General features: G+C 38.1%; 5 protein-coding genes and 1 long non-coding RNA gene across 12 annotated transcripts; 1 reads left to right on the forward strand and 5 right to left on the reverse strand.

Annotated features, from left to right (window-relative positions):
* The first annotated feature begins 8260 nt into the window (after positions 1 to 8260).
* Positions 8261 to 9378, forward strand: LOC146671628 (uncharacterized). The gene is made up of 3 exons (XR_014911479.1): positions 8261 to 8284; positions 8651 to 8741; positions 9328 to 9378. It is a non-coding gene; the product is annotated as an uncharacterized LOC146671628 (long non-coding RNA).
* Positions 9379 to 11464: 2086 nt separating this feature from the next.
* On the reverse strand, positions 11465 to 24715 carry LOC146671629 (nuclear GTPase SLIP-GC-like). Its single transcript, XM_085405017.1, has 22 exons — positions 24585 to 24715; positions 21775 to 21839; positions 20877 to 21676; positions 20241 to 20285; positions 20129 to 20158; positions 20026 to 20050; positions 19750 to 19839; positions 17495 to 17582; positions 16727 to 16943; positions 16414 to 16635; positions 15283 to 15489; positions 15012 to 15187; positions 13758 to 13851; positions 13590 to 13677; positions 13340 to 13461; positions 12916 to 13089; positions 12673 to 12827; positions 12444 to 12561; positions 12261 to 12369; positions 12025 to 12155; positions 11735 to 11816; positions 11465 to 11550 (listed from the first exon to the last, which is right to left on the reverse strand). Exons 3-22 carry the CDS (start codon positions 21057 to 21059, stop codon positions 11465 to 11467), a joined length of 2442 nt encoding a protein of 813 aa, XP_085261143.1. The 5' UTR covers positions 21060 to 21676; positions 21775 to 21839; positions 24585 to 24715.
* Positions 24716 to 27725: 3010 nt separating this feature from the next.
* LOC146671630 (nuclear GTPase SLIP-GC-like) lies at positions 27726 to 38687 on the reverse strand. The gene is made up of 22 exons (XM_085403908.1): positions 38471 to 38687; positions 38254 to 38335; positions 37906 to 38018; positions 37601 to 37636; positions 37265 to 37289; positions 37036 to 37122; positions 36377 to 36464; positions 35220 to 35436; positions 34877 to 35098; positions 33866 to 34072; positions 33592 to 33767; positions 32923 to 33016; positions 32748 to 32835; positions 30379 to 30500; positions 29966 to 30109; positions 29723 to 29877; positions 29494 to 29611; positions 29303 to 29411; positions 29069 to 29199; positions 28796 to 28877; positions 28524 to 28601; positions 27726 to 28314 (listed from the first exon to the last, which is right to left on the reverse strand). Exons 2-21 carry the CDS (start codon positions 38318 to 38320, stop codon positions 28528 to 28530), a joined length of 2355 nt encoding a protein of 784 aa, XP_085260034.1. The 5' UTR covers positions 38321 to 38335; positions 38471 to 38687; the 3' UTR covers positions 27726 to 28314; positions 28524 to 28527.
* A 1972-nt stretch (positions 38688 to 40659) lies between these two features.
* LOC146671631 (nuclear GTPase SLIP-GC-like) lies at positions 40660 to 57364 on the reverse strand. 2 transcript variants are annotated; one of them, XM_085403898.1, is made up of 23 exons: positions 57122 to 57364; positions 56920 to 56986; positions 56637 to 56749; positions 54921 to 54962; positions 54778 to 54816; positions 54343 to 54367; positions 54108 to 54194; positions 53703 to 53790; positions 52710 to 52926; positions 52371 to 52589; positions 51048 to 51254; positions 50780 to 50955; positions 47051 to 47144; positions 46880 to 46967; positions 46640 to 46761; positions 46215 to 46388; positions 44626 to 44780; positions 44400 to 44517; positions 44180 to 44288; positions 43950 to 44080; positions 43677 to 43758; positions 43410 to 43487; positions 40660 to 43252 (listed from the first exon to the last, which is right to left on the reverse strand). In XM_085403898.1, exons 2-23 carry the CDS (start codon positions 56969 to 56971, stop codon positions 43203 to 43205), a joined length of 2466 nt encoding a protein of 821 aa, XP_085260024.1. In that variant the 5' UTR covers positions 56972 to 56986; positions 57122 to 57364; the 3' UTR covers positions 40660 to 43202. The 2 variants fall into 2 exon arrangements, with proteins under 2 accessions (XP_085260024.1, XP_085260023.1); XM_085403897.1 differs by having other exon boundaries at positions 40660 to 43256.
* Positions 57365 to 59521: 2157 nt separating this feature from the next.
* LOC146671632 (nuclear GTPase SLIP-GC-like) lies at positions 59522 to 75186 on the reverse strand. 3 transcript variants are annotated; one of them, XM_085403892.1, is made up of 25 exons: positions 75087 to 75186; positions 73509 to 73539; positions 73302 to 73383; positions 73022 to 73134; positions 72813 to 72854; positions 72639 to 72677; positions 71653 to 71691; positions 71337 to 71361; positions 71093 to 71179; positions 70697 to 70784; positions 69298 to 69514; positions 68962 to 69177; positions 67381 to 67587; positions 67113 to 67288; positions 64026 to 64119; positions 63856 to 63943; positions 63617 to 63738; positions 63231 to 63407; positions 62991 to 63139; positions 62776 to 62893; positions 62558 to 62666; positions 62343 to 62473; positions 61972 to 62059; positions 61795 to 61881; positions 59522 to 60976 (listed from the first exon to the last, which is right to left on the reverse strand). In XM_085403892.1, the coding sequence occupies exons 1-24, from the start codon at positions 75098 to 75100 to the stop codon at positions 61799 to 61801; spliced, it is 2535 nt and encodes an 844-aa protein (XP_085260018.1). In that variant the 5' UTR covers positions 75101 to 75186; the 3' UTR covers positions 59522 to 60976; positions 61795 to 61798. The 3 variants fall into 3 exon arrangements, with proteins under 3 accessions (XP_085260018.1, XP_085260019.1, XP_085260022.1); XM_085403893.1 differs by having other exon boundaries at positions 73509 to 73536; positions 75087 to 75176; XM_085403896.1 differs by lacking the exons at positions 71653 to 71691; positions 72639 to 72677; positions 72813 to 72854.
* Positions 75187 to 89455: 14269 nt separating this feature from the next.
* On the reverse strand, positions 89456 to 121241 carry LOC146671633 (nuclear GTPase SLIP-GC-like). 4 transcript variants are annotated; one of them, XM_085403901.1, is made up of 24 exons: positions 120909 to 121241; positions 119834 to 119915; positions 119561 to 119673; positions 119201 to 119239; positions 103086 to 103127; positions 102943 to 102981; positions 102499 to 102523; positions 102285 to 102356; positions 101918 to 102005; positions 101498 to 101714; positions 101143 to 101340; positions 99307 to 99513; positions 99041 to 99207; positions 94880 to 94937; positions 94714 to 94801; positions 94463 to 94584; positions 94072 to 94248; positions 93823 to 93971; positions 93614 to 93731; positions 93396 to 93504; positions 93177 to 93307; positions 92560 to 92644; positions 92391 to 92477; positions 89456 to 91145 (listed from the first exon to the last, which is right to left on the reverse strand). In XM_085403901.1, exons 2-23 carry the CDS (start codon positions 119898 to 119900, stop codon positions 92398 to 92400), a joined length of 2391 nt encoding a protein of 796 aa, XP_085260027.1. In that variant the 5' UTR covers positions 119901 to 119915; positions 120909 to 121241; the 3' UTR covers positions 89456 to 91145; positions 92391 to 92397. The 4 variants fall into 4 exon arrangements, with proteins under 4 accessions (XP_085260027.1, XP_085260029.1, XP_085260028.1 ...); XM_085403902.1 differs by having other exon boundaries at positions 89458 to 91145; positions 92560 to 92647; positions 94714 to 94795; positions 120909 to 121239; XM_085403900.1 differs by having other exon boundaries at positions 89458 to 91145; positions 92560 to 92647; positions 120909 to 121239.
* Positions 121242 to 129588: the final 8347 nt, after the last annotated feature.

The following is a 129588-nucleotide window of genomic DNA, read 5'->3' on the forward strand; positions in this document are numbered from 1 at the left end:
TCCACTACAGTATCCAATCCAATTATACAGTTATTGCTATTATTGTTACTACAAAAAAGAAGATTCAAAATAATTTTAAAATATCAGTTGTCATTTCACAAGTGGCACTTTTCTGTGAAATTCTATATGAAACATTTGCACTGAATCGTCTCTTACAGTGACACCTATTAGCTGTTAATGAGTAGTTAAAGCAACATTAATCTGGTGAAAGGGGTAGTCTTTGGAGATGTTTTACACAGCAAGTAAGTTATAAATGCATCAGAATTTTGAGTTTATTTTTGTTCATGATTCACTTCAATTAAATTCCAATTTAATTGAATTTATTTAGAGCTAAATCATGACAATAATTGACTTATGCATTATATTGTAAGGTAAAGAAACTACAATAATGCAACAATGCAAACAGAGAAAAATCCCAAAACCATGTGACCCATATGAGCTCCAGCAGAACCAGACTCAGGGAGGGATGGCCATCTTCCACAACTGGATGTGGTAAGAGGATGAAGATAACACAAAGACATGCTGTGGAAGAAAACCATAGATTGATAGATGTTGAAAGAGTAATGTATAAACAGATTATATGTTTCAAGGCTTGATAGTAGAGATATTGTCTGTCTCCTGAATCCAAATTGGGAGCAGGTTTCACAGAAGAGAAGCCTGAAAACTAAAGGCCTTCCTCTCATTCTACTTTTAAATACTTTAGGAACTACAAGAAGGCCTGCAGTCTGAGAAGGAAGTGCTCTAATGGGGTGCTACTGTACTATAAGGTTATTAAGATAAGGCCTGGTCATTTAAGACCTTGTATGTATAGCCTGGAAGAAAGCAGTACGACATATTTGTTTAATATGCACATAGAAGGACATATACAGCTCCAAGATTCCTCACTGGAGGCCAAAGTAATGTCATCCAAAATAAGCATCTGGTTAGATACCATATTTCTAAGATTTTTAGGGTCGGGTACAATAATCTCAAGCACAGTGTAAAGTGTAAAGATAAATGTCGTCATGATAAATAGAAACTGAAACTATGGCAAATAAAAACTATGATCAATCCATTTGCATCATATTCATTTGCAGATCATTTAAGGCTAATTGAAATATTGTATTCAGGAGGAACACCTTCCTCCCTTCTGCTATTACTTTACTATATACACAGTCCCAACAAAAACAAACATTACATCATGTGACAACATGGGACAGATGTGGGAGGCATGGCAGGATAATAAGGACAAGAGCAAGTAACCAATAATGATGACATATATGGAAGACCAGAACAGTCACATGCATCGAAATAGACAATTCTCTGTTGAAATAATTAATTGTATAATGAAATATGCATTTGTAAATTCATTTTTAAAAACAAAATTGTAATTATTTTATTTATTTAAAAATTAAATAGGTAATTTCTTATTTGATAATTTAATTTAAAACAAAAACACTATTTAGAAATCAATCTTTCAAGATGAATTGTTAAACCATTAATAAATACTTCAAAAAAATTTTAACTCTCAATAAAAACCTCATTTCAAAAACTATTGAAATCCAGATGACAAAACATCTTTCAAAATCTTTAAGTAACAATTTAAAAAGGAGAAATAAGTAAATGAATTAAAATTTTGTGGAATTGATGTTTAATTTAAAGTTTTTATTAATGGATTAATTTATTTTGAAATATTGATTTTTATTACACACACACACACCTACACACACACACACACACACACACACACACACACACACACACACACACACACACACATATACACATATACATACTGATATGGGCAGAAGAAAACTCAAACAAAGCTCTAAAGCTATTAAGTGTCCACCCAGGCCCAGGCTGATCAAACAACTTCATCTGAGTATAAAACAAAGTGGCCCACCTCTAACAGCTGCTCAGATGGCAGCTACTATTTATAGTAGCACCATATAATGGGATTGGCCACTAATTGGTGATTAACAATACAATATGAAATATAATAATCATTCACCTACAATTCCATTCACATTGCATGTCAGTGTAAAGCTTGTTTTTGGTGTTATTTATAATTGATAAACTAGAGATTGTAATGTCCAGCATGTTAGGCTCATAACAAAGAAGGGATATGTCTGTGAAGCTTCTCAGTCATCCAGGTCATCATAGTCTAAGGAGCTTGGAAAGGAAGCTCTGTTCGAACAGAGGCAGGGGTTTATAACACCAACTGCCTGCCATCTCTAATAATGTGATTTCCTGTTGTCAGAAGGCCCAGGATGTGAGTGGCCCTTAATGCCCACTCATATCCTGCCCCATAGGGTTTGGCTTGGTTTTACATTAAGTTCGCCTGAAACCTTGGTTGATTGTGATCCACACCTGTTTTCACACCTGTCTCTTGTGATTACATAGAGGATCATTAGGGTGTCCATTGTCCCTCTTGGGGGGGGACTCTGGGACTCTCCACCATTTGAGCTTATCAATCGATACTTTATTTATATAGCACATTTAAAGACCAAAGGTACACCAAAGTGGTTCTCAATAGTTAAATATGAAATAAAATTAATTACATGTGAGTACGATAGTAGAGTACAAATACATTGCCAGACAAAAAAAAAAAACCCAAAAAAACCGCACCAATTAACCCGGGAGTACTATGTTAAAAGAAATATTTCACTCTTGGTGTAAAAGTTAGGTAAAATCAACACAGAACTATCAACTGGGGAAAAAAAACAGTAACACAATAGGTTAAAAGTACACACAAATGTAACAAAAGCACAAAGTCCGATAAATCACTAACTAATCGAAAATGCAAGATCAAATAAATAACCTTTCAATCGTGTTTTAAAAGATTAAATAGATTCCGACGTGTGAATATCAGCTGGAAAACTGTTCCAGAGGTTAGGTGCAGCAATGGCAAAGGCACGATCCCCTCTGGTTTTCAGCTGGGACCAAGGTTGCACCAAGAGCATTTGACTCAATGATCGAAGTGCTCTCCTAGGAGTATACAGGCTGAGAAGTTCAGTTAAATAGCATGGTGCAATATTATTTACGATTTTGAATGTAAGCAATAAAATCTTAAAATTAATCCGATATTTGATGGGCAGCCAATGTAGATCAGTAAGGTTCAAGGTAAAAGAATCAAATCTTCTAGTACCAGTTAAAAGACGTACCGCTGCATTTTGGACAAGTTGTAGTTTATGTAGAAGGACAGATTGGAAGCCCAGGTAAAGGGAGTTGCAGTAGTCTAATCTTGAAGTAACGAAGGCATGGATAAGTTATGACTGAAGAAGCTTCTCGGATGAGAGGTGAAACATCTTCAAGCAACTTAGAAAAGTCCAGACGGTTTTCTTTCCAAGCTCCTTAGACAACAAAGAAGGGAATTCCACACAAACAATTTTACCATATTCATTTATTAAGCACAGTGGTAAAGCAAAAAAAGCAACAACAACTGTGTGCTTACCTATAACCTAGCTACAAGTGACTGAAACTAGAAAAAAAACGGAAAAGCCACAAAAGGGGAAAAAAACAACAGCAAGAAAAAATAAATAAATAAATTGGGTGCCAGAAAAGCCTCAGCCTTCTTAGAGGAGGGGGAGGGTGGCAGCCATCTTAAAATTATATCACCTTACATAGGTTCCCAAACAGGTGAACTCCTTTTCTCATAATGGATGGGAAGAGCCACTAATGATGGTCTGAACAAAAAGGAAATAAAAACAGGCCCACCAAACGATAACACGACATTAAGGCCTCACAGGATGTAAAACGCATTTTTCATCATAGACCACATACAGCTCACTTCTATCACAGATGGGTCAAACCATACACTGAAAAAAAGGGACTGGCCATCTCTTGGATTTATGTAAGCATCTTGCATGCATTTAACACAATTGCCTCATGTTTTAAAGTTAAATGTAACTATATAGTGTAAAAACTACATGATATGCAGAAAGGGTGTATTAAATTGTTCATATCATGTTCAGGTGAAGTAAGTCAATAGGGCTTTGGAGCGTGATGTCACGGGGGTGGGCGTGGAAAGGATTTTGGCCCGATCCGCCATTTTGGGGGTCTAAGTGAAAAAGGAGCGAAAGCATAGCCATGGTTCGTTCTTGCTGTGTGGTCGGCTGCAATGTTCGATCACACGACCGGCACGGGAATAAGCTTGAAAATGGTTTATCTTTTCATTCTTTCCCAACCCGGAAGCAACATGAGGCAGCTCGTGTATCGATGTTACCAAACGAAGGCGTCCAGCCTGGATAGCAGCTGTGAGACGAGCTGACGTGCAGATCTCTTCCATCTCCAAATATCTGTTGGTGCTCCAGACATTTTCATTCCGGTAAGTTCTAAATATGTTCATATCACTCTTTATAGCCTATTAGTTTTATTTTCTATGCGCTCTGAGCTCATAGCAAATTAGAACAAACATCCTACTGAGTGCAGAACTACCTTCTATTTATAGAGTTGCTAATTATTTGGCATTATTGCAGCAAACCAGCCGATGAAATGGATGAAACATCGGGACTGGTTTCCAGCGCTACACGAGGGACCTGCTTCAAACATACCACCATGCCAATCAGATTACTTCTTCCATGTGAGGGTGAAGAGGTGACCCTTCTGGATAAGATGGTGAAGGTTTGCTGCGTTTTGGTGAACAGTGTCATAATAAAACCAGGGAAAATGAAACCTGCTCCTGTTAAATATTCTTAAGTCTTTTGCTGTATAAATAGCAGTATTTTTTTTCAAAAGATACAGTAAATAATGTTAGTAGTGGGTGATATCATGTAAACACTCATGATTTTGTGTGAACATTTTGTCATTTGTAAACTATCAATGACATGGATTCTACATTGTACCTGATGTGATGTTCTATAAAGTGGTTTTAATAAAAAAGAGGCAAAAATTAGTTTGTTTCTTTATTCAACTTTTGAACAGCGGGACTCAGTACATATTCAGTAAATGCAAATTATTTACACGGCAGTGCACTTCAGGCATAAATCTAGACCCCTAGATAAAACATCATGGCATTATAGCAGTGACAACTCCTCCACAGTAGCAGGTGGGATTTTTCTGTTTTGAGGCTCCTTTTACCTTTCAATACAGATGGTCTGTCTATGTTTTGATCAAGAGCCTTTTTTGGGCAGCTGAAGAGGAGAAGTCTATCTTATGGCCAACCTCTGGCTGTATCTTGGTAATATTACCCAGCAAAACCCAGTATGCAGGTTCATCTGTAACAGTCCTTGTGCCACAGATCAACACTGTTCTGTCTACTTTAAACAGAAGAGCAGCGACGTGGGTGCAGGTCTCTGCGACTCCGGCCATACAGGTGCAGAGGGCGGCTTCAACCTTCCCTGTGATGCTCACAGTGACCCATGGCTGCAATGCTGGTTCATTCAGTCTTTGAGAGTGCAGCACCTGAAACACACACAGACAAAGTTCATTTAAAGACAAGAACTATGAGCCAAGGCCGACACAAATGTGTTTTATCTACTTTATCATAAATGTAACAAAGTGTCAAGAAAGTCAGCACATACATGTAATTTTTCATTTTTTTATGTATCCATCTATAGAATGCTGCAGGTTATAGTCTAAATCTGCCTGTTCTGTCAAAAACCTGCCAGCAGAAAATGAACCTAAAGTATGTAATGCAAGGATGTCATCACTTTAGAGATGGAGAAAGCATAAAGTGACAATTATGAATCACTTAATATGATAAGGAGATTCTGCAGGTCATTAATCAATGTATAAAACTAAAATAAAATGTATTTTTAGTGACACAGGATACAAACATGGAAGCAAGATGTATAATTAGAATTATTTATAATAAACATTAATAAATCATTGCAATTTCTTTAACCATAGAGAATAACTAAATCCTTCAGGACAGTGTCTCATCAATGCACTGAACTCACTATGTTATCCCTCTAACAGCCTCCACACGTTCTCACTGTAATTTCCCCTCATGAATGAATTTATGCTGCACTAATGTGAATGTTTGCAGGGAAATCAAACGCATTTCACTCGCAGTACTCGAGCTGACTTACCTTTGTTTGAATGACGACTTGTACGCGCTGATTCCACAGATAAGGTATGAAATATATCAGGCTACGTCAATAGCGGTTGGTCTTCAGGGTTTCTACTCCACGGCCGTATTTCATACGGGTCCACATTTCCAATGCACGCTATTTTCTGCAAGTACCGCCGCTTCGCCTCTGGACGCAATCGGTCTCTATACAGTCCATTCTCTATTGAGCAGCTTTTAAGCATCTTGTAATCGTTGTTCCAACACGGTGTTTGATTTGATTCGTAGACCCCGAAAATGGTGCCGCGCTCCCACAATGCATTGCGGCGTGACGTCAACTCCAAAGCCCTTATCCGGTTGTTCAGTGATGACGCGACGAATCCTACTTCCGGGTCTAAAGTAGTCTGCGTTTAATATGGCTTTTGTGCTGTTAACATGTTTAATGTTATGTATTTTCTTCTCAAAAAGCTCCTAAAACAGTCGGTGATCCCTGTTGACCTCCCTCGGCTTTTATTACCACTAATCATTTATTTAAGCTCAGTTTTTAAAACCTTAGGATGTAACTACAGCCCAGCCCATGCAGCAGTATATGAATGACTAACCTTGTATTGTGGATGGATTATCTCAGTTGTTCTCCTGGCTGAAGTTTGGTCCTTTTACAGCATCCTGCCATGCGATTACATTTGTTCCTGACCACCGACAACACTCACGGTAACTTTTATCGAGTGGAAAAAAAGTTAGCTTGTTTATATTATGCTAACATAGCTGTGTCGCTAGCGGTCACGTAGCACATCATTATATACCAGCTAGCCAAACTTCAGTAACCCTGCAAACGTCACTGCTGTTTAGTTTTCTGTCTTGGAAGTGATAACAGAGCTGTACGTTTTAATTTGTTTCCAAAACCCCGCAGTCAGGACATGCTATATTGTATTTAGATAGAAGCTAGCGAGCTAACTTCCTGCTAACTTCTAACTCCGTTAAATGTCATAAATTCCATTTTCATGGATGCCTGGATGTTAAACTCAATTTTTACACCTGGTAGAGCAGAACGCTGATCATTTTATTAAAGATGAAAGACTTTAGACAGTTTTTCAACTCTCAGTAATGCCATAGTGATCGTTTGATATATGGACCTGCAGCGGAGTTTAGACCCAGACACGGCTAGTGACGTCAGACTGAACAACCGGATAGCAACGTTAAATCTCATGAAACCACGCGTGGTTTCATCTCGCGGGCTTTGGATCGTGGTTTAAAAAAGGCATCCATCTCAGTCAAGTCGAGCAGCCAACTCTACGTTTTTGGTATGTCTTGATTTTTTGAATTCATTTTTACCATATTTCAGCCAAATGTAGTTAAACGTCTAGAGTGTCGCCATGTAACATGCTAAAAAAGAGCCGTTAGCTTATTTGCTGTTTTATCTGTTGTCAAAGAATTGGCGCTTTTTCATTTGAATTTGTCTTTGGCACAAGAGCCGTAATATCACATTAAACCTAATTACGAGGCACTCATAACATAATTTGGTTTTCTGTGTGAATAGATTTGTCAACTGACTCTTCAGTTACATTGTGTATTTACTGCACCGTGGTGTTAGTGAGATTTTGGACATTGAACAGCTTTAGCTAATATCATCAGCGGCATTATGCTAGCTTACATCCCTACCCCTCCTGCCCTCACCTGCTGTCCTTTTGTTTTTGTTTTTGTTTTTTTTGCTGCACATTGAGAGATGACCTCTATTCTGCATTTCACCAGGAGTCAGCTGATGGATTGTGGGTTCAAGGTGTTATGGTAAGAAAGTATATTCTATTTTCGTTTCTGTAACTTAATTATAATAGGTTTTTTATAATTATTAGGTGCATGCATACTCACCCTATTAATACAACTGAGAGATCCAAAATCTGCCATAGGTTTAACTTATACCTGTATGTATTGCCAGAAAGGTGATTACTGGACTCGCATTAATGCACACTTGAACTGAAATGAGGTTGTAACTTGTGGGTTGTTGGGTTGCAAATCAGAAACAAACATCTTTGGATTTTTTTTAATCCCATAAGATCTGGAAACACAGTTTTTATTCAACAAAACATTACTGATTAACCAAGCACAGTGCCTGCTGTTATTTCAAAATAATTTTATGTCATTTCAGATAAAATGCAGCATTCCAGTGCATCCCAACCATGCCTTTACAGTCAAGGTTTCTGACGGAGCTGAGTTTTTCTCTGACAGTCTGCTGAAAGTGTTTGCAAAGTGATCGGGGGAACAGGGCACAAAGCTAAGGATGTAGCTGCCATAATGACAGTAAGAACTTTAAAATTCTTTAACTACAAAGTGTATATGTATTGCATTAGGTCAGTAAAAGATTTTTATGCTACATCCATTGAAACCGTCAACTATTACCTGTGAGTAATGATTCCACTAAAAGGATGCCATAATTTTCGTCATGCATTTACTGGCCCACTGAGAAAAAATTATCTTTTTTTAAAAATAAATGTTCTGGAAACTATATATCCATAAAGTTGATGTCAAACAGGAACTTTTGATATTGCTTTGTAGATGCTGGTGTTGCATGTTGACTGGTTTAAAAAGTCAAGAGTTTTTGTCTGGGATCATTTTCTTCTGTGCTACTGAAAAGTTCACAAATCTCTGTTTTCTTTGTTATAATAGTCAAGGATGACATTAATGCTCGGAGTCCCTCATCAAAGTGCTCCGCATCTGTGTGAAAGACAATTGCAACATCTTGGTGCAGGAGTTCATGGTGAGTGTTTTATGAGTAGATTGTGGCTTTGCAACATTTAAAAATGCATTTAGTTATCCACTTGATCCTCATTGGACTGGTTAGGACCAGTAGTCCTCTTTAATAATTTGAAGTTCACATGAGGCCTGGTAGTGAACTCGGCCGCCGGCCCTTGAGGCCCCATCCCCACCCCTGTATTAGGGGTCACATCAGTGTGAAAAAACTTTAAATTTGTCATTCTAATGAACAAAGGAAAATCCGACCAATATTTATATTAGCTTTTGTTTGAAAAAATGACCAACAGCTAACCAAATTGTGGGGCTGAAAGTCTAAATTCTAACATCTTCTGAGTGACATAACCTGGATTTCTGATGGGCCGGTGTCTTTCTAACAAAAACTAATGTAAAGCATTTGAAATTATTATGTTTTTCACCCTCTCTTAGAAACTCTGTTAGACCATGAATGGCAGCATGGCAGGCCACTCTTTGGCTATAGCTATTTACTATGTTGCTTGCATTGGTTTAAATTACTCTAACATTAGAACTGGTAGATTCAAAAGAGATGAGTTTAAAAAGGAATCTTAAAGAAATGTTTTGTGTTTAACCAGGACTTGACTGAGGCCACTGCACAGATTGAGAAAACCACAATGAACATCTGTCACCAGAGGATGCGGCAGGCAATGACTTTTCTGATGTTGTTCTTCAAGATCTGGATAACGTGACCTTTGCAGTAGCCATGCTGTTTGGACCTTTTTTATTCCTTCAACATGAGTTACCCATCACAACTCTGCTACACTTTTGAGGTGATTCAATGGGTGGTAATGGAGTTGGATGCAACTCAGCTCTCAAGAAAAGCTCACAACTAAGACAAAACTGCTCCTGCAACGAAGCTCACTGTTATGCATGTGAGGTGACCAGCTCTAGGTGAGAGGACATTTAAATCTCACACTTGTTCTGCTGCATTTTTGAAGCTCAATTCCAGGAACGGATCGCAGGGTTCATTTTTATATACTCTGCAACTGCCATGAGGACGAGCCGTTTTTTGTTGTTGTTTGTTTTTCCTTTTGCTCTGTACAAGTTCTGTTTGTCTGTTTGGCAGCATTTTTAAATTTCTCTTTGTATTTTTTCTTTCTTTTACTAGTGAAGAGATGTAGCGTGAACAGTTATACAGTCTAAATATCCCATATGGGTCGTGTGAAATGGTATTTTCAGTTTCATTCAGTTGAAGTAAAGAACGTTGAATATTTCTAAGTGTGCTGTTTTGAACCAAGATGTCACAGTATGATCAGTGCTGTAATTTTTGACAGTCACTGTATCAATGTTATTTTTGCGTCTCTTGAATAAAGGTTTTGACCTGCAAGTGCTAATTTCTTTAGTTATTGGGGTAAAATGGGTAGTGTTAATAGGAAGGTGTTTGCCAATTCAGTAACCTAATTTAATGTTAATGGAAACTAACATTACCTCAAATTGTTTAGTCATAATTGTTGTTTAACTGAATCTTGACGTTAGAGGCCTTAAATAGAATGTTTTGTATTGTTCTTTCCCAACATTTTTCAAAAGAAACAGTCCAATTTCTTTGCTGTGATTGATTCCAGAGAACACGGAAGAACTGACATTATTTAACTGTTGATTTATATAGATTCAGTAGAGGAGTAATGTCAGTTTAATTCTTTACCTACTGCAGTGAAATTAGACATTTTGTTTTGAAAGGTTACTGGTGGATGCCAGCAACCATCTTGGAAGAGAACAATACAATCTGTTATAAGGCCTCCATTTGAAAATTGTGTATTTGATACTAGAATATAATAGCAAAATGTAATTTGAAGATAACATGTAGTATTTAAGTGACCAAGTAGTATTGGGTAAAAGTTATTGAATCGTGTTGGGATAACGTGAGAAAATTGTGAAGGATTAAAATATTCCAAGAGCTCAAATTACTTCATCAAAACATGTTTAAGTCACATTTTATCAACACAAATTGCACAAGTTTATTGAACATGAATAAATTGTGTTAATTTAACTCAATTGTTTAAGTTGCTGCCAAAGCAAAACATCTGTGTGCAACAAATGTCCACCATTGAATTAAGTAAATCCAACAACATATTTTTTTCAGTGTAGAAACTCCAATTTCTGTCAATGTAAAGATGTTTAAATACACATGTATACAATGTTATAGTGATTTCATATTTCCAAAAACTGTAATGCAATGGGTTTTTGTATGTTTGTTTTGTTATGGAGCAGGATTGTTTACTAAGTTTGGATCCTAAAACTTAAAAAAAAAAAAAAGTCAAGAACCAAAGAGGAAATACATTTTTCATAACACAGGACTAAGGAACACCAAGGGAGAAATTAAGCTGTAAACCAACAAGACAACATGACTAAATGAGAGGAAGAATACAAGAAATAATCTAAACATTACACAACTCTATAATGTCATGTAATGATTTAATATGAAAAACTGTAACTCAGGGTAAGCAGATCAAGCACATAAAAAATATATTCTCAAGCTTTTTAAACAGTATCAGTCAAAATGCATAAATAGTTTTACTTAACTACTGAACAATGACAAATGGAAGATATGAATTATTTACATCTTAATATTGCTTTTAACAATCCTCACACTACACTAGTCCCTAAAATGGACTAATTGCAGCCTCTAAGATGATCAGCATATGTACTTAAAACAAATTTTAACATTTTTAAAGACAAAAAACATTGACATTTGACAGTTGATAACATTAGGATTTACAGAGTTAGTGATATTTCATCATCTGGAGTGCCTACAAGTTGATCATAATATTTCTTCACCATCTCAAGCTCTGTTGAAACATCTGAAAAACAAAATATTTTTTGAATTGTTTCCCCCCAGAGTGACACACATATGTGTGAATGAGTAATCAGTTATTTATTCATTTATTTTTTTAAAGATAAATATATAGACACCCCTGCAAGACTGCAAAGATAAAGAGGGAAGGGAAACAATTTGAACCAATGTAATTACATCAAACTGTTTACCTGGGAGTAAGCACTCTCCAGCTTTGAATGAAAGTCCAATAGATTCCTTCATAGTTTTCTCCAGAGTCTCCAAGACGTATACCTAATTTAAAATTTTAAAGTTTTTCATCACTTACCACAGACTAAGATACTGTGTTAAAGTTGTATTTAGAAGGTTCTCAGACTGGATGAAAAATATGAATGGAAACAACCATTTTTGTATAAGGCTAATCCAGTTAAATACAGAAAAAGGCTTCAGGTGAGTTATGAGAAAATATGTTCATCATAATTCTTTATAAAACATGACAAACCATCAAATCGTGCAACTTCTCCAACATGGTGTTTTTTGCCTGCTCAAACATGTCCTTCTTTGAGTGCACGTGGTTCTCAATAGTCTCCCTCATGTTGTACAGCGTGCCTTCTCCTGTAAATGCTAAAGCCTCTACAAAAAGACAGAAAACTCTTCAGACTTTTCATGCCAAATAATTCTAAAAAATAAAATATCTGTTTCACTGCCAAGTTGTGAATCTCTGATTTTATTTCTTACTCTTGTAGCCTTCTTCCATAATGTTCTCAATCGTCTCTGTCAGACTGCTGTAGACATTTTTCTTCTGTTTCTGGATGATTCTGCTCAGTCTTGCCTTAATATTTTCTTCCTTACAGACAAACATGAAATAAGGATGAACTTTACCATCAGTCCATTGATAGACAGTAAAGTTTCACTTCTTACCTCTGTCTTGAGAAATCTGAGTTGCAGTTCAGCATTTTGGTACTTTTCAATCAGAGAATCAATGTCAAGTGAAAATGTCTTGATGACTCCATTGAATGCTCCACAAGTTACTTCATTTCTAAAACATGTAAACATTGTAGATCATAATGGCTTAACTGGCAAGTTTATATGTTATAAATTACATATCTTGAATGATATTATGTGACTGTTTAGAACATGTTTTTATTACGGGAAGGTTTTTCTGAATTCTGCACCAATGCTGTCAATCAGACAGGAAGCCAACTTCATATTAAGGTTTATTGGTTTCCCTTTTTTTGGTTTGTAGATGCCACCATTCTCAACGACACACTTCGGTAAATTGTAAAAAGCACCACCATTCTTTCCCTGAAACACAAAAGAAAACTCAGAATTATTGCATTTTACATTGTCATGCAAAATCTGTATGTATTTTAACTATGATTAAACTACATACATCATACAAGAAGTTCTTGAGTTTTTCTCCATATGAACGTTTGGATTTCTCAACACCATCATCAAGACATTTTTTTAAAGCCGTATAGGCGTCTTCCATTTCTTTTCTGACATTATCAAGTTGGAGGCTCATGTTTATCTCAAGTTCTTCACACACCTCGCCTTTTTTACTATTCTGAAAAATATTTTTATTAGTAAAACCATAAAAACTACTTGTTGTTGTTTCTTAATGAAATTCAGTTGGTTTAAAAAGTCACTCTCCTGTAATACGGACCTAAGAAGCAAAATAGAACAGCAAACCTACACGAATCAATCAAATAATAACTCATAAATTAGTAACAAAAACCAATAAAAGAAACACAAATACATATGAGAAATCCAAACATTTAAGAGAATATTATTTTGTATCTTTTACTTGACCTTACCACTCCTCTGGAGTTGGCGCCTTGAATCAAAGACAGAATCCCGTGAGCTCCCTTCACATAGTTTACCGTCTCTGAGTGACAGTCATTGAGATCTTGCAAAAATCTCTGAAGTTTGGTTATTTCTGTTTCAAGGACATACATACATAGTTTAATTAAAATTAAACAATTCTTCTTTCAATCAAAGCAAACTGAAAAAACATTAGCATTCTAGCTATGCATGTTATGTTTACATAAAGGAGACTTCACCTACCAGTATCTTCTGGACTTAAGTAGTTTTCTTTTAGGAACTCTTTGGAGCTCACTGTGAACACTTTGAAAGTGTCGTCAGTGAAGTGTTTCTAGGGAAAAATGTGATTTCAATTTAATGCAAATGTGGAGAGACTTTGCATTAGACTCTCTGTCGGACTATAAAATTCACCTTAATCTTGCTTTGCTTGTTGAATTCTATCTTTATTGCATCCTTGGCTTGCACATTTCTTTCAGTTAGTAGATCATGGAAATCAGCTGACGAACTAAAAAAAGGGGGGTAACACACACACACACACACACACACACACACACACACACACACACAAAGAAATATACTTGTCTCAATGGCAATAACCCACCAACAGACTAATGAGGTACCTTCCTTAAGACTGTAATGGATATTTGAGAAAAAAGTGATACAAATCAAGAATGTTTGTGATAATGGAAAATAAGTGACAGGAAGACAGTGGGAGAAACAGGAAGTCTACTTCAGAGTCGGAAGCTCCTGCAGAGTTAAGTTGACGGTGAATATCTGAGATTTTACGGGTGAAAAAAAGAGATAAGAGAATTACAAAAGTCAGCAGAATACATATGGGAGGAGAATATGTCTCGAGTTTTTGTAATTTTACTGAACAATGAAAAGAGAGACCTGGAGTTACCTTCATTAGAACTGATTAAACCAAAGTAGTATGCGAATTTGGCTGAAACAATGCAGTCCTTATAGAACAAAACATGATCATTATACATTTTTTTATGTATAGCAAGTCCAGTTTTCTTGAATAGACGTTCGAGTTGGCGTCCTTTAGCTTTAAGATGACGCAGGTTGGGGGTAAACCATAGTGCTGAATGGGAAAATGAGACAGTTCGATGTTTAAGTGGAGCAAATATGTTACGAAGGTTATGAAGGTTGACATTATAATGAGAAACAAGTTCATGAGGGGTTGAGGAGCTGTGAATAGACGGAAGGCCATGGATGGCAGATCTCTCTGGAAAGAGGGATTTTGTCATTGTCCATATGAATATTGAAGTAGTCAAGAAGTCACTTGGATAAGTGATGAAATATTTCTCCCACAAAACGCTACATCCAGATGAACAGATTCAACTTTTGGAGACATGATCTAGATGGATTATGATTTGTTCGGAAGTTTCCTATAATCTCATAGATTTTGTACCCATACATAAAGCTGCCTTGCCTGCGTCACTCTCAAATAACTCAATTTCCTTCTGACCAGGCAATTCTCTTTTCATTACTCAGTGCACCTTATTTAGTAAACTTTATAAAATTGTCTCAGCGTCTGAGACTCCTTTTGACCTAAATGTTCTGCATTAATAAAGCCAAACCCTTTGCTTCACTCTTTGTCTAGCCTGGGTTGATCTTCTATGGAAACACCCTGCAGCTGATCAGCATGGGAAATTTACTTACAGATCATCTGAGTCATCAAGAAGATCAGACTTGGTGCAGATAAAGTGAATTTGCTGACATTCGCCACCATTTCCAATCAGACTACTGACACTGTCCAGGATCTCCCAGGCCTCTTTCTCTGACGTTGCACGATTAATTTCAGTCACAATCCACACAGTAGAACAATTTCCAAGTATCTGAAAGGAGAATAACATCATCGTCTCAATGTTTCATCAAAAGATGACATTACTGTTTGCACAGAATAAAGCAAAGAGCAGTAAATGTGAATTACCCCTTTCCACATCTGATCTCTGCACTTGTTACGGTCGCCATTTCCAGGAAGGTCCACAAGTGTGACATGCTGGAGAAAAGGATTGTTTGGCAACCTGACAGTCACACACTTCACCAGTGGCCAAAACCACTTTTTTCCTTCATTACCTTCTCCTTGTTTTGAATCACTTCTTGTGTATTTGACACATTCTTCAGAGAGTTCTTCAGCCTGCAATAAATAACAAAAATAAAGCAATGCAAGACAGTTTTACTTCAATCCTACACTGCAAGTGTGTTACAGATTGCTTTAAAGAATTACAGTGCCATAAAAGATGACAAAAAAGCAATTAACTAGTCTCAGTAAAAGTTTGCATGAGTCATTAATTTTAGATTTAAATGTGATCAGCAGACCTGTTTTATATCCGTGTGGAATAGTTTTCTATAGGAGATTGCTGCAAAAAGTGCAGCCTTACCTAATGCCCACCCTACTGTTACTCATTTTATATTAAGACTTAAAATCTAGTTGGTATGGTGAGTAACCTTCAGTAACAGTAATAAATCACTGTGTTGCACATAGTGAAATCACCCAAGAATCAAACTGTTAAATGGTGTAATTTAACCCTTAGATACTGTTCAGATCAAAAGTCACATTTAACAGCAGTAAAATCTTGAAATTTGATGACTTTTCCTAAAATGACACACACACACACACACACACACACACACACACACACACACACACACACACACACACACACACACACACAACTTGAATTTTGAACCAACTTTTCAAATATAAACAGTGTTTAAAATGACTGATCCATCCATTCATTCTCTTCAACTTTCTAATTTAGGGTCTCAAAGGGGGCTGCAACCTCTCCAGTTGCCATATGGAGACAGTTGGGGTATACCTGGAACAGGTTGCCTGTCTGTCAGAGGCCTAAAAAGAAAATATGTCTGAAAATGACAGATAATATAACAAAATAGAACAGATTAATTTTTTTTGTTAGTGGACAATTGTCTCATACACCTCTTACTGTAGGTTGCACAGTTCCTAAATTACTGAAACCAAATACTATACTTAATAACAGCAAATTTATACAATTTTAACACATCACACTTCCTGTTTAGTAATAGAGCGGTGATGTCTTACTGATTCACATGACAAAATCTTCCTCCTGCTTTGGGGAAATTCTGGAATTTCTCTGAAATATTTTCCATCCATAAGATCTTCAAAAGACTTTCCTTTCCATTCTTCTCCATAGAGCGCTGAAAACTTTTCACTGATGTCATGATAGTCATTATCAACATCCATTTCACAGTCTTCATTATCCCCAAGAAATTGATGAGATGACCACAACTCATCTTTCCACTCCTTAAAAACAAAAATGCTTCTCAGTTTTATTAAAAGGGCCTAAACCCAGAAAAATAAGATATTATATTTCTGCAGCTAAAACTAATTTTACCTCTGGTGTGATGAACTCAATGTCTGCCTCATACTTAGAGCCTTGCATGTTAGCCTCCACTTTGATCATGACTGAGGTGCATGCACTGACACTTCCAGAAGGCAAAAGGTTCTTCTCTTCAATGATGGCATTTATCAGAGAACTCTTTCCAGCCCCAGTTTTACCAAAGACACCAACCAGCTCCCTCTTGTCTGTCTCCAAATCACTAATTTTTTTCCTGTTAAATGAGAGGAAGAGTTAAATTTTTACCTCAAATTTGTGGATACCAGAAACAGCAAATAAAAGTAGCTGTACTATACAGACTTACCAAAAATTCACAAGAATAAAAGTCTGGCAGAAGTAAATCGAATCCAAGTGAGACTAACTGTGATCCACACTTAAAGCATTGGAAGAATTCATTTTCTGTTTAAACCTGTCTGTCAGCAATACAACTTTAAAGTAACTAATAAAGTAAGTAATAGTAAAAATACTTCACCAGTCAAGAAATACATTGGTGAATACTAGCACAAAATGTAGGTTCATGTAGGCTCAGCAAAAAGAAAACTGTTATTTCTTGTAATGAACATCCCCCAACAATGAAAGACAGCTCATGTGCTCCCAAACAATGGAGGTTTTGAGTCTTACAAATCAAATAAGGAATGAATGTCCATGTTACTATGATTATTTATGATTCTAGAATCACTTGCTGGCAAACAAACAAACAAACAAACAAGGCTTTCTAACATGGCTATACAGACACAACAAAGAATACGGAAACTTAATACTCACTTCAGGAAAGCACTGAGCTTGTCTTTTTCGTGTAGTCTGGCATGGACGAATTTCATTATGTTTTTTACATCAGACAGCATGATTGCTTCTGTAAGCAAAGAAGTAAATAATTATTTAGCAGGAGCTATAAACCAGTGAAACCATCCCAATGATCCTTTCTCTGAGTCCTTTCTGAATGACCATCTCACCATATCACTAATTTCTCACTCCACTCTCACTTGTGAACAGGACCCAAAGACATATTTTACTCGAAGCAAAAGTGCTTTCCTGAGTGGCCACTCCATTCTTTTCTCACAGGATAAAATACCTTCTCGAATTCCAAAACCCCCAAATAGATTGGTTTGGAAAACTCCCGTGCAACCTCAAATATCTCTGACAGCATAAAATGATGGTACAGTGTTTTGTGATGACTACGAATGCTGCATTTTCATTCCTGACTCAAAAGGTTCATCTAATAGCTGGACTCTCCTCTGCACTGGCAGTTCGGAGTTTTTCGTTCAGCTACTGCCAGATCTACATTCCACTTGGCCTATCAGTAACTGCCAGCTGATTCTCGAGCCCCACAAGCTCAAAACCATGAGTGACAGGATTCCTCCCCAAACCTGATCCCTCCACCTTCAGTGCCCACCAGGGCTTGACTGGTAATCTGGCATACCAGACATTTGCCTGTTTTGCCAATGTGCTTTTAGACCAATGACTGCTGTGGACCATCCACACAAACACTGACAGCTGCCTATTCATTAATTAACTGCTATCATTAACTGACACTGTTTTACCCAATCAAATCGCTTAACACAACCAGGCCCTCTCCACCTTTGCTGTGCACTCACACACCTCGTAGAACAGAGTTTATTGTGGAAGAAGTGGTGAAAAGATGAACCTGAAAAGCTAAGAGAGAAAAAGAAAAAAAATCCACTTACAATAAATGCAACAAAATATGTCAAGGTAACTGACACGTTAGCAGCTGCGCCATCAACGGTGGTACCAACAACAACACCGACACCAACAAGTAACAAGCCCTCACACTCACAGGAGGCTGATGTTACTAGCATCAGCAAAGGAGAAGTACAGGAGGGACAGAAGTCCACAAAAGAGCGAGGAAGGGATGGAGAAAGGTGAAATTACCACGGTAAGAAAATAGATGAAAGGACATAATTCGGGAGAAATTCAAGGATTCCGGTAAAATGAATGGCTACTTTGATGATATGCCACCTAATCTCTAAACTGCGGCTTTTAATTGTCACATGCTACATTGCAGTGCAACTAAGATATGCTAACCAAACAACAGCTGTACATCTAGCATCTAGACTAATTATAAAACAACAAGTATCTCATTGTTCCAGCAACCAAGAGAAGTAACTGCTACCACAACTCAAGACTGATGCTGTATAACACAAATGCTATGGTATTGGTGGGACAGGTCACGTCAGGTCAGAGGGGATTTTATGATCACCAGATCTCACAGAGCTCCAAGAATAACAGGTGTATTCAAGGGATTGAGTACGAGAGCAGCTGAGCTTAAAGAAAAGATTGTGGCTACGCTGAAAACCTGGATCCTCCATGGTTGATTACCAAGAGTATAAGACGTATCCTCTGACAGTCTACTAGAAGAAGTGCATGCCAAGGTCAAGGCAGCACAGAGGGAAGTTAGCCAATTATTAGAGCTGCAGAAAGGTGTGATGAAGAAAGGGATGCTTAAAAAGTATAGCAAGCTACCCATGCCCAAGGCCTTATAAACTGCTAGGCAAAGACTCATAGCCTTCACTAATCACCTGAAGAGGTACACCAGAGAAAGAGAGGCCAGGAGACAGTCAGGACCCATTAACCAACCCATGGGCTGGAACTGGGGAAATATGAGTAACTCGGCCCTGCCAACCACATCTCACTAAGCTACTGGAGTAGTTCAGCTCCTGCCAGTCTCAGCAAGAGTAACTCCGGTTTTGAACACTCCAGCCCCCTTCAAGATGACTGGTTCTGAGCTCATGGTGTCTTGTAGTAAGCCCAGCTAAGTCAGGCTCCTCGGCTCCAATGTTAGTCAATACAAAATGTAATACAAAGAGGAAAAATGTTTGAACATTATGTATCATGCTCATAATATGGGAACTTGGCAAAAACATTAAATATTTAATTATGGTATATGTGGCATGCGAGCCGTTGCCTCTTAAAAATTCTATTTTATTAACATACTTTTACACCAATAAACCAATGAAAAAAAATGCCATTTTTGTTAAATGGCATTGTTTATAGAGAAATACCCAAGTATGGTCTTGGTTGGGAGCTACGTTGTCGTTTAGCTGGTGGTTGCAACTTGCTGGACTCGTCTGGATGTTCAAACCTTCTCTTTCCTAATTGAATAAAAATAAAATAAAATAAAAATAAAAATGTACAAATAAATAATTTTAAATGGGATTTGCTCAGGAGTGAAATTTAATACTCAAACTGACTGGTATTATTCTGTCCAAGTGAAAACACTGTTGTCTTGAAAATACTGCTAATACTTGTAATATAGGTAATAAAGGCATACATCTTACCTTTATCACTTGTGGATGCCAAAACCTGGGGATCAATGTACATATTTAATGCATGAAAAATTATGTAATCAAATATAGGAATTTAATTATATATAAATCTTACCTGATCTATATCAGGTGCTTCTTTTTGCTCCTGTTAATAGTGCAAAGTAACTGAAACACTGTAATTGCTATTATTGATCTTGGCCATTTAAATGAAATTGTATTTAACTTACTTGAACAGACAAATTGACTGTTTCCTGATTTATGTTTTGTTCTTCCTAGTAAGAACAAAAAATTCCAGGTAAATAGTTTTGTGTTAATGTGTGTTTGCATATACTAATCCAATTCTAATATAAATTCACAGAAATTGAGATTTATCAGACCAAATATAACAATATGCAAAATAACTTTAGAAATAAACTGACTGAGAACCTTCACAGACAACTTTAGAAATACTAATTACATGCAGTACAATTACTTTTTAAAATTTATTTATTTATTTATTTCTGTGTCTGTCCCGTTTGGTTCTTTAGCTGTCAGAATTGTTGTCTGAAGGCCAACAAAGATACCCAACGGATTTACTTTACCAAGTGGATCATCACAGCTTTGCCGTATTGGTCCATTTGATCAACATTTGTTATTATTATTTATTTTATTTTCAGTTGTTACAGATGGGACAGACATGGTTAGGGGATAGGAAAGGCAGAAAGAAAGATGAAAGAAAAGAAAAACAGAATGGAAGAGGGACAGTGCGAAAGGGTACTTAAAAAGAAAAACAAAAATCTCGCTGATCACCTATTAAGAGAAAAAAAAGAGAAAACAAGCAAAAAAAGAGAGCAGCATAATAAACACAACACAAGTACAATTACCTTTAACTGCTTTAATTTCTGCTTGAACGTTAATCTTGGTCCAACTTTTGGAATCAACTTATCAATGAGTTCATCATTAAGTTCATATAAACTTTCCTGTGTAATTTCTTCATCTGTAATTAAAAATTTAAATCTTAGTAATGCAGAAGTGCAAATCATTTTAAAATTACTACACATATGCATATGATGAAGGAGAGTTTAGTTATTGACACAGCTGTTAAAGTGTAATTTGCCCTCACAGGGGCAATTTAATACATTGGCTCTTTGAATTGAAGGCATGTCATTTGTGTTTTCTTTTATTAATTTATATTTTACTTTTCTCTGTTAAATTAACAACCTACAAGATGCTACAGAAAAGTAACTATCATAACTATTATCGAGATTTGTATAAAATGTACCAATGTGTTGCCGTTGGTGCATATGTACTACTCCAGTACAGTAGGAAAATTACCTGCTTTGCTGCTCAACAAAGTTGCAGCATTTATGTCTACACTAACAGATTCTTTTTCAGTATTCATTGGCTACTCTCTTGCTACAAGTTGTTGCCGCAGTGGGTGGCTCCAAATGCTTCATTAGGCAATATGCTCTTCCTGATACAGACCCAAATCTCCAGCTGGAAACAATCCAGTGACCTTTCGCTTGCCAAATTGTCATGTTAAACATCACATTATTATTGTACAAAATCTGTGCTCATCAGTGATGCATAGGTATACCTTACCTTCAAATTTATCCATCCACTTTTGTAGATCCCATTCAGTCAGTTTGTTTCTCACAAAATCATCCATGACCACAAAGAAAAACTGAAAGATAAATTGTAATTTCTAATCAAACAACAAAATGGCTAGGAATAGGCAGATATATAAACAATACGTTTAGAGCAAAAGTTCAAATAGTTTACCTGCTATTGAAGATGCGGTAGAAAAGGTTCTTTCAGAGACGGTGAAGTCAGCCAGAAGGCATAGACTGGGAACAGTCAGGAACAAAAACAAAAAAGGAGAAGTCCAACAATAAGTAGAAGTTTTAAAAACAAAAGTCGATTAAGGTAAAAAAAAAAAAAAAAAAAAAAAGCAAAAAAGGAAGAGAAGGTAAGTAGAACAAAAGGAGGTGAGTGGAACCAGATCTGAACATAAACAGATGCTAGTCAGAGGATGAGTAAGGGTAAGTGCGAAAAGGTGGAAGAGCTAGTGTTATTGCAGAGGTGCCGGAAGTGGCTGGATGTTTGACTATAGGATCTTAGTGGACATGTAAAAATAAGGAGTGAGTGAAAGACTAAATATTGAAACACTGACATTTAGTTTTGTTTGAATGTGGGAAAAAACCCAGCTAGGAAAAATGTAAAAGGAATAACGTTGGTAAACAAATACATAAAGACAAAACAAAACTAACAGCAACTGTTAGGTATGACAAGCAAATGTGTTCTTTGAAAACACTCAGATTCTTTACCATTTTGTCAGAATGTCAACACAATTTTGATAAAACAGCACAAAAAGAGTCTGGGTTTACTTCCAAAGCTATGTTTAAAATAAAAATTTATATAAATAAACACCAAACTTAAAAAAAAACAACTTTCCAAAAGGAAGTTCTCTGAAGAATAAACATAAATGACATGACGCAGATTTGTTCCATGTCTTCAGTATTTATGTATTTATGTTATTCATCTATGTTTATGTTATTTACAAGGTCAGAAAGGCTGCAGGAAGCAAGATTGATTGAATGAGTGATGAAACAGCATGGCAAGATTGTTTTCATAATGCATATACAATTTCGCCTAATACAAAACTTTCCAAAAGATGCAAGAATATATGCATTTACCAACAGTTTTGCTGTATCATAACTGGGTAAAACTTTAACCTTATTAAAACGGCCTTGATTAACTATGATGTGTTTTTGTCCTAAGTAACATTATCAGTGTTTTTAATGACACTGAAGGTAATCTATTCAGCAGCTGCACTGAATCCATGAAATAGTCACAGGTCAATATTAGTAAAGCTGCTACTTAAACCTGAGACTCAAAAAGACAAGATTTTGAGTTCCCCATCCCTGTCTTGCACACACACTATGGTGCAGTTTAAACCAGAGGTCCATAAATAATCAAGGCACATGGAAGGTCCCACCACTAAGGCATCCAGTCACTTCCACTTTATTGCATCAGCCCCTGATAAAAGGAAACAAGTTATTAATTTATATAAAATATTCATCTAAAAAAAAAAAAGCCTCTGTGGTTAACCCTACTGCAGAAACACTGGTGCAGCTGCAGCTAGAAAACGGAGAGAGGGCCTATGTAACTACAGGGGTCCAACAAAGAATGGCCACGCATCATACTGATGTCTTCGGTAATTTATTTTTCTCTCTCTCTCACTCTTATTGTCTTCAGACACCATGAAAACTGAAGAAACACAAAGTTTACAACATAAATGCTTTGAGCTTATCAGTCTCTCATATCAGTGTCCATAAACAGTCTTGTGCAAGCAGAACAGAAAAAATGCATAATAATGGATATCACAAAAATGTCCTCTCATTACCAGTGTAGAACACGTATGCAACATTATACAAACAATATACATGAAACCATACCATGTGCACCTCTTGGACCACATGCAGAATAACATTAACGTTGAGGCTGTAGATGCATCTGTAGCCATGTATCCATGCTAGCTCCACAATGCCATGGTTGTGCTCTCAACCAAACTCTGGTCATGTGACAAACTCTACCTCATACAAACTTTACAGCACTTTACATATTTAACAAACCCATATTTTGTAATCACATATTTTAGAAATGTTTTTTTTTTTAATTAATGTTAGACTTTTATCATCTTATCTTGTAAATAAATGAACTAAATTAAGCATGAATCTATCACAGAAACATGAAATAACCAACTTTATTTGAACTGTCTCAGGGACAGTTACAGCCTACTTCCAATGGTGTAACACAGTCCTGATCAAAAGTTTAAGACCACTTGAAAAATGGCACAAAAAAAAAATCATATTTTGTATGGTTGGATCTTAACAAGGTTCCAACTGGAGCTCGAACATGCAAAAAGAAGAAATGGGAGTGAAACAAAACATTTTTAGAAGGTTATTGAAAAAAACGCTTAAACTGAAACAGGCTGTTTTACAGTTGATCAAAAGTTTAGGACCACACCTCCAAAAAACCCAGTAAACACCCAAATAGAAGTGTTATTGTTGATCACTTCAAAAATTAATATTAATTGTTATATATTCAAACTGCTCGAAATGAATAATTCAATACATCAAAAACACATTAACAGGCTTCCATATGCTCTACATACGGCTTAAAGGCTATTCTAAAATCTTAAACCAGAGCAATGCACAAAGATCAAACGATCAAGATCAAATCACTGCCCAGACAGTTACTGAAATGAGAAGAATAAAATCCGAACGAAAGAAGGGAGAAAACAAAGCATAAAGGCAAAGCAGCAGCACTTCTGTAAGTGTAAGCCAGAGAAACAGTAGCGGCGCCACTATAATGCTATCAGCCGCCCACCCACATGCTGTGAATGCACGGTAAAATTAGCATTTACAGTAAAAAGACGATTGTGACAGAAATAAAGCTAAGACCGTGAAAAATCAAAGTTACAAACGGCGTCTTCCAGTTCTCAGAATGGAGGTTTCTGCAGCTACGACCTATAAACACACCTGTTTACTGCGAAGTAAAATCATTAAATGCACAGAATTAAAACATACCAGCAATCGGTGGAGGGAAAACTTCAGAGGAAACAATCCGCAGGTGATCTATACAAAAACATGAGTAGCACCAATCAACAAAAATGTAACCAATTCAGTCGGAGGGAGCAGAAAAATTTACACGACTTCTACCTGTAACAGCTCCAGAAGGCAGGTGACGAAGACCCGGATGTATACAGCAACAGGTGAGCTAGTGAGGGATGCTTAGATGGAAGGGCGTCTAATTCGTGATATCGTACCAGTAGCTTTATTCTGAAATAATCCCCCTTCCTTTAATTTTGTGCCGGAGACTGACGAGGTACAACAGGTCCGGGGGTGGGGGGATATAAACCACATATTTGTTTAATATTCACATTGACGGACATAACTTCAAGATTTGACGCAAAAGTAATGTCATCCAGAGTAATAGATAGTCTCGAGGACAAGTGTAAAAATAAATGTCTTCGAAGACATTTATTTTTACATTTATTTACATTTATTTTACACAAATAGAAACTGAAACTCTGGCAAGTAAAAACTATGATCAAGCCATTTGCATCACATTCATTTGCAAATCGTGTAAGGCTAATTCAAAGACTTCATTCAGGAGGAACGCCCTCCTCCCTGCCATCATTGCTTTACGCACAGTCACAACAAAAACAAACATTACATTTGACAACACGGGGCAGACGTGTGTGCGTGTGTGTGTTGCGAGAGCAAGAAACCAATGATGTCAATACGAAGGACCGGAAGAGTCAAGTGCATCGAAGTGCATCTGTGTTAAAATAATGAATAGTGTAACAAAATACAAAATTATTTTATTCATTTAAAAATTAATAAATTAATGTATTACTTAATAACTTAATAACACAATTTATAAATCAATGTTTCAAAATGAATTATTAATCAATGAATAAATACTTCAAACTAAAACAGATTTCACAATTTTTTTAACTCTCAATAAAAACCTCATTTCAAAAAGCATTTTAAAATGACAAATTAGAAAAAACTGATTTTCAAGTTGCAATTTAAAAAAGAGAAATAAGTAAATTAATTCAAATATCAAGGTTTTTAATTTTCCATTTTTGTTAAAATCCAAGTTGAATTTAAAGTGTTTAATTGGATAGATAATTTAGTTTGAAATATTGATTTGCAATATTATAAATATGTATATACTGATGGGCAGAAGAAAACTTGAACAAAGCTCTAAAGCTATTAAGTGCCCACCCAGGCCCAGGCTGATCAAACGACATCACCTGAGTATGAAACAAAGTGCCCCACCTCTAACAGCTGCTCAGATGGCAGTTATTTATAGTAGCACCATATAATGTGATTGGCCATTAATTGGTGATTACCAATGCAATATTAAAATATATTATTATTATTTCTCCTACAATTCCATTCACATTGCATGTCAGTATAAAGCTTGTATTTGGTGTGAATAATAATTGTTAAACTAGGTATTACTGTAGAGTTTTTGACAGTACTCTCTCATTTCAGTCTCACATTAATTACATAACTCGCTCTGCATACTTTCACTTATGTAACATTAACCGACTTCGTCCCTTCCCACCCGGTATCCAGTAAGGGTCCTGGCTAGACCCCCCATGCTAAAACCAAGCCCTGGAATGGCACGGCTACGTCTGCAGCCAGTCCACAGCTCGGACACAAGCATTTTATACATGTTGTACTCTGTATGATTGTGTATGTGTCAAATAAAGTTGGTTGCTTAGTTTGCTTAGTTCCCTACTCCCCATGCTGCTGCCATCCTTGTCCATAGTCTTATTACTTCTCTGATTGATTATTGCAACTCCCTCTTATTTGGTCTCCCTAATAAGTCCCTCCATAAACTTCAACTTCTTCAGAATCCTGCAGCTCGGGTCATAACTCATACTCCCTTAAGGGACCATATCACCCCAATTTTTCAGCAGCTTCACTGGTTACCCATACAAGCTACGATAAACTTAAAAATTTTAGTTCTCACATTTGAGTGCATCCACGACCTTAACACTCCTTATCTTTGTGATCTGCTTCATATCACCACTGTTTCCCGCTCTCTCAGATCTTCATCTGCCATTCATCTTGATGTCCCTTCTGCTGGTCTTATCACAATGGGGAACAGAGCTTTCAGTCGCTCTGCTCTTTGGCTCTGGAACTCAATAGATTCCCTTCCCTTATTTAAGTCAGATTTTACTTGTTGACAAAATCTTGGTTGCTTTTTTATTTGTGGGGGGGGGTTGTATTTTAATTTATTTTTAATCTATTTTAATCTACTGTTTTATTGATCTTTATCCATGTTTATCTTTTTCTCTTTGTAAGGTGACCTTGGGTTTTAGAAAGGCACCCTCAAATAAAATGAATTATTATTATCATCATCATCATTAGTAGTAGTAGTAGTAGTAGTATTAATATGCACAGCTTGTTAGGGACATGACAAAGGGAATTCCACACAAATAATTTTACCATATTCATTTATTAAGCACAAACAGAGGTAAAGCAGAAAAAACAACAACAACTATGTGCTTACCTATAAACAACAAGTGACTGAAACTAGAAATAACCACAAAAGCCACAAAAGCGGGAAAAAACAAAACAAAAACTAAATTGGGTGCCAGAAAAGCCCCAGCCTTCTTAGAGGAGGGGGAGGGTGGCCGCCATCTTAAAAGAATATCACCTTACATAGGTTCCCAAACAGGTGAATTCCTTGTCTCGTAATAGATGGGAGGAGCCACTAATGATGACCTGAACAAAAGGAAATAAAACAGGCCCACCAAATAATAACAAGGCTTAAGGCCTCACAGGATGTAAAACTTATTTTTCATCGTAGGCCACATACAGCTCACTTCTATCACAGATGGGTCAAACCATAGAAACTCCAATTTCTGTCAATGTAACGATGTTTAAATACACATTTCTACACTATTATAGTGATTTCATAGTTCCAAAAACTGTAATGCAGACGTAGCCATGCCATAAGGAAAATCAGTGAAGGTACACACATCAGGGACAAGAGGAGACAAAAAAAAAAAGACTTAAACTGGGCTCCTAACTGGGAGACCAGTTTGAGGACAGTAAAAAAACACCTTAGCACAAAAAAAGCACATGAATATTCACATGTACACCACGTAAGCACATGACATGCATTGGAGGCGTTTGGGATGGGTGAGGGTAGGTGAGTGCGTATCTGTGTCAGTGTACTTGTGTGTGTGTGTGTGTGTGTGTGTGTGTGTGTGTGTGTGTGTGTGTGTGTGTGTGTGTGTGTGTGTGTGTGTGTGTGTGTGTGTGTATCCTGTGTTCAGCTTGAGAGACTGTCCTTTCACCTAGTTAAGCAAAAGTCAATAGTCCACAGCCTTTGCAGGAAATCAGAATTTTACAGTTGTTCTGACTACTCACAGCTCTACCCATAGCTTCGATCATAGCGGGTAGCCTTGTGGGGTTTATAACAACTGTCACTGCTTTCTTCAATTTCCAATAAACCAGGGCCAAGCCATCTCCGATCAGCAAGAATCCTGTTATAATGATTCCAAATAGGTAGATGTCTTCAATGTCCTCAGTCGAAAGTCCCGCCAGGCACACGACATGCCACTTCTCCTGCCATCGTGCCATCGGCAGGGAACGTCCCTCCAGGACGGTTGAACTCTTCCGAACCCAGGCTTTTCATCGAGAAGTGAGTGTCAATTGCATTTAGGGATCAGTTGATCAAATTCATAGTTCTTCTTTAGGTATTAGAGTTGAGGACTGAGAGGCTCTTCTGGGGTTAGAGATAGACACGACCAGATAAAAGACACGAGAAGCCAAGCAGGAAAGATAAGGGAGGGAGAGGGAGAGAGATGCGTCCACCTCCATCAGAGCCAAAGCAAGCAAACAGAATCTATTGTCTATTAAAGACAAAAACTCTGACATTTTTTAAAAAAATTAACAACAATAATTTCATACTGAAGATAAAATCTTAGCATTTACCCAGTTATATTTCATCATCTGGAGTGCCTACAAGTAGATCATAATGTTTCTTCACCATCTTAAGCTCTGTTGAAACATCTGAAAAACAAAACTTTTTTTGAATTGTTTCCTCCCAGAGTGACACACATACGTAAATGTGTGGCTAAATGAATAATGAATAAATTTAAAAAAAAAGATAAATAGACACCCTTATTGTTATCAGCAGCAAGATTGCAAAGATAAAGAGGAAAGGCAAACAATTTGAACCAATGTAATTACATCAAACTGTTTACCTGGGAGTAAGCACTCTTCATCCTTGAATGAAAGTCCAATAGATTCTTTCATAGTTTTCTCCAGAGTCTCCAAGACGTATACCTAATTTAAAAATGTAAAGTTTTTCATCACTTACCACAGACTAGGATATTGTGTTAAAGTTGTATTTAGAAGTTTCTCAGACTGGATTAAAAATATAAATGGAAACATACATTTCTGTATAAGTCTATTCCAGTTAAATACAGAAAAAGGCTTCAGGTGAGTTATGAGAAAATATGTTCATCATGACAAACCATCAAATCGTGCAACTTCTCCAACATGGTGTTTTTTGCCTGTTCAAACATGTCCTTCTTTGAGTGCATGTGGTTCTCAATAGTCTCCCTCATGTTGTACAGCGTGTCTTCTCCTGTAAATGCTAAAGCTTCTACAAAAAGACAGAAAACTCTTCAGACTTTTTATGCTGAATAATAACAAACATAAATATCTGTTTAGGTGATAAGTTGTGAAGCTCTGATCTTATTTCTTACTCTTGTAGCCTTCTTCCATAATGTTCTCAACTGTCTCTGTCAGACTGCTGTAGACAATTTTCTTCTGCTTCTGGATGATTCTGTTTAATTTTGCCTTAATCTTTTCTTCCTGAGAGAAAAACATAAAGTATAGATGAACTTTACTTATTGTTTATCAATGGGCTAATGTATAAGAAAGTCTCATCTCTTACCTCTGTCTTGAGGAATCTGAGCTGTAGTTCAGCATTTTTGTACTTTTCAATCAGAGAATCAGTGTTAAGTGTAAATGTATTGATGACTCCGTTGAATGCTCCACAGTTTACTTCATTTCTAAAACAAGTAAACATTGCGGTTTATAATGACAGAATTGGCAAGTTTATATGTTATGAATTACATATCTTGAATGATATTATGTGACTGTTTAGAACATGTTTTTATTACGGGAAGGTCTTTCTGAATTCTGCACCAATGCTGTCAATCAGACAGGAAGCCAACTTCATATTAAGGCTAATTGGTTTCCCTTTTTTTGGTTTGTAGACGCCACCATTCTCAATGACACACTTCCGTAAATTGTAAAAAGCACCACCATTCTTTCCCTGAAACACAAAAGAAAACTCAGAATTATTGCATTTTACCTTGTCATGTAAAATCTGCATGTATTTTAACTATGATTAAAAAACATACATGATATAAGAAGGATTTCTTAACACCATCATCAAGACATCTTTCAAAAGCCCTACAGGTGTCTTCCATTTCTTTTCTGACATTATCAAGTTGGAGGCTCATGTTTCTCTCAAGTTCTTCACACACCTCGCCTGTTTTACTATCCTGAAAAACATTTGAAGGAATAAAACCATGAAAACCACTTATTGGTTTTTTTTAAAAAGATTAATGAAATTCAGTTGGTTTTAAAAGCCACTCTCCTGTAATAAGGACCTGAGAAGAAAAAATGGAGCATCAAAACCTTATGAATCAGTCAACCAATTAATAACTCATAATTTAATAAATATAGCAAAACCAAAATCAGACACACAAACACAGTTGATAAATCCCAACATGTAACAGAATGTTGTTGTGTATCTTTTACTTGACCTTACCACTCCTCTGGAGTTGGCGTCTTGAATCAAAGACAGAATCCCGTGAGCTCGATTCACATAGTTTACTGTCTCTGAGTGACAGTCATTGAGATCTTGCAAAAATCTCTGAAGTTTGGGTATTTCTGTAAAATAAATTTCAATGTTACAATTTTACATTACGTACTTATTTGAAATTAAATAATTCTTTCAGTCAAGGCAAACTAAAAAAAACAAGTGCAATCCTATGGAGGACCAGGATTATCAAAATGAATGAATTAAAAATGCAATTAAATAATTAAATATATGTTTCATTATTTAATTAAAATTGGAATTAATTAATTAAATAAATATTTCAATAATCAATTAAATGTCCATTCATTACATTTAAAGCATTTATTTATTTCAAATTTTATTTTATTAATGACATATTTAATTAATTGTTTAATGATGTATTTATTTAATTCATTTTGGCACTCTTGGCCCTGCCTCTGTCTTCATGAATTTATTTTATCTGTCAGCCTCACCCATCAAAGTCAGGGGTCGGGGTTAACACTGCAACCGCTGCTTGTCTAACATCTGAATGGTTACAGTGCAAAGTAAGTCAAGACAGGTTGATCCTAAATAATTGACTGCTATGAAATGGTGATAGTGTGGACTTGGGGCAGCCAGGTATCCCAGAATGCATTTCAAAACAGAAGCGGCAATGGTGGTGGCGCTCTAAACTGTAAGTAAAGTTTTAAAATACCCCGTTTTTCTGTCATAAACTCTACTTTTAATATTATTTTAGCTGAGAATTCAATGGCGTAATCTTCACGTATCAGGTCAGGTTGTCAACATAGAATATGTTTGCAAAAGTTACCTGGTTATCATCACAGTTTAATGTGGGCACTGTTGCTTTATGTAACGTAATGTCGGAGCAATATTCTGCACAAGATAATCAAATGTATTTTTTTTTTCCTGAGCGCAGAGCTGCTGGAGCTTGTTTCCCTTGTTTCTCTGTAAAACGGGATTTACGGAGAGTGAAGGACACTTATAAAACTACAGAGCACCTCATAGGCGAACCCACTTTATCAGCAGCTGATATCGAATCACCGGCACACGGCTTTAATACCTCCGCTGAGTTTTAGCTCTCAGTGGAGGTTAAACAGCAGACATAATTTATTCAGGTTCTGTCTGTCAGGTCATGTTTACTTCACTGTTTCATTTACAACAGAGCAAATCTGATCGGCTCTGATTAAAGTTTTAGCTCTCACGTCTTTCGAATAGTCTGATAAAGATGATTTTCTGTAAAAGAATATCGATATGACCCCTGGCGTATATGACCGTTAGATTATTTTGATGCTGCCAACACTTTGTGCCTGCCCTGGGAAACCCTGGGTTAATTTAGAGAGCTGACAACCAGCTTCGTGTGAGCATTTATCCTGGTCCCAGTGTTAGGGTCAGTGATTCCAGAACACTGAAAAATATCCTGGATATGCTGATCTCGCTCTTGGTATACAGGGCTAAAAGACAGCAGCTGGACTTCATTGTTTACCTTCATGGTTAATATTCATAATGAAAATATTAGTTGAACATTGTGAAGTCTGTATGTTTCAAAGTGTCTAACAAGCCTGGTACACTTAAACCTGACAGTTAATATATGAGGGAAACACCAACGCCGTTATCTCTTTTAAAAAAGATTATGCGTTTATGCACTGGTGACACTGATTATTGAATGTAAAAGTCAAAGTTCATCAGATTTATTTGCTCTCTCTCCTCCTTAAACATAATTTTAATGTTAGTTTTAATTCAGAATTGGCGACTGAAACAAGTGTGGCACCTAGGAACATCAGGAGATAAAGACCCGATAGATATAACCTTAGTAAAGGAAGTTGGTGTTCAACCTCCAGTCAGCTGGGGTTATGACAGCCATGACACACCAACCAGATATCTGAAGATTAAAACATTACATTCTTGGCTAAAAAAATATTTAAAGTGTATTTGGTGACACACAAACTGGGTTTTTCAAAGTACAGCTCGGTTAGTTTTTACATGTCCTTGTTGGCGCAGAGAAACGCCCACTTAAAGAATAGCCACCAGGCCACAGCTATGGTTTTGACTCGAACAACATTAACCCCGCCCCCTAAAGTTGATGGGTGAGACTGACAGCTAAAATAAAATTCATGAAGACAGTGCCAGGGCCAAGAGTGCCAAAATAAATGTAAGATATATATAATTAAATAATTAATTAAATGTGTCAATAATTAGCTGATCAAATGTCTAATTAATTAAATAAACGTTTGAATAAATAATTTATTACATGTTTTAAATATATGGTATATTTAATTAATCAATTTGGTCACTTCTGGCCCCCTATACATTTGAGTTATTTAGAAGGAGACTTCACCTACCAGTTTCTTCTGGACTTAAGTAGTTTTGTTTTAGGAACTCTTTGGAGCTCACTGTGAACACTTTGAAACTGTCATCATTGAAGTGTTTCTAGGGAAAATGTGATTTGATTTTAAAGCATTCTTGCAACTGTGGAGAGTCTTTGCATTAGATTTTCTGTCAGACTACAAAACTCACCCTAATTTTGCTTCGCTTGTTGAATTCTTTCTTTATTGCATCCGTGGCTTGCACGTTTCTTTCAGTGATTAGATCATGGACGTCAGCTGATGAACTAAAAGAAATGTAAATATATATATGTATATGTTCTGTACACCATCATCAGTTTGCAGGAGGTTGTGTGGTTTTGGCTTTCAGGTGGAGTTGTGGGAGACTCCTTTTGTGACCAAGCTGAGCTTTGCCTAGGTGGCTTTTGCACACTACTATTATTGTTATTAATCTTAAAGCATTATGAGACATGTCAGCAGGTTCTCGTTGGACCATGATTTGTTAGGAAGTTTCCTATAATCTCATAGATTTTGTACCCATACATAAAGCTACCATGATCCCATCATTGCATCTCTTTCTCCTCCTACTCCTGTTTTATTCTTCAGCCCCTCTTGCTGTTCCAAACCCTTGCCTGTGCCTCTCTTAAATAACTCAATTTCCTTCTGACCAGGCAATTCTCTGTTCATTACTCAGTCCACCTTATTTAGTAAACTTTATAAAATTGTCTCAGCATCTGAGACTCCCTTTGACCCAAATGTTCTGCATTCATTACAAAAAAGTCTCAACTCTGTGCTTTATCTCTCCTAGCTTGATTTTAAATGGAAACGCCGTGTAGTTGATCATCATGCAACATTAACTTACAGATCATCTGAATCATCAAGAAGATCAGACTTAGTGCAGATAAAATGAATTTGCTGACATTCGCCACCATTTCCAATCAGACTACTGACACTTTCCAGGATCTCCCAGGCCTCTTTCTCTGATGCTGCTCGATTAATTTCAGTCACAATCCACACAGTAGAACAATCTCCAAGTATCTGAAAGGAGAATAACATGTCTCAGTGCTTCATCAAAAGATGACATTACTGTTTGCACAAGAATACAGTATAAGCAAAGAGCAGTAGATATGAATTACCCCTTTCCACATCTGATCTCTGCTCTTGTTGCAGTCACCATTTCCAGGAAGGTCCACAAGTGTGACATGCTGGAGAAGAGACTTGTTTGGCACCCTGACAGTCACACACTTCACTAGTGGCCAAAACCACTTTTTTCCTTCATTGCCTTCTTCTTGTTTTGAATCACTTCGTGTGTACTTGACAACTTTTGCACAGAGTTCATTAGCCTGCAATAAAAAACAAAAGTAAAGTAGTGCAGTTTAATTTCAGTCCTCAATGCAAGTGCTTTACAAAAACCATCAAAAAGTCAGTGACATAAAAGATGACAAAAGAACAATTAATTAAAGAAACTGGATCACTAAAGCTGGAGTAATTAGTTTTAAAGTTTAGCTTTAAATGATCAGATTGTGTACAAGTATGTCTATCACAGAAGTATGGGATAATGTAGCTTCCCCTTGTTTTATATTATACCAAGACAGTCCCCCACTCTGAGGGGTACTGAGGGGGAATTCAGGTAACGGTAATTTCTATGGAAATTGTTGCTTTGTTGAACTGTTTAAAACGATCAACCATTTGATAATTTAGAAAAAGGATCATTGCCAGCCACAATTAAAATGTATTTAAGAAGTTATTTAGGAAAAGTTTTATATTCTTTATAACTAGTATTGCTCTTAGCAGAAACAACTTTATGTGGGCATGTTGTATAGTTGTCCACAAATTTGAGACATTAAAAAGCTACTTTACACTGCTCCCTTATTTAAAAGGGGGCACCTCTGCGGGTAACTCAGCATGTTTTGATTGACAGAGTTGTACGCCCTTTTGCCTTTCCTGATGCAACTGGCTGTCAGACATTGACTTGCTAAAATTTCTGGCCCCTTTGATTCACTTTTTGCAAAAGGTGCTCAGTAGTGGATTTCTATGAATAAATTTAAAAGTCGTTAAAAATTTAACATGTGAAAAAGCCAACTATTTAATTAATTTTGCTGTATATATATGATAGATATAATGTAATATGAGAGTTTTTGTCTTACCGATTCACATGTCAAAATCTTCCTCTTGGATTGGAGAAATTCTGGAATTGCTTTGAAATATTTGCTCTTCATGAGGTTTTCAGAAGACTTTTGTTTCCATTCTTCTCCGTACACTGCTGACAGCTTTTCCACAGCATCATGATAATCATCATTATCTTCCATTTCGTGATCTCCATTTTTGCAAGAAAACTGATGAAATGACCACAACTCATCGTTCCACTCCTAAAATAACATTTTTACATATTATTTATTGAGGCATGTACCCAGCCTTAAGCCCCCAGAACTGCACTGTAACACATGATTTAGTTTTAAGTAAAAATGAAACTTTTATAATTCAATTTACCTCTTTTGTGATGAACTCAATTTCTGCCTCATACTTTGAGCTGTAGGTATTAGCTTCCAATTTAATCATGACTGAGGTGCAGGCATTGATACTTCCTGAGGGTAAAAGATTCTTCTCTTCAATGATGGCATTTATCAAAGAGCTCTTTCCAGCCCCAGTTTTACCAAAGACACCAACCAGCTCCCTCTTGTCTGTCTCCAAATCACTGATTTTTTTCCTGTTGATCAAGATTTTAAATATGGGTTAATTGATTCAGTCATGAAAACATTTTCAAATGTAATTAAAAAGGTTTAGAACAATATTTTGACATCACTAATGCATAAAAGAATAGTGATAGTCATTTTAGTATATATGTCATTATAGAATATCCAAAGAATTATCATTAGACGTTTCAGTTTTATACACTTATTCAGCTCATTGTTTATTGTTGTTTTGGTTCATAGCTTCATTGTTTGTCAGCAAAAGTGCTGATGTTTCTATTATTAGCTATTGGATGACATTTTTTTAAGTCTAAGTGGGATACACATTAAAAGTCAGATGTTCAAACCATACAAATTATAGATGATTTAATGCTTTAGTATCATTAAATCATCAATAATTTGTATGGTTTGAACATCTGTTGTTGTTAGTCAGAAGTAAAACTTAACCTCCGAAGACCTGAACTCTTTCATGGCATGCATTTTTAATTTCTCTTTGCTATTTGGGCTGATTGGGACCTGATGAATGTAAAAACAAAGAATTATCAGATTTTTTCTTTTTACCTGAGTTTTGTTTCTAAAAAATTGGGATCCACATATGAGTACATTCGTTTTAATTTTGATAGAACAGTGTCAGTATAATGTCCTCGTAAGTGGATATCAGGCCCTTGTAGAGCAAAATTTAGTATTTTGGTCTAGACAACCCAAATTGTGATGTCTACATATGTGGACGCCAGGTCCTAGGAGGTTAAAAATAGATAAAGAAACCAACATACCAAACAGACTGACACTAGAAATAAATGGTTGAATATTGAACCAAAAGGATTTGAGACGAAGCTAAAAAATAAACTGCTTTGTTTGTGAAACCTGCACATGGTCATGAGTGGAACCATGCACATATATTACAAAACGTAAAAAATTAAGGCCCATTCATTAAAAAATATGAAAATTAATACTCACTTCAAGAAAGCACAGAATTTGTCTTGGTGATGTAGTCTGGCATGTGCAAATGTCATGATGCTTTTTGCATCAGACAGTATGACTGATTCTGTGGGGATGAAAGTAAAGAACTATTTAGCAGGACTTCTAAACTAGCATGTAGTCAATGTAAAGTCTCATAACAACAACAACAAAAAAACAACAAAAAATTTTGTTCACAAAATTCACAAAAAGTGTGAATTAGAGTATATCAGGAGCATAATGTGACAACTTACCGACAGACATTAATATATCATGCAACATGCTGACTGTTAAAATTTGATAGCAGCCCAAAGAAAAAGTAATTTCTAACACCAAAGCAGAAACTGACTGTGGCGGGTCGTGGGTGGCGGTGTTGCGACAGGGAAGGCAGAAGCACCTGTAATCATAATCACTCTTCGCTAGCTTAAGAATGGTGTAGGGGCCTGTAATATTGTTGTTGTTGTTGTTGTGGGTATGTGTGGAAGTGTATTAGAACAGCAACCATAGATAAAAGTATGTTGAAGAACGTAGAATTGTGGTCACGTCATGCCTCATTCCTGCCACGCCGACATTTTATATTTTGGAAAAATTGTCCTGCACAGAAATTTAACCCTATAGTGGCTTCAACTGTAAAATTGTTCAGAAAGAGTTGTAAATACCTGCAAATCCCGGCACAGACAGACGTTGTCGCTTAGCTGGTGGTTGTAACCTGCTGGCGTCACTTTGAAGATCAGATTTTCTCTTTCCTGATTGGACAAAAACAAAAGAGAAAGAACAAAAAAAGTTTCTCTCAGCATTGAAAGTTGTTCTCAAAGTTTGATTGTACAAAATAGTGCTGCCTTTAAAACAGATTAATGAGATGCAATAAATAAGATGCGTGTGTCTCACCTGTATCACTTGTGGATGGAAAGACCTGAGGATGAAATTTAGTTATACAGATAATTATTCAACCAGCAGATTGATGAAGAATAGATTATAATTATATTCCTGCTTAACATCTCATCCTGTCAGACTATTCTTTTTCCTAATTAAGTCTCAGTCACACTGACCTGTAGAGACGGTCGGTGAACCCCTACAGCAAGTTGTAGTTGCTAGGTTAAAATGTGTATTAACGAACCCCCGATGAATTAAGTTTTTAGATTCAGTCTCTATCAGCCAGAGGATGGAGCTTTACTTTGTCTCAAGCAGTTGGCCCAAATGTCTGAAATTCAGTATAATCCTTACCTGAGCCAAATCAGCTGCTTCTTGCTCCTGTTTACACTGCAGATAAAAAGTGCAAAGCTGTGTACAATATTGAGCACTTAAACATGTATTAAAAATGTCATTTGTCATATAGACACTAAATCTTAAGGCAACAAAACAACACAATTGAAAAGAAATGACTGTTTCCTGATTTGAGTTTTGTTATTCCCACAATCAAAAGATTTTAAATCCAAATTAGTGAAGAATTAACAAAAATTCCACTACATACGGTATCTAGATAATTCAAACCTCTATGCACTAAAATAGAAATGATAGAAATTAATTACCTTTAACAGCCTGAGGTTCTTCTTGAATTTCACTCTTGGTCCAGCTTTTGTGATCACATGATCAATTTCTTCATCATCAAGATCATACAGACTTTCTGCATCTATTTTTTTATCTGCAGTTAAAGATAAAGTTGAAGAGATAAAGATTATTCTCAACTTGCTTGAGAAATTCTTGTTAAATGAATGAAAGAGATGAATGCTCTTCAGTTTTAATTTAACTCACTTTTATGTCTAAAAACATTTTGTGCAGTATGGACAAAAATCTCAAGAATCTATGCTGTTTCAGAGTCAACAGATCACATCAGAATCAATATCTGTACCCATCACGGATTTACGTTAATACTTTACCTTTAAATTTCTCCACCCACTCACTTAGCCCCCATTCAACCAGTTTGGTTCTTACGAAATCATCCATGACGAAGAAATGAAACTGAAATATACAATTTAATATTTAACCAGACAGCACTGCTTTACAGATTAGATCTTTGTGATCAACTTCTCCTTTAATGCATATATAATCAGAGACACTGGTATTAAATTAAAATTAAAAGTTCAAACTGCTCACCTTTTGTCGAAAGTAATGCTGGAAAAGGCTGCTGAGGGAGATGTGAGGGAAGCAGTGAGACACAAACACGAAACAGGCGGGAAAAATAAAAATCAAACAAAAAGCAAAGTCCACAAACAGATACGATTAAAAACAAACTGGAACTGTGTGGCTCAGACTGCACAATTGCAACTGCTTCTATTCATATAATAGAAAGGCTAATCCAACATGAGTAAAGTGCCTGCAGGGAAAAGCAGAACTGATAACAGAGAAAAGCAGGAAGAGGTGGTGTTTGTGCAGAAGGGTGTGGCTGAAAGACAGGTAGCAACCTGCCAGACAGTGTTTTTTTTTTTGTCTTACACAACCCAAAGGGATAAAAGTTTACAAATGTTATGGGTTAAAAACAAGACAAAAACACTGTTTTATGTATACTTACAGTAAACTGGAAAACAAAACATTAAAAAAGAAGAAAAAAAAGTGGTCATCACAACAGACAGCTCAACATGTTAGGAATCTGCTCACTTATACATTTTGCATAGTTTTAACATTACACCATCCAGCTGCTATATCTATATATCTGTATCTATCTATATCTTATATATATACACATGTCAAACATACTACTGTTTAATTATCATATATTACCCTATCATATATCACTGACATCACTTTGTGACATAAGGTATATAATCTCACAAATATACTGGTTTGTTACTTATTTATGATTTTTGGGGATGTTGACAAACCCAAATTTTTAAAATCAAGCTCATGCATAAGGAAGACGTTTTATACTTAAATTAGTCATTATTACTTATGTCAGGGGTTCTTAAACTTTTTTTTTTTTTTACCTCGGGGCCCAACGTTTTCACTACAAAGTGACTCATGGCCCATTCAGATATTAACACTGTATTCAATAAACCGAGTTTACTTTTGGTTTGATTTATATTTAATAACTAAATCAAATGTACTTCATTTTAACAACTAAAACTAAATAAACAGGATGATGACATAATGCAATGTAATAATCACAAAGACATTTATTACTTGTATGTGAACCTGGACATAAAACAAAATGCCAAACAGGTCAACAATTCATGGAACAAATCCAACTGCAAGTAGAAATTGAAAGGCTCGAGTCAAGCTTAATAATAATAATAATAATGGATTGCATTTATATAGCACTTTTCTAGGCACCCAAAGCGCTTTACAATACCACTATTCATTCACTCTCACATTCATACACTGGTGGAGGCAGCTACAGTTGTAGCCACAGCTGCCCTGGGGCAGACTGACAGAAGCGAGGCTGCCATATCGCGCCATCGACCCCTCTGGCCAACACCAGTAGGCAAGTAGGGTAAAGTGTCTTGCCCAGGGACACAACGACCAGGACAGAGAGCCCAGGGATCGAACCGGCGACCATCCGGTTACAGATGTGATCCCCAACCCCCTGAGCCACGGTCATTATTTTATAATGATAAAAATAATAACTCGTCTAGTTGCAAAGAGAAAAATGTTGTACTTTTTAGTCTTTTCAGAAGCTGATGCTGTATGTCTAAGACCATGTCTGTAATATGGTGGCTCAGAGTTTCGTTTGAGAGTGGGATGGTCAGTAGCTTGTTTGCAGCAGCCTCTCCCATCAGCTTATGACACATATACAGTATACAGCAACGGGTAAAATCAGTTCAGTGCTTCGTTGGGTAGCATTAGTCCACACTTTGCACACTGGGCTCTCAGGTCCGCCTCGTTTCCTCCGTTCACAAACACATACTTCAGGAAGTCAGGGTTAAACTTGCACAAAAATGTTGCCTTGTGGACGGGGGGTTGTCACTTTTATGTTCATTTTTGCATTTTAAGAACTTCTCCATATATTTTGCTATTTATAAACAGCGGGCAGACTGTCTTCTTCTGGTTGCTTATTGAGGCTGATTAAACAACCCCCAACAAGTGGTGGGAAGCTGCATTGGAAGTGAAATTATTTTTAATGGACAGGGACACAGGTGTAAAATACCTTTTTTTTTCCAGCCCTCAAAGTGTGGCTCATGGCCCAGTGGTTAAGAATCACAGACTTATGTGATGCAGTATCAGTTTATACTGTAAATAACTACAAGAGGGTGGACAGGGTATGCTTTGACACATTTGTGAATCATTCAGAAAAACTGAGAAAAAGGTTGATGAAAGATTGATATTTATTCTGGTTCTTTTTTCCCCCCTCAAAAAACAAAAAGAAAGCAAACAAACGAAAACAACAAAAAACAATTCAAATTCAGAAGGATTTCCATAAGAGTAATGGGAGTAAAGACTATTCAGAGACTTATTTCAATGACTTTAAGCATTGAAAAATGCCTTAGTGGAATAAAATAAACTTCTGGCTATAATATTATGAATACGGCTGAAAAACTGTAATGAAGAAGGTCAAATGTTTTTGTCAAATTTTTATAACTTATATTAACAACTGAACCTAAACAAAAATGATGGCATTTTAGGATACTCATACTGATAGGTTTGTAGCTTGAACCTATTCGCTGGAACGTTGAAGACAATATAATTACACAGCAAGCAAGACACGAAGTAGGCAAAGTTCTTCATGTTCCTCGTGCACGGGAGAGAACCGGACAAACGCCGTTCCTTCGCTTGACCCCAGTTGCTCTCTCTGCTCCCCCGTAACACTGCTCTTTTATTGAGGTTACATGAATATGCATAGGTTCATTAACATATGACGTCTATATACAAACAAAGAGTACCTTTCCTGTGCGTTGTGTAAGTGTGTGTGTGAGTGTGTGGGGTCAGAGTGTGACCCCATAAATGACTTCCCTTAACCTGCTGGTCTGGAAAATCCAACAATCCATCTATATGTAAAAAGCACTTAGACTAAAACTGACATAGCTACATTAATCCTACCGTAAAACATTAAAACAAGGTACGACCTCTTCCCATGCTCCCAGGATGTAGGTGTGCATTCCTGGAATGCATTCCAAGCCTTTGCAGCCTGCTAAAGATCACACATCCTATCACTACACAATTGATTATACACCTCTAAGCATATATGGTTAAATCTTTCTAAGCATAAATGACAATCAACAATACAAAACCTAACACATGCTAAAAAAAAAGAAAAGAAAATAATATTTCCTGAAATGTAGAATTTATTACAAAGATAAATTGGGTGTAACATTTTAAGACAAGCTTTTAGAAATAATGTGATAATATATTTTTAATACAAAATATACTCAGTTCTTTTGTGGGGAAGGAGTTAGTGCCTCAAATGGCACCGAGTACTTGGAAAGACCTGCATAACAACAAAAATGGCTGTTAGGTGTGACAGAGGTCAAATTCTGTTAACAACACACAATGTTGTTAAAATATCACAACAGATTCTGCTAATACTACTGCCAAAACAATGTTTATGTAATATTTTTTGTGAAGAATAAACATAGATGACAAGTCAGAAATGTTGTTGGGAGCAAGAAACGTACAATTAAAGAGCATGACAAGAAGTATGAATGTGTCCTTGAAAAAAAACTTTTACAAATAAATCTATGACTATTGGTGTTTCTTATACACAAATCCATCTAATCCTAATTCAGATATTGTTTTCAAGAAAAACACCCTCTGCTGTGGCTCTAATGTATGAAAACCTGTCAAAAACACATATATGAGTGTGAAAAGTTGAGATGAAAAACTACTTTTAATCTCATAATCAGACAATTAATTCCACAGTGAAAAGAACTCCTGAAATTGAGGGAAAAGATGGACACAATGTAGAGGGATAAAACTAGTCATGTAGCTACAGGACGGAGATGGAGCTACTTACCCTAACTGACCAATCCTGTCTCAAAGTTTACAAGATCAATTTTAGGATTCATTAGATTATAGTACTAAACATTTTAGAAGTATTTGTAGGTAAATACAATTACAATTTTAATTGTAATTTTAGATAAAATACATTGATATTCCATTTAATTACAGGGGAATTACGCATTAGTCGTGGGCTGTATTATAAAGTGTTGCCATGTTTTTATCTTCTGTGTTAAGTAGACTGATTTTACATGTACTGAAATGTGTTATATAAATGTCATTGGCATCTGAATGAGCCATAACTAAATTCATAAAATAAAAACATTAAAATAGATTTGAAATATATGTAGAGTGATGTAATGTAAATGTCTTTCAGTTTTTCCTCAAACTGCTCTGTCAGCCTCAAGATTTGAATCATTAAAGATACAGACATTCTCAAAATCAAAGTCAAATGTCACCAAACAACTTTTAAATAGACCAAACAAAAACAACTGAAAATGATTGAGACATTGATTGGTATTGACATTGGTGTTTTGGTTTCTGTTCTATATTTCTTAGCTTGTGTATTCCTTTGCCCCTGATGTCACTCTGACCCTTGTACTGTGTTCCTCCTGTTCTTGGTCAGAGTTATCTGTGTTCAGTCTGTGGATTTCCTGTTTTACTTTGAAGGTTCATATCTTATGTCAGTGTTTCTAGTTTCGCTTCCTCTGTCTCGTTTAGTCTAATTTCTCCCGGCTGTGTTCCCACCTGTTCCTCGTTTCCTCATTTGCCTACCAGTGTATTTTAGTCCCTGTCAGTTAGTTCTTGTTGTTGCATTGTTAACGTCAGTTCACCCTCGTGCTGTGTCGATCTCCTTGTGTTTCCCGTGAGTTTATGTTTTTTCCCAGTTCAGTTTAGTTTCCTTTGTAAGCTTGTTTTCCTGTGCCAGCAAATAAAGCTGAGATAAAAGCTTTTGAGTTCATCCCTTGAGTCTGAGTCCTGCATTTTGGGTCCACCACTCCTGCTTGCCTGCCTGCCACACAGCCAAACATGACAAAAACAGAAAAAGAGGTTTAACAAAGAGCGATAACAAATGGAAACTTTGGTTTCCATTGGTTCCATTAAGGACAATTGTTTTAATTTAAAACATTTAATGTAATACTGATGATGACATTTAAGGACTTACCAAGTGATGTTTCATCATCTGGAGTGGCTGCAAGTTGATCATAATATTTCTTCACCATCTCAAGCTCTGTTGAAACATCTGAAAAACAAAACATTTTTTAATTGTTTCCCACCACAGTAACAGTGTCACTCAGTAATTTTTAAGTTAATTAAAAAATAGATAGACAAATAGGTAAACAGACTGTGCTATCAGGTGCAAGGCTGTAAAGATAAAGAGAAAAGGAAGAAAGCATTATCAAATGTAAATACAGCAAACTGTCCTGTTTACCTGGGAGTAAGCCCCCATCAGTTTTAAATGAACGTTCAATGGATTCCGTCATAATTTTCTCCAGAATCTCCAGGATGTTTACCTATTTTAGAAATTGTAATTACTTATCACAGATCAAAATGTGTTAAAGTCAAATACAATTACATTTAGAAGTTTCTCAAACTGGATTAAAAATATAAATTGAACATACATTTTTGTCTAAGTCTATTCCAGCTAAACATAGAAAAAGCCTTTGGGTGAATTATAACAAAATATGGTAATCATATGACAAACCTTCAAACTGTGCAACTTCTCCAACATGGTATTTTTTGCCTGCTCAAACATGTCCTTATTTGAGTGCACGTGGTCCTTAATAGTCTCTCTCATGTTGTACAGCGTGCCTTCTCCTTCAAATTCTGCAGCCTCTACAATAAGACAGAAAGCTCCAATTAGATTTCTCTTTCTGAATAATGATAAATATGTGTTTTAGTGCCAAGTTGTGAATCTCTGATTTTATCTCTTACTGCAGTAGCCTTCTTCCATAATGTCTTCAATTGTCTCTGTCAGACTGCTGTAGACTTTTTTCTTCTGTTTCCGCATCGTTCTGTTCAGTTTTGCCTTAATTTTTTCTTCCTTAGACACAAAACATGAAATAGGATGAAAATCACTTTAAATCATATAAAGTCATAAAACATTTTTTTTTTTACTGTCCATTAGTTTAGACAGGAAAGTTTCATCTCTTACCTCTGTCCTGAGAAACCTGAACTGCAGTTCAGCATTTTTGTACTTTTCAATCAGAGAATCAGTGTTAAGAGAAAATTCATTGATGACTCCATTGAATGCTCCACGTTCTGAGTCATTTCTAAAACATGTAAACATTGTGGTTATTAATGGCAGAATTGGCAAGTTTATATGTTATAAATTATCTTGAATAATATTATGTGACTGTTTAGAACTTGTCTTTTCTTACGGGAAGGTCTTTCTGAATTCTTCATCAATGCTGTCAGTCAGACATGAAGCTAACTTCATGTTAAGGTTAATTAGGGTCCCATTCTTTGGTTTGTGGACGCCACCATTCTCAACGACACACTTCAGTACCCTGTGAAAAGCACCACCCTTCTTTCCCTAAAACAAAAAAGAAAACAGAATTATTTAAATACACTCAACAAAAATATAAACGCAACACCTTTGTTACTGCTCCCATTCCCCATGGGATGGACGTAGAGACCTAAAATTCATTCCAGATACACAATATAACCATCCCTCCCAAACAGTGGTCACAAATCAGTCCAAATGTGTGGTAGTGGGCACATCTGCCATGTTGAGATAATCCATCCCACCTCACAGGTGTGCCACATCAGGATGCTGATCTGACATCATGAGTAGTGCACAGGTGTACCTCAGACTGCCCACAACAAAAGGCCACCCTGGAATGTGCAGTTTTGTCTCACAGCAAAATGCCACAGATGCCACAAGCAATGAGGGAGCGTGCAATTGGCATGCTGACAGCAGGAATGTCAACCAGATCTGTCGCCCGTGCATTGAATGTTCATTTCTCAACCATAAGCCGTCTCCACAGGCGTTTCAGAGAATATGGCAGCACATCCAACCGGCCTCACAACCGCAGACCTCGTGTAACCACACCAGCCCAGGACCTCCACATCCAGCAGGTTCACCTCCAAGATCGTCTGAGACCAGCCACCCAGACAGCTGCTGGAACAATTGGTTTGCACAACCAAACAATTTCTGCACAAACTGTCAGAAACCGTCTCAGGGACGCTCAACTGCATGCCCGTCGTCCTCATCGGGGTCTTGACCTGACTCCAGCTCGTCGCCGTAACAGACTTGTGTGGGCAAATGCTCACATTCGATGGCGTCTGGCACGTTGGAGAGGTGTGCGCTTCACGGATGAATCATGGTTCATATTGTTCAGGGCAGATGGCAGCTGAGAATGTCCCAGTTCTTGCATGGCCAGCATACTCACCGGACATGTCACCCATTGAGCATGTTCGGGATGTGCTTGACCGGCGTATACGACAGCGTGTACCAGTTCCCACGAATATCCAACAACCTCGCACAGCCATTGAAGTGGAGTGGACCAACATTCCACAATTGACAATCTGATAGACTCCATGCGACGATGTGTTGCACTGCATGAGGCAAATGGTGGTCACACCAGATACTGACCGGTTCTGGGTCCCCAGACCCCCAATAGCGCAAAAAGCTGCACATTCCAGGGTGGCCTTTTGTTGTGGGCAGTCTGAGGTACACCTGTGCACTACTCATGATGTCAGATCAGCATCCTGATGTGGCACACCTGTGAGGTGGGATGGATTATCTCAATATAGCAGATGTGCCCACTACCACACATTTGGACTGATTTGTGACCACTGTTTGGGAGGGATGGTTATATTGTGTATCTGGAATGAATTTTAGGTCTCTACGTCCATCCCATGGGGAATGGGAGCAGTAACAAAGGTGTTGCGTTTATATTTTTGTTGAGTGTACATATTACTGTTAAATCTGTAAATTTTTTGTAACTATATTTAAAATACATACACGATACAAGAAGTTCTTGAGTTTTTCTCCATATGAACCTTTGGATTTCTCAACGCCATCATTAAGACATTTTTCAAAAGCCATTATGGTCTCTTCCATTTCTTTTCGGACATTTTCAAGTTGGAAGTTCATGATTCTCTCAAGTTCTGCAAACACCTCGCCTTTTTTACTATCCTGAAAAATATTTGAAGTAATAAAACCATAAAAACTACTTGTCGTTTCTTATAGGTTCTTGAATTCAGTTGGTTTTAAAAATCACTTTTCTGTAATAAGAACCTGAGAAGCTAAATATAACAGCAAAAATGCATGAGATAAGTAATAACCCATAAATAATTTTTTTAAAAAACTAAATAAGAAACACAAAGACAATTGAGAAATCCCAAAATGTAAGAGAATGTTGTTGTATATCTTTTACTTGACCTTACCACTCCTCTGGAGTTGGCTCCTTGAATCAAAGCAAGAATCCCATAAGCTCCACTCACATAGTTTACTGTCTCTGAGTGACAGTCATTGAGCTCTTGCAAAAATCTCTGAAGTTTGGTTATTTCTGTTAAGAAGAAATTTCAGTGCCACAGTTTGACATTACATATTTTAATTCAAACTAAACGTTTTTTTCTTTCAGTCAGAGCAAACTAAAACAACATGTGCATCAAGACTTCACCTACCAGTTTCTTTTGGACTTAGATGCTTCCCTTTTAGGAACTCTCTGGAGCTCACTGTGAACACTTTGAAACTGTCATCAGTGAAGTGTTTCTGGGGGGAAAATGATTTAATTTTAAAGCATCCTTACAACTGTGGAGAGTCTGTATTATTTTCTGTAAGCCTATAAAACTCACCTTAATCTTGGTTCGCTTGTTGAATGCTTTCTTTACTCCATCCTTGGCTTGAATGTTTCTTTTAACTATTCGATCATGGATATCAGCTGATGAACTACATGAAATTTGCATATATGTACTGTTATCATCATCACTATTATTATCACCATCATTAATTTGGGGCAGGCTGGGTGGTTTTGATTTACTCTTGAGTTATGTCCACATGTCCACGGGTATTTTTGAAAACTGAGATTTTTTGTCTTCGTTTAAAAAAACCCCAATCCACATGTGCAGTTTAAAAAATATATCTCTGTTCACATGTAAACGCAAACACAAAGTAAAACGCTGTCAAGAACATGCCAAATCCTAACCTTCTTGGGAGGGAACAGGTAAACACAAAACCTTAAGTACTTCTGAAAAGTTTTGGTTTTTCTGAAAAGGCAACTACTTTTGTGTTACTTTTCAAGTGCCATTTTCAAACGCTTTCATTATTTGAATAATGTTAATAACTAAAGACAGTATTTTGGATTTTGCCTCACTGGTTTATTCAAATAAGAACGAAACTGACAATCAGTGTTGGTCAAGTTACTTGAAAAAAGTAATCAGTAACTAATTACTGATTACTTCCCCAAAAAGTAATCCCATTACTTTACTGATTACTTATTTTCTAAAGTAATTAATTACTTAGTTACTTTTTATAAACACAATTTACAACCTGAAGAGGTGATAAAGCGATAGATCTCTCAGCCCAATTCTACTTTTTCTGCATAATCCATCATACAAAATGTAATCAAATGGAAAAGTCCTTTTTTAAAACTTGTTTTATTCGTTTTAACTATTTAACTTTATGCATCAAGCAAAAATTTAATTAAATTTTATATGCAACATTCTCTGACTGGAAGAAAACACAGCAGAAAATAAATAAAGTCAAAGACTAGCGCTCCTGTTGCTCTATTTTCACCTGTAAAGCAGGAGTAGGGTAGGCGGAGGTTTCCCCTGGTGCAGGTGTGCCGCAGCGGTCAGTGGAAGAATCCGCGAGTTTCTCTGTGAATTTCCCATTATGTCGTAGCGGACTTGGTGCTTGCTCGGAAGTTTAGGGGGTTTTTTCGCTGTAAAAAGAAGTTTTCTTCCCATGCACAACGGACACTAATGTTTTTGTCACTTTTTATGGAATCAAACTCAAAGGTCAGTACTTCCACGCTTTAAACGCTGCACGCTCATACTCTCTCCCACACTCGATATATTATCCATTGTTGATCTGCACACAGAACGTCGTCGATCTGTCACGAACGTCGCACTCGCTTATGTCACTGTCATGAGACATTCTCGCAAAAAAAAAAAATCACGGTTTTAGTAACGCAGTAATGCAGCGTTCCTACGGGAAAGTAACGGTAATCTAATTACTGTTTTTGCAACAGTAATCCCTTACTTTACTCGTTACTTGAAAAAAGTAATCGGATTACAGTAACGCGTTACTACATTAGTCTGAGTGATTCAAAATCATAAGTCACAGCGCTGTGAAATATGGCTGGTGTAGACTCACAATTTAGGAATAGACAAGATGCATACAGCATACAAATATTTAATTTAAAAAAATTAAATTTATTCAAAAACAACGACGTGTTGGCATCGGGATTTGGCTTCTGTTTAATGTAGAAGCCACGTCCGAAGTTCACTCTAGGGGTGTCCAAATTCATAGACTGCATCCTCCTGAGGACCCGGCCTTCGCGGTCTACATGGGCCGGGTCCTCAGGAGGCCGGGTAGGCCAGAAGTGAGCAACTGTGAAATTGGACGATCTAGCCTTCAATTTTGCGTCACCAGCTGTCTCGGAGTTTAATAAACTCAGTCGTCTGCTCCTTGCTATCTAAAATATAACAGGACACTGGCATAAATTCTCGATCATCTCACACTTCTGTTTAATCAGTTTTCTGTTTGACGTTTATTCAGCTGTGTAAAAACCCTGGAAGAACCCACCCAAGGGATTAATAAAGTTTTATTTAATCTACTATAATCTAATAATTTTAATCTCAGCCAAAATGATTTACACAAACAAATAAAACACTGAAAAAAGCCAAACAATAACATTTTCAGTTATCTAAGTGACTTTATTTGATGAGATCATGTTTAACCTGATTAGCGAAAGACCGCGGGAGGTTTGAAAACAATGTGCCAGGAGTTTGCTGTTCTCGAGCTATCGAGCTCCTGGGTAACAGACGTATCCGAAAAAGTCGGAGCACTTTTGCAAATATGTGATGTTTTGATAAACTGCCGCCATTGTTGGAAACTGGAATTGTCTTGGCCGCGCTATGAATTCTGGGATATGGTGGGCCACGAAGGATACACCCAACCCATCCTTCAAATCTGGGGAAATGAGGGACGCATTCGTTGGCCGCATTCGTAGGAGTCTACGAATTTGGACAGCCCTCATTGCGTTGCTGTGATGTAATCGGCCAAGAAATGCGGCCTCAGCAGGATGCAGCCCATGAATTTGGACACCTCTTCTGACTCCTGTCTTTCAAAATGGAGGGACAGTAACTGCGGGTGTATATGTAAGCGTCTAAAAACTGCAGATAGTAAGATTAACAGCAACAGTATACTGTGTAAATCCACCATTGTAGAAATTCATTTCATCTAAACAATATTTTGGTGTACAGCATGATGTCAAAACGTTGCGTGACGAAATCTCTGTATTCGAGTTAAACACAGAAACGGAGTTTTCAAAAATATCCACGCTGGCACGAGTTAAAAAAAAAAATCTCAGTTATTAGTGATACAAAACACAGTTTACGTGCGGACAAAAAGCCCAAACGCATTGGAAAAGCTGCGTTTTCAAAAATACCCATGTAGGTGTGGACGTAGCTTTGGTCTTCAGGTGGAAATGTGGGAGGCTCCCTTTCTGACAAAGCTGAGCTTTCCCTGGCTGTTGCACACCTGTAACTCATGGTCATCGCCTAAATTGTGTTTAAAGACTGGCTGTGGCACTGCTTCTCTGCCACCTTAGGGTGTTGCTCTCCACTAATTCACCAGTTCATTTTATATATTTCTTTCATTGTAAATAAACCTATTAAATGTCATATTAGTTGTGCAAGTCTGCCTTGCGGATCCAGTTTATAATGATATGACTTTATTTATTTAATGTATTTATTTTGACTGTTAAAAAAAGCCAAACAAACTCGCAAATATGGGAGACTGGTAGCATTTATTCTAAAGCACTTGGAGAAAGGCCAGCATGTTTATTTGGATCGTGATGTCACCACACGCTGACATGCTCACATACAAATGGTTTTTTTTGTCACAGCAACTATTTTAACTTTGTTGCTGAAGGACAGTGTAATGGCACTTTTGCTTTACAATGTAAAATTGTTGAATTACTCGACTGTAAGGACCAGGATATGCACGATTTCCTATAATCTCATAGATTATGTGCAACATACATTAAAGCTGCCACGATGTCAGTTTCATCTCTTTCTCCTCCTGCTCTGCTGTTATTGCTCACCCTCTTCTCTCTTGCTGTCCCTCTACCACTGCCTTTCCCACTCTCCTCTATTCCCCTCCCTCTCTGTGTATTACTCAGTCCACCATCTTCAGTAAACTTTATAAAATTGTATCTGCCTCTCAGACTCCTTTTGACCCAAATGTTCTGTATTAATTACAACAAAGGCTCAACCAAGTGCTTCATTTTTTCTCTAGCCTGCATTGATCTTACATGAAAACACCTTGTAGTTGCTCAGCATTCAAAATGTACTTACAGATCATCAGAATCATCAAGAAGATCAGACTTGGTGCAGATAAAGTGAATTTGCTGACATTCGCCACCATTTCCAATCAGACTACTGACACTTTCCAGGATCTCCCAGGCCTCTTTCTCTGATGCTGCTCGATTAATCTCAGTCACAATCCACACAGTAGAACAATCTCCAACTATCTGAAAGGAGAATAACATGTTTCAGTGCTTCATTGAAAGATGACTGTTTACAGACAACACAGTATAAGCAAAGAGCAGTAAATGTGAATTACCCCTTTCCACATCTGATCTCTGCTCTTGTTACAGTCACCATTTCCAGGAAGGTCCACAAGTGTGACATGCTGGAGGAAAGGATTGTTTGGCACCCTGACAGTCACACACTTCACTAGTGGCCAAAACCATGTTTTTCCTTCATTATCTTCTCCTTGTTTTGACTCACTTCTTGTGTACTTGACAAATTGTGCAGAAAGTTCATTAGCCTGCAATAAATAGTAAAAGCAGTGCAGTTTAATTTCAGTCCTCACAGAATGTGCTTTATAGAAATCATTAAAAAGTCAGTGACATAAAAAAGGTTAAGTAATTAGTGTTAAGTTTTAGATTTAAATGATCAGATTGTGTCATGTACAAGCTTCCCCTTGTGTTATATTGGACCAAAAAAAACATCAATCAAATCCAAAATGAAAATAGATTTTTAGGATTTATTTAATTTTTATTCTCTATTTAAATCATGCTATGAACACTCTTGTTCTCAACAGCCAGTATTACTATTAGCAGAAACTACTTCATGTCGGCATTTTGCACAGTTGTCCACTTTAACTGACTGTCAGACACTGATTTACTTTGTGGCCACTTTGATTCAGTCTTTGCTGAATTTGCTCAGCAGTGAATTTCTACGGTGCAATTTAAAGTGTAAGAGTAGGTTAAAATAGGGAACTGATCACTGTTGTGTAAAGACGTAAAGGTTCTGACTGCGATTTAAGAAGAAGAAGAAGAAGAAAATCATGCTCTACAAAACCAGACCTGGACCAGTCTTGGGTCTTGTTAACCACAGTTATTACAAGAAGAGATTTTTTTCTGGAAATGTGATCATCTAAAGATCATTGTGGGAACTCAGTAAGATCTGTTTCGATCAGTGGATCTGTTTTCAGTGTTTTGTTTTTTGGACTTTTGACTCTATGCTGCATTCTGTTTTCAGAAGTGAACTTTGTTTCTAGCTCTTAGTCTTTTGTTAATTTTTTCAGTTCCCTTTTGTGTTTAGGTTGTGCTAGTTTCACCTGTGTGCCCTTCCCAGCATTGCCACTGGGTAATCTATCATGGCTGTCTGTTATAGTAGTAATATGATGTTATTACGTGCTACGTCGTCTCACTCACAGCATGACTATTATGTAATTTCTTCTGCTCCTTCTGTATTACTAGCAGTTGGTAACCCATTTAATTAGAGCAGGTAGTTATGGGATCTCAGCATAATCTGATAATTTGGTCAGTTTCCTTTTGTGTCCAGGTTGTCCTAGTTTCACCTGTGTGCATTTCCCAGCATCCCCAGTGTGTAGTCTATCATGGCTGTCTGTTATAGTAGTAATATGAGTTTGTCTTACTGATTCACATGTCAAAATCTTTCGCCTGGATTGGAGAAATTCTGGAATTTCTCTGAAATATTTGTTCTCCATGAGGTTTTCAAAGGACCTTTTCCAGTCTTCTCCATACAGTGCTGTCAGCTTTTCAACAGCATCATGATAATCATCGTCTTCCTTGTCCTGATTTTTATTATTGCCAAGAAGCTGACGCTGAAATGACCACAACTCATCGTTCCACTCCTACAAAAATAGATGACAAGCAATTTATTGAGGTATGTACCCAACCTTAAACCGCAAGAACTGGACTCTAACACATGTTATAGGTTTAAGTAAAAATCAGACTTTCAGAACTCATTTTACCTCCTTTGTGATGAACTCAATTTCTACTTCATACTTTGTGCTACGTGTGTTGGCTTCCACTTTGATCATGACTGAGGTGCAGGCATTGATGCTTCCTGAGGGTAAAAGATTCTTCTCTTTGATGATGGCATTTATCAAAGAGCTCTTTCCAGCCCCAGTTTTACCAAAGACGCCAACCAGCTCCCTCTTGTCTGTCTCCAAATCACTGATCTTTTTCCTGTTGAACAAGATTTTAAATATGGGTTAAACGATTCAGTCATGAAAACATTTTTAAACATGCTTTAAAAGTGAGAGTTTAAAAGAGAGTTATAATCATGGTAGTGATTTTTCAATGAATCATTACTAGTTTTATACACTGGTTCCACAAATTGTTTATTATATGTTGTTTTATTTTACTACTGAATTATTTCAGCATCTATAATTGTACTGCTGTATGTCAGCAGTTTGTGTCATACAATCTGACACAAGAAAGGAAAGAACCAAAAGGATTCATGTTCAGGCAGCACGGTGGCATGATGTTTAGCACTGTTGTCTCACACCAACATCTGGCTTGGGAACTTTTTATTTTGAGTTTATCTCCATGTTTGCCTCGGTTCTCTCCCGGTACTCTGTCTTTCTCCAACAGTCCAAAGACGTGCAATTAGTACTGATTCTAAATCCTCATCAATGTAGTTACTCATTCCTGTGACTGTTTCTTGGTGTAACCAGTGTGACTTCCATAAAGTGTGTTTGGACTGAATTATTTTAATTGTTGCGTTCATGTGAATATACTGCTCATTTTTGTGTGAGTCAAGACTCTTGAAAAGGGACCATCTTCTCCGTGTGACTCAATTACACATAACTAGCAGCTTCTGAGGATGTTTTACAGCCATTTTCTGCATTTTTGCTTTCTTTAAAAACAAACTCTCTGTGATTTGTTTGTGAAACTGTCACGTGATCAGGAGTGGAACCAGGCCCATACATTACAAAATATAAAAAAAACATAATACTCACTTCAAGAAAGCACTGAGTTTGTCTTGGTCATTTAGTCTGGCATGTACAAATGTCATGATGCTTTTCACATCAGACAGTATGATTGATTCTGTGGACAAAAAAGTAAAAAACTATTTAGAAGGAATTATAGACTAGAATAACCAGAAAATGTAAAATCTCATGTTAAAAAAACAAACAAAACAAACCTGTGTGAATTAGAGTATATCAGGACCATAATGTGACCACTTACCAATCAAACTTACAATACCATGCATCGTGTGACTGTTAAATTTTGACAACAAGCCAAAGGAAAAGTAATTTCTAGCATCAAAGATGAAACTGGCATGTTGGGCAAATTGTGCTGCACAGAAATTTAACCCTATAGTGGCTTAAACTGTGACACTGTTTAGTAAGAGACGTAAATACCTGCAAATCCTGGCATAGACAGACGCTGTCGCTTAGCTGGTGACTGCAACCTGCTGGCATCAGTTTGAAGGTCTGATTTTCTCTTTCCTGATTGGATAAAAACAACAAAAAATAATAAAAGAAAAAAACGTGTTTCTCTCAGTAAATTTATTCTTAGTAAAGTTATGTAGATTGCAAAAAATATTGGTGCCACAGACTAATATGAGATGCAATAAATACGATGCATGTGTCTCACCTGTATCACTTGTGGATGGCAAGACCTGAGGATGAATATGAGTTATACAGGAAATTATTACTATTTGCATTGGCATTGCTCTTTAACAGTATTTAAAGGACACTAACGTACAAGTTTTACAATCAACAAACTTAAATGCAGTTATGTATTCAACCAGCAGGCTGATACATCATAAATTACCTTCTTCTTAGTAAACATCTGTGAGACGATTCTTTTGCATAATTAAGTCGCAGTCCCAAAGACCTACAGAGACTGTTGGCAAACCCCCTAGCTAGGGCAAAATGTATATTCTCCAACTCCCTATGAATTAAGTTTTTAGATTCAGTCATTTATTGGCTTCTGTAGAGAGTGGTCAGTCTCTATAGACCAGAGGATGGAGCTTTACTTTGTATCAGGCAGTTGGCCCAAATGTCTGAAGTTCAGTATAATCCTTACCTGAACCACATCAGCTGCTTCTTCATGCTCCTGTTCAAGCTGCAGATAAAAAGTGCAAAGCAGTGTTTAATATTAAGCTCTTAAACATGTATTTGTCATGTGGACATTAAATCTGAAGGGGAAAAAAACTGTTTTTAACTTACTTGGAAAAGAACAATTGGTTCCTGATTTGAGTTTTGTTCTTCCTATCACAATCAAAACAATTAAAATCTACATTAGTTAAGAATTAATACAATTAAATATAATTACTGCCAGTGAAACATTGTCACCAGTGGGTCACTTGGTGTTTGCTTTCTGCATTAGAGTATGACTTCTTGTTCCAACACACAGTGGTGTTTTTGTGTAGTTTATCTGGATAGCCAATTTAATTCAGTTCAGTTCAGTTCTTTTTTATTTCAAACATATACATTCACCAACGTTTCACTAATTAATTAAAAACTTATAACGTATTTCAAGGTGTAATCTTCAACCATTCACTCAGAAACACAGAATTGGAGACTCGACTTCACACCCTTAAACATCCCGTAGCTAGCCAGGCCCCTTTAGCCAGCACAGCCGAAGGTAGTGTAGGCCCCATTGGCTTCCGCTGGCAGATTGTCCCGAGCAGTCGGGGAAACAAGATGACTGGGTGACAATAGGGCTGCCACGATTAGTCGACTAGTCACGATTACGTCGACTATCAAAATTGTTGACGACTGATTTAATAGTCGACACGACGTTTGAAGCTTTGTAAGATCCCAAAAGACGCAGGAATGAGTAGTAGGATTTAAGAGTGTAATAACAGACTGAAACAGAAGATGGCAGCACTGCATGTACAAGGATGCCAGCTGCCGTTAAACCCCGAAGAAGAAGAAGTAGCTGTGTCCCAGAATTCATAGCGCGGCCCAGCTCAGTTTCCAACAATGGCGGCAATTACAATCTATTAGCCAAAGGTTAGCTCCTTCTGGCAGATTGTCCCGAGCAGCCGGGGAAACAGGATGACTGGGTGACGATGAGGAGGAAGCAGAGTCTTAAACAGAAGCTCCTGGTACACCACCAATCTGTTCATGTGTCTAACTGTTTTTCCCCACTTATTGAATCACCTGCCAGGCAACAAACTCTGGTAAGTAACTAGGAAAGTAACTATTTCGTTACTTAAAAAAAAAATCCAGATCTTTTTTTTTTTTCACACACACACACACACACACACACACACACACACACACACACACACACACACACACACACACACAAATAGATGCACAAACCTAAAAATTTCAGATATTCTGGTTTACAAGGTTAAAAAACTGAGTTTACAACTACACATTTGATTTACAAGTACAAAATATTTATGACCACAATTTAAGCCCATAGAAAGGGTGGAGTTTTTTGTTTTTGCTCCTTAGAAAATGCAGCTTTTACAGTTTCTTCCTGCAGCAAACATAGCAATACTATTCAGGAGAAAATCTATCTAATTTAGAATAGAATAGAATAGAATAGAATTCAACTTTATTGTCATTGCACATGCACAGGTACAGGGCAACGAAATGCAGTTTGCATCCATCCAGAAGTGCTTTAAGTGATATAGATATATTACAAGTCTCCCCTTTAAATTAGCTGAAGACAGCTTCAACCATCTGTGTGTTGAAAAACTGTAATGTGTCCACACCACATGTTTTTGTTAGTAACAGTAACAATATTGTAAAGATAGAAATAGCAATTAGTTAGATTACTAGTTACTGAAAAAAAAGTAACAGCGTTACTTTTATTGCTGTTGTTCCCATCACTGATTATTACTGCCAGTGTATTTTTAAATATACAGATAATTCTAACAAAACTTCACCTCTGTATATAGCAATATTTTTTTGAAACTTAATTACCTTTAACAGCTTGAGTCTCTTCTTGAATTTCACTCTTGGTCCAGCTTTTGTGATCAAATTATCAATTTCTCGATCATCAAGCTCATACAGACTTTCAGCATCGATTTGTTCATCTGTAATTAAAAATAAAGTTGCAGAGATAAAGTTTATTCTCAACTTGCTTCAGAAATTCTTGTTAATGACTGAAAAAGCAATCGGCCCAAATCTATGAGCTGTTTTACAGTTAACAGATCACATCAGTATCAATATCTGTACCCATCACATATTTACATTAATACTTTACCTTTAAATTTCTCCACCAACTCACTTAGTTTGGTTCTTACGAAATCATCCATGACCAAGAAATGAAACTGTAAGATAAAATGCAATATTTAACCAGACAATACTGCTTTACAGATTAGAGATTTGTGATCGACTTCTCCGTTAATGCATATATAATCAGAGACACTGATATTAAATTCAGATTAAAAGTTCAAACTGCTCACCTTTTGTCGAAAGTAATGCAGGAAAAGGCTGCTGAGGGAGATGTGAGGGAAGCAGTGAGACACAAACACGAAACAGGCGGGAAAAATAAAAATCAAGCAAAAAGCAAAGTCCACAAACAGATACGGTTAAAAACAAACTGGAACTGTGTGGCTCAGACTGCACAGGTGCAACTGCATCTATACATATAATAGAAAGGCTAATCCAACACGAGTAAAGCGGGTGCAGGGAAAAGCAGAACGGAAAACTGAGAGAAGCAGGAAGAGGTGGTGTTTGTGCAGAAGGGTGTGGCTGGCAGACAGGTAACAACCTGCCTCGGAGCAAATGTTTTGTTTTTCTTTTTTGTTTTACTTTTTTAACAGAGGAGTGAAACGATGTTGGGTGATGAACACTTTTAAAACAATACTTATTAATACTATCTTTAATCCTCAAAAGTATTAATAAAAATAGAAATTGCCACTCTTTTCTGTCACAGTCATCAGCCACAACCATCCCACAATAGATAAATGCAACTGTTATGTTTGACTTGCTGAATTATGGTGTATAGGTAGTAGATTCACTGACAGTTAGAAGGAAAAAGAATTTATAAACCTTGGCTGAAAGTTGTTGCTTAATCAGTGTTTGTGCTTTTAGAATGGCGTATTTAACATGCTCAAATGTTGTATCGCTACATAAAATAATTGTGGTTCACACAAACATGCCTTCTTATCCTCCCTGCGCTATTCGTTTTATGTTAATGTATTTAGATTGTAAAACACAAAAAGGGACAGCATATGAAAACATACATACATCTGTAGGGCCACATTAAATATCTGCAGTTTGTGATGTGATTATAGAACTAAAACAAATGATTTTCCTTCCATATTCAAAGTGCCAAAGAGAATGAGATCCCTCGGTTCATCTCTGTCTAAAAGTGGAGTAAAAGGACTTAGCATCCAGCCTTTTAATGGGAATCGTGATGCAGAGTGATAAAACTGAGATTACTTAGATGTTATTTTGCTAACGGTTAATCGTGTTTAAATTTAATCAACATGATGAAATAGAAAGTGTAGTTTGGGTAATGAAATTATTTTCATACCTGACTTTTTCATCCAGATTCCACGAGTGTTTTTGACTACGCTGCTCATCCTTGTGTTTCTGCGTGAGATTGTGGAAGTCTGAGAGATGTGAGAATCTCTGAGTTTACCGTGTAGGATTAAGAAAGAAGTTATATTAAGTGTGTTGTGATTAGTAAATGCAGAAGATTCATGTGTAATGAATAGAATATATGTGATTATACATGAAGTGTATGAAGGAAAGTATATTCACATGCGAGAGAAACAACAGGATGGGATGCCCATCTTCCCCCCTTCTTCCTCTTACCACACTTGGTAAGATGCGATGAAAGCAGTGCGTTTATTTACAGTGAAGAGATGTTACATAACAATACATTCCAGTGCGTTCCGTCGACTCCCGTGCAGTGTCTTCTCCCAAAATGTCCGTGTTCGCGCTCTCCGCTCCCGTGTCTCTGCAGTCTCCGTGCTTGCTGCTCTCTACCATTCCACGCTCCTCCTGGGGGGGGGAAATAATAGCGGCAGCCGTCAGGACACTTTATCGGCGGGCATATACACACTGAACTTGTAACTCTAGGAAACTGACATGGAGTCTCACACAACGATCCCACGTCAAGGAGCGCTCAGCCACACTGTTAAGTAGCTGCCCAACGAGGCTTGATCAGCTCCAGGTGTGTGATGATCTTCAGGTGTGGCCAGCAACCTGGCAGGGCCACACCCACCAAGCCTGAAGGTGCCTGTCACAACTGCACACGCACACACAGACACACCTCCCTATACACACACAAGCATGAACATGCTTGGGAAAGGCAGCACAGTGCAGAAAAATATATAAAATGAGACCCCAACTGCTCGTGGACCCTGGGTCGCTCAGACCCAGGTCGATGACACCTGTAATATTTTAATATCACACAAAAGGTTATAAAAGGTTACTTTGGCTATAAAAGTTAGCAGATCCTTGGGCCCTATTTTACAGGCCACTAAACTTTAACCCAGTTAGTTACCAGGTACACAGCTGCTGATAAGACATGTGACTGGAGGATTGTAGATGACCTATAAGGCCACCCAGACAAGAACACCTTCAGAGGAAGCAGGATCCACAATCATTTAACTTGGTTTGTGGTTCAGTCTTTACAATCCATAGATAATTTTGTTGTATGTTACAAACTACTGTGGTGCTACAAAATACTTTTTGGCAGGTAGCTTATTTTTAGGTTCAGAAAAAACAAGATCAGGATTTGAAAAATCATGTTTCCATCTTACAGCTATAGAAACAATACAGAATAGAAACAACAGAAAACAATATGATATAATAGCTAAAGCAGAAGCAGAGACGTATTTTTTTGCTGCTGCTTTATTACTCATGTGACAACCAAATTAAACCATTGTATTACACTAAATAATATTTATGTTAGAAATGTAAGAACATGGTATACATAAGTCATGTGCTATAAAGGTCTCAAGAATAAAACTGACAAATGCATCATGAATATAAATGAATCATGACTAAAGACATTAAATTGTAATATTCAAATTTACTACAAGGGAAAGAAAATCTGCTATTGAAAGAAAAACATAAATTGAATCCTTAAACCTGAAAAGAGTCTGAATATCACAGTATTCCTGTGGTTTAAGGCACTAAAATTAAAATCTGTAATATTGTAGTTCTACCGCTGTATCTAATTTTCTGTATAATTCGGGTCTACAAATAATGAACAAATATGACAAAAGGGAGAAAAAAGAGACCAAAACATTTTTGGACAGAGTGCTGGCCATTTGGTTTAGACCCTCACAATTAAAACTGTAATACCCCTGGGAGGAATTAATACTTAAAATTCTCAATCCATCCATTTTCTTCTGCTTATCCAATCCAGGGTTGCTGGAGCCTTTCCCAGTTGTCAGGCGAGAGGCAGAGTACACCCTGAACAGGTTCCTAAGGCTATTCCACTCAAATAAAACTGAAATAAAAACTAAGACTAGATATGAATATTTTAGTTAAACAAAATAAAAACAATAATCAACAGAAATGATTAAATGACCTCATTTGAAATACAAATCAGTTTATAGAGGAAATAGCCTTAGTTTCAGTATTTGTTAGTTTGGTAAAAATGTTATTACAATGTGCCTGACATGTTATTGATGGACATGTTTGAGACACTGAACATCTACAAGACATCTACAAGGCAAGAAGTGTTATTTCTACTGGTTTTCCTAAATTTTACCTGTGACGTTTGCACTAAATACAACAATAATTACAAATACAACAATAATTAAAAAAACAAAAACATAACAGTAATAAAACCCAACTAAAACTAAACTTTTTCAAACAATAAATTGAAACAAGAACAGTCTTGAAACTTGAATTAAAACAAAAAGTCAAAATGAAATAAAAATTAATGACAAAAATACAAAACTATAATAACTGTGTCACACAGCTAACTGTCATTCTTGCTCACATGCACATCTATATCCAAGATCACCAATTAACCTAACCCCCACGCATGTTTTTGGCCTGTGGGAAGAAGTTGGAGTACACAGAGAGCACCCACACAGACACAGGAAGAAAAAGCAAAGTCCACACAGAAAGGCCACAAACTGGATTCAAACCCAGGAGCTTCTCTCAGTGAAGACTGAAAAATCTCATTTCACCAAATTCATTAAAAGTCAAACACAGCATTCAAAGACAGCAAGCAACACAACAGAAATGTCTGTGGTGATATCCAGAGACCTCATCCTTTTGGTCAGTGTTCCCTCAGAGATGTTGAGTGGGTCATCAGGTTTCTGCTGTTACTGTGTGGAGCAAATCTGAAACATCCAGTAATAATAAGCACAAAGATTTTTAACACTCAGCTGCTCAGGCAAACAGTAAAATTGCCAGTGCTTACAGCTAGCTTTAAGATGTCTTGAAAGCTCCTCAGCCTAGAATAGAAAATCTTAATATCTGTTCTTTCTGTTACTGTTTGTGTAGAAAATAATTTTTGGAAACTTTATTTTAACATGTTTGAGGTGACTCGGATGTAAAAAGGGTAAAATAACACAAATTATAAGTGGTGATATTATTCAAATACTTCGTCTGTGCACAGCAATAACAAATTCGGCATGTTTACCTCAGCTGTCAATCCGATATGAGTCAATAAGTCACTTCTGTCCAAAGACAGTATTCAGGGAAGTATGTCCTGAATTTTTATGTTGGTAGTGCTTCTGTTTTCACCACTGTTAGCAGTTGTTTAGCAGCTCTAGCAGCTGCTAAACTTCTTTTAAAGTAGATGTAACATTGTGGTGTCATACTTTAACACTGCATAACATTACTTGGCACAATGCTAGCTAAGAACCAGCTGTTTTTTTTTAGCTGAGATGATGAAAATACAAATGGACAGGTTAAATGGACATATGTAATTTAACCCTGGAGAACCCATGGGGTCAAATTTGACCCCATGGGTTCTCCAGGGTTAAAATGGTTATTTCTGATCTTAAATTATGGCACACTTATTGACACTAAACAGTAAAAATTTAAAAGTTACTGTATACTTAGGTGCTTAGGATTGTCATCAGATTTCACCCTTTTTCCTTTGAGAATTCACAGGAACTTTTAAAGTAACATGAAATAACATTTAAATATTTACCTGGCTACTGTGATGTCATTTCTCCCTCTTGACTGCCCTTACTTTCATTGTAATGTTGCTGGACAGTTTCAAGATGCTCTGAAACATCTGAAAAGCAAACAAATATATAAAAACATGGGCTTAGCATTGTTCAACATTTTACTAACGATTTACTTTCATAGCCTATATTTTCTTTACCTGGGAGACTCTCACTCAAAGCTGATGCCTTGAGTGAGAGTTTAATGGAGTGGTCCATGGTTTCCTTCAGTTCCTTGCAGATGATCATCTAATTAAACATCAGAGCTTTTATAACTTTTCACAGAGTCAAATATTGAGGTTTAAAACAACTGAAACACCTGAATTAATGGGTGGGTGTTTGTTTAGAGTTCTTGTGGCCAGTTCAAACTGTTCAGTTCAGCTCATCATTGCAGACTAAATCTTTGTTATGCTCAAAAATAAAAATGTTAACAGCCACTCGCTAATGTTTAGACAATGTCCAGACTGAGCAAAAACACTCAAATGTAGAAAACCCCCAACATGGTCTCATTATAATTTGTAATGTGACAAACCATCAGTTCATTCATCTTCTTCATCATGGTCTTTTTTGCGTCCTCATACATGTTCCTATTTAAGGATACATGTGTCTCAATAGTCTTCCTCATTTTTTTCAGTGCATCATCTCCAGAAATTTTTTGTGCGTCTACAAGAAAAGAATAAACTTTGTCAAAACATTTTTTATGTACAATTGTGATTTATTACAGTGACAAGCTGACCATCTTCTTACCTTCATAGCACTTTTTCATGTTTTTCTCAGTTGTCTCTGTTAGACTGTTGTAGATGATTTTCTTCTCTTTTAGGATCATTTTATTGAGTTTTGCCTTAATTTTATCCTCCTTAAAAGCATCAAACATGGATAAGTTAAAATACAAAATGACAGTTTTTTCATTGTATTGGTAAATTCTGCTATAATAAACTGACAAACTGGATTGTTTCATGTTGTACCTCTGTCTGAAGAAATATCAGCTGCAGTTTGACATCTTGGTATTTTTGAATCAGCGAATTTGTGTCAAGTGAAAATCTACTGATGACTCCATTGAAAGATCCGCCTTTAACATCATTTCTGAAAAAATGTTTCATGATGGCAGTTTTGACAAGTTTGCTTTAATCATTTTAATTGTAGTGTAATATGGTACAGTTTAATATTTGTTTATTCTTACGGGAAGGTCTTTCTGAATTTTTCATCAATGCTGTCAGTCAAGCATGAAGCTAATACTGTGTTGAGATTTATGTGTTCCCCTTTTTTTGTTTTGTGGATGCCGTCTTTTCTAACCACAGCCTGTAGTGTCTTAAAAAAACTAGGCTGTTTCTGTAACAGATCAGGAAAACAATTCTAAACACATGCTCATATAAAGTGCAAAATCTGTTGCTTTGATGTTAATTAAAATTCAGATACATACATCACGGTCCAAAAAGGATTTCAGTTTTTCTTCAGAGGTTTTGGAATTTTTAACCCCTTCTGTAAGACATTGTTCAAAATCCTTGATCGCTTCATCAACTGCTTTTTTCACTTGATCAAGTTGTTCTGTCATGTTTTTCTCAAGTACTTTACATACATCATCTGCTTTTCCAACACCCTGAAATTAAAAGAGTATATTTATTTTTTATTAAAGGAGTAATAACATAAATACAACTCTTTTTTTTATTCATCATTTTGAAATGTTGTCACTCAGTGCCTGTCAAGAAATCTTGATAACTAAAATTTTGTTAGGTGTCAGATTTATGGAAACATTTGAAGTTTTAAATTTCAGTAAAATATTGTTCCACATAGATAACATGACCTCACCTCTTTTCTGCACCTGGCACCTTCAATCAAAGACAGAATCCCATAAGCTCCACTCACGTAGTTTACTGTCTCAGAGTGACAGTCATTGAGATCTTGCAAAAATCCTTTAAGTTTTGGTATTTCTGTTGAGAAGAAATTTCAGTGCCACAGTTTAACATTACACACTTTAATTCAAATTAAATAATTCTTCTTTCAGTCAGAGCAAACTAAAACAACATGTGCATCAAGACTTCACCTACCAGTCTCTTCTGGACTTAGATGCTTCCCTTTTAGGAACTCTTTGGAGCTCACTGTGAACACTTCGAAACTGTCATCAGTGAAGTGTTTCTGGGGAAAGATTATTTAATTTTAAAGCATCCTTACAACTATGGAGAGTCTGTATTATTTTCTGTAAGCCTATAAAACTCACCTTAATCTTGGTTCGCTTGTTGAATTCTTTCTTTACTCCATCCTTGGCTTGAATGTTTCTTTTAACTATTCGATCATGGATATCAGCTGATGAACTACAAGAAATGTGCAAATATGTACTGTTACCATCATCACTATTATCATCACCATCACCATCATTAATCTGCGGCAGGCTGGGTGGTTTTGTTTTATTGTTGGCGAAAATATGGGAATCTCCCTTCTGACCAAGCTGAGCTTTCCCTGACTGTTGCACATCTGTAACTCATTGTTAACATGTAGATTGTATTTAAAAACTGGCTGTGAATCCGGCTATAGAGCCACCTGCCATTGCACTCAACCACAGGCTCTTCTGTCCTGATTGGATCTTCACCCCCCCCCCTTCCCACAGACAAGACAATCGATAATCCAGTTGTGTGGCACACGGTGAGAGTGTGGGCTCAGATGAGGAGGCATTTTGGATTAACAGGCTTCTCCCTTCTGAGTTCAACTTTCTCTAACCCTTTTTTTCAGCCATCATTATCTGATCCTATATTTCGAGATTGGCATGATAGGGGCATAACATGTTTCAATGATCTGTTTTTTGACAATACCTTTAGATCTTTTGCTCAGCTTTCTGATAAATTTAATCTCCCACGTACACATCTTTTCAGATATCTGCAGATCAGACATTTCTCAGATTCCAAACTTCCCGGTAGCACCAGCTGCAAGCCCAGGGGATATGCTCGTTACCCTAGTTCCAACACGAAAAGGATTTATCTCTCTTATGTATGACAGGCTGGTGAGCATGAATGGTTCTTCGATAGATCGGATTAAAATGGCCTGGGAACGAGATTCAAATCAATCATTGTCTATGGATAGATGGGACTAGGGATGGGTATCGAAACCCGGTTCTTGTTGAGAACCGGTTCCCACTGTTTCAATTCCTTGCAATTGTTTGCCGTTTTTGCAAACGATTCCCTTATCGATTCCAGTCGCCCCGAATGACGTCACCACGTTATGGAGCGTTATTTACCTTACAGGAAATATGGCACCTAACGCTCAAAAGTTTGGTTACACTTTACGAGAATGGATGACAACAGGCCAACTTGCAATACTTGCAAAGTAGATATTTCATTTAAGGGAGGAAACACTACGAATATGCAAAAGCATTTGCTCACAAAACACGCGATGACCTTAAAATGAATGTCCTGTTTTAAATTCCGCTCCGGACTCGTGAATCTCAACGCAGCAGCAGCGGTAACGTTTGCATGTCCTCTCCCGTTAATGCGGCAGGTAAATAATCAACTAACAGTGCATATTATGTTAGCACGATCTGCCTTATTACAAAACCTGCCATTACTGTGCATTTAGGTGACCATGATGAGAGAGACAGACAGAGTCTTGCTGGCTCAGATGCTGGCAGTTCTCGCTGCAGTCTACCGGTAGCGTCTCCTTTCAGGCCAGGATAGACGAATGTCACTGAGCAGTGACCAAGTTTGTGGTAAAAGGCTTGCACCCATTTGCCACAGCAGATGCCCCCGATTTTCGGTAAGTGAATGTGTTTAATTGTAGGCAGGGACATTACTGGATATTCTTGTGTAATTGCTACTGAATAATTTATGTTACACTTTGTTATTGCTACAGAAGAATATTTATTTTATTATTTTACATTTACAATGTTTTTTTCCTGGGGACCCTGTGACACTCCATTGAAGAGCCATAGGCTGGATCTCTTAAGATCTCACTGCTGGGTTTGTAAGGCCATGTTACTCCTAAATTTCTATCTTGTTCCTATCTTGTTTCTGGAGAGATATATTTCAAACTTTGTCCCTAATTCTTGGACACCATATGGATCCTAATCCATTAGTTGCGCTTTTTGGCACCACTGGGAAGGCTGATGCACGGTTGACCTCGTCACAGCATTGCATGCTCTCCTTCGCCTCCCTTGTAGCTAGACGTGCAATCCCACTTAGATGGAGGAGTGCCCCTTTGCCCACCCAGGCTCAATGGCTGAGGGACCTCATGTACTATCTGAGCCTTGAAAAGATCCGGTATGCGATTAGCAATAACAGCGGTAAGTTTTACAAGGTGTGGGGGCAATTCCTGAAATACTTTTCCAGCCTCCAGGTTGCGAACCCGACTTCCAGCATTATAGGTATGGGCAGGGGGTAAACTGATAAAACCAATTATAAGACATGTGAGTGTGTCATTAATCTGTATTCTAGTATTTCAGTTCAAACAGTCACTGTGAAACTTACTTGTTTGCTGTTTAACAATTCTTTAACAATTAACAAATCTGTTTTTCTTTGTTGCTTCAAATGAATAAAAATATCTTTGAGGGAAAAAAAAAAAAAAAAAAAAAAAACTGGCTGTGGCAATGTTTCTCTACCTGATGGTGGTGGTTCTCCAGTTTGTTGCATTCTAGTTTTAAATGTCTGGTCTGGGTAATATCCTCTCATACTCCTACTTTCTAACCTGGGTTGTCAGAGCCTCTCACCAAAATATTTACTGCCAGTCATTGCATACTCTCCCCCAGACCACCACCTTAGGGTGGTGCTCTCCACTAATTCACCAGTTCATTGTATATATTTGTTTCATTGGAAATAAACCTATTGAGCTTCAATTGTGCGAGTCTGCCTCGCAGGTCCAGTCATTTATGATGATATGACTTTATTTGTTAAACGTATTTATTTTGATTGTTTAAAAAACAAACAAACTCGCAAATATCAGAGATTGGTACCATTTATTCTTAAAGCACTCAGAGAAAGGCCAGCATATTTTATTTGGAGCGTGACGTCACCACACGCTGACATGCTTACATACAAATGTTTTTTTGTCACAGCAACTACTTTAACTTTGTTGCTGAAGGACAGTGTAAATTCCCCTGCCTTTCCCACTCTCCACTATCCCCCCCCACCCCCCCCCCTCTTTGTTACTCTGTCCACCATCTTCAGTAAACTTTATATGATTGTATCTGCCTCTGAGACTCATTTTGACCCAAATGTTCTGCATTCATTACAACAAAGACTCAACTCTGTGTTTCATTCTAGCCTGGATTGATCTTACATGGAAACACCCTGTAGTTGATCAGCATGCAAAATTTACTTACAGATCATCTGAATCATCAAGAAGATCAGACTTGGTGCAGATAAAGTGAATTTGCTGACATTCGCCACCATTTCCAATCAGACTACTGACACTTTCCAGGATCCCCCAGGCTGCTTTCTCTGATGCTGCTCGATTAATTTCAGTCACAATCCACACAGTAGAACAATCTCCAACTATCTGAAAGGAGAATAACATGTCTCAGTGCTTAATAGAAAGATGACTGTTTACAGACAACACAGTATAAGCAAAGAGCAGTAAATGTGAATTACCCCTTTCCACATCTGATCTCTGCTCTTGTTACAGTCACCATTTCCAGGAAGGTCCACAAGTGTGACATGCTGGAGAAAAGGATTGTTTGGCACCCTGACAGTCACACACTTCACCAGTGGCCAAAACCACTTTTTTCCTTCATTGCCTTCTCCTTGTTTTGACTCACTTCTTGTGTACTTGACACATTTTGCAGAAAGTTCATTAGCCTGCAATAAATAAAAAAAGCAGTGCAGTTTAATTTTAATCCTCAGTGCAAGTGCTTTACAAAAACCATTAAAAAGTCAGTGACATAAAAATTCAGGTCATGTGAAATCCTTTTTAGAACAATCAACCATTTGATAGTTTCAAGAAAGTGCCTAATTATTATTCAAAACCAAAATTTAAATAAATTTTTATGATTTATTTAAAAGTTTTTATTCTGTATTTAAAATCACACTAAGTACACTCTTGGTCTCAAACAGTTAGTATTACTATGGGCAGAAACTACTTGATCTGTGTATTTTGCAGTTGTCCACCAGTTTGGGACATTAATAAGCTACTTTAGGGTGCTCCCTTATTTACAAGGGATCACTACAGCGGATAACTTGGCATGTTTTGACTGTCAGGGTTTTACAGCACTTTATGCCATTACTGACACAACCGACTGTCAGACACTGATTTACTAAAGTTTGTGGCCACTTTGTTGACTTTGCTCAGCAGTGAATTTCTACAGAGCGATTTAAAAAGGGTAAGTAGGTTAAAACAAGGAACTGATCACTGTCATGTGAAGAGGTAAAGGTTCTTACTGCGATTTAAAAAGATAAATAAATCATGCTCTACATCAGTGTTTCCCAACCTTTTGGAGCCACGGCACATATTTCACATCAGATAAATCACACGACACACCACCAAAGAAAAAAAGACAAAAAAAACATATTGATAATTTTTCCGCGTACCAGGTATAGCAGTTTGTCTCCAATATACCTTTTTAGCTTTCTTCTGATCACTACTCATGCTAGGGCCTTCATCTGGGTCACAATTTTCTCCAGGACCCAGGTCAGATTTACTACTTTTTCTTTTCAAATATTTATCTATTGTTATTACGTACTACGTCGTCTCACTCAGAGCATGACTATTGTGTAATTTCTTCTTCTTCATTTTTACTAGCAGTTGGTAACCCGTTTAATTAGAGCAGGTAGTTGTCTTCCACGGCACACCTGATCATTTCTCAGAGTGGTTGGGAAACACTGCTCTACATAATGGACCTGGACCAGTCTTGGGATCTGTTAACCACAGTTATTACAAGAACAGATTTTTTTTCTGGATATGTGATCATCTAAATGTGATTATGGGATCTCAGTAAGATCTGTTTCGTTGGGATCACTGGATCTGTTTTCAGTGTTTTATGTTTTTTAGACTTTTGAATCTATGCTGCATTCTGTTTTCAGAAGTGAGATATGTTTCCATAACTCTTTTGTTAATTTGGTCAGTTCCCTTTTGTGTCCAGGTTGTCCTGGTTTCACCTGTGTGCATTTCCCAGCATCCCCAGTGTGTAGACTATCATGGCTGTCTGTTATAGTAGTAATATGAGTTTGTCTTACTGATTCACATCTCAAAATCTTCCGCCTGGATTGGAGAAATTCTGGAATTTCTTTGAAATATTTGCGGTCCATGAGGTTTTCAAAGGACTTTTCCCAGTCTTCTCCATACAGTGCCGACAGCTTTTCAACAGCATCATGATAATCATCGTCTTCCTTTTTCTGATTTTTATTATTGTCAAGAAACTGACGAAATGACCACAACTCTTCTTTCCACTCCTACAAAAATAGATGACATACCATTTATTGAGGTATGTACCCAACCTTAAACCCCAAGAACTGCAGTGTAACACATGATTTAGCTTCAAAAACAAATCAAACTTTGAGAACTCATTTTACCTCCTTTGCGATGAACTCAATTTCTGCCTCATACTTTAAGCTACCTCTGTTAGCTTCCACTTTGATCATGACTGAGGTGCAGGCACTGACACTTCCTGAAGGTAAAAGATTCTTCTCTTTGATGATGGCATTTATCAAAGAGCTCTTTCCAGCCCCAGTTTTACCAAAGACACCAACCAGCTCCCTCTTGTCTGTCTCCAAATCACTGATCTTTTTCCTGTTGATCAAGATTTTAAATATAGTTAATTTGTTTTAAAAAAGAGAGTTTAAAAGAGAGTTATAATCATGGTAGTGATTTTCCAATCAATTATCACTATACATTTCAGTTTTATACACTTGTTCCACTAATTGTTTACTGTATGTTGTTTTGATCTAATAAATAATGATATAAAGTGCCTTGAGGCGACTGCTGTTGTGATTTTGCGCTATATAAATAAAATTTAACTGAATTGAATTGAATTGATCCACACCTTCCTTTTTGTGTCAGTTAAAGTGAAAATGTTTCCCCCAAGAATGGGTAAATACCAGGAACAAGGAAAAAAATGTAGCTAAGTCACCAAAACTTCCTAAAAATATCCGTCTTTGTTGGTCTTAACTTGGATAGTTTTAGTTTACTACTGAATCATGAATGAATGAATCTTTGTCACTTGCAATTGCCTGTATTGAAAATTGGACCTTGCTGACCGTAAATACAATACACAAACATCACATTGAGGAGACAGGTCAGACTAAGTGGCATAAAGGAAAAACAGTGAAATGTATAACATAAAAAGGGCAGTCGAGGAGAAAAAAAACAAACTCTGCTCATACTGGTCCCCAAAAGGGAATCAGTATGAGAAGAAAACAAAAATTCCATAGCACAAAAGAAGCACGGATATTTTCCCACCTTAACACCATGACAAACAAGACAAGCAACAGGCGGGGAATAGGCCAATGTGCACAGCTGCATCTGGGACGCCGCGATCGTGCATCCGAAGCTGAGCCGCTGTCCACATTGGATGGGAGGCATTGGGTTCGGGGAAGGGTGGGGGGTGAGTGCATATCAGTGGCAGTGTACGTGTGTGCATGCGTGTGAGAATATGTGTCCTGTGTTCAGCCTGAGAAAGTGTCCTTTCTCCCAGTTAGGCAAAAATCAACAGTCTGCAGCCTACGCAGGTGGCCTTGCGGAATCGGGCAAGAGAGTCAGTGAGTTATCGTTTCTCAGGGAAAAACTGTTTTGTTCTTGTCGGCATCGGCCTTTAAGCGTCCAGCTGGCACCGTCGTGTGTGTGTGTGTATGTGTGGGGGGGTTAGCCTCATGAAAGATGTTGGTTGTGTTGTTTTAGGACAAACAGACTGCATTTGACTTTTACAGTTGTTACATACATTACAAAATAGGAAAAAAAAAACTTAATACTCACTTTAAGAAATCACTGAGTTTGTCTTGCTTATTTAGTCTGGCATGTACAAATGTCATGATGCTTTTCACATCAGACAGTATGACTGGTTCTGTTGGCATAAAAGTAAAGAAGTATTTAGAAGGAATTATAGACTAGAATAAACAGAAAATGTAAAATATCATGTTAAAAAAACAAACAAAGCAAACCTGTGTGAATTAGAGTATATCAGGACCATAATGTGACCACTTACCAATTAACCCTAATATACCATGCAACATGTGACTGTTACATTTTGACAAAAGCCCAAAGAAAAAGTAATTTCTAGCATCAAAGATGAAACTGGCATGTTGGACAAATTGTGCTGCACAGAGGTTTAACCCTTAAACTGTGACACTGTTTAGTAAGAAACGTAAATACCTTCAAATCCTGGCGTAGACAGACGTTGTCGCTTAGCTGGTGACTGCAACCTGATGGTGTCACTTTGAAGGTCTGATTTTCTCTTTCCTGATTGGATAAAAACAACAACAAAAAATAAGAAAAGAAAAATGTGTTTCTCTCAGTAAATCTATTCTTAGTAAAGTTATGTAGATTGCAAAAAATATTGGTGCCTTTAAAACACAGAATAATATGAGATGCAATAAATACGATGCATGTGTCTCACCTGTATCACTTGTGGATGGCAAGACCTGAGGATGAATATGAGTTATACAGGAAATTATTACTATTTGTATTGGTATTGTTCTTTAACAAAATTTAAAGGACACTAACATATAAGTTTTACAGTCAACAAACTTAAATGCAGTTATTTTTTATTAACCAGCAGACTGATGAAAAATAAATTACAATAACCTTCTTCTTACTAAATATCAGTGATCCGACGAGACAGTTGTTTTACATAATTAAGTCCCAGTCCCAATGGAGCTTTACTTTGTCTCAGGCAGTTGGCTCATATGTCTGAAATTCAGTATAACCCTTACCTGAACCACATCAGCTGCTTCTTCATGCTCCTGTTCACACTGCAGATAAAAAGTGCAAAGCAGTGTTTAATATTAACCTCTTAAACATGTATTAAAATTGTATTTGTCGTATGGACATTCAATCTGAAGGAAAAAAATGTTTTAAACTGACTTGAAAAGAAATGACTGTTTCCTGATTTGAGTTTTGTTCTTTTGCCACAATCAAAACAACTCAAATTATATTAGTTAAGAATTAATAAAATTACTCTACAAATAATTACTGCCAGTGAGATGCTGTCAAACACCAGTGGGTCGCTGGTGTTCGCTCTCTGCGGTAAACTATCACTTCTTGTTCCAACACACAGTGATGCTTTTATGTAGCTTATCTGCGTAGCCAATTTAATTAAAAACTTATTTCAAGGTGTAATCTTCACACACTCTGTGTATTCACTCACAGTATTCACTCACTGTGTCTTCAGGGGTTCACTAGCTTAGCTTGGCCATAGCCAACTCATTAGCAGCATGGCCTTTTCACCTGTCCTTCCTGCACGTTCCTGCTCATTGTGTCAGATGTTTAGTTACTCCTCAGCCTCCTTCAGCAATAATGATACTTGCAATAAATGTAGCCTATCGGCAGCTCTGGAGGCCAGGATCACAGAATTGTAGACTCTGCTTCGCACCCTTAAAAATCCCATAGCTATCCAGGCCTCTTTAGCCCGTGCTAAAGGTAGCGTAGGCCCCGTTAGCTCGCTCTGGGAGATTGTCCCGAGCAGTCGGGGAAACAAGATGACTGGGTGATGATGAGGAGGAAGCATAGTATTAAACAGAAGGCCGGGCACACTGCTAACCCGTTCATGTCTCTAACTGTTTTCCCCAATTGGTGACACACTGGTTACCTTAATGGGAGGTCACTAAAATTAATACTGTATGCTTAAAGGCAAAAGAATGGAGTTTTACTTTGTCTCAGGCAGTTGGCTCATATGTCGGAAGTTCAGTATAATCCTTACCTGAATCACATCAGCTGCTTCTTCATGCTCCTTTTCATGCTGCAGATAAAAAGTGCAAAGCCAAATACAATGAGCACTTAAACATGTACTAAATTGTTTTCTTTCTCGTATAGATACAGATAGATATAGATAAAGATAGAAAATCTCAAGGCAACAAAATAGTTTGTAACTTACTTGAAAAGAATTGACTGTTTCTTGATTTGTGTTTTGTTTTTCCTGTACAATCAAAACATTGTAAATCCATATTAGTAAACATTTAACAAAAATTACACTGCATAATATTACTGCCAGCACATTTTTCAATATCCAGATAATTCTAACAAAAATTCACCGCTGTACACTAAAATAACAATGATTGTTTAAAAAAAAATAAATGTAATTACCTTTAACAGCTTGAGGTTCTTCTTGAATCTCATTCTTGGTCCAGCTTTTGTGATCAAATTCTCAATTTCTCGATCATCAAGCTCACAAATAATTCCTGCATCAATTTCTTGATCTTTAATTAAAAATAAAGTTGCAGAGATCAAGATTATTCTTAACTTGTTTCAGGAATACTAAATAAATGAAAAAGCTATGGGCACAGATCTATGAGCTGTTTTACAGTTTACAGATCCCATCAGGATCAATATCTGTACCCATCACAGATTCACGTTAATACTTTACCTTTAAATTTCTCCACCCACTCACTTAGCCCCCATTCAACCAGTTTGGTTCTTACGAAATCATCCATGACCAAGAAATGAAACTGTAAGATAAAATGCAATATTTAACCAGACAGTACTGCTTTAAAGATTAGATATTGTGACAAACGTCTCCATTAATGCAATCAGAGACACTGATATTAAATTCAGATTAAAAGTTCAAACTCACCTTTTGTTGAAAGTAATGCTGGAAAAGGCTGCTGAGGGAGATGTGAAGTAAGCAGTGAGACACAAACAGGAAACAGGCGGGAAGAAAGAAATCGAGCAAAAAGCAAAGTCCACAAACAGATACGGTTAAAAACAAACTGAAACTGTGTGGCTCAGACTGCACAATTGCAACTGCATCTATACATAAAATAGAAATGTAAATCCAACATGAGTAAAGTGAGTGCAGGGAAAAGCAGAACTGAGAAAAGCAGGAAGAGGAGATGTTTGCTCAGCGTAGATGGGAGTGGCTGGCAGACAGGCAGGGCCGTGCAGAGAGGTTTAAAGGGGCGGGTGCTCAAAGTTAAAAAGGGGCACATTGAACCAGGCTGAATAACAACAACACACATTCATCAAGAATCTAATATGGGAAGGGCAGGGCTGTGTTGATCTGAGACTGTAGACATTAAAAAGTCCATAGGAGAGATGGTAGCTGATTAAACAAGTATCATGAGATAATAACAAAATGCAAAGATTGGTGACAGCGCTTGGAACCATAAGGCAACAAAAAACTGTGAGAAATCATTTAGGCTCTGCCTGTGAATCACTCTTTGCTTCTCTTCTTCCTTCCATCCCATCATTTCATATATCACTCTCCACTTGCTATGTGAGAACAAGGCACAATTTGCTATTGCAATAAACTATAATCTAATTATCCACACCTAACAACTCTTGCACTTAATCTATAATAAAATGATGACAGAAAAAGGTTATAGCACTGCCTTTAGTAGCCTCACACAGCTCCTGCTGTTTCCTCCTCATGTCCTTACCAGGCAATGTTATATCATGAGTAATATTTTTTTTAAAAATCCATCTAAATAAAACACACACATGCACGCACACACAGTGACATTTTAGACCTTCTTCAGAATACTGTATATACTATGGGCATCATGGTGCTGATCCAGAATCCTTACATTATTATTTATTACTAGAGCTACAATAATAAAGCAATGAGGAGGGGGAAGAAATAAATATGAAATAATGTATTTATGATGATTCCATTTGTTTCACTATCCACTCTGTGCAGGGCAAAGCTTATTACATTTTTAAACTGTAGCGATACAATAATTTTACTGCTGTAAAATCCAAATTTTGTCCTATTTAAAATATAAATCTAATATAATCTGCTTCTTAATGTATGTTCTTTAAAATACAGCGTGTGTTTTTAATATATTATAATTATAATAATGCATAATTATGTGGACATGCATATTAGATCGTTTTTTAGTAAAATATAATCCCTCCAGAAAGGCAGGAAAAGCCCGGAAACTTACTTTAAAACTAAATATGTTTCTAAATACTTTAAAACTAAATATGTTCCCTAAAACGGTGACAGAGCTACAGACCCATGACAGCCTTACACAGGTAGCCAGCAGCTATGACCAGCACTACTTGTGCAGTTAATAAAAGGACAGGTAATGTTTGTCGCGCTGTTGCACACACAGCACGCTCGTTCGTTTCAGTTCGTCAGTTGCAACAAGACAGCTTACCAACGTGTACGTAATAAGCTAATACTCCTGGGTGCTGTACACCTACTTACTGGTTTTGTCGCATCAGTCTGTGTCTCTGAGTTAACTTGTGTTTCTCTTACAGCTCCGGACCGCTAAAAATGCGCGTGCTCTTTGTGAACTCGTTCCCGGCTCGTAACCAGCGCGTTCTGCCGTCAAGGGCGATCATTGGTTAAATGTGATCATGTGACTGATGCCAGCCAGATCCTTTTATTTAGCAAAACTGTGATTAATAGTTAAATATTATTGTTGAGGGGCACAGACAGGACTCCGCACGCACACACACATAAAAAAATAATAATAATTTTTTTTTAAAAAGTTGCCTCAACAAAAGGGCACTTTGGGCACCCATCAGGAAAGGGGCGGGTGCTCAAGCCCCTCTAGCCCCCCCCCTCTGCACGTGCCTGCAGACAGGTAACAACCTGCCTCGGAGAAAGTGGGTTTTTGTTGTTGTTTAAAATAAATCAAAGGGATTAAAGTTTTAAAATATTATAGGTTAAAACAAGACAAAAACACAGTTTTATGTATACTTAAAGTACACAGGAAGTCAAAACATTAAAAAAAGAAGAAAAAACACTTTCAGCTGTTCCCTTTTTCACAAGAGCTCATAACAACAGACAGCTTCATATGTTAGTAATTTGTGCAGCTAATCAGGATCAAACCAGGGATCTTTCACTTCTCAGGCAAACAGAAAAATATCTATATTATGGAGCCACTAACGTTAGGCAAAGTTGCCTTACTAAATTAAGGTACTTAGATTAAAAATATCACCATAGGTTTTATTATATGCTGCCACATGTTGGCTATGTACGAATAATAAAGGTGTGAGACAATGTTGGGTGAACACTTTTTAAAAACTTCTTAATTATTACAATTCCAGTCAGTCCAATTCAGTTCAATTCAATTTCATTTGTAGAGCCCCAAATCACGACAACAGTTGCCTCAGGGCTCTTTGTATTGTAAGGTAGTGTCAGGGCTCTGTGTGCGGGCAGGCAGAGATGAGGATCCAAATGCAGGACTCGGAAAACAGAACGCAACTCAAAACCTCAGCTTTATTGCTGGCACGAAAACAAAACATGACGTGAACACTGAGAACAAAAACACACAGGCATAATCTGAGGGTATGACGTGACACTGAGCAAGGGCAAACACAGGGCTAATATACACAGAGAAGTAATCAGGGAATGGAAAACAGGAGGGAGACACAGCTGGGAGAGATAGGGGCTAACGAGACAGGGGGAGTGAAGCTGGACACACTGACATAAGACACAAACCTTCAAAATAAAACAGGAAACATTACACAAGGACGCAGATTGAGAAACACGGACTTTACACGGGCAGAACTAAACCTAAACCAGAATAAGCTGGAACATACTAAATAATCATCATCATCATTATAATCATCATCATACAATAGATCAAGAAAATAACCAAAAATAGAAAATCAAACCAAAACATTAAATCTCAAAATACTGGGTCAAAACTGACCCAGAACCGTGACAGGTAGACCCTACAATAATACATACAGAGAAAAACCCAACAATCTTATGACCCTCTGTGAGTAAGCACTTTGACGAAAAAAAAAATCTTAAAAGTAGAGATAGTGTCTGTCTCCCGAATCCAAACTGGAAGCTGGTTCCACAGAAGAGGGGCCTGAAAACTGAAGGCTCTCCCTGCCATTCTACTTTTAAATACTCTAGGAACAACAAGTAAGCCTGCAGAGGGAGAACGAAGTGCTCTAATAGTGAAAGCAGTCCTACATATTTGTTTAATATGTGTATTGAAGGACATATCCTGGTCAAAAATCACTCCAAGGTTCCTCACAGTGTTACTGGAGGCCAAGGTAATGCCATCCAGAGTAAAAATCTGGTTAGACACCATATTTCTTAGATATTCAGGGCTGAATCTAACAACCTCAGTTTTATGACAAATCTTTACTACCATCTTTAATCCTCACAAATACTAAGAAAAATATCCAATCCAATCTAATCCAACTTTATTTATACAGCACTTTTAAAAACAACAAAGTTGACCAAAGTGCTTTCCAATAATAAAACAGAGATAGCAGTTAAAAACCATACTTTAAGCATACAATGAAATCAATAAACAAAATAAATATATAATTGAAAAAGAAGATAAAAAATAAATCAACATGAGTAGAATAAACAATAAGATATACAATGAATAAGATTAACAAAGTAAGAAGATTAAGAATGACCAACAGCTGACTAAAAACTGACTACAGACTGACTCTGATAATACTCCTAGAAAGCCTTTGAAAAAAAGTGTGTTTTTAAAAGTGATTTAAACATTTCAAGTGTTGGGGCCAGCCTAATATGGAGGGGCAGTTTGTTCCATAGTTTGGGGGCCACAACAGCGAAAGCTCGGTCCCCTCGGTGTTTCAGTCTCGACATGGGGACAGCAAGGAGTGACTGGTCAGATGATCTGAGAGACCTTTGTGGAGTGTATTGGTGTAAAAGGTCTGACAGGTAAGAAGGAGCCAGGCCATTTAAGACTTTAAAAGCAAGCAATAAAATTTTAAAATGAATTCTAAAATGGACAGGCAACCAGTGTAAGGAGGCAAGAACAGGGGTAATGTGCTCATGTTTGCGTGTCCCTGTCAACAGGCGAGCAGCAGCATTCTGGACCATTTGCAAGCATGATAGTGAAGCCTGATCAATACCAATATAAAGTCCATTACAATATAAATTGTCAATGTTATCTGTCAAAGTCGACAGCCCAGCGACACACAACAAATAACATGCAACTGTTAAGTTTGACTTGCTGAATTATGCAGAGTGATAAAACTGAGCTTATGACCACTGTAATGAATGACTGAAGCTTTTCCCAAACTTCTCAATGTGAAATTTTACAGAGAGGGAGAGAAACAACAGAATGGGATTCACAGAGCAAACCACATTTGGTAAGACGAAGGAAGGGGGTGTAACACATGTCCAAATTGTTAAATCATCTTCAGGCCTGGATGAGCCCATCCTCCTTTCTCTCATTCCTCCCAAAATCAGTCTTAGGAATCTACATTAGAGTAGGTTAATTACATAAGTCGAATTCAAGGGCTTTTATTAAGTGATGATTATTATTAGTTGATTTTTTCCTTTGCTCCTGCTAAATTTCTTTAATTTAATATTCTGCATTCAAAAAATCTAAATTGTAGACATTGGTCTTTTAACCCTTTGTGAAACAGTAAATGTAAAGGTTATAAAAGGTAACTTTGGCCATAAAAGTTCATTATTATAGAATCATAGAAGAGAGATGCTGGTAAGAAATGTGACTGGAGGATTGTATTTGACCTGTAAGGCCACTTAGACAAGAACCCTTTTTGATGAAGCAGGATCCACAATCATTTGACTTCTGGGCCCGTATCCCTAAAGATTCTGAGAATCCTCTCAGAGAGCTCCTAACTTAACCTAAAAATTCCTTGCCAGGAGTTTTAGCTTAGAAGTGATTCCAGAACATTTTCAGTGAACTCTGAGCAAGGAATGGATGGGAAATCCTATCTTAGTGAGGAGGTGTGGTTGACCCCGTTGCTAGGTATGAGTCATCATTTCAAAAGCCGTGATTGGTTGATCCTACAAGTTTGATGGAAATGAGCTTTTGGTGATAATGAGCAAAGGATGTACCCTCAAATCAATAAACATAATTATACACTCTAATCTTATGCTGACTGTAACTGTAAATAATATTTCACATTCAAGAAAATATCTGGAAAATGAATAGTAAGCTGTAGGGGTTATAGCCTAACATTAGAATCTAAAATATGTGAAAACTTAAACTCATTACACCCTGTTCAAATAATGATTCGTGTCTTATTTGCTCATATTAATATCCTAGCTGGCATATTTTGTACTTTCACTCCCATATGGACCCCATTGAAAACAAGATGGCCGATCTCAAGGGGCTGTCCTTAATGAAGTAGAAATCACAACGTTACAAGTCCAGTGTGGTCTTAACGAGGGTAACACGGCTCAGCTTTTATCAATGTCTGTGATTGCTGGCTGGTCTATTTATAAAGGCTTGTTAACAAATATCCTACAAACTAGTGATGGCCAAATGAAGCTTTCTGAAGCATTGAAGCTTGTATTGAAAAACGGTTCATTACTCGAAGCTTTTCAACACACTCCTCTCTGGTGACATCTGGTGGCCAAAAATATGAAGTGCAGCTTGAATCCACAAAATAAAACCAACCGCCTCATTATGATTGCCCAGTCTACAGAGTGGAATTCTGTCTGATATTGGGCCGCTGTTGTGTTGCTTTGAACGTGTATTTTTTGGTGGTTAAAAAAATGTGTTTTATTTGTTTAATAAATAGTTTTGACCAGTAAACTCTCCTTGTTTAAATATGCACCATGGTGTAATCTTTCTTTGCTTGTGACTTCTTGATGTTGGTAAATACAATAATTGAAAAATACCACGTTACATATAATATATACATATGATAATGTACAACACATTATGCAGCATGCTTCTGCTGTGAGGTCAGGAAAGCGATTCCGCTCCCTGAAGACCAACACAGAGAGACTGAGGAGGAGCTTCTTCCCGCAGGCGATACGGTCTCTCAATCACACCACCACACAGTACTGACCCACACATATAGTTCTTACACACACACTGGACATTCTGGACATTGTTTTCACTTCATCACTTAAATCACTTTAAGCATATTTGCACTGCACAAGACACTAAATAATGTGGATTGCACAACACTGGTCACTATATTCTTCATTTCCAGTTAATACTTGTACAGCTGCTGTTATTGTGTATATATTTATTTATTTATATTCCTTCATACATTCTTATATAGTTCTATACTGTGTATTGTGTATTTTGTTGTACAGTTATTTTATTTTCAACTTTAATTTATATATTTTATCTTATTCTTTCCCAGTTAAATTTACCCTTCATTCTAATTTGTGTTGTACAGTTATTTCATTTTTAACCTTAATTTATATTTTATTCCGTCTTAGTTAAATATACCCTTTTTAATTTTTCATATTTATTTCCTATCTTATTCATAGCCTTTTCTTTTTTTCTTTAGGTCACGAGCAGTTGTCTAAGCATTTCACTGCATATCGTACTGTGTGTGACTGTGTACGTGACAAATAAAATTTGAGTTTGAATTTGAATTTGAGGTCTTGCCTCCATGCACGTATGCATTTAATCGCTAGACGGGTGTATTTATAAATATTATATTAGGGAAATTTTCCCAGACATATTTTTGACCTGGGGGTAGAATTGATTGAGAAATGGAAAAGCAAAATGCTTATGAACTTGCAAATTAAAAACATGATGCATTTAAGGTAACCCTTTTCCATTTTTATTTAAAAAGAGAATTTGTTCTAGTGTGCGATGGCCGAACCTGTTCCTTTTCGTGGAGATAATTTCTCCTGCCTTAAGGAAAATCCCTTCACATGGCCCAGAGGAGGCTGGAGTGCAGAGAAACTGGTAGAAATGCAGTTATACAGTCTACCTGGGCCCCACAAACTATCAGCTAAAGAGAATAAATAAATGAAATTGCTGCACATTTGGCAGACTAACATTTTCAGATTAATTAAACAATAAAATATATATTTTTACAACATTACATGTAAAGAGTCAAGTGGAAGTTTTTCTAAAGTTATTTAATGATATTTATATTATGGAAGCAGATGTTTGACATTTTACCTTTTTCCCGTTTTCAGATAAAATAAACACGCACAAAACAAAAGCAAACGGCCAGAACACAAAGCTGGAAAACCCACCCGATTGACAAAAATCAACTCAAAATACTCCCACACAACAGAACCTCCTCTATTCCTCGCTGGCTCAAAATCTCTCAGTGGAATGATCAGTGGTTCGCTATCTGTCACCATCAAAACACTCCACAAATCCCGCGAATGATTCACTTCCTTTTAAACCATTGAATCAGATACTGAAGCAGTTAGGTTATAAATGAAGCTTCGGACATCACTGATCACGTGACTCTGGCCAAACGAATCAAGCTTCGACACAGTGCTTCTGAAGCAGTGTGTTGATTTTTTTGACACACGCACCGGAGCTTCAGCTTCAAGCGGGCCATCACTACTACAAACACAGAAAATGGAGAAAAAAAAAGGACTTGCAAGCCGAACTGGACTGAGGAGCAAGGTTTGTTGCTGGCCCAGTTGGTGAACGAACATAAAGGTATGTTACGAGGAAAATGTGGCCCAACTGTCACTAGCCAAGGCGCGCCTGGGACACAATATCCCAAACAATCAATGCCTCTTTTCCACTGGTGGTGCGGACAGGCGACGATTGTGAGAAAAGGTGGTATGTGCTGGAAGGCAAAAGATGAGATTGCAGCATACAAGCGGGAATCCTCACTCACAGGTGAGCAAAATATTATAGCCTACCACATAATCTGGCAACTTGCTCCTGCTGGCAAAGTTAATTTACATGCCTAAGTACTGTGTTCATTGACTGTTTCTTTCTAGGGGGTGGACCACCTGCAAAGCGGCTGTCCCAGGTGGCCGACACGGTCTTTCAAGTCCTGGGACACTCTGAGGTCAGTGTCACCGGGCTGCCAACAGGCATTGACACATCAATGATGCAGGCCCTTGAAGTGTAGCAAAGGTAGGACACAGGGTTATTCATATCTACAGTGTTTATTCATTGCAGAAGCCATTTCATGTGTTATCCATGCTCATTGTATTACATTAATTTAATCAAAACAATAATTAAACTAGGCCTATGTATTTCTGTAGCATGGACCCATCACAAGAACCGGGCCCATCAAGTTTGCCGATGAGATTGCCGCCTGAACCATCTGCAGCTGCTACTCAGGATAGCCCGGCGGATCAAACACCATTCCCATCCGCAGCACCTGCTCCGTCAGCATCCCTGCAGGAGAGCAGATTGCAACTCACAATTGATGTGTTTGAACAACAAAAAAAGTCCTTTCCCTTCAGGAGGAGTACTACCGCCTTAAAATTGAACACCTAAAAAATAAACCATTTACAGATTGTGTTCTGTGTCTTGCATTTAACAATTGCAGTAAAACTGTGGTAGTTCTTAATACCATCACAAGTTCTCAAAAGACATGGGGCTACAGCTTGCCTGAAATGTAAATTTGTGAAGTTTGCCCTGTAAGGCAGTCCACTCTGGGCTAGGTTCCCCTGTGGAATGTAAATATCTTCACCACCATCCTCATCGTTGTCTTCATCCTCATCGCCATCCTCCAGAGGTTCTGCAATCTGTCTAACCTTGCAAATATTGTGTAATATTGCACAGGCTATGATGACTTTGCTGACTTTTTCAGGCCTCAGCCGCACCTCTCTGTGGAGAACATGAAAGCGCCTCTTAAGCTGGCCTATGCCACGCTCCACCACCGCTCTTGTTGTCTTGTGGGCCCTACAATAGAATACAGAGACCTTTAATTATTTGATGGAAATATTGCACTACTTGGATGCTCTAACATATTGCTTGGATTTCATTTCCATGATTTTTGTAGCGCCTCTACTCAGGACCAGTACACTCTCACTTCAAATAGAGACTCTAGACATCTTACTAGGTTCAGGAGGAGGTTTTGTTTTGGAGACTCACAAAAGGAGTTGGCTTGGAAGTGAATAACTGGGACCTTTATTGCCTCAGTACCATTTATATACATATACAACACAATAACCCAAATTGCACACTAATAGTGCATTTTAAAAGTGAATACAGGTAAAACAAAACAAAATAAAGACATTTAAATGGAAGATTTATACTGAACAGTATCAGAGCTCTTTGGAATGAATGAAACAGATTAAAGTGTTCCTGTTGTGAAGTTTGAATTGTCCAGTCTGAATTGTCCTTTAAAGTCGTTGAAAACCCAAACAGGTGTACTGTAGGGGAATTGTCAGTGCATATGGCTTATCTGAAATCCAGGGTTGCTTGAATCAGTTTCTCAGGCAAATCCCACAATCCAATCGCATGGCTGGCCACACCATTTCACGATCATCCAGGATCTCATTTGGGCTGTTCTCGCCGTCAGTTTGTTCTCCAGAATCCTTCTAGTAGTTCAAAAAAAACCAATCTACACAAACAGTGCAGAACAATCAATTTCTTTTCCCATTTTGTGTTCTTAACATGAGCTCATTAACTTCTTTTCCAAATGCATTAATCACAAATGGCATTCCCTTTAGCTTTACCAAGTTACACGAGTTACAGTAACTTGTTTGTACCAGTATCAACAATTTTATCAAAATTATATCACAACAAAGAACATCAGCAGCTTAAACAGTAATGTAAACAGTCATAGCAATGAAAGTGACATTCATCCTTAAGGCTTACAAGCAAATGTAACTTAATTCAGTGCAAATACTATTAAACTTGAAATATGCTCATATCTATTAAGACATAACCATTCTAATATAAACAGAGCTATTGCTTCTACTTGAATACCTCCCCGATCGGAATATGGCTTCAGTGGGGTGGGGTGGCTAACAGCTATTAGCAGCTAGCATCGCATCTAGCATCGGCATCGTTTAGCTCAAAGCATTCAACACTTATAACACACTGTAAAGAACAACAGGAGAAGTAAAAACAAAACGCCAGATTCTCATAGCTCCCGATTGGTTTTTGTTCAAAGGTTTCTGAGCTAAATCGGCTAGTGAAATACATTATCTAACTTAACAGGTAGCTAACGAAAGCACGTGACTCACCGGGATTTTCAGACACAAATAACTTGACAGACGTTATTCCCTTTGTGGTCAGAGTTCGGGGCCAAGACACTTTTTCCATGCGCTCCGACACGTACTTAACCGCCATCAGAGGGAAGATCTCACAGGAAGAGACAGGTACTACTTCCTGCGCACTAGACGCAAGGTCGTCAGAATACAAAACTGCATCACAGCGCCCCCTTGTGACAATAACAGGCTATAGCCTTAGATTACAAAAAGGGATTTTGCAGCCCTGTATTTCACATGGGTTACATTTGGCTTACCTGTTATAGTTTAGTTGGGGCCCTTGGCGTGGCTGGAGGTAAGGTGTAAGGAGCCATGGTTTGCATGGGTAGCCACTGTCCCCTAACAAGTGGCAATTAGCTGGCACATAGCGTCTCTCAAAAAGCTGTCTGATGCCACTCTCGGAGAGCATTCTCGCATCATGTGTGGAGCCTGGCCATTTAGCCACAATGTCCAAAATCTTACAGGCCGCATTGAACACTATTTGCACATTGATGCTGTGGAAATTCCTCCTGTTAACAAAGACAGCCTCGTCCTCTGATGGTGCAATTATTCTCACATGTGTTCCATCAATTACACCCACCCACATACCTCAGGGTTCTGATTACTTTCGTCTCTGGTCTAATAGCGTTGTGGCGTCGAGTTGGTGACGTTGTGGAGGTAAACACAGACGACACGAGAGCTCTCGATAAACACTGCTCGTTTATTACTCATCACCACAGAACTGAACACTTTCCCTCCAAAACACAGCAACAATACTTCCTGAGAACTGGGTGTGAGTGGAGCCCTCCAGTGGTCCACCACACATGCCCCCCCCCCCCCCCCGAACACCCAGTAGGGTTATCCCCTAGTCCAGAACCCTTGCTTTGATTAAACGTCCAGAACGGCTGAACCGGGGAGGTGGAGAGCTGGCGGAGGGGAAACTAGCCTGAGGGCCAGGCTGGCATGGGCGGTCAGGAAAAACTGAAGACAGCTCGGGCCCCGCCAGGTGGGGGGCGCTCCCAGAGGAAGAAGCAGGGTTGTCCAGTCCAGTGGAAGGCGGGCGGCCACGGCGGGGGGCCTGAGCCGGCACCACCTGGTCATCCAGAAGCACATGTGCTGGTTTAAGTCTGTCAACAGAAACAGCCTCCTGCCGACCCCCAAAATCCAAAAGGAAATGCTTCCGGCCCGGTTGAATAACCCGAAAGGGGCCGTCATACAGTGGACGCAGCGGAGGTCTATGAGCGTCATGCCTGACAAAAACAAACTGCGAAGAGTCCAACGACCTCGGAACAAAGGTGTCGGGCACACAATGGTGCACTGGGCCAGGAAGAGAAAACGAGTCTCTTGGGGGACGGGGAGACAGCACAGAGGGAGCAAAGCACGGGGGTGGGCTCTCAGGCAAGAATTCCCCAGGGACCCGGAGGGGCTGACCAAGGACAAGTTCAGCCGGGGAAACCCCAAGGTCTTCTTTAACCGCGCAGCGCAACCCCAGTAAAACCCATGGAAGGCGGTCAACCCAGTTGCCATCTGTGAGAGAAGCACGGAACGCGGCCTTAAGCGACCGGTGGAAACGTTCGCACATCCCGTTGGCCTGCGGGTGGTACGCAGTGGTTCGGTGGACTTTGACCCCCAGGCCGTCAGCCATGGCAGACCAAAGCTCGGAAACGAACTGGGGGCCCCTGTCTGAGGTAATGTCGGCGGGGGGACCGAAATGCGAAACCCACGTTGACAAAAATGCCCTGGCCACTGCTGCTGCTGTAGTGGACACCAGAGGCACTGCCTCAGGCCAGCGGGTTGTGCGGTCCACTACAGTCAAAAGGTGCGTGAAACCTTGTGACTGCGGCAGAGGACCAACCAGATCCACATGCACATGATCAAAACGCCTCCCTGGAACGCGGAAGGATTCGAGGGGCGCCTGTGTGTGCCTATGGATCTTAGCACGTTGGCATGGGATGCACGCGGCTGCCCAGTCTTTCACCGATTTACGAAGGCCCGGCCAAACAAACCTAGAGCTGACCAGCTTGACCGAGGCCCGGACGCCTGGATGAGAGAGGGCGTGTACGGAGTCGAAAACGCGACGACGCCACGAAAGGGGAACTACAGGGCGTGGACGGCTGGTGGAAACATCGCAAAGCAGGCTAGGCCTGCCGGTCCACACGGGTCTGTCCTCCAATACAAGGCCTGTTTGCGCAGACCGAAGGGCAAGGACGTCCGGGTCGGCCTGTTGGTCCGCGGCCATAGCCTCAAAGTCTATGCCAACATAAACAGGAGAAACCAGCACGCGGGATAGACAGTCAGCCACGCAGTTGGACTTACCAGCCACGTGCTGAATGTCAGTTGTGAACTCGGAAATGGCTGCCAACTGGCGCTGCTGGCGCGCGCTCCAGGGATCAGAGACCTTGGACATCGCGAATGTCAAAGGTTTATGATCGACGTACGTGGTGAAGCTCCGACCCTCGAGAAAAAAACGAAAATGGCGCGTGGCGAGGTGTAGGGCCAGCAACTCCCTGTCAAAAACGCTATATTTGCGCTCACTGTCTCTAAGCGTGCGACTAAAAAAAGCGAGCGGTTGCCAGACACCGGAGACCCGCTGTTCTAACACTGCGCCCACTGCCACGTCTGACGCGTCGGAGGTCAACGCAATCTCCGCCGACGGAAACGGATGGGCCAGCAGGGCGGCATTTGCCAGCGCGGTCTTGGCCCCAGAAAATGCCCGGATGCGTTCAGGGAGCCAATCAATCGGGTTCTTAGCTGTTTTACCCTTCAAGGCAGCATAGAGAGGCTGCAGCAGGTGCGCAGCTCTGGGGAGAAAGCGGTTGTAGAAATTGACCATCCCCAAGAACTCCTGCAGCGCTTTAACGGACGCAGGACGCGGAAAAGCCGAAACGGCCCGGACCTTGTCTGGCAACGGAACCACACCGTCGGCGGAAATGCGGTGGCCCAAGAAATCCAGAACCGGCAAGCCGAACTGGCACTTGGAGGGGTTGACGATCAGGCCGTGTGCCGCCAAGCGCTGGAAAACCTGATGCAGATGGGACGCGTGCTGACTCTCAGAGCAGCTGGCCACCAATATATCGTCAAGGTACACGAAGACGAAAGGCAGCCCGCGCAAAACAGAGTCCATCAACCGCTGAAAAGTCTGGGCGGCGCCTTTCAGGCCGAACGGCATGCGCAAAAATTCAAACAGGCCGAAAGGGGTAATAACGGCAGTTTTGGGGACGTCTTCGGCGCGCACGGGAACCTGGTGATACCCCCGCACCAAGTCAATTTTAGAAAAAATCGAGGTGCCGGCGAGGTGGGCGGAAAAATCCTGGATGTGGGGAATGGGGTAACGGTCATTCTCCGTGACATTATTCAAACGGCGAAAATCCCCACACGGGCGCCACCGACCGTCTGACTTGGGCACCATGTGTAGCGGAGAAGCCCAGGCACTATTCGAGCGCTGCACTATGCTGAGGCGCTCCATTGCGGCAAACTCTTCCCGAGCGACGGAGAGTTTCGCGGGGTCGAGGCGGCGCGCGCGTGCGAACACTGGGGGACCGACCGTCGGAATATAATGTTCAACCCCGTGCTTCGTTGCCGTGTTCGAGAAATTAGGAACAGTCAGTGAAGGGAACTCCAAGAGCAAACGCTGAAAAACATTCCCTGAAGTCACTAAATTAGCCCGATTCAGGGGCTCGATGGCACGAGTGAAACAGGGCATTGATGAAAAAGACAGTGCGTCGATTAAGCGTCTGTTAGCGACATCGACCAGCAGTCCGTGGGCACAAAGAAAATCAGCGCCCAAAATAGGTACAGAGCTAGCGGCAACAACAAAGGTCCATTGGAAATCCCGACCATGAAAACAAACAGTCACGAACCTTTCCCCGAACGTTGCGATGGGAGAGCCATTAGCCGCAATAAGCTGCGGTCCGCAGCCTGCTGCTAAACTGTCGGCTCCGGACGGGGGAAGGAGGCTCTTCTGGGAGCCGGAGTCGACCAGGAAACGTCTCCCAGAGCGCGAGTCTTCTATGAAGAGCAGTTTGTCTTTGTCGCCAGCGGTCGCGGCCGCTACAGCGCGCTGGCGGGGTCCATGTCCCAGGGTCGGAAAAGCGCACGGCGGCAGGCAGCGGCGCGCTCCGGCGCCAAAACGCTGATGGTAGAAACAGAGGTCCCGTCCGTGGTGTCGCTGTGCCGCGATCTTTGCCGTCAGCGAAGGATCGGGTACGTCATGGCAGGTCAGCGGGGAAGTGGAAGGCGCCGCCGGCGAGGCTGGAACTAGGTCGTGATCGTGGGAAGTGCGGGTAGCCAGGAGAATACGATCCGCGTCCTCAGCCAGGGAGCCATAATCCTTCGTGCCCAGAAGCGGAGAGTTGGCGAGGCCGGCTCTCACGGCAGCCGGCAGCTGTCGGAGGAAAATGTGGGCGAAGAGGAATCCCCCGTCGTCCGGTCCGAGAAAGGATAGCATGTGCTCCATCAGTTCGAGAGCCGTACCACCACCCAGGCCTGAGAGGGAGAGGAGCTTTTCGGCTCGCTCTGCGTCGGTGAGGGCATAGCGCCGAAGAAGCAGCTCCTTAAGGGCGGCGTACTTCTCTCGGGTGGGTGGGTCCCGGAGGAGAGTCAACGCACGACGGGTGGCTAGCGGGTCGAGAGAAGCCACCACATGGTGATATTTCGTGTCGTCAGCCGAGATGCCACGAAGGACGAACTGGGCCTCCACGTGCACGAACCACGACGGGGGATCGTGAGGCCAAAAGTCCGGCAGCTCGAGCGCCACAGCAAACGTAGCTGCAGCCGGAGGCAGAGGGCTGGCGGCTGCTGATGCATCCAGAGCGGAGTTGGCGCCACCATCGGACTGCAGCATGTTCGAGTCAGGGGTCACCAATGTGGAGGTAAACACAGACGACACGAGAGCTCTCGATAAACACTGCTCGTTTATTACTCATCACCACAGAACTGAACACTTTCCCTCCAAAACACAGCAACAATACTTCCTGAGAACTGGGTGTGAGTGGAGCCCTCCAGTGGTCCACCACAACGTAATTGCATCCCTAAGGAGATCCACCACAAACATGATTCCTGCACGATCCAATCTGTAGCGTCTCGATAATTCCCTGTCATCCAGTGTTTGCAGGACATCTCTCCTGCCTCTTCTGTTGGCCATTTTGTGCAGCTGCTTAGGGGAACTCCTAAGCCACTAAAAGTCCTCTTCCCTGCTCTTAGCAGATCTCGCCTTAGGACCCCTTTTAAGCGCTAGGAATCTTGAGGAATAGCTTTTATATTAACTGGGATTGTCGTGTCACTTTTAGGGGAAATTCTAAGAAAACGTCATGACTCTGAGAATTTTCTTAGAATTTGGCCGCTAGGAGCCAATTTTTGCACAAAGATTCTTTAGGGATACGGGCCCTGGTTGATAAATGGTTTGTGGTTCAGTCTTTACAGTTCATAGATAATTTTGCTCTTTGTTACAAGCTACTGTGGTACTGCAAAGTACTTTTTGGCAGGTAGCTTAGTTGTAGGGTCAGAAAAAAAACACAAGAACAGGGTTTGAAAAACCATGTTTCCATCTTACAACTATAGAATCAATACAGAATAGAAAAAACAGAAAACAATATGCTATAATAACTAAAGTAGAAGGACATATTTTTGCTGCTGCTTTATTACTTATGACAACCAAAGAAACCATTGTATTACAGTAAATTAATATTTATGTTAGAAATGTAAGTAAAATGGTAAACATAAGACATGTGCTATAGAAGTTTAAGAATAAAACTGACAAATACATCACAAAACTAAATACTCAAATTTACTTAAATTGAATCTTAAAAACTGGAAAGAATCTGAATATCACAGTATCCCTGTGGTTTAAAGCAGCAGTCCCCAACCCCCGGGCCTCGGACCGGTACCGGGCCGCGAGAGTTGAGGCTCAGGTGAGAAATGTATGGTTTTCAGGGTTTTTATTGGTTTTCAGCGTTATTTTGTTATCGTTTTTATCGTTAACTCTGTTTTCATGGGTCTTTTCACGTGTGTTATGAATAAATCTTCTTTTTTTCGGTACCGGTACTAGTTTTATTTTGTTGTATTTATCCGCGACACCTCAAAGGCCGGTCCGTGAAAATATTGTCGGGCATAAACCGGTCCGTGGCGCAAAAAAGGTTGGGGACCGCTGGTTTAAAGCACTAAAATATAAAATCAATGTTACAGATATAAAAAATCTGTAACATTGTAGTTCTACCGCTGTATAATTTTCTGTATAACTAGGGTCTACAAATAATGAACAAATACAACAAAATGGAGAAAATAGATATCAAAACATCTTTGCACAGAGTGCTGCCTTTTTGGTTTAGACCCTCACAATTAAAACCTTAAAAACCCTGGGAGGAATTCATGCTTAAAAATCTTCATCTATCCATTTTCTTCTGCTTATCCAATTCGGGGTTGCTGGAGCCTTTCCCAGTTGTCAAGCGAGAGGCAGAGTACACCCTAAACAGGTTGCTAAGGTTATTACACTCAACTAAAACTAAACTAAAAACTAAGACTAGATATGAATATTTTAGTTAAACAAAATAAAAACAATAAACAACAGAAATGATTAAATGACCTCATTTGAAATACAAATCAGAGGAAATAGTTTTAGTTTCAGTATTTGTTAGTTTGGTAAAAATGTTATTACAATGTGCCTGACATGGTATTGATGGATGTGTTTGAGACACTGGACATGTAACAAGACAAGTGGGTCAACTGTTTTCAAAAAGTGAAACATTTCTATTGTTTCCACTGGTTTTCCTAAATTTTGTATTTGATATTTCCACTAAATACAACAGTAATTAAAAAAAATTAACAGTAAGGCAAGGCAAGTTTATTTATATAGCACAATTCAACAACAAGGTGATTCAAAGTGCTTTACAGAGACATTAAAAAACAATAAAAAGCATGATTTAAAATTGATCAAAAGAAAAAACAGTAGATAAAATCAGAACGTAACAGTAATAAAAACCAACTAAAACTAAACTTTTTCAAACATTAAACAATAAATTGAAATTGTAAGTCTTGAAACTAAACAGAAATGAAAAATAAAAATGAATGACAAAATACAAAAGTAATAACACCAATTAACCTAACCCCCATGCATGTTTTTGGCCTGTGTGAAGAATTTGGAGTACACAGAGAGCACCCACACAGACACAGGAAGAAAAAGCAAAGTCCACACAGAAAGGCCTCAAACTGGATTCAAACCCAGGAGCTTTTCTCAGTGAAGACTGAAAAATCTCATTTCACCAAATTCATTAAAAGTCAAACACAACATTCAAAGACAGCAGGCAACACAACAGAAATGTCTGTGGTGATATCCAGAGACCTCATCCTTTTGGTCAGTGTTCCCTCAGAGATGTTGAGTGGGTCATCAGGTTTCTGCTGTTACTGTGTGGAGTAAATCTGAAACATCCAGTAATAATAAGCACAAAGATTTTTAACACTCAGCTGCTCAGGCAAACAGTAAAATTGCCAGTGCTTACAGCTAGCTTTAAGATGTCTTGAAAGCTCCTCAGCCTAGAATAGAAAATCTTAATATCTGTTGTTTCTGTTACTGTTTGTATAGAAAATCATTTTTGGAAACACTTTATTTTAACATGTTTGAGGTGACTCAGATGTAAAAAGGGTAAAATAACACAAATTATAAGTGGTGATATTATTCAAATACTTTGTCTGTGCACAGAAATAATTAATCCAGCATGTTTACCTCAGCTGTCAGTCTGATATGAGTCAATAAGTCACTTCTGTCCAAAGACTGTGGAGAATATTCAGGGAAGTTTTTGAGCATGTCCTGAACGTTTATTTTGGTAGTGCTGCTGTTTTCACAACTGTTAGCAGTTGTTTAGCAGCTGCTAGTAAACTTCTTTTAAAGTAAATCTAACATTATGGTGTCACACTTTAACACTTAGTGAAAAAAAACTCTCATCCAATGTAAGAATATAATCAAACATTTTATTTTTTTTAGTTGTAACTTTTAGAGCTCTGCACGGTGAAGCTCCCCAGTATATCTCTGACCTGTTGAAACCTCATGCTTCATCCCGAGCACTTAGGTCTTCAGGTCAGAGGCTACTGGTGGTCCCACGTACTAGGTTTAAAACACGTGGGGATCGGGCTTTTCAGGCACTGGCACCTAGGCTGTGGAACTCTCTGCCGTTGTCTTTACGCTGTCTAGACTCTACTGACTCCTTTAAAAAGCAGCTGAAGACATTTTTATACAAACGGGCTTTTAATTAATTTTAACTTGTATGTCTGATCTTATTGTAAAGCACTTTGTGATTTTTATCTGTGAAATGTGCTATATAAATAAATTTTACTTACTTACTTATCAGAGAGAAATGGGGATGTTTAGGGCACCGGTGCATAACATTACCTGGCACAATGTTAGATAAGAACCAGCTGGGTTTTTTTTTTTTTTAGCTGAGATGATGAAAATACAAGCGGACAGCTTAAATGGCCATATGTAATTTAAAATGGCTATTTTGGATCTTTAAATTATGACAAAAGTTAATGTATATTTAGGTGCTTAGGATTGTCATCAGATTTCACCCCCTCTCTTTGAGAATTCACAGGAACTATTAAAGTAATTTAACACAAAATGGTTAATAATAATAATAATTCTGTGACATGAAATAACATTTAAATATTTACCTGGTTACTATGATGTCATTTCTCCCTCTTGACTGCGCTTAACTTCATTGTAATGTTGCTGCACAGTTTCAAGATGCTCTGAAACATCTGAAAAACAAAAAATAAATAAAACATGCTTTGGCATTGTTCAACATACATGATTCACCTTTATAGCCTATATTTTCTTTACCTGGGAGACTCTCACTCAAAGTTGATGCCTTGAGTGAGTGTTTAATGGAGTGGTCCATGGTTTCCTCCAGTTCCTTACAGATGATCTTCTAATTAAACATCAGAGCTTTTATTACTTTTTCCAAAGTCAAATATTGACGTTTAGAAACACCTGAAACATCTAAATTAATGGGTAGATGTTTGTTTAGAGTGCTTGTGGCCAGTTTATACTTCAAACTCTTCAGTCCAACCCATCGTATCAGACTAAATCTTTGTAATGCTGAAAAATAAAAATATTAACAGCAGCCTCACTAATGTTTAGAGAGCAGGGGTGGGCAACTTCCAGGCTTCAAGGGCTGGTGTCATGTAGGTTTTAGATGTGTCCTTGATCCAACACAGCTGATTTAAATCGCTACATTACCTCCTCAACATGTCCTGAAGTTCTCCAGAGGCCTGGTAACAAACTAATCATTTGATTCAGCTGTGTTGACCCAGAGTGATATCTAAAACCTGCTGGACACTGGCCCTTGAGGCCTGGAGTTGCCTAGCCCTGGTTTAGAGAATGTTCAGACTGAGCCAAAGCACTCAAATACAGAAAAAACACTACTTGGTCTCATTGTATGTTATAATTTGACAAACCATCAATATATTCATCTTCTTCATCATGGTCTTTTTTGCGTCCTCATACATGTTCCTATTTAAGGATACATGTGTCTCAATAGTCTTCCTCATTTTTTTCAGTGCATCAGTTCCAGAAATTTTTTGTGCGTCTACAAGAAAAGAATAAACTTTGTCAAAACATTTTTTTTTTATGTACAATTGTGATTTATTACAGTGACAAGCTGACAATCTTCTTACCTTCATAGCACTTTTTCATGTTTTTCTCAATTGTCTCTGTTAGACTGTTGTAGATGATTTTCTTCCCCTTTAGGATTATTTTGTTGAGTTTTGCCTTAATTTTATCCTCCTTAAAAACATGAAACATGGATGAGTTAATAAACAGAATTGGTATTTGAAGAGTGAATAGGTAAATTCTGCTATAATAAACTGACAAACTGGATAGTTTCATGTCGTACCTCTGTCTGAAGAAATATCAGCTGCAGTTTGACATCTTGGTATTTTTGAATCAGCGAATTTGTGTCAAGTGAAAATCTACTGATGACTCCATTGAAAGATCCGCCTTTAACATCATTTCTGAAAAAAATGTTTCATGATGGCAGTTTTGACAAGTTTGTTTTAATCATTTTAAGTATAGTGTACAGTTTAAATTTTTGTTTATTCTCACGGGAAGGTCTTTCTGAATTTTTCATCAATGCTGTCAGTCAAGCATGAAGCTAATACTGTGTTGAGATTTATTTGTTCCCCTTTTTTTGTTTGGTGGATGCCGTATTTCCAAACCACAGCCTCTAGTGTCTTGAAAAAACTAGGCTCTTGCTGAAACAAATTGGAAAACCATTTCTAAACACATGCTCATATAAAGGTCAAAATCTGTTGCTGTGATGTTAATTATAATAATTATAATTCAGATACATACATCACGGTCCAAAAAAAATTTCAGTCTTTCTTCAGAGGTTTTGGAATTTTTAACGCCTTCTGTAAGACAATGTTCAAAATCCTTGATCGCTTCATCAACTGCACTTTTGACTTGATCAAGTTCTTCTCTCATGTTTTTCTCGAGAACTTTACATACATCATCTGCTTTTCCAACACCCTGAAATTAAAAAAAGTATATTTATTTTCTATTAAAGCAGTAATAACATAAATACAACTCTCTATTTTCATTCATCATTTTGAAATTTTTTTCAGTCAGTTCCTGTCAAGAAATCTTGATAACTAAAATCTTGTTAGGTGTCAGAGTTATGGAAACATTTGAAGTTATAAATTTGTCATTAATATATAGTTCCACATAGATAACTTGATCTCACCGCTTTGCTACACCTGGCACCTTCAATCAAAGACAGAATCCCATAAGCTCCATTCACATAGTTTATTGTCTCAGAGTGGCAGTCGTTGAGATTTTGCAGGAAGTCTTGAAGTTTGGGTATTTCTGTAAATAAAAGTAATTTAATCTAATAACTTCTTACTGGTTTACATAGAGGGAAAATAAAACAAGATATGCATTGAATAAGATTGTTTTCTTTTAATCACAAAATATTCTGACATGCTTACAACCTACCATTGTCATCTTCTTTTACGCGTTTTCTTTTCAGGAACTCATCAGCACTCACTGTGAACACTTTGAAACCTTTATTGCTGAACTGCTCCTGAAATAATGTGTTTTAATTTTAATGAAGCTTTGCCTCGCCATTACAGAAAACTGTTTGAACATCTTTAAAACTCACACTCAGTTCCTGGAATTCGTTCATCACTTCTTCCTTGGCTTCTTTGTTGTTTGGCACTCTTAAATGGATAGAAAAGAAAACTGGACTCAACATATAGCTTAATCATACAGCAACACATCAAGAAAATAGCTGAGTGTTTGTCTTTTAAAGGATTTGCATGTGGAGTGCAAGATACCTTTACCACTTCAAAAAGATGTGTCAATAAGATCAGCATAATTAAAGGACTGACCACTTAAGGCCCCGCTTTTCTGCCTTCTTTTTATTTTCTGATGGGTCTTGCTTTCTATTATTCCTGACCTTTTTTTTTTTTTTTTATTGTTTATGGTTTCATTCAATGGTAAATGGCCACATGCTTATACAGATTCTGCAGACCACAGTAGTTAAAGTAATAGTTCTGACTGCTAGTGAAAATAGTTTTATTTACAAATAACTGAATCACTGAACTAACACAATTCCTCAAAATGTTTGTACTCTCTGCTTATATTCCTTCATATTAAATAATTTTTAAATAACTTATTTTAACATTGCATTCAACAACAAACTTAAAGGGCCAAATTGCAATATATTTTTTCACGTCAATATATAGGCTGCAAGGAGGGGGGGGTGTGACGTGGGCCGCTAGTGGCCCCCGGGAAATGAGTTAGAGACCCTGTTCTGAAGTATAAAAGGACAACGCTTTGTCATTTTCTAGAAAGTTATGTTTAGCTATGTGTATACCACGGGATATATTAAAAGTGGCACCTTTTTGTCAAACATGCTGAAAGTGGAAAATGAGAAACATGTCCCATGCTGTACTTGAACCCACAACCTTAGATAAACAGATATAAACTGTTTCGCATTCGTTTTGTATGGTAGTGCTAAATCACTACAGATGTAATATATTTTTGTCCACTATGGTTTTCTGGCGCTGTTTCAAGTCTGAGTCGCCGCACTTTTAAAACTTTCCACTTCCAGAGAAGAAATCAGATCTCAGAGCTCTGTGATCATTATCCACAGGTAAGAAAAAGGTTATCTGAAATAAGAGTAAACCTACAGAACAAATATGCAGCTGTGTTTTGAAGGGTTATCTGATTTATGACAGCTAGCGTCCATCATTTGGTTAAACAGTTGTGTCAGTTGTGCTGAAGTGACGAGCTAAATGATGAATGAACGGGAGGTTTCAGTTATTCGTGTGTTGCTGTCATGTTGTAATGGTAAATAAGCTGGGTGGGTTTCTGACAGTGTTGTGTTCATATCTTACGAACATTAGAAACGCTCACTGACAGAAATAGAGCACAGACCTGCTATTTTCATTTCTTCAAATAAAAATTTCATTCAAACACTTTTTTCTATATCCAAGTGTTTTATATCTAACATTCACACTAAGATGAATACATCAGATGGTCGGTTGCGTCGTGTGTCTGGCGACACTCTTTATGGAGGACATTGAATGACATCTATCAATTCGGAACCACGATAATAGAATTCTGGCTGATTGGAGCTGGCTCGGACCTGGCTTATTGAAGAACAAGAAGTGGCTACAGCTGTTCAAAATCCCACAAGGCTGGCTGACATGATAGACGATGGGCAGGGCTGTGAGTACACAGACTGTGTTTATTGAACGCAATATGGATAAGATCTTGGAGAAGAAGATCAGCTGTAAGTGTAAAGTGTAAAGTGTAAAGTGTGCGTGTTAGTCCCGGAACACGGAACACACACACACACACACACACACACACACACACACACACACTTACATTCACCCCCCACCCCCTCCAAACGCCTTGGAAGTGTCTTCTATGTTGTCAGATGTGATGATTCGTGTGCTATGTGCTGAGGTGTTTTTTTTTTTCTGTGTCTTGCATGCAGACTTTCTTTACTGCCCTTCTAAATTATACTGTCTATACAGAGATGCTTCCTGGTGCAAAACACTGTCTTTGCATTCACCTAATAAACAACACAGGATTATCATGGTATTGTTACAACCCTCTCTGCTAGGGGACAGGGAGTGAAATAAAGGTTTTATTGCAAAATTCAAACAGAAAACCGACAGGGCCGCGTACTGCAGACCACTGGACATATAACCAGCACAAAATTAACTAAACCTAAAACCTAAAGCTAACTAAGGCTAACCTCACGAGCAGTAACACCACAAAAATCTACTCAAGCTAGGTTCAACCATAGTTAGGGGTTAACAAGCAGAGTTCAACACTATGAACAGTGTTTAGCGAGCAGGATATCATCTCAAATGTACTTCATGAAAGTAATTAATGCAGAAACACAGCCCCAAGGGTGGTAACACTATATAATATAATTTACAAATAAACAAGACAATCAAATAAAATCATAAAGTAATGTGAAAAATTAATGTTACCTACATTATCTAAGTACAAACTGGTGTTTATCCTTTGATAATGTAACACAAGCTTTGTCCCTACCAGGCCTTGAACCTGTTCTCTGACGGTTCTGTGTAAGCAATCTTTTTTTTATTTCATTGGCTGTTGCTGCATTCACACTGAATGCAATACAGCCTGCAGCGTGTGTTGCTGCATTCACACTGAATGCATTACAGCCAATACGCAATGGCCCCCCACAGAAAGAGTAGCAGTTTACCCACTAAACCTCTCAGTGAGACACATGACAAGCTAACAAACTGTAGATGAGCCTTGTGGTGAGTATTACCTCATAGGTGGGGCCCAGACTATGGTGAGACACAGACAAACCAGTACACAAATTATATTCAAATGAGGGATGCTGTAATAGAGTGAATTGTTGCCTTATGGCTTATAAACTGGGAAGTGAACGTGATATCGATGTGTTTTAAAAACTGTGGGGATCCCAAGAAGTTGTTCTACACATGTGTGGATTTTTATTTGTGTAGAGCTTAAATTTAAGGTCACAAGTGCGAGTTAAAAAATGTTCTGTAAAAACTTTGCTCCAAAAGTGGTTGGTGGAATTAAACAGGGAGTGAATTTCCGGGTACTGTTTATAAGGCTGGGGAAACCTGCAGTAAGCTTTCGTCACGACGAAACATTTCTCCCACTGAAAACACTGTCCAGTTGAACAGAATCAACTTTTGGGGATTAACTTACTTGGATGATTGAGCATGTATCTAGATGTTAAAGAAAAAAAAATTCATCCGAGGATTTGTGTGCCTCACACTAGCCTCATGCTAACTCTCCAATACACATGAATGGGGAGGGATTTGAGAGACAGAAAAACTGTAGAAATGAAGTGAAATAAATATCTTAGTTTTGCAGACAGTTGCTCTGGTCAATTTGGTGTAACAGTAGGGTCTAAGTCAAACGGTGTGGGAGAAATATGGCCTAAAAGAAGGAAAGTGATTCAAAGTCAATGTGACCCTATCAGCAGAAAAGAGGAATATTTCAGAAAGTGTATAAAATTTGAAAAATCTGAATGGAAGCACGCAGCTCACAGACAAGCGACAAACGGTGTGAGACTAGTTAGCGGCTAAAGACGTAGATTAATAATAAACAAAATGGCTGCTGCTTTACAACGATCCAATGAAAATGCAAATAAGAAAAATGGCCACTGACATTAACATCCATGGCACAATTTATTCTTTAACATGCAATTGGAACACCTTAAGTCTTTTCAAAAAATTTAAAAAAAATCCCTGCCCTTGAAATAACAACAAAGGAATAACTAGAGAACACATTTCCTAAAGAAAACTCAAGTGTGAATGCAGATAGCTGAATTGTTTGAGATGAAATGTCATAACTTCTGAACCTTTGGTTGGAAAAATATCCATTGAGCTGAAATACACCGAACCATTCATCTGAAAGTCAAAGTGCAGAATTGCTGAAAGCTGAAGTTCACAAAGTCTAAATTTTCTTTTGTCATTAATCAGCTTATTCTGTTCAGCTACTTTCAAACTCTGAAACTACTTCTTCTGTGTGAACTTCTGCTCTCATGTGAATGAGTTGGTGTATTCAGTGTACACACTGGTGTACAAGACAAGACAAGTAATTATAAAAATTCAACTCAAACGATTCAGCTGTCAGCGTTCACACTGAATTTTCTTCAAGAAATGCATTCTCTAGTAAACTGGTACTATCTTAGTCTTGATAATAGTATGTGTCTTTAATATGATTTTTGATATCAGTTATTGAGTACTTTTGCCAACACATCCAGCACTGTGTGGTTTGGTAATTCACTTACCGATCATCTGCAGGATCAGACTTGGTGCAGATAAAGTGGATTTGCCGACATTGACCACCATTTCCAATGAGCCCATGTGCACTTTTTAGGATCTCCCAGGCTTCAACTTCTGATGCTGCTCGAGTAATTTCAGCCACAATCCACACAGTAGAACAATCTACAACAATCTGAAAGAGAATCATAGAATGTCAATTTTAAATAATTACACAAAACAATGTTCAGACAACACAGGACAAAACAAGATGCAGTGGATGTGAATAAAATACCTGTTTCCACATTTCGTTCCTGCTCTTGTTACGATCACCATTTCCAGGAAGGTCCACAAGTGTGACATGCTGCAGGAGCTCATTGTGAGGCACCCTGACAGTCACACTTTTCACTAGTGGCCAAAACCACTGCTGTGCTTTATATCCATCTTCCTGCTTTGGTCCACCCTTTGTGTATATACGAAGTTTTTGAGATAGCTCTTGAGCCTGCAATAAGTGAAATAAATACGATAATGCAAAACACGTAACCTGTACAATCACTGAACGTGTCTTACAAATTGGATTAAAGAAGTAGTGCAACGTAAAATATGACTGAAGAGCAACGATAACGTGTAGTGAGTATTGTAGCTTTTAGTGATACTATACCTGAATACGTACCTATACCTAACTGAATTTCCCAGAGGAACCAACCCGTGGAATTAATAAAGTTCTATCTATCTTTACAATCTTGCTAAAACTTACAATTACAGTAAATTAGGAGCAGAAAACCCAAAATACAGCACAGGCTAATGTAAGTATGTACAACCATATGTACACTCTTGACCTCAGGAGCTACTACTGACATCTTTAGGATGAAAAACTTTTTGAAAGCTTTTCTCATACCATCTATCCATAACATGATTTTTTGTTTGTTTCAAATCCTCTAAATCCATTTCAGTGGAACTCAAATTTGTTTGTTTTTTTCTCCTTTTTTAAAGCTATTCCTTGATGAACTTGCTGAGTTGCACAGCAACTATCACTCATTCTGTTAAAAAACAAAAAGAATTAGAACCTCCCCTGGTACATTTGGTTGTCATTTTATGGATTTGGAGGTGTGATAAATGAAAATGTTCTCAGTTACAAATCCACTAAACTTGCAGTTAAATTAGTCCAATTTCTATAGAGTAGGCCGACAGTAAATTATGTCAGTCCTCGCAAACTGAAAACATAAATACTTTCTCAAAGAATGCATTATTTAGAGTTTCTGAGCTTACTTTGTCACATTCCAAAGATTTCTTCATGGAGTTTAAAAATTCTGGAATATGTCTGAAATGCTTTTCTTCAATGAGGTTTTTGTTTTTCCATTCTGAGTGCTCAGATAAAGTAGAAAAGGTCTAAATAAGAATCAGTCTTCCCTATTTAAGTAAGTAAGTAAGTATTTATTTATTGTCATTGTCAGAGAACAATGAAATTGCGTTTGGGGCTTCCATACAACCCGTAAATAAAAAAGAAGAAAATAATAAATACCCCTTAAAACCCAAGTGTACATATTTAACCCAGTGTGACTCCAATGCAATAAGACAATCCTTAGCAATAACATGAGAACATGACAAGTAATGTTCGTGGAAATTCAGACAAAGACCTGAGAAACATGACAAAGTACAACAATGCAACCCATTCAATATTATTGTACTGTGAGATATGATATCAGATATGATAGTTATCTATTTAAGAAAGAAAGGGGGGCAGGAGGGGGAAGAGAATAAAGATATGATGCACCAATGCAGACCAGTTCAGTATTTAAGTAGGATGGCAGGACCTGACAAGGGAGCTCAGTGTGCTGAGCTGCAGGAGGCAGCTGGAAAACATCTTAAATAAACATTCACATTTTTGTTTGTGTCTTTGGTCCTTTGATCACATCTAGTTTTTAAACCGGTCAAAAGCAGCACTGAGGTTTGATAAGGCAAGAACAGATTTGTTTTGTGATTTTGGTCTGTAGCACTTATCAAAGATGCATTATATTCTACTCTGTTTCTATTTTTTTTTCCGTCTATAAATTATATCAATTTCAGACTTTGCAAACAAATTTCACTCAGGAAAACAAGAAATAAGTAATAGAATAGCATTTGACCTTACTGTGTCACAATTCAAAGATTTCCTCTTGGACGCTAGAAATTCTGGAATATTTTTGAAATACTTTTGTTCTATAAGGTTTTCAGGGGATTTGTCTTTCCATTCATCTCCATACAGGGCTGACATCTTTTTAACCATGTCCCGATAGTCATCATCACCTTTCTTGTAAGTTTTCAGTGACCATAATTCATCATGCCACTCCTAAAACAAGATAAAAACAAAAACAATCTTTGGGTTTTCTTAAATGTCATGCAGACTAACTAGAAATTATAATTATTATAATTATGTATTATATAATTATTATATACATACTTATATATACATATACTGTGAAAAATAAACATTCATTTTATTGTACCTCTTCTTTAATGAACTCAATTTCCGCTTCATACTTTAAGCTACGTGTGTTAGCCTCCACTTTAATCACGACTGAGGTGCATGCGCTGATACTTCCAGTGGGCAAAAGATTCTTCTCATCAATGATGGCATTGATTAACGAGCTCTTTCCAGCCCCAGTTCTTCCAAAGACACCAACCAGCTCTCTCTTGTTAATCCCTAAATCACTGATTTTATTCCTATGGAACAAGAGTTTAAATGTGAGTTAATTTATTCAACAATGAAATGTATCGCAAAATTAGAAAGCCATCTCTTTGTGAACACCTTGTGTGTATGATTTCCGTTCACCAGAATGGTCTTACAAAAGAGATCTGGATCTCATATAAATAAAGCTTCATTATACCTTAAGTAAAAGGTCTTACTTAAATGTTTATATACCCACTTTATAAAAGCACCAAGTTCTTCTTTGTCGTTTATTTGGTCCTTGATTTGTTTCATTATGCGTTTCACTTCAGACAATATTCTGGTGTCTGTCAAAGTGAAAGTAAAGAAGTGTTTAGCAGGAATTATGAACCATTATAAACACACAATGTGATACACTGATATCCAAAAAGGGTAATGTATCAAGTTCTTATGGACCACTTACCAAGTACCGGTACTTATGGCACAAGTTGATTGTTCAATGTTTGATTTGAAATAAGAAAAATTTAATATAATACCTCAGATACCAGCAACCTGATGATAAAGTTTTTTCCCGCTATATAAGAAAAATTTCATTGGATATGCTGTTTAGAAACAAATAAAAATACCTGAGTCACAACGTCTTTTAGCTGCTGGGAAACATTTGAGGGACTCAGCCTGAAGATCCAACTTTCGCTTTCCTAAGCCACAAAAAAATATCAGTTTGTTGGCAGGGTCTCTCTCGATATCCAAACTTGAGCTCAATGGAATCATTTAGTCAAAATAAAAATATTTCTGCTTTGAAAGATGAATATCAGATGTAATAGATAGTATATATCTTACCTTTGGAACTTGTGGATGGCAAAACCTGAGGATGAATATCAGCTATACAGATCACTATTTGCATTGGCATTGTTCGTTAACAACATTTAAAGGACACTAACATACAAGTTTTACAATCAACAAACGTAAATGCAGTGATTCTTTTTATTAGCCAGCAGACTGATGAAAAATAAATTATAACCTTCGTCTTAGTAAACATTGGTGATACTATGAGGCAATTCTTTCGCATAATTAAGTCCCAGTCACAAAGAGCTATAGAGACGGTTGGCAAACCTCCTAGCTAGGGCAAAATGTATATTCCGCAACCCCCTATGAATTAAGTTTTTAGATTCAGTCATTTATTGGCTTCTGTAGAGAGTGGTCAGTCTCTATAAACCAGAGAATGGAGCTTTACTTTGTATCAGGCAGTTGGCCCAAATGTCTGAAGTTCAGTATAATCCTTACCTGAACCACATCAGCTGCTTCTTCATGCTCCTGTTCAAGCTGCAGATAAAAAGTGCAAAGCAGTGTTTAATATTAAGCTCTTAAACATGTATTTGTCATGTGGACATTAAATCTGAAGGGGAAAAAAACTGTTTTTAACTTACTTGGAAAAGAACAATTGGTTCCTGATTTGAGTTTTGTTCTTCCTATCACAATCAAAACAATTAAAATCTACATTAGTTAAGAATTAATACAATTAAATATAATTACTGCCAGTGAAACATTGTCACCAGTGGGTCACTTGGTGTTTGCTTTCTGCATTAGAGTATGACTTCTTGTTCCAACACACAGTGGTGTTTTTGTGTAGCTTATCTGGGTAGCCAATTTAATTAAAAACTTATAACGTATTTCAAGGTGTAATCTTCAACCATTCACTCAGGAACACAGAATTGGAGACTCGACTTCACACCCTTAAACATCCCGTAGCTAGCCAGGCCCCTTTAGCCGGGGCACAGCCGAAGGTAGTGTAGGCTCCATTGGCTTCCTCTGGCAGATTGTCCCGAGCAGTCGGGGAAACAAGATGACTGGGTGACAATAGGGCTGCCACGATTAGTCGACTAGTCATGATTACGTCGACTATTAAAATTGTTGACAACTGATTTAATAGTCGACACGTCGTTTGAAGCTTTGTAAGATCCCAAAAGACGCAGGAATGAGTAGTAGGATTTAAGAGTGTAATAACGGACTGAAACAGAAGATGGCAGCACTGCATGTACAAGGATGCCAGCTGCCGTTAAACCCCGAAGAAGAAGAAGTAGCTGTGTCCCAGAATTCATAGCGCGACCCAGCTCAGTTTCCAACAATGGCGGCAGCTAGTTAGTGTTAACATTACTCTTATTATTCTTTCTGGGTCACAAAATAAACGTTTAACATGTTTTCAGGCAAGAATGTAGCTGTGTAAACCTCAAATGTCTGCTCAGTTTATCAAGACAACACATATTTTCAAAAGCGCTCCGACGTTTTCGGAGGCGTCTGTTACCCACTAGCTCGATAGCTAGCTGGGGTTCAAGGCTCACTAGAGCCCGTGAGAACACTGGACTCCCGGCAAATCGTTTTCAAACCCACCACCGTCTTTCGCTACTCAGGTTAAACATGATATATAAGTCATTTAGATAACTTAAAAATGTTATTGTTTGGCCTTTTTTTAGTATTTTATTTGTTCCTGAGTAAATCAGTTTGGCTGAGATTAAAGTTATAGTTTTTACACAGCTGAATAAAAGTCAAGCAGACAGCTGATTATCAGAAGTGTGAGATGCTCGAGAATATACTCCGGTGTCCCGTTATATTTTAGATAGCAAGGAGTTTATTAAACTTCACCGAAACAATCTGCAAATTTCATTAAAATTTAACAAACTATCATCTTGTCTTTATTTTTAGTTAGCACATACCTTAAACACTTAAAGCTGTAAGCTAATGATAGTTATATAAGAGCAGATGCTGCTGGTGCAATAAGCTTGTACGTTTTATGTCCAATGGATGCATGATCTGATTAGTTGACTAATCGCAAAAATAATCGGTGACTAGTCGACTATCAAAATAATCGTTTGTGGCAGCCCTAGGTGACAATGAGGAGGAAGCCCCTGGTACACCACCAACCCATTCATGTGTCTAATTGTTTTTCCCTACTTGGCGACACACCCGCAGGGGATCAAACTCTGGTAATTGGTGATTCTGTTCTGAGACATGTAAAGCTAGAGACATCAGTCAAGATGGCCTGAACAGGCGACAGTGAGGGAAATTTAAAACTGCTGGCTAAGGGTAAACATAAATTCAGTAAAATTGTAATTTACGTTGGCAATACTGACATCCGGTTATGTCAATCAAAGGTCACTAAAATTAATATTCAATCGGTATGTAACCCTATAGGCCAGCGGTCCCCAACCTTTTTTGCGCCACGGACCGGTTTATGCCCGACAATATTTTCACGGACCGCCCTTTAAGGTGTCGCGGATAAATCCAACAAAATAAAACTAGTACCGGTACCGGAAAAAAAAGAAAATTTATTCATAACACGCGTGAAAAGACCAAGGAAAACCGAGTAAACGATAAAAACGATAACAAAATAATGCTGAAAACCGATAAAAACCCTGAAAACTATACATTTCACACCTGAGCCTCAACTCTCGCGGCCCGGTACCAAACAGAGAGTTATTCCCATACAGCTTATGACAAAATTTGATCCGAAGTGATTGATGGCCCTAATCACGACCTTTTGACCTCCCGCCCCTCCCCCCCGGAAGCGTGTAATGAGCGTGACGAATCGCATCCGGAGAAGGGGGGGTGGGAAACCCCCCGCGTGACGAATCGTATCCTGAGAAAGGGGGGGGTGAACCCCGGAAGCGCGCCATCTGTTGCTAACCGTGTCGAATTGCATCCTGAGAAAGGAGGGGTGAACCTCCGGAAGCGCGCCATCTGTTGGAGGGGAATAAAAAAGCAGAGAGGTGGAGCCCGTCACAATTTCTAAGGCACAGACACAAGATGGATTTCCTTCTGCAGCCCCGCAGCGGTCCTGTGTCCGATGAGATCTGCTCTCCCAAAGAAGAAGGCTTTGAATATGACATATTCAAATACAGCATATTTACTATGGAAGGCCTCGATCCGGACCTTATGACCCTACCGGAAATACTCCGGAAGTGTCTAGTCATTTTCAGACCTGTTGCGTCATGTTCCCTAAGCACAGCGGTGATGCAGCAGATGATTCTGTGATGTATAGAGAGACAGAGCGGATGTAATTTTACTTTCTTAAGCTGCACCGGCGTTTGTAATGGAAATAAAGAGTGACTTCCTGTAGAGATTTCAATAGTATTTTATTTTCCTATAATACAGACGCTGTAAAAAAAAACAAAAAAACAAAAAAAAAAAAAAACAACAACCCTCTCTAACTATTGGTATTGTCAAGACAAAGATGCGAAAAACAGATGCTTTGCTAGACTAGGATAAAATGAGAGAAGAAACGGGAGGGGAGTCGATATCTGTGACAGTTCTACCAATCGCGAGGAAGAATCCGTGAATATTATGTCAGCATTCCGTTCAAACAACGCCGCCGATCTCACACACACACACACACACACACACACACACACACACACACACACACACACACACACCCACACACCGCGGGTCAAGGAGGAGTGAGACGGCAGAATAGTTTTTTTTCTTCATTACTTTTACAATGGGGTTTCTCAATAGATAGAAAATGATGACGCTGAGGAGTCAACATCCGATATTATCATTGCTTGTAACCCGGTAAATAATTTCGTACATCTCCCCATAAAACAAGTCTTAGTGGAAAAAAGCTCATATTCGAATAAGTTTATTCCCCTCTGTGGGAAAGAGTTTTTTTCTCAGAGTCAACCATGAGGCGAGTTTTGTCAACAGCAAGAACAACTGTTGCCCATAAAGTAAAACAAATATCCGCCTCTAAGTCGTATTTTACCGTTGCAGAATGTGGAAAACAGACAGCCCTCACAGGAGGCACCATAGTTAAAATATTTAAATTTCAACTAAATTTGTAGTAATGATCGGATTTCCTCACTTATCTACACCACACTCCTTGTCCTTGATTTCTTATCGTTCCTCTGTCCCTTAATAGAAACCACATATATAGAAACTATCCTCCCTTTCAGTTGTCTTTTGCACTTCCATATCGCAAAGCAGTTACTGTAGGTTATTTTCTGCTTATGCATTAATGTAATTAATTAACTTATTTATCCTTAAGTAAGGTAATGACTTGAGTTCTAATGCTTTTTGTCTCTTGAGTTAGCTGTCAATGTGGGATTTTTTTCCCCCTTTTGTCCAGTTAAAGCTGCCTTTCATTCTTCAACACAGCTTAAACTCTAATAGGTAAGCTTTCTCGTAATTTCTTAGTTCTGCAGGCTTCTTGAAAGACATCCGAGACTCTTCTTTGGATGCTGGCTGCCTTTTGTTTTGTTTTCTGTCAAGATGATCCCACACTGCTTCGATTATCTTGAGGTTCGAACCCTGGAGAGATCAATCCATGACTGATGCGTTGTTTCATCCAGGCATACTTTGACTACATTGGCAGTATGTTTGCGATCATTGTCGCACTGAAAAATGAAGTTGAAGCCAATCAGACACTACGTGGTATTACATGGTCGATCAAAATCTGGTGGAACTTTTCTACATTCATAATTTGATTAATTTGGATAAGAGCTCCAACAACACTGGCTGAAATCCAGCCTCAAAGCACGGTAGAGTATCCACGCTGTGTTAAAGACGGCTATAGACATTCACTGTTGTATCTCTCTTCGGACCTCTTCCGTGCATATTTCAAATTTGGATTCATTACTCCATAAGACATATTACAGCTGATTTCTTTTTCCAGTCAATTTCTTGTGTAATTTGGCACACCTCAGCCTTATTTTTCTCTGTTCTCCTTCCTTAAGAATGGCTTATTAACAGACACCCTTCCAACTCAGATAACTTTTGATGAAATGTTTACAGCACTCGAGTTACTCGCCACGGCCATCCTAAATGCTAAAAACACTAAACTTTAATTCTAAATTACGTAATTAACGTTAACCAGAAAAAACAAGCCAAAGTCGAAATGTTGCTGAGCTGACCTGTGGTATGCTATGTCTTCTAAAGCACGTATAATGTAAACAGAACTGGTCTTTGCACAGAAGCCTGTGGAGCTTCATAATTAACCTCAGTGTGTGAAGAGGACTCTCCATTTAATAATAGCTGTAATAAAATGTTCTGGCCGACGGTGTTAAACGCTGCACTTGGGTCTAGCAGGGAAGATTTCAACTTTTCAATATGAATGAAGGCTGAAAACTGATTAGATTAATGTCTGATGATCTTTTCTGTGCTTCTTCAAGTTTGTAACACCAAACATATTAAAGGATGATGTAAGGCTCACAGGAAGAGTTTAATTAGACACACATTTACTATTTTTCTTTATACTCTTTCTTTCTTGACATGTTTAATATGATTACTATCAGAGGAGAAAATGAACCTTGTGTAGTCTAAAAACTTTTTTATTTAATCAAACTGTAATGTTGTTGAACTCTGACGGACGTGTCTTTTAATCTTGTCAACAAATCCTTAATCATCTAAATCTGCCATTTATCATCTTGTAAAATGTTCCCTCTGCTTCTGTTGCACATCTCCCCCCCCCCCCCGGACACTCTCTGCTTCACCAGCCCTGTGCAGCTGGTCCAACCCCTGCCTGCCTCCTTAAACTGGGGTGTTTAAATCTCTTTACCTCTGTTGTGAACTTCACACAAAGTTTGTGGTAACAAAATCAAACTGACGAGGATCTCGTTTGAAAAACACACACACTCACGAGACAAAATAAAAACAGACTGCTCAAAGCAAAAGCAGAGCCCTCACAGCTGGTAGTACAAACACAGTGACAACATGCGTATTAGATACCCTCAGTGCCAAAAGCATAAATATGAAAAAATGTGATCACCAAGAATATCCTAAAAATGGCATTGAGGTGCGTGTTACAGTAAAGAAAAAAAAAGTAGCCAAATTTTCATCGGAAAATGTTGAATTTTAGTAAAAACAATGCTCTGTAGTTTGATACTGTCGTTACAGACAAAGCAGATGTTTAAAGCCTTTGGACGCACATTTGAAATGCACTCATTCTCCTTATCAGCTGGAAACATTAAAGCCGTAAAATGACTTTTTCAAACGGATAAAAACTATTGAACAGCAGCAATGTTGAGCCTGTTTCAAAATTTGAATGTACATGTGTTGAAGGTGAGGGTCTTGTTGAATTATTAAACATACTTTCTTTAATTTTTCGAGCCACAAAAACAACAACTTTTAATTTTCTTCTGCTTGAGTCTCGGCCTCGGGTAGCTCTACTTATCATTGCTCAGTCAGTCGTCTGTTTGTGCTACTTTTTTTCAAGGAGCAGTGGATTATTGGTAAGGGTGACTTTATGTGTTTAGCTACTTAAGTGGAAGTACTGTGGAAAGTTTTACCTTACATACATAGATCTACCAGTACAGCTTCTGAGGTAACTGTTTACAAAATGTTATAATCTATTCAAAGGTTCTTTGCAATTTTACATTGATAAACATTATCCTTAACACATTTGGCCCACATAAAGTACTATGGCCATCACACGGTCATTTAGAATTGTTTAAATAACTCGTGTCTTAAGTCCTTCCATCAAACAGAAAATTAAAAAAAAAAAAACATGGTTCACTTTTATATCACAAAATGTTAGAAATATAAGCCGTTCATAACAACCTGAAAGGTTGGGAGTTTAAAATGCAAACCGATGGAAGCAGAAGTAGAAGACTATAATGTCTCAGAGCACACGGTGTCTATTAATGTGTAGACATGTATAAATAAGAGCTTAATAAAGATGCTTAATTTCTTAAGAAATAAACAGGTGGAGTGATCTTTATCAAAAGTGGATGTTGCATCTGTGGCTAAACCACTGTACCCAAAAAAAACTTTAAAAATCTACTGTGTGTGAGGCTGTGTAAGTAAAGCTTGCCCTTCACACCTGCGTGTAATAAACCATTTGTTGGGGGTTGTGGATTTGTCACCTCAGCATTGTGAAAGTGGGGAAACATGTTTCTGGCTGTGCATAAGATTCCTCCTTACAACTTAGAATCTCAGTTCTAAATGAAATTCAGATGTTTTTTTTAAGTATGGCTAATGTATTAATTGACTTCTAAGGCACACACACACACACACACACACACACACACACACACACACACACACACACACACACACACACAAGAACAAGAACAACACAGAGAAGAAGAAGAGGGGGTCGTTTTACTACACATCATAAAAACGCAATCATTCATCTTCCAACTGTATCTTTCTGTTCTGGCTTTAGAGTCATAGGTTGTTTACTGAGCCGTACTTTGGGAGTCATACTGTTGTGATACTGAGGAGAAAAGGGTAAGGTTTGATAGACTAAACCCTTACACACATAACTTGAAAAACCTAAAGAGTGTCTGAGACTGCTAGCTGTGTTGTTCAGCATTAAACTCATCTACAAATGTGTTAGTAAAGAGCGACTTGTACTTCTGTCCCATTAAGCAACGGTTTAACAAATTTCACTGCAAACTATAAAAGGAATCTGGATTTATATAGAACATAGTAGTGATGGATTAAGTGCAGGAAACACTAGTATAAGGTGTCTATTGAACAAATCTCCTTCAGCGTTCAAAATGACCAAAGTGAGGCCTACAGGCGTTTCTCTCGGTTGGTTGTGTTCAGGGAAAAAGCAGCTAAATACACTGAGACTGCTCCGCATTGTTAGTGAGTTAACTCTGGATATCTGTAGGTTTTGTCAAACTTGGAGTGAACAAAAGCAGAAAAACAGTAAAAAGATGCAGACAGTGAAAGTCTGGTTTATTTCATGAACACAATGAAACATTTTACAGTCCACAGAGCAAAGTAGCATACATGATAAATAGATACACATAACATGAGAAGTAAAACTCGTCGTCTTACCACATGTTATATTCTGTAAACTTAAAATAACCGCAGAAATTAGAGTTTAGTGTTTTAAAGTCATTATTAAAAACATGAGTCAACATTACTGAAGTGACGCTTTAACGATGCGTCTTATCACCGTGTTTATGATGATAAAACATGTTCTCTCGTTAGTAGTTGTCTGCGCTGTCACTTGTCATGAAAATGTCCAGAGCCAGGGTTCCTCTTTAATCACCACTGATCATTAATAGGGTCACAAAAGATTTGTCACATTATCCCCATAAACAAAATGCTTTTATAGAAATCATTGTGATACAAATATTTAGATTCTTGATTCACAATGTGCACGAACTCAAAATCTTTAGAGGTTCATATTTATAAAGTATCGCAAATAATACATTTATACCATTGTATGAGCTACACTTCTTGTAAAAACTGATTGAAAAAAGCTCCTGTCGTGACCTTCCTTCTGTGAGGACACACACACACACACACACACACACACACACACAGAGAGAGAGAGAGGGGGAAGATCATTAGGATTGGAGGCGTTTTTGGATTTTCACTTATTGTTGGCTTTACAGTCACATAAAATTCATTCCAATTTTTTTGCCTTTGCTTCAATTAAGGTGTTTCTTTAAATCTACAGCAGCTTCCTTTTCAAAAAGTTTACTGACATAGTAAGGAAGTAGCTAGGGAACTCAGTAAGTATGAGCAACAACAGCTTAGGGACTGTTTCTACAATAAAGAGGAATTCATCATCATCTGCAGTTCATCAAAAAAAAAAAAAAAAAAAAAAAAAAGTGCCATTAAAAACAATTCAGCAGATCCTCAAAGTATGGATACAATCTGTTTTCAGCTGTAGAGGTACGCTTCATGTACTTATCAACATGCAGTTTAGAGGCTTGCATTAGAGTGCTTTGGTACTTGGGCCTCTTTTATTTAGCACGGTTATACCATTGTGTATTTAGCTATATAAATATGCTCAAGAGTCTATTGTATGTTTGTCATGCAATTAAAAATTCAAAAATATAATTTTTAAATCAGTAACTTTGCAAATTTAGCGCGGACCCTCACCCCTCCCTCCGGCTCCCACGGCCCCGCTGTCACCGTAAGACTCATACTCTTCCCCCACGTATGCTGCTATTTCCCCGCGCCCCAATAATTCTTGTCCTTTTTCTGTTGCAGCCTCCCACAGTCCCGTTTTCGGCGTTCCTGCGCGACTCATCTCCCGGTCCCTTGGTTTCTCGAGTTTCACGCGTGTTTTCCTTCTACCCTCCCGGGACACCTTCAGTTAAAATAAAGTTTATTTTCTCGTACTCCTGTGTGTGTTGGCTCTGCTTCTGGGTCCAGCTTGTGCGCTGAACTTTGGTTCATGACACTAATAGTTTTAAATAGAGCACCACAAACAACAGGTATTCCTTTAGAAATAAACTTTTCTTGTGTTACTTCTAAAAACTACAGATTCTTAACTCTGCAACAGTTAGACAGAGTTGGTTACAGTTAGGCCCTCAACAGTCAGCAAAACAAGTCATAAAACAATAAAAGAGGCTGCCTTATCAAGAGCATCCCAGCACTGTAGTTCCATTACAATCAGTTTCCTTTATTTTATCTTATCATGTCAGAGGCCAACTGAAACCAAGTCCACCTATATAAAAACACCCCATCAGACACACAGTAGTTTCCTCAGCACTTCACAACTGCCGCAAGGTATAGCGTTTTAACTTTTTATTTTTTCGGATCCCAGACACAGCGGTGTGAGGTAGTTAGCACACAGTTTGGACGTGTAGAAAACATTGCTTGTTTGGAACACATCAGCAGAGAGGTAGAGTTCATAGCTGTTCATAAGAGTTTAATTTAATCAAACCTCATTTTACGGATCTAAGAGGCTCCTCATCACTAGCCAATTCACCATTTTATTTAAATATCTGAATTTTCGGAATGAGGATCCAAGCGGGACACAGAGGCTGCTTTAACGCACCAGAATGCAAATATAAATAAAAGCCTGACTATCCTGAGAGCCTAGCTGCAGCGAGACCTTTCTTTCACACGGATTCCTGGATGTGCGTCGGATCCGACTTTGCTACCCGCACAGAGCGTTTCTGACAGTCGGGCGCTGCTTATACAATAGAGAAAAGCAACAATACACCGTGTTTCTCTGCTCCAAGGTAAGGATGTCTGTTATACCCAGCGCATAAATGTCTCTGTGTTAACGCTGATTATTCAAACCCTGTTGAAAATGTGACACATTTGTTATCCAAAAACATTTCCTCTAAATTTGCAAAGTTACTGATTTAAAAATTATATTTTTGAATTTTTAATTGCATGACAAACATACAATAGACTCTTGAGCATATTTATATAGCTAAATACACAATGGTATAACCGTGCTAAATAAAAGAGGCCCAAGTACCAAAGCACTCTAATGCAAGCCTCTAAACTGCATGTTGATAAGTACATGAAGCGTACCTCTACAGCTGAAAACAGATTGTATCCATACTTTGAGGATCTGCTGAATTGTTTTTAATGGCACTTTTTTTTTTTTTTTTTTTTTTTTTGATGAACTGCAGATGATGATGAATTCCTCTTTATTGTAGAAACAGTCCCTAAGCTGTTGTTGCTCATACTTACTGAGTTCCCTAGCTACTTCCTTACTATGTCAGTAAACTTTTTGAAAAGGAAGCTGCTGTAGATTTAAAGAAACACCTTAATTGAAGCAAAGGCAAAAAAATTGGAATGAATTTTATGTGACTGTAAAGCCAACAATAAGTGAAAATCCAAAAACGCCTCCAATCCTAATGATCTTCCCCCTCTCTCTCTCTCTGTGTGTGTGTGTGTGTGTGTGTGTGTGTGTGTGTCCTCACAGAAGGAAGGTCACGACAGGAGCTTTTTTCAATCAGTTTTTACAAGAAGTGTAGCTCATACAATGGTATAAATGTATTATTTGCGATACTTTATAAATATGAACCTCTAAAGATTTTGAGTTCGTGCACATTGTGAATCAAGAATCTAAATATTTGTATCACAATGATTTCTATAAAAGCATTTTGTTTATGGGGATAATGTGACAAATCTTTTGTGACCCTATTAATGATCAATGGTGATTAAAGAGGAACCCTGGCTCTGGACATTTTCATGACAAGTGACAGCGCAGACAACTACTAACGAGAGAACATGTTTTATCATCATAAACACGGTGATAAGACGCATCGTTAAAGCGTCACTTCAGTAATGTTGACTCATGTTTTTAATAATGACTTTAAAACACTAAACTCTAATTTCTGCGGTTATTTTAAGTTTACAGAATATAACATGTGGTAAGACGACGAGTTTTACTTCTCATGTTATGTGTATCTATTTATCATGTATGCTACTTTGCTCTGTGGACTGTAAAATGTTTCATTGTGTTCATGAAATAAACCAGACTTTCACTGTCTGCATCTTTTTACTGTTTTTCTGCTTTTGTTCACTCCAAGTTTGACAAAACCTACAGATATCCAGAGTTAACTCACTAACAATGCGGAGCAGTCTCAGTGTATTTAGCTGCTTTTTCCCTGAACACAACCAACCGAGAGAAACGCCTGTAGGCCTCACTTTGGTCATTTTGAACGCTGAAGGAGATTTGTTCAATAGACACCTTATACTAGTGTTTCCTGCACTTAATCCATCACTACTATGTTCTATATAAATCCAGATTCCTTTTATAGTTTGCAGTGAAATTTGTTAAACCGTTGCTTAATGGGACAGAAGTACAAGTCGCTCTTTACTAACACATTTGTAGATGAGTTTAATGCTGAACAACACAGCTAGCAGTCTCAGACACTCTTTAGGTTTTTCAAGTTATGTGTGTAAGGGTTTAGTCTATCAAACCTTACCCTTTTCTCCTCAGTATCACAACAGTATGACTCCCAAAGTACGGCTCAGTAAACAACCTATGACTCTAAAGCCAGAACAGAAAGATACAGTTGGAAGATGAATGATTGCGTTTTTATGATGTGTAGTAAAACGACCCCCTCTTCTTCTTCTCTGTGTTGTTCTTGTTCTTGTGTGTGTGTGTGTGTGTGTGTGTGTGTGTGTGTGTGTGTGTGTGCCTTAGAAGTCAATTAATACATTAGCCATACTTAAAAAAAACATCTGAATTTCATTTAGAACTGAGATTCTAAGTTGTAAGGAGGAATCTTATGCACAGCCAGAAACATGTTTCCCCACTTTCACAATGCTGAGGTGACAAATCCACAACCCCCAACAAATGGTTTATTACACGCAGGTGTGAAGGGCAAGCTTTACTTACACAGCCTCACACACAGTAGATTTTTAAAGTTTTTTTTGGGTACAGTGGTTTAGCCACAGATGCAACATCCACTTTTGATAAAGATCACTCCACCTGTTTATTTCTTAAGAAATTAAGCATCTTTATTAAGCTCTTATTTATACATGTCTACACATTAATAGACACCGTGTGCTCTGAGACATTATAGTCTTCTACTTCTGCTTCCATCGGTTTGCATTTTAAACTCCCAACCTTTCAGGTTGTTATGAACGGCTTATATTTCTAACATTTTGTGATATAAAAGTGAACCATGTTTTTTTTTTTTTAATTTTCTGTTTGATGGAAGGACTTAAGACACGAGTTATTTAAACAATTCTAAATGACCGTGTGATGGCCATAGTACTTTATGTGGGCCAAATGTGTTAAGGATAATGTTTATCAATGTAAAATTGCAAAGAACCTTTGAATAGATTATAACATTTTGTAAACAGTTACCTCAGAAGCTGTACTGGTAGATCTATGTATGTAAGGTAAAACTTTCCACAGTACTTCCACTTAAGTAGCTAAACACATAAAGTCACCCTTACCAATAATCCACTGCTCCTTGAAAAAAAGTAGCACAAACAGACGACTGACTGAGCAATGATAAGTAGAGCTACCCGAGGCCGAGACTCAAGCAGAAGAAAATTAAAAGTTGTTGTTTTTGTGGCTCGAAAAATTAAAGAAAGTATGTTTAATAATTCAACAAGACCCTCACCTTCAACACATGTACATTCAAATTTTGAAACAGGCTCAACATTGCTGCTGTTCAATAGTTTTTATCCGTTTGAAAAAGTCATTTTACGGCTTTAATGTTTCCAGCTGATAAGGAGAATGAGTGCATTTCAAATGTGCGTCCAAAGGCTTTAAACATCTGCTTTGTCTGTAACGACAGTATCAAACTACAGAGCATTGTTTTTACTAAAATTCAACATTTTCCGATGAAAATTTGGCTACTTTTTTTTTCTTTACTGTAACACGCACCTCAATGCCATTTTTAGGATATTCTTGGTGATCACATTTTTTCATATTTATGCTTTTGGCACTGAGGGTATCTAATACGCATGTTGTCACTGTGTTTGTACTACCAGCTGTGAGGGCTCTGCTTTTGCTTTGAGCAGTCTGTTTTTATTTTGTCTCGTGAGTGTGTGTGTTTTTCAAACGAGATCCTCGTCAGTTTGATTTTGTTACCACAAACTTTGTGTGAAGTTCACAACAGAGGTAAAGAGATTTAAACACCCCAGTTTAAGGAGGCAGGCAGGGGTTGGACCAGCTGCACAGGGCTGGTGAAGCAGAGAGTGTGGGGGGGGGGGGGGGGGAGATGTGCAACAGAAGCAGAGGGAACATTTTACAAGATGATAAATGGCAGATTTAGATGATTAAGGATTTGTTGACAAGATTAAAAGACACGTCCGTCAGAGTTCAACAACATTACAGTTTGATTAAATAAAAAAGTTTTTAGACTACACAAGGTTCATTTTCTCCTCTGATAGTAATCATATTAAACATGTCAAGAAAGAAAGAGTATAAAGAAAAATAGTAAATGTGTGTCTAATTAAACTCTTCCTGTGAGCCTTACATCATCCTTTAATATGTTTGGTGTTACAAACTTGAAGAAGCACAGAAAAGATCATCAGACATTAATCTAATCAGTTTTCAGCCTTCATTCATATTGAAAAGTTGAAATCTTCCCTGCTAGACCCAAGTGCAGCGTTTAACACCGTCGGCCAGAACATTTTATTACAGCTATTATTAAATGGAGAGTCCTCTTCACACACTGAGGTTAATTATGAAGCTCCACAGGCTTCTGTGCAAAGACCAGTTCTGTTTACATTATACGTGCTTTAGAAGACATAGCATACCACAGGTCAGCTCAGCAACATTTCGACTTTGGCTTGTTTTTTCTGGTTAACGTTAATTACGTAATTTAGAATTAAAGTTTAGTGTTTTTAGCATTTAGGATGGCCGTGGCGAGTAACTCGAGTGCTGTAAACATTTCATCAAAAGTTATCTGAGTTGGAAGGGTGTCTGTTAATAAGCCATTCTTAAGGAAGGAGAACAGAGAAAAATAAGGCTGAGGTGTGCCAAATTACACAAGAAATTGACTGGAAAAAGAAATCAGCTGTAATATGTCTTATGGAGTAATGAATCCAAATTTGAAATATGCACGGAAGAGGTCCGAAGAGAGATACAACAGTGAATGTCTATAGCCGTCTTTAACACAGCGTGGATACTCTACCGTGCTTTGAGGCTGGATTTCAGCCAGTGTTGTTGGAGCTCTTATCCAAATTAATCAAATTATGAATGTAGAAAAGTTCCACCAGATTTTGATCGACCATGTAATACCACGTAGTGTCTGATTGGCTTCAACTTCATTTTTCAGTGCGACAATGATCGCAAACATACTGCCAATGTAGTCAAAGTATGCCTGGATGAAACAACGCATCAGTCATGGATTGATCTCTCCAGGGTTCGAACCTCAAGATAATCGAAGCAGTGTGGGATCATCTTGACAGAAAACAAAACAAAAGGCAGCCAGCATCCAAAGAAGAGTCTCGGATGTCTTTCAAGAAGCCTGCAGAACTAAGAAATTACGAGAAAGCTTACCTATTAGAGTTTAAGCTGTGTTGAAGAATGAAAGGCAGCTTTAACTGGACAAAAGGGGGAAAAAAATCCCACATTGACAGCTAACTCAAGAGACAAAAAGCATTAGAACTCAAGTCATTACCTTACTTAAGGATAAATAAGTTAATTAATTACATTAATGCATAAGCAGAAAATAACCTACAGTAACTGCTTTGCGATATGGAAGTGCAAAAGACAACTGAAAGGGAGGATAGTTTCTATATATGTGGTTTCTATTAAGGGACAGAGGAACGATAAGAAATCAAGGACAAGGAGTGTGGTGTAGATAAGTGAGGAAATCCGATCATTACTACAAATTTAGTTGAAATTTAAATATTTTAACTATGGTGCCTCCTGTGAGGGCTGTCTGTTTTCCACATTCTGCAACGGTAAAATACGACTTAGAGGCGGATATTTGTTTTACTTTATGGGCAACAGTTGTTCTTGCTGTTGACAAAACTCGCCTCATGGTTGACTCTGAGAAAAAAACTCTTTCCCACAGAGGGGAATAAACTTATTCGAATATGAGCTTTTTTCCACTAAGACTTGTTTTATGGGGAGATGTACGAAATTATTTACCGGGTTACAAGCAATGATAATATCGGATGTTGACTCCTCAGCGTCATCATTTTCTATCTATTGAGAAACCCCATTGTAAAAGTAATGAAGAAAAAAAACTATTCTGCCGTCTCACTCCTCCTTGACCCGCGGTGTGTGTGTGTGTGTGTGTGTGTGTGTGTGTGTGTGTGTGTGTGTGTGTGTGTGTGTGTGTGTGTGTGTGTGTGTGTGTGTGTGTGTGTGTGTGTGTGAGATCGGCGGCGTTGTTTGAACGGAATGCTGACATAATATTCACGGATTCTTCCTCGCGATTGGTAGAACTGTCACAGATATCGACTCCCCTCCCGTTTCTTCTCTCATTTTATCCTAGTCTAGCAAAGCATCTGTTTTTCGCATCTTTGTCTTGACAATACCAATAGTTAGAGAGGGTTGTTTTTTTTTTTTTTTTTTTTTTTTTGTTTTTTTTTACAGCGTCTGTATTATAGGAAAATAAAATACTATTGAAATCTCTACAGGAAGTCACTCTTTATTTCCATTACAAACGCCGGTGCAGCTTAAGAAAGTAAAATTACATCCGCTCTGTCTCTCTATACATCACAGAATCATCTGCTGCATCACCGCTGTGCTTAGGGAACATGACGCAACAGGTCTGAAAATGACTAGACACTTCCGGAGTATTTCCGGTAGGGTCATAAGGTCCGGATCGAGGCCTTCCATAGTAAATATGCTGTATTTGAATATGTCATATTCAAAGCCTTCTTCTTTGGGAGAGCAGATCTCATCGGACACAGGACCGCTGCGGGGCTGCAGAAGGAAATCCATCTTGTGTCTGTGCCTTAGAAATTGTGACGGGCTCCACCTCTCTGCTTTTTTATTCCCCTCCAACAGATGGCGCGCTTCCGGAGGTTCACCCCTCCTTTCTCAGGATGCAATTCGACACGGTTAGCAACAGATGGCGCGCTTCCGGGGTTCACCCCCCCCTTTCTCAGGATACGATTCGTCACGCGGGGGGTTTCCCACCCCCCCCTTCTCCGGATGCGATTCGTCACGCTCATTACACGCTTCCGGGGGGGAGGGGCGGGAGGTCAAAAGGTCGTGATTAGGGCCATCAATCACTTCGGATCAAATTTTGTCATAAGCTGTATGGGAATAACTCTCTCCAAACGACTCATGGACCGGTACCGGTCCGAGGCCCGGGGGATGGGCCCGCAGCTATAGGCAACAGAATGAAACTCTATTTTGTCTCAGGTAGTTGGCCCAATGTCTGAAATTCATTATAATCCTTACCTGAACCAAACCAGCTGCTTCTTCATGCTCCTGTTTACCCTGCAGATAAAAAGTGCAAAGCCAAATAAAATACTGAGCACTTAAACATGTATTAAAAATTGTATTTCTCGTATAGATACTAAATCTCAAGGAAACAAAATAGTTTGTAACTTAATTGAAAAGAAGTGACTATTTCTTGATTTGTGTTTATTTCTTTCTAGCACCACCAAAACATTGTAAATCCATATTAGTGAAGAATTAAAAAAAAATTATGCTACATATTGTTACTGCCAGTACATTTTTTTTAATATCAAGATAGTTCTAACAAAAATTAAACCTCTGTACACTAAAATAACAATGATTGTCAAAGAAATCAATTACCTTTAACAGCTTGAGGTTATTCTTGAATATCACTCTTGGTCCAGCTTTTGGGATCAAAATATCAATTTCTCGATCATCTAGATAATACAGACTTTCCGCATTGATTTGTTCATCTGTAATTAAAAGTAAAATTGAAGAGATAAAGATTATTCTCAACTTGCTTCAGAAATTCTCGCTAATGAGTGAAAAAGCAATCCGCACAGTTCTATAAGCTGTTTTACAGTTAACAGATCAAATAATAATCAATATCTGTCAATCAGATCAATACTTTACCTTTAAATTTCTCCACCCAATCACTTAGGCCCCATTCAAGCAGTGTGTTTCTTACGAAATCATCCATGACCAAGAAATGAAACTGAAATATAAAATGCAATATTTAACCAGACAGCACTGCTTTAAAGATTAGACATCATGATCAACTTTAATCCTTTAATGCATACAGAATACAATAGAACTTTATTTGTATAGCACATTCAAAACCAGCGGTACACCAAAGTGTTTTACAGTAATACAATAATTTAAAGAAAGGAAACTAACGGAATAAATACACCAACAGGCGGAGAGCACTAATTAGCTGCAGCGCAGTGAAAATATGCAAAAGAAAATACAAACACAACTCGACTAGGAGATTATTCAGCAATAAAATAAAATAAAATCATTAAAACTACATAAAAGAACATTTGCAGGATACAAATACTAACTAGGGAAGGCTAAATTGAATAAAAAGGTTTTCAACCGCGATTTAAAAGATTGAACTGATTCAGACTCAGGAATAGCAAAATAGGAAGATTATTTCAGAGTTTGGGTGCAGCTATGGCAAAAGCGCGATCCCCTCTGGTCTTCAACCGTGCCCTAGGTTGCACTAAGAGCAACAGGCCCATCTACTAGGAGTGTACAAGCTGCGAAGTTCAACAAGATAGCTGGGAGCAATGTTATTTATAATTTTAAAGGTAACCAATAGTCATTTAAAATCAATACGGTATTTGATGGGAAGCCAATGAAGGTCAGCGAGGATAGGGGTGATAGAATCAAACCTGCCAGTTCCAGTTAAGAGGCGTGCAGCCGCATTTTTAACAAGCCGAAGTCTGCGGAGAAGGGGATTGGAGGCCAAAATAGAGGGAGTTACAGTAGTCTAATCTAGATGCAATAAAGGCATGGATAAATTTCTCAAGGTCCTTACTGGGTATATAAGGCTTGGCCTTGGCAATTTGGCGTAATTGGTAAAAGCTAGATTTAACTACAGTGGAGACTTTGTTTGTTTGTCAACTTTAAAAGAACTGTCCAAGTGCGCCATCGTCGCACTCTCATACATCATATTAAATTCAGATTAAAAGTTTAAACTGCTCACCTTTTGTTAGAAGTAATGCTGGAAAAGGCTGGTGAAGAAAGCAGTGAGACACAAACAGGAAACAGGCGGAAAAAATAAAAATCGAGCAAAAAGCAAAGTCCACAAATGGATAAGGTTAAAATCAAACTGGAACTGTGTGGCTCAGACTGCACTATTGCAACTGCAATATAATAGAAGTTTACATATACATATAATAGAAAGGTAAACCCAACATGAATAAGGCGGGAGCAGGAAAAGCAGAACGGAGAACCGAGAAAGGCAGGAAGAGGAGGTGTTTGTGCAGCGCAGATGGGAGTGGGTGGCAGATGGGTAACCTGCCTCAGAGGAAGTGGGGGTTTTTTTTGTTTGTTTGTTTGTTTAAAATCAATCAATGGGATTAAAGTTTACAGACGCATTTTCATCTATACTTAAAATACACTGAAAAAAAAAACATTAAAAAAGGGAGAAAAATACTTTCAGCTGTTCCCTTTTTCACAAGAGCTCATCACAACAGACGCAAGAATTTGTGCTGCTAACCAGAATCAAATCAGGGATCTTTCACTTCTTAGGCAAACAGAAAAATAACTATATTATGGAGCCACTAACATTAAGTTGCCAAACTACATTAAGGTTCTTAGATTAAAAATATCAACATAGGTTTTATTATCTGCTGCCACATTGTACTGATAATAAAGGCGTGAAACAATGTTGGGTGATGAAGACTTTTTTTAAAAAGTTCTTTATTATTACTATTCGTTTCATTTCAGCGTTATTTATAGATCACCAAATTGCAACAACAACAGCCTCAAGGCTCCTTATATTGCAAGGTGGCCCTACAATAATACACACAGAGAAAAACCCAACAATCATATGACCCCCTATGAGCAAGCACTTAGGCAACAGTGGGAAGGAAAAACTCCCTTTTAACAGGAAGAAATATCTGGCAGAACCAGGCTCCAGGAGGAGCGACCATCTGCTGCGACTAGTTGGGGTGAGAGAACGAAGACAGGATAAAGACATGCTGTGGAAGAGAGACAGAGATTAATAACAGGTACAATTCAATGCAGAGAGGTCTATTAACACATAGTGGGTGAGAAAGGTGACTGAAGAAGAAATACTCAATGCACCATGGGAATCCCCCAGTAGCATAACTAAGATTCAGGGTCACCTGGTCCAGCCCTAACTATATGCTTTAGCAAAAAGGAAAGTTTTAAGCCTAATGTTAAAAGAAGAGTTAGTGTCTGTCTCCCAAATCCAAACTGGAAGCTGGTTCTATATTGTGGGGCCTGAAAACTGAAGGCTCTGCCTCCCATTCTACTTTTAAATAATACTTTTAATATTTTAAATACTCTAGGAACAACAAGTAAGCCTGCAGTGTGAGAGCGAAGTGCTATACTACAAGGTCATTAAGATAAGATGGGGCCTGATTATTTAAGACCTTGTATGTGAGGAGCAGGATTTTGAATTCAATTCTGTATTTAACAGGGAGCTATTATACCAATATAATGGGTATAATTTAGGACATCCTGATAATAATGAATTACAGTAGTCCAGCCTAGAAGTAATAAATGCATGAACTAGTTTTTCAGCATCACTCTGAGACAGGATATTTCTAGTTTTAGAGCACAGGTGTCGAACTCCAGGCCTTGAGGGTCAGTGTCCTGCACGCAGTGGCGGTCCTAGCCTGTTTGGCACCCTGGGCGAACATTCCCTCTGACACATAAAACTTTAATGTATTGTTTGGAGTTTAGTCCTGTTACTGTTACTATTTTTACCATTTCTTCTTGGAGCAACTGTAACCCACATAATTTCCTTAGGGATTAATAAAGTATTCTGATTCTGATTGTTTCAGGATGACCTGCCATTATCCAATGACACATCTGCTTACCTGTATCTTTTGCTCGTTTCTCCTCTTCTTTTCTCTTTTTCTAAACTGAGCACCTGATGGCTTTGAACTTTTCTTGTCCATCTTGGTTTTAATTTTGCACTCCAGTATGAACACCCATTCCCCAACCCGAGGATCACCACAACATAATCTAATAGACCTACACCTTAGTTCACAGATTCACTTTGTCTAAGGTGTATTTCTGGGATTTCACACAACCCAGGATTCAAATCATGAATAATGGGCTTGGATTTACATCATTATGAATTAAATGTGCTCTGGAAGTAGCCGCCCCTGCCCTTTCGACGGGTTGTGTGTCAGACTTTAAATCATCAAACTATAAAATATAAATTTTAAATTGTTATTGATCCCTTTACCCCCAGTCCTAAAGTGTATATTTATTTTCTTACTCTTCTTATATTTATTGTTTGTTTACTTGCACGGCTGTAACTGGAGCCTCGTCGTCTCGTCTCTCTATATACTGGACTGTAGCGGAGATGACAATAAAGTTTACTTTGACTTCAGCAGCAAGCAGGCGCGCCGAGGGTTCTCGCGCTCACTTTCAATTTCGAAAAGACATCGGTGCAAATTATAAATCTGTGTCATAATGTCTGGTGTTTTCGTGTTTGTTGGTTTTTTTTTTTATTTTGTTTTATTTTGCGAGCTGGTTATTAGATGCTGCTCCAGCCGGTCAGAGAATCCCCCGCCGCCCCGCCCTCTCCTCTCTGTGCCACAAGCAGCAGGCGCACCTCGCAAACGGAGGGCGCCCTTACTCCCGCAAATGGGCGATAGTAAACCCCAGTATGCGCTGGCATGACGTCGGGGCAGAATGAGTACGGACAATTTTTATTTTATTTTTTATTTTGCCGATGCCCGTGATGCCGCCCCGGGCAACCGCCTGTGTCGCCCGTATCAACAACCGCTACTGCCTGCAGGTTTTAGATGTTTCCTTGATCCAACACAGCTGATTGAATGGCTAAATGGCCTCAACATGTCTTGAAGTTCTCAAGAAGCCTGTTAATGAACTCATCATGTGATTCAGGTGTGTTGACCCAGGGTGAGATCTGAAACCTGCAGGACACCGGCCCTCAAGGCCTGGAGTTCGACACCCCTGTTTTAGAGATATTGCGCAAATGGAAGAAAGCAGCCCTACATATTTGTTTAATATGTGCATTGAAGAACATATCCTGGTCAAAAATCACTCCAAGGTTCCTCACAGTGTTAGTGGAAGTGAAGATAATGCCATCCAGAGTAAAAATCTGGTTAGGTGCCATATTTCTAAGATATTCAGGGCCGAAAACAACAACCTCAGTCTGAAATCTTTACTACCATTTTTAATCCTTACAAATACTAATAAAAATATAAATTGTAAATGTTCTCTGTCATAGTTAACAGCCCACCCTCGAACAACAAATAATATGCAACTGTAAAGTTTGACTTGCTGAATTATGGTGTATACCTGATAAATTCACTGACAATTAAAGCAAAAAGAATTGATAAATCGTGGCTCTAATTTGTTGCTGAATCAGTGTTTGTGTTTTTAGAATGGCGTATTGAACATACTCAAATGTTTTATTGCTACATAAAATGATTGTGGTTCACACAAACATGCATTCTTTTCCTCCCTGCTGTATTCATTTTAAATTATGCAAAACACAAAAAGGGACAGCATGAAAACATTTGTAGGGCCACATAAAATATCTGCAGTTTGTGATGTGATAATAAAATGAAAACAAATGATTTTCATTCCAGATTCAAAGTACTAAAGACAATGAGATCCCCTGGTTCGTCTGAACATCCAGCCTTTTTATGGGAATCGGGATGCAGAGTGATAAAATTGAGTTTATTTAAATATTATTTTGTAAATAGTTAATCATGTTTATATTGTGGAAGTCTAAGAGATGTGAGATTCTCTGAGTTTGCCATCTATGATTAAGAAAGAAGTTATATTAAGTATGCTGTGATTGGTAAACGCACAACATTCATGTGTAATTAATACATGATTATGCATGAAGTGTATGAAGGAAAGTACAGTGGAACCCCGGCTTACGAAGACCCCATTTAACGAAAAATTCAAGTTACGAAGGCACTTAACGGCAATATTTCCTCATCTTTCTGAAGCACTTTGCAAACCACACCAAGGTAAGCCATGATAAAAGTAATGGAATTGCGATGCTGGTGAACAACTACATTTTTTCAGCTTCATTGTTATGTTCAAAATTGGTGCAAGAGTTGTAGGTTATAATGCCCACTGAGCCAATGAGGCCAAACTCAAGGAAGACCAACCAAAATTAATGAAATATTCAGTTGCAGAAAATTCCATAATTTGACTTTTTTGGGGGGTTGGAATATGTTCAAAAGCTAGATTTCTGCATTCTGTCACACACACACACAGCTACATAAATGGCTCTAAGTGCATTCATGTGTTGAATAAACAAAGATTACATGTTAATGTTTTGTTAATACCCTTATTTCATTGTGTTACATTTCACCCCAGGATATGTTACAACTAACCCAGACTATGGGGTTAATTGTAACATTTCACTCTTTGTGTATGAGACCATACCATGCAATGGGTAATTGTGCTGCAGAGAAAATAGCTGCACTATTTAATAGCAGAGACATGTAAATACTTTGCATTACATTTTGAATCCACTACCTTAAACGAGCTCCAATTTACAGACAGAAATGTCAAAAATGTTACAACTATCCCCGGTCTCCCCTACATGTACACGTATGTATGTATGCATGCATATGTATGCTTTCTTCAACCTCCGCCACCTCCTCCTCCACCAAGAACTTCGTCTTCAGCCAGCATCGCCTCACTCAAAAGGCAATGGAAAAAGGTGCTTCGACTTACGAAAATTTTGACTCATGAAAGACCCTCTGGAACAAATTAATTTCGTAAGTCGGGGTTCCACTGTATATTGTACACGTGATAGAGCTAAAAAGAAGAACATATTCATGTGTGAAACAGCTATATCATATAAATGCACAATAAAGTACTTTATATGGATGAGAAAACATAACCACTATAATGAATAACTGACCCTTTTCCCAAATTTATCAGTGTGAAACATCACAGAGAGGGAGAGAAACAACAGGATGGGGTTCACAGAGCAAACCACATTTGGTAAGAGGAAGGGGGAAGGAGGGTGTCATGCATATGTGCAAATGGGCTTTAAAAGTAGGAGCATTCAGGATTCTTCCTCTAGTTTCCATCATGATCAGCCAGCCTTGGGAGTTCAAAGTTGGAAATTAAAGGGATTAGGTGCTACCGAACACAATGAATTTACAAATTATAATTTTTGTTTCTTTCTCTCGTGCAATGTTGGATTATAATTTCAAAGTATTTGGAGAACACTAACTCCTCCTAAACATCAGCAAGATTAAGGAGCTGATCGTGGACTTCACTACAAAGCAGGCGAGGAATTACAAACCCCTCATCATCAGTGGCACGCCAGTGGAGAGAGTGGACAGTTTCCGATACCTGGGTGTCCACATCACTCAGGACCTGTCATGGTCCTGTCACATCAACACCCTGGTTAAGAAAGCCCGTCAGCGTCTCTTCTTCCTCAGAAGACTTAGAGACTTCCATCTGCCACTGAAGGTGCTCAAGAACTTCTACTCCTGCACCATCGAGAGCGTCCTGACGGCAAACATCTGCACCTGGTTTGGGAACAGCACCAAGCAGGACAGGTGAGATCTGCAAAGAGTGGTGCGCTCAGCCGAACGCATTATTCAATCAGAGCTCCCTGACCTGCTGTCCATCTACACCAAGCGGTGCAAGTCCAAAGCTAGGAAGATTATGATAGACCTCTCCCATCCCAACAATGGACTCTTCTCACTGTTGAGGTCTGGGAAGCGCTTCCGCTCCCTTAAGGCCAAAACAGAGAGAATGAGGAGGAGCTTCTTCCCCCAGGCTATTCGGGCCCTGAACCAGGTGTAGGACTGGACTCTCCCACACATGTCACTATAAGACTGGACTCTCACACATATCACATCACCACACGCACCACCACACATTTCCTATAATCTCTTCTGCTATTTGCACATTCTTTACTGTAAATTCCTAAGTTAATTTGTAAATTTTGTAGTAACCTGTAAATTGTAAATATTGTAAAACTTTTTTTCTGTCATTTAATGGTTGGGCATTGTACAGCTACAAGCATTTCACCCCCATTTCATACTGTGTATGGTTGTGTGTGTGTGACAAATAAAAAATTTGAATTTATAGAGTTCATACTTGCAGGTTGGATTTCCTCAGCTTCCGCAGGAAGCAGAGACATGGCTTGGCCTTCTTGGTTATGGAGTTGGTGTTGAGTGTCCAGGAGAGGTTCTCTGCAAGGTGGACACCAAGGAACACCAGAGGGACATGTTCTTAATTTATAAACACTAACTTAGAACATGGTGATACAGGTATTAATTACAACTTTTAATAAATTATAACTTCATTGGTCTAAAATAGTAAACTGAGTCCCCTTAAACCTGTAAAAAGTTTGTATCTCCTGAAGCATGTTGCCTGTATGTAAGAGCCATGAATATTATATTATGTCATCTAAGAAATGATTTGCATAAACAGTATTTGGAGTACTCAAAATGTTTTTTTTAACACATTCCACCTCTGTGACATAATAAAAGACTTGATGATAATCTGGTAAATTTGCTCCTTTCTCTAAAGTATAAAAGGACAACGCTTTGTGATTTTCTAGGAAGTGCAGGGATACTGAAAGTGGCACTTTGTGCACTGCTTTTGTCAAACATGCTGAAAGTGGAAAATGAGAAACATGTCACACAACCTTAGATAAATGGATCAAAACAGTTTCCCATTCATTCTTTATGGTAGTGCTAAATCGCTACAGATGTAATATATTTTTGTCCACTATGGTTTTCCGGTGTTGTTTTGAGTCACTTTCCACTTCCAGAGATGAAATCAGATCTCAGAGCTCTGTGTTCATTAATCACAGGTAAGAAAAGGGTTATTTGAAATAAGAGTAAACCTACAGAATGAATATGCAGCTGTGCTTTAAAGGTTTATCGGATTCATGACAGTTAACGTCCACCGTTTGGTTAAACAGTTGTGTCAGCTGTGCTGAAGTGATTAGCTAAATAATGAATGAACAGGAGGTTTCATTTATTTGTGTGTGCCGCTGTCATGTTGTAATGGTAAATATTCTGACAGTGTTGTGTTCATGTCTTACGAACATTAAAAACACTCACTGACAGAAATAGACCTGCTGTTTTTATTTCTTTTTTTAAATGTATGTGTGTGGTTTTCATGTTGTAAGTACTCTTGTCAATGAGCTTCTGACAGTCTGTCCTGTATGGGTTATGGATGATGATGATGTGCTGTGATAATACAGCTGCTGGCTTTATGCTGAGCTTTGACACTAGGCTGTTGTTACAAATACAGAATCAGTCATGAATGATTTTTATTCACAGACAGAAAAAAATACATCTTCATCACAGCTCTGATAGTGCTAGAGTTAGCTTTCACTGAGTCAGCTGAACACAGTCTTAAAACAAATGTATTTGTTCCTGTCATTAATCTTTAAATCACTTCAGCTAATCCTTGGCCTGCTTCTTTTTCTGTAAACCCAACTACACTGTGCAACAGTATTTTCAAAGATTTATTTCAATCGCTTAGTTCTTTTTAAGTTTCCTTAATTTTTCTGTATTTGTGTCAAAACATTTTTTTCTTTTTCATTGTATGTCATACCCAGAGACCACTCTGATCCCTCCTGTTGAAGCTGGAAGTTGAATTAAAGACATGTCTGCACCTTTGAGGGAGGACCCTGTGCCGCAGAATGCTCTGACTGTGAGCCTTATGATTGGAGGGGGACTCCTCAGAGATGAGGTGGTGCAGGGAGAGTTTGGGAAGTTAAAGGATAATCTTTCCTGTGTCTTCTGGAGAATGATGTCATTTAGTATGTTGTATGTACTGGTACTTATATAAAACCTTTCTACTCTACTTCAGTTCGCAGAGCAATTAATACACCATGCCTCATTAATACAGACATAAATGAATGAATAATATATATATATATATATATATATATATATATATATATATATATATATATATATATATATATATATATATATATAATGTATTATTATAAATAATAATAGTAATAGTATACATATAATAACATATATATGTTATTGTCTTATGTGTATGATTTCCTTTGACCAGAATGGTCTTACAAAAAGAGATTTGGTCCTCTGTATAAATAACGCTTAATTATCCCTAAAGTAAAAGGTCTTACTTAAATGTTTATATACTCACTTTATAAAAGCACCAAGCTGTTCTTTGTCGTTTATATGGTGCTTGACTTTGTTCATTATGACTTTCATGTCAGAGAGTATTCTAGCTTCTGTCAGAGTGAAAGTGTTTAGCAGGAATTAGGAACCATTATAACAAAATGAGCAAAATGAACAAACTGATATACAAAATGAGCAATGTATCGCATTCTTACTGACCACTTACCAAATGTAAAATGTATGGCAATAAGTTTATTGTTCAAGTTAAGTTTGATTTGAAATTACATTTTTTTTTTTCATTTTATTTTAATACATCTCTGTCATGGGTCAAAAATGCTATGAGGTGCCATAAAGAATATTATTACTGAAACACTCTCCACTGAAAACCAAGCCATTTCAGATGAACAGGAAGTTATTTCCTGACAAGGAAAAAGTGGTACATTTCAAACCGCTACACAGATGTCTACTCAATAACCTGCTAGTAGCCTAAGTGAAGCAGCCGCATTACTCTGTCAAATGCAACAGCCGTGGGCAGTCGGTTGTAAGACTACG

Source organism: Rhamphochromis longiceps, linkage group LG4 (genome assembly GCF_057381845.1).
Source record: "Rhamphochromis longiceps isolate RC_006_pf linkage group LG4, R_longiceps_female_GT1.1, whole genome shotgun sequence".
Classification (NCBI taxonomy): Eukaryota; Metazoa; Chordata; class Actinopteri; order Cichliformes; family Cichlidae; genus Rhamphochromis; species Rhamphochromis longiceps.

Coding starts and splice junctions, on each gene's coding strand:
- LOC146671629 (XM_085405017.1), bottom strand. CDS start 21,059: ATGCATATGTGTAGTAATTTTAAAATGATTTGCACTTCTGCATTACTA. Junction 20,159..20,240: donor CAGTCAATTTGTCTGTTCAA/GTAAGTTAAATA, acceptor CACTATTAACAG/GAGCAAAAAGAAGCACCTGA. Junction 13,852..15,011: donor CTTGATGACTCAGATGATCT/GTAAGTAAATTT, acceptor CCCTTTTTTTAG/TTCGTCAGCTGATTTCCATG.
- LOC146671630 (XM_085403908.1), bottom strand. CDS start 38,320: ATGGATGATTTCGTAAGAACCAAACTGGTTGAATGGGGGCTAAGTGAG. Junction 37,637..37,905: donor AGAACCTCAGGCTGTTAAAG/GTAATTAATTTC, acceptor TTTTATCTGCAG/TGTAAACAGGAGCAAGAAGC. Junction 29,612..29,722: donor GAATTCAGAAAGACCTTCCC/GTAATAAAAACA, acceptor TACTTGTTTTAG/AAATGAAGTAAACTGTGGAG.
- LOC146671631 (XM_085403897.1), bottom strand. CDS start 56,971: ATGGATGATTTCGTAAGAACCAAACTAAGTGAGTTGGTGGAGAAATTT. Junction 54,368..54,777: donor AAGCAGCTGATGTGGTTCAG/GTAAGGATTATA, acceptor ATTCATCCTCAG/GTCTTGCCATCCACAAGTGA. Junction 53,791..54,107: donor GTCTATGCCAGGATTTGCAG/GTATTTACGTCT, acceptor TTTTGTCCACAG/AATCAATCATACTGTCTGAT.
- LOC146671632 (XM_085403892.1), bottom strand. Junction 67,588..68,961: donor AGATTTTGAGATGTGAATCA/GTAAGACAAACT, acceptor TATTTATTGCAG/GCTAATGAACTTTCTGCAAA. Junction 62,667..62,775: donor TGATATTTCTTCAGACAGAG/GTACAACATGAA, acceptor GATGCTTTTAAG/GAGGATAAAATTAAGGCAAA.
- LOC146671633 (XM_085403900.1), bottom strand. CDS start 119,900: ATGGATGATTTCGTAAGAAACACACTGCTTGAATGGGGCCTAAGTGAT. Junction 101,715..101,917: donor GAACTTGGTGCTTTTATAAA/GTGGGTATATAA, acceptor CTTGTTCCATAG/GAATAAAATCAGTGATTTAG. Junction 93,732..93,822: donor AAATTCAGAAAGACCTTCCC/GTGAGAATAAAC, acceptor CATTTTTTTCAG/AAATGATGTTAAAGGCGGAT.